Source organism: Dermochelys coriacea, chromosome 25 (assembly GCF_009764565.3).
Source record: "Dermochelys coriacea isolate rDerCor1 chromosome 25, rDerCor1.pri.v4, whole genome shotgun sequence".
In the NCBI taxonomy this organism is placed as follows: Eukaryota; Metazoa; Chordata; order Testudines; family Dermochelyidae; genus Dermochelys; species Dermochelys coriacea.
In genome coordinates, this window is record NC_050092.1 from 8254044 (window position 1) to 8374077 (window position 120034).

The 120034-nt window shown below is 56.0% G+C and overlaps 1 protein-coding gene across 2 annotated transcripts; it reads right to left on the reverse strand.

The window, feature by feature from the left end:
- Positions 1 to 704: 704 nt before the first annotated feature.
- On the reverse strand, positions 705 to 84146 carry SEMA6B (semaphorin 6B). Of its 2 annotated transcripts, XM_043502614.1 has the most exons (18): positions 49979 to 49985; positions 40587 to 40591; positions 31802 to 31935; positions 30908 to 31037; positions 25361 to 25421; positions 24801 to 24863; positions 21432 to 21533; positions 19702 to 19792; positions 18779 to 18898; positions 18403 to 18491; positions 17156 to 17373; positions 14406 to 14537; positions 13494 to 13643; positions 10138 to 10332; positions 8511 to 8651; positions 7177 to 7254; positions 5773 to 5831; positions 705 to 5460 (listed from the first exon to the last, which is right to left on the reverse strand). In XM_043502614.1, the coding sequence occupies exons 3-18, from the start codon at positions 31902 to 31904 to the stop codon at positions 4451 to 4453; spliced, it is 2742 nt and encodes a 913-aa protein (XP_043358549.1). In that variant the 5' UTR covers positions 31905 to 31935; positions 40587 to 40591; positions 49979 to 49985; the 3' UTR covers positions 705 to 4450. The 2 variants fall into 2 exon arrangements, with proteins under 2 accessions (XP_043358549.1, XP_038240292.1); XM_038384364.2 differs by lacking the exons at positions 40587 to 40591; positions 49979 to 49985 and adding an exon at positions 83582 to 84146.
- Between the last annotated feature and the right edge of the window lie 35888 nt (positions 84147 to 120034).

Sequence of the window (120034 nt, forward strand, 5' to 3'; positions counted from 1 at the left end):
GGCCAAGGACCCACAGCTGGTATGTGGCAGAGGCAGGACTGAAATCCACATCCTTCCCACGCCCGCAGCAACTGGGCACCTATCTGAAGCCAATGCTAAGTGCGCAGGACTGGGTGGGGTGTGTCACCTAAAGGTTGCTGGCTTGCACCCCCTCTGGCCTAATAGCGAGCAAACCACCAACCAATATTGATGCTGTTCAGGGGCTTCCATGGACCAAGCCAGCTGCCCCGAGTCCACCTGGTCAGGAGATTGTCCACCAGCATGGCTGGCTGCCCATGGAGAAGCTGAGGCCTGAAGAAGACACGCTGCCCCCAGTGAAGAGGGTAGGGGAAAGCTGGCACTTGCTCTGCCCTGTGGGCAGGATATTCCGTATGGATGGGGCATCACATCGGGGGGGGGGGGGAGAGATCTTCCCCTGGCCCTGCGTTCAGTACTTCAGTTGCTCCTCTCAGGTAACTCCGCTGCAAACTCCCTTTAAGTCATGGCAGATCTCAGCCCCACTGGCCATGGCAAAGTCAAGCTGGCACAGGTGGCAAGGACTGGGTACCGGGGGCATTTCCCACTGGATTAGTCCCAGAGCTGGATAAGCCACAACCTGGTTCTTTGTTGTGTTTGTGGATTCCCCTCCTCCCACCCTTGGGGAACCCCCGGGGCCAACGAAAGCGAGAAAAGAAAGTGATGCTGGGGGGGGGGGGTCAGAGGGGTCCAGTCTTGTAAACAGAACTTTATTGGCAGGGGGAACTCCAGAGTTATACAGAGAAGAGTTTACTGCTGTAGCATGCATGGGCTGCGCGGGTTCAAAGGAGAAAGGTCACAGGGGGGCACAGGTCACAAGAGAACTTGCATTGTACTGACCACTCGCTTGGCAGTGGGGTGTCTCCTTGAGGGCTGCATGCCTCGCACACCTTATTTACAGTGGTGGGTAGCGGGCGGCTCGGCTTCCCCTGGGGGCAGTAAGAGACGCCCGCCCCTCTCCGCGGAGCCCATCACAGCTGTCTTGCCACCCTGCACGTCGCCATGGCCCCCTCCCCTCTTCCCCCAGGCCTGCTTCTGCTCCCTTGTCAAAGTCCCCAGGGTGGGGATCCAGCCCCCCAGCCTCCCTTGGGAAAGCAGGGGCCTGGCTGGCGGGGCCCAGGATCTGCAGCGGGCAGGGGCAGAAGCCCTGCTGAGCAGTTTCCGTCTTCCCAGAGCTTTGGCTGCCTTTTTAAGCCGGCCTGGGCAGCGTGTGGGCAGGATCTGTCCAGGTGCAGGCTAACCGGGCTGGCAGCCCGGGCATGGTACATGCCACACCCACGGTGCTGCAGCCCGGGCATGGTACACGCCACACCCACGGGGCTGCAGCCCGGGCATGGTACACGCCACACCCACGGGGCTGCAACCCGAGCGTGGTACAAGCCGCACCCACGGGGCTGCAGGCCCCGTTGGCCTGATTGTCACAAGAGCTCAGCTCCCATTCAGGCACCTAAAGGAAGTGGCTGGATTTGCACAAAGTGCCCAGCAGCTCCCATACGCCTGGCGCTCCAGCCCCAAGACGGTGCCAGGCGAGAGCAGTGCTTTGCCATCCCTGGTGGAGAAGGCCAAGTGTGTGTGTGTAGGGGGGCGGGCTGCAGGCCAGCTCTAGGGAGGGGGGCAGCTGCTCCCACATTACCTCCTCCAGCCCCGCGAGCACATTTTGCTGCCTGCGTCCACTTCCCATCCAGACCAAGGCGGTCACCCCCTCCTTCAGGTGTCTTTCCTTGCCCTGGTCCCACGCCGCCAGTCCTTCCCCTTCACTGGGGTGGGCAGAGGGTCCAGCCCCCCAGGCAGAGCCTCTTCACTGGGGACCAGCAAGGCCGCCCCCAGCAGCAGGATCTGACCCTGGACCCAAAGCTCCAGCTAACAGGCCCAGAGAGGACAAGAACCCAGCCCACCCCTAGCCCAGACCCTGCGGCCCCAGTGGGGCTGGGGACCTCGTTTCAGTGGCTTTTGTGCTTGTGGCTGGACGTGCCGAAATGCAGCAGGGGAAGCCATCCCTGTCAGCTCTGTGGTCTGAGTGGGGTGCAGGGTACCTGGAGAGCAAGTGAATCCCCTCCACCCTCCCCATGGACTTTGCACCCCCAGAGAGGCTGGGAGAAGCAGCCGAGCATTGGGGCGACCGTCTGAACCAGCCCCATGCCCCGCAATCTTCACCGGTCCCCACCGCCCGGGGAGCCGCTCCACCGGCTTAGCCGCCACCAGAAGCGAGTGTAGACGAGAGCTGGTCCCACACCCCCAGCTCTGAGCCTCCTGCCAAAACCTTGGGGAAGATGAGCGCTGGAGGCGCCCCGGCAAGCCGCAGCTGAGGGCCCGAGAGGCTGGCTGCGTGACCACAGGGGGGGCAGCGCCAGGCACGCATACAGACACGCCGACGCATGCCCGTGTTATGGCCCGCTCCCCAGGCCCGCAAGTGCCGCACCGCCTCTGGGATCGGTGCCAGCAGCTAGGCTCCAATCTGTGCTTTGGGGCGGGGGGTGGGGCAGGAGCCAGACTTCCCGGAGAGCCCCTTCCCTGCCTGGCCGCGGGTGGGCAGAAGTGGGCCCTGGGAGGGGACCAGCAGGGGCAATACCCCACCCGCTGCCTGCCACAGCTGGAGACGCTCCCGACCCCTGGCCCAAGAGATGCCTCCCTGCCGGAGGGATTGTGCAATTTGCGACAGGAAAGGAAAGAAAAAGAAAGGCCACCTCCTCCCGCCCCCCCCAGTAAAATACAAATACAAACAGGCCAAGATCCCATCCTGGAAACCCTGGCAGAATCCGCGCCAAACCAGAGCAAGCCACATGCCCGGGGCCCCTTCCTGCTTCGCGGTTGGTAGAAAATCAGCCCCCGAACGGGTTTAAAACGACAGAAAAATTGTGCTTCCTATTGTTCCAGAGACATACGCCCCCGCTTCCCCCCCACGTCCCCACCCCGAGTCTGGGGGGCTCCACAATCCCTAAGGCGACGTTTGTGCCAATCCTCCGTCCCCCTTGCAGTCATCTCCACCAGCGCGAAGGGCTCCTGCCGGAATCGGGCGGCGTGTGGCCGACTGCATCAGGGCACAGGGGCGATGGAGGCAGCCGGGAACCGTTTCGTCAGCCGGTTCAGAGGGGCCTCGTTGGGGGTGCTTGGCCTTGCCCGGCAGTGTATGCCCCGTCTGCCCCAGCCGAGAGAGTGAGCTGGGCCCCCCGCCCCGCCAGGGACCAGTGCCTGCCCTGCACTCGGGAGTGCACGAAACGGGCCGTGGGGAGAACAGCCCAGCGGAGGGCCGGGAGGCGGGCGGGTGGAGTACCAGGAAATGCCGTAGGGAAGGAGGATGGGTGGTTTTGGGGAGCGCAGCCGTAACCCTGCTGCAGTGTCAGTCCAACGCCACTCGCTGGCATGAACCTGGCAGGTCTTCCCAGGGTGACGGGTAAAGTGCTGGTCTCTCTGCGGAGCGGTAGCCGGACAGGCCATCGGGGAGCCAGGACAGATCGGCCCCAGCCAGGTGGAAAGGGAGCATCCCCCCCTGCCCGCCCCGGCCCCCTCTCTCTGCTGGTCCACCAGTGGAGGGGCCACTGGCACCATGCCAGAGTCCAGTCCTAGCTGGGCTGGCGGGGAAGCCAACGGGCCTGATTCACTGGAGGTCGCAGACCTTCCGGACCACGCAACAGAAGCCCTGTCCTGGGACAGACAGAGGGGGTCTTGCCCCCGCCCGTGCAGGGCAGAGGGGGCGCTGCACCCAGTGCCATCCCTGCCAGCATGGGGCAGAAGGGGCACTGCCCACCGCTAGTGTAGGAACGGGCCCAGCCCTTGCCAGGTGAGGCCAGAAGGGAAACCCAGGCCCTGTGCCCTCCAAGCAAGAGGCAGAGGGGGACTTTGGGCACTGGCAGTGTCAGACGCGGGGGGGGGGGGAACAGAGGGGAACTCTGGCTTTGGCCCCTCCCAAAAGGAGAGAGGAGAACTCTGAGATCCTGGGGAGGCTGCTCTGCGCTGGGAGTGTCAAGGAGCACGTCACCCACTCATTAAAAGATCTCACACCCCCACCATTTACAGTACAAAAACGAGGAAGTGACGAGCCGGGTGGGGTGGGGGGAACCCCACGTTCACTGGGGCCTTTTCCAGACAGCTGCCTTCCATCCCCTCACTTTGTTATATCTAGGGTGATGATGAAATCCTGCTTGGAGGGGCCCCAATCCTGCCTAGGTCCCACCGAAAAGAAGGAGCGAGTGGGCAGGTTAGGGGAGAAGAGTCCAGTGAGGAAGCACCAGCTGCCAGAGCAAACGGGAAGACCCCGCCCCGGCCCCACAACCGGCTCCTCTCCGGCGCCCCCTACAGTCATTTGCTGGAGACACCTTGGTCTCGGGCGTGTCTCCCCGGATGGGAGTGAGGCTCCCTATGCTCCGCCCCCTCCACTGAAACCCCGCCCCCAAGAGGAGGCTATAAAACCAAACCACACCCTCTCCCCGGCCGGCTCCTATTTGACGGAGGGAGTCCGCTCGATGCTGTACTTGAGGAGGTGGCTGAGGTCCGTGAGGGTGTGCTGGCTGCCCAGTGTGGGGGCCCGCGGGGGCCCGGCCTGCCGGCTGTACACCCCGGGGTTCTCTGCGCTGTTGAACGTGTGGTTCCTCTTGAGGTGGGCGACCGCCTTGCTGGCCGCGTTGTTGCTGTTGAAGTTCAGCTTGTCGGGGTTCCAGTGGCAGCCGTCGGTGTAGTCCCCGACCTCCCCGCTCGGCGCCGACACCACCCGGCGCCGGTCCGGGCTGTCGTGCGGCGTGACGGGGAACTCGCCGCACGAGCTCCTGCCCAAGCCGGGCCGGTGGGAGGGGGGCGGCTGCTGCTGGGCCCTTGGCCCCTCGCCGTGCTCCCGGCCCCCGCTCACCGGCAGGTAGTGCATGTCCATGGAGGAGTTGCTCGCCTCGTCCTCCAGCTCTTGGTCCATGAGCATGGAGTGGCAGATGGGGATGACGCGCCCGGCCCGGAGGTGGTGGGGCACCTGGGCGTGGCTGGAGTGCAGGAGGATGACGGAGGAGCCGGTGCAGGGCGGCTCGCGGATGGAGGCGTTGATGAGATTGTGGCTCTGCTCCCAGCTGCAGTTCTTGAGGTTGCCGGGGCAGCGCTTCTGCTGCAGGGGGGTCTGCTCGGGGGTGGGCAGCACCCCCGAGTCCAGGTCGTGCTGGCTGACCTTGATGAGCCCCTTGGGCCAGCCGTTCTGCATCAGTGGGGCCAGGAGGTTCTCGGGCTGGCCCCCGCGGGCGCGGCGCTCGCCCAGCCGGCTGACGCTCACCACCGACTCGCTGTGCGACAGGATGTTCTCTTTGTCCTTGCGGCGCGCCAGCTCCTTGCGGTCCCGGTGCCCGATGAACCAGCACACGCTGAAGCCGGAGATCACCGCCCCGATGACAAAGGCAGCCACGGAGGAGATCACCAGCAGATTCACGGAGACCAACCCATCTGGCTCCTCCACGAAGCTCTCCGTCACCAGCCCTAGGGGGAGGGCGGAGCGGGTGAGCGCATGGGGCGCGGGGCACAGGCCAGAGCCAGGCTGCCTGGCATGTTGGCTCCATGCACTGGCCCTGTGCTTCCAGCAAAGTCCAAAGGGCCACACCAGGACCACAGTGCCAGCTGGGATCTGGCAGCGTGAGCTTTCCCACAGCAGTGCCCTGCCCAAGCTAGCTGCTTGTCCTACCCTGTGAGTTCCCCCCTGGCAGTCCCGCACCGATGCCAGCTGGCGAGGCCAGCCATGCAGGCTTCCCAACAGCTGCTCCCCCCCACTGCCCCGCGCCAGCGAGCGCTTACCTTCACACTCCCCGAGGTGCGAGGTGCTGCCTCCGGCGATGTCCTGTTCGAACGCAGCCCTGTGGGATGGCCACAAGGAAGGAAGGGATCAATCAGAGGGAGGAAATGGGCCAAGGCTACCGTGCTCCCTGGGACCTGAGCATGACTGCTGCCCGGGGGCGGGATGCCATGCTGAGGGGCAAGCTGCCAGCTCATTGTTGGCTGTGTGCTTCCTGCCCCGGAAACCAAACGGGGCCTGGCTGGGGCTACACTCGGGTGGGAGACAGCAAACCTGGAGCGCTAAGGGGCGGGCAGGCTCCCATCTCAGCCAATGCAGGGCACAGTGCTGGGGGTGGGGGCTGGGAATAGGAGGGAGGCTGGCTGAATAGGGGGCACTTCACCCCTGCAGTCGGTGCAGACCCCAGGGTAGTGCAAGGGGGTGCCATGCGGCAGGGCCCCCTGAGTTGGTGGTGCTGGGGGCCCTGGGCTGGGCTGCTGGATGCCCCATGGCAGCTGACACGTGGAACCGAGTCTGGTCATTGCAGACCCTGGGGCATTCCTGCGCCAAGGCCAGGAGCCAGCCCTGGACCGATTCCTGCAGGGGAGGAAATTCCATCCTCCACCCCCCCCAACCTACCCCAGTGATGCCAAATTGAAATGACACGCCCCTGGGGGTGGGGGTGGGGTGCTCAGCACGGGCTGGGCCGGGGCACACAGCAGCAGACGGTCAGATGGGAACAAAGGGCTCCCAGGGGAAGGAAGATGCTCGGTGGATGGTCCCCCATCAGTGTTCTGGGTCTCAATAGGCTTCACTGACAAATCCCTCCCCTCTCCGTAATCTGGGGCTTGGTCCATGCCTATGTCCGTGGAGCACCCCGGGAGGGAACTACTCCCCAGTGCACCCCGAGCAGGAGCATCTCTCCTTTATCCCCAGACGCCTAGCAAGGGGCAGGGACACGGGGTCTCTGGAAGGGCAAGGACTGAGATCCTGCATGAGGAAGAAGATCCCGGGACTCTTTCGGCAGCAGAACTCTGGGCAAAACCTCTCACCTGGGCACCGAATTCCCGCCCCGCCTGGTGGGGGCCACGTGCCGTTACCGTCTGACAGGTCTTGGGAGTGAGACGAGTTTGCTGGTTCTCAGCCCAGCTGTTAGGAGGGTTGCAGCATAAACCCCACCTGCACAATCAGTGGTGCCCCAGGCTGGCTGGCTCAGCAGAGAGGCCAAAGATGCAGGGAGGTGGCCCCACCAGGTCAGGGCGGTGGCAGAATAGCAGGGCAGAGAGGCGGAGGCTCATCCCACAGCCGGGGTTGCCCCAGGTCTCCGGTCTTTTGGGCCGTTAACCCAGCACCACCTGCAGCAGCAACTCCCATCCAGACGGCTCCCCACCCCCAGCCCTGGAGGGGTCCTCACTGGCCAGTATTACCTGGTGTTGGTTTCCAGGAAGATGCAGGAGCCCTCGGGGGTCCAGCCGCAGTAGGGATCCCGGCTCCCGAGGCAGTTCCTGAAACCCGGCAGGCAAGGGAGCTGGTTAGAGAAGTTCACGTCCCGGCACGGTGGATCGCGGGCGCCTAGTCCATAGTCAGGTTAACTGGGCGGGAGAGTTCACACCTGCTGGGCCAAATCTATCCCTGGTGTAGGCCGCTTGGAGCCAGCGAGGTCACATGGCAAAGAAATTGGCTCATGGGCTCTTTGTGAACCTGGATGCGACTCGTGAGAATGCTGCATCCGGGGCAGCAATGAAGCCGTGTTGACTATTAAATAATGAAGGAACACAGGCTGGCAGCGTGGGCTGGTGGGTGGGGAGCTGGGCAGGGCCTCAGGACGCCTGGGTTCTTGTCCCAGCTCTGCTACTGGGGAAGACGGGGCAAGTCACTTCCTCTGTCTCCCTTCCCATCTTTTGTGTTGTCTGTGAGCAGGGACTGTCTCTTGCTCTATGCACAGCGCCTGGCACAATGGGGCCACATATAAATAATGACCTCCGAAAAGCTCCATTACAAGAACATGGGGGTTACACAGTCCAGCACTCCCAAGGCAGGAAGCGGCTGCATTAATACAGCCATGTTCCCTCAATCCAGTGCCCTAGTTCATCTGCATTAGGGTCCCGGTTTTCATGGTCACATGCTATTTTTAACACAAGGTCCCCTGCTTCATTCAGCTCTCGGTCGACTCTCAGCTCCAGGGGACGGAGGGCACGTCTGCTCAGGTGGGCAGCTGGCCTGTGGCCGAGCTGGCGCTGACGGCAGCGAAGGGGCCCAGAATGCCCCTGGAGACCCCCTCGAGCCCAGGAGCTAATGGACAAAGCGGTGGTTGTCCTGGAAAAAATCACATGCTGCCCTTGGCTCAGTCCCTTCCCAGAAGCCAGAGCTTTAATTTGCCAGGAGCTTCCCGAAGGGGCCAGGTATTAAGCCGAGATGTTCTGAATAATTGCGTCTCGGGCTCTGATAATGAGGCTGGGGAATGTCGTGGGCGAGGACGTGGGCACCGGCCCACGGGCCCCACCACGTGTGACGGATGGCATTACTTGTGGGGCAGCTTGGCTCCTAGAAGGAGAACTCGCCCCTCACACCACAGAACCACAGTCATGGGGCAGCGGGGACGAGAGACAGGGGTTTGAATGCAAAACCAGGGAGAGGTTTGTGTGTTGCAGGGAAGGGGTGCTCTACGGACCCCAAACCCCGCCCACAACCCCAAACCCCGCCCAGTCACAATCCCATGCCACTGAGCCGTGGCGGCAAGAGCTGAGGACGAGAAACTCACTTCATGCAGCCCGAGTGCTGCTGGCATCGGGCAGTGGGCACCCTCACCACGCATGGGGGGAAGGCCAGTAGTAAGGACCCCGTGGCTTTGTCCAGCTCCATGCCCAAGAGCTTCCTTTCATCCTCGTTGTCTCGGCCGCACCTGCAGACAGACCCGGGGGAAATCTCAGTCTGCCCCACGTCCCAGAGGAGAGCCCGCCCTGACCCTGGGCTGCCAGGGTGTGGGGTGGGCAGCGTGCAACTGGGGCTGGTCCCCAGGAGGGCATGGGGCAGGGGGACCTTTGGCATCCTTCCCAACGGACAGAGAACAGAACCAAAGCCCCACGCTCCTCCCCATGCCTCTGAGAAGGTGCCAAGTCAGGCAAGGAACCCAAGGTCCTTTTGTGCTGCAGGAGATGGGGAGGTCCCTCGATGGACCATGGGGTGGAATTCACTCTGCGTCACTGTCAGGGAGGCCTGACACCCGGGGACTGATCGCACCCTGAGTTGGGTGAACGTGGAGGGGCAAGGGCAGGCCTGTGTGGACACGAAACGTGAACTCAGAGTGCGTGTGGGAGCCACTGTGAATCTGACCCCCCCCACGGAAGCCAACTTCTGCACCAGGGCAGGTCTAGTACCTGCGTTGCACCATCGTCTCACTCGTTCACCAAGGCAGGGTGGGTCGTGCGGGGTCTCTGCCGCAAGCTAAGAACTAGCTGATTATCATGGTCAGGGCGAGATGTTTGGAGAGGAAGTCGTTGGAGAGAGACGTAATATGGAGGAGATAAGCTTTGAAGTGAAGCTTGTCCCCAGTGGCGAGGTGGCGGACTGAATCAGCCGCCCTGAGTTTACCGTCTAAGCTGCAGGCCTGAGGATTTACAAAGACTCAAGTACCCCAAGAAAATAGGGGACCTCCTGGGGCAAGAGAGAAGAGTCTGTAATTGCAGGAGAAGAGAGGGGCCAAGATTTTATCCATTATGGAGGAGACACGCTAGCTCCGGGTGGATCCCAGCTTTCTGAACTGGACATGTGCTGCACGGACTCACCATTTGGGTGACAAATATCTTGTTAGACAGAAAGCAGCTTGTTAATAAGTATAGGCTGTAGATTGAGTTGTAGGTGTTTCTTTTACCTGTAACCTTACCTTTCCAAATCCTTGTACTTGCTACTATTTGAGTGTCTGTCTCAAGCTCTGTGAAATACTCTTCGCTTTGGGTTTGCTACAGACACATCTACATCCCTCATGCTAAGGAGAGGGCAGAACCACTATGAAACCAGTACCCTGGGGTGCGCTGCGGTGTCCAGACACAAGGGACTGGGCACTCCCGTGCCACAAGAATAGTAGCTGGGGAGTGTAACACTGGATAGTTGAGGAGAGTTTCCCCAGGTGGGCACAGACAATGCTCCCTGCTTCTGTGAGAAAGCCGTAGGGACTCACCTTAGTATCACAGAGACTCGGATCCATCTGTCCAGGTGCTTACACCATGCCCGCCCCCATGGGATTTCCTGTTCTCAGACTGGCATCTCTGTGTCCCCAAAGCCCACTGCATGTTCCCCAAACCCCCTCCATCCTATTTAACTTCATTCCCAGCCCCTGGGTGCCACTGTTCCGAGAGCGCTAGCCACGCCGAGGCTGGGTCCATGCCTACCTGCCGGGGTGATAGGTCTCGAACTCCTCCAGGAGCAGGCTCTGGCTCCCAGCGCTGACGGCTGAGCGGCTGGCACTGATGTTGGGCTTGATCAGGAACTTGAGGATGGTGCCAGTGTTGGAGCCCAGGAAGACCACGGTGCAATTGCCCCAGGGCCCTGCCGCAGTGTCCACCACAATTTTACGGAGCTGATACCTGCAGAGTGGGGGGTGGAAGTGGGGTCGCTCGTTAGTGTTCACAATAGCTGAGGTTCAGGAGAAGCCCCAGAGGAGAGGTGATGCCATCAGATGTGGGGGAGTGAGGCAGGAGGAGGGGAGATGGGATAGTGTCCCGGGGTTAACACACCTAGCGTGGATCAGACTCTCTGTAGCTAGAAAAGAACTGCAGAGTTACCACTTACTGTCCTCCTGCTAGTGTGTATGGGAGATCTACGTCCCCACCCAAACCCAACCCACATCGCAACCAGAATCCACCCAGATCCCCATGAGAACCCAACCCAGATCCCAAACTGAACTTGATCCAGATCCTAACCAGAACCCACCCCACATCCCAACCAGAACCCACCCAAACTGAACCTGAAGAAACAATGGTCCAAGAAGGTATACACACATCTACACACCTACACACACACACCCACACCCACACACACCCCCCAGGCACCCATACAGACTCCAGAAGCCCACGCACCATACATCCTGAGCAGAAATGCACAGATTCTACTTGCATTCCGGACACAATCCCTCTCCACAGAGGGACATCTCTGCTTCCACACGTTTACACACTTACACATCACGTGTGGGCACAAACACCCCTGGCACCACTTCAATGGTTTCCTTGCTATGCAACATACATCCACCCAGCTCCAGACAGACAGACGCATGAACCCATAGACACACAGACCCCCGAGAAAGGCCCCCAGAGGCCGAGCCAAGGCCAGGCAAAGGAGAGGAAGAGATTTTGGTGGGTATCACAATCTTTACAGAAAGCTGCAGCAAAACAAGAGCTCCTTGTCCCTTCTCCCCCCCCCCCAAAAGGGTCAATTAGAATAAGTTTTCTGTTATCTCATTACAGCTGTAATTATCAGCACCAATGAACTCCAGCTGCTTTGCATTTTCACAGCGCTGGTACCATGGGGTGAGGATGGGGAAGCACTGCGCTCCCCACCCCCTCCTGCTCCCTCCCGCCGGCACGCCATCAGGGCCCGGCTGGCAACCGCATGCCCCCTGGCATGTGCACTGGTCCCCGTCCCTGTCCTCCCCGCTGCCCACATATGCACCCCCACACATGCGGTGCAAGCTCCCCACCACACCCCGCAGCACTTCCCCTTTCAACGCCTCGAATCCCAGCGACTGATGCATCTGCCCATCAACATGAACCCCCAGAACCTTTGGTTGGGAGCTTCTGGCTTGAGAGCCAGGGAGTGATGCTTGATTAATTCCACATAAAACAGCAATTAAGGCAGATTTAATTAGAATGAGGCAATCTCGGCAGCAAAGTTTAGAAGATTTATCAACCCTGTTGGTGCCCTCAGTCCTCGCACAGGCACATGCGTGGGCACACCCACACCCACAAGTGCACATGTAACACCCACCCACTCACAAATGCACATTTACACACCGGTACACACATTTGCAAGAGCATGCATATACACACAAGTGCATGTGTACACCCATGTGCATACAAGTATACATGTCCACATGCCCACACACTCACAACTACACACATGCACACAAGTGCACATGTACACACACACACAAAGTGCGCATGTACACACACAACTGTAGACATACACTCAGAAGTGCACATGCACAAGTGTAGACACACTCACAAGTTCACATGTATGCACACATGTTCACACTCAAAAGTGCACACATATATATGCATACGCCCCCTCAGAAGGGCACATGTGCACATACACACTCAACTGCATGCATTCACACAGTGCACATGTTCACACACACCTGTGCACACACCCTCTGTATCGTTTATCTCCTTCTAAGGAAAATCATAGAAGATTAGGGTTGGAAGAGACCTCAGGAGGTCATCTAGTCCAACCCCTGCTCAAAGCAGGCCCAACCCCAACTAAATCATCCCAGCCAGGGCTTTGTCAAGCCGGGCCTTAAAAACCTCAAAGGATGGAGATTCCAAAACTCCCTAGGGAATCCATTCCAGTGCTTCACCACCCTCCTAGTGAAACAGTGTTTCCTAATATCCAACCTAGACCTCCCCCACTGCCACTTGAGACCATGGCTCCTTGTTCTGTCATCTGCCACCTCTGAGAACAGCCGAGCTCCATCCTCTTTGGAACCCCCTTCAGGTAGTTGAAGCCTGCTGTCAAATCCCCCCTCATTCTTCTCTTCTGCAGACTAAACAAGCCCAGTTCCCTCAGCCTCTCCTCATAAGTCACGTGCCCCAGCCCCCTAATCATTTTCATTGCCCTCCGCTGGACTCTCTCCAATTTGTCCACATCCCTTCTGTAGTGGGGGGCCCAAAACTGGGCACAATACTCCAGATGTGGCCTCACCAGTGCCAAATAGAGGGGAATAATCACATCCCTTAATCTGCTGGCAATGCTCCTACTAATGCAGCCCAATATGCCGTTGGCCTTCTTGGCAACACGGCACACTGCTGACTCATATCCAGCTTCTCATCCACTGTAATCCCCAGGTCCTTTTCTGCAGAACTGTCGCTTAGCCAGTCGGTCCCCAGCCTGTAGCAGTTCATGGGATTCTTCCATCCTAAGTGCAGCTCTGCACTTGTCCTTGTGGAACCTCATCAGATTTCTTTTGGCCCAATCCTCCAATTTGTCTAGGTCACTCTGGACCCTATCCTTACCCTCCAGCCTATCTACCTCTCCCCACAGCTTAGTGGCATCCATGAACTTGGTGAGGATGCAATCCATCCCATCCTCCAGATCATTAATGAAGATGTTGAACACAACCGGTCCCAGGATCGACCTAAATCTGCTCCAGGCAGCTGAGACGGGGAACGAAGGGGGATCCAGTCCTGCCTAACACTCACTCCACCCTTCCTAAACACCAGCCTGGCCACACCTGTTGGCTCTTTGCTCCTGGCTGGGAGCACCCAGGCCAGGCCTCCAGGGTGCCAGTGGCTCGAGGCATGTGTTGCTCCTTGGCTTTCCCCCTGTTCCTGCGGGGTGGGGTGTATGTGTCTCGTGGTTACATTTAGGAAGAGCTGACACATTGACGTGCTGGCTGCGCCCAGACTGATCTCTCCTTGTGCCCTAGCCTGGCAGCCGGGCACCACCCTGAGCTCTGTGGCAGGCAGTCCAGCCGTGGCCTGGGCCCCTGGGTGCCAGGGAGGGGTAAGCATGGCTGAGCAGGCGGGTTTCTCACCGAGTCATGCTGCGGATGATCCACGGGGTGTGGCCCAGGGAAGGCACCGACTCGTCCATCAGGGGATGTGTCTTCACGAAGTTGAGGAGCTCGTCTGGGAAGGAGCTGGAGGAGTTATAGCGCATGCCGGGGGCTGCGCAGCGCCCGGGCCTGGGGGCAGAGGGGGAGGCAAGGGCTGAGCGGCATGTATCCCCCACCTCCTCTCGCCCGCAAACCTCAGCCCCTCCCACCCCTGTGTGTCCCTCCCGGAGGGTGCAGCTGCTAGCAGTGGCCCGGGGGAGCAGGAAGCCGGAGCAGGGGGGCAACCAACGGATCATGAATGGATTGTTCCCACTGTCCTCCTAACCCCCATGCCGGGGCAGGTCCCAAACCTTCGATCTGACTGTATGGGCCACAGGTGACTGGAGGTGGGGGCAGTGAGGGGGACACTCTAAGACTCAGGGCCATGGGGGAGAGGGTGAAACGCTAAGACTCAGAACCCATGGTGGGGTATGGGGTGGCAACCCAGAACTTGGGTGGGGAGGGGCGACATCTCAGGACCCATGGCCTGGGGTCAGGGAGAGGATGGACACCCAAGGACATGGGGACCGGGGTGGGGGAAGGACACTCCAGGACAGAGGATGGGGAAGGGGAGGGACAACCCAGGACACAAGGACCAAGGTGGGAGAGTGGAAGGACCCCCAGGACCCAGGGAAGGGGAGGGACCCCCAGGACACAGGACACTGGGTGGGAGGGGGTTGATAATTGGCCATGCTCGCTGCGTGTGCATCACTCCACATTCCCACTCTCTGCTGAACCAGCACTCCTGGTCTGCTCACCCAAAGCCCGGGCACTCTGCCCTGGCAGCCAGCCCGCTGCGGGGTCCTGGCGATACACACGGGCCGTTGCCCAGGGTGCGTGCCATCCACTCACCGCGGCTTCGGCACCATCTCTTCTGGCACGGGAGTCCAGATGGACTCGGGGGATTTCTGCTCCCGGAAGCGCCCCTCAAAGACAGATGCCACCTGTGCCATGTCGAAGGCGCAGACCGCTGAGCCGGGGATACTGCAGAGACACAAGGACCATGAGAGCCATGTCACCGGCCCAGCCTCCCAGCACCCACTCCCACACTCCTCCCACACAGCACGGGACCTCACTGCGAAGGTCACAGAGGACTTTATGGGCCTGGGCTGGGCAGCTCACTAAGGACTTGGGTGAATTTTTTTGGGTGTCCCAACGGTTCTTGTCTGGGGCTGGGGCTGAATTCCGCTTTGACTCTGCGCTGATCCTTTGTCGGGTTCTCTTTGGGATCTAGTACTGCTTGGGATCTGGTTTGGTGTCTAGGCCTAGCTCTGTTTGGGATCCATTTGGGGTTGGGTTCTGTTTGGGATCTAGTTTGGTGTCTGAGCTTGATTCCGGTCAGATTTGGTTTGGTTTCTGAGTCTGGTTTTGCATGAGATCTGCTTATTGATCTGAGCAAGGTTCTGTTTGGCATCCAGTTTAGGTTGAGCTCTGGATGGGATTTGTCTTGATGTAGATTTGTTTGGAATCCTGTCTGAAACCTGGGCCAGGTTCTGTCTGGGATCCAGTTTGGGTCAGGTTCTGTCTGGGATCCAAACTGGAGCCCAGGCTGGGTTCTGTCTGGGATCCAGTCTGGAGCCCGGGCTGGGTCTGTCTGGGATCCATACTGGGCCAGGTTCTGTCTGGGATCCAATCTGGAGCCTGGGCCAGGTTCTGTCTGGGATCCAGATCCAGCCCGGGCCAGGTTCTCCGCACAGCAATCTGACAGCAGCTACTTGGCTCCCAGTCACACAAAACTGTGTCAGACCCACACCGCAGCATCCTCACACCTCGGGGGACCCCTGGCCTGTCCCCGTCCGTCCTGGCACCTTAACCAATGTGGCGGCAGGAGATGGGGAGGTCTCTGCAGCTGGCATGGCTCAGGGTGCTAACACACACAGCTGTGCTGCCATCTTGGAGGGGGCCAAGCTGCCTGCCCCTCTTGGTGGCTACTGCCAAGGCTCGGGGTGGGGTGGGGGCGGGGAAAGGGATAGACTGCATGGCTCAGACAGGGGAGGGAGGCCTTCAGAGCAGCCAAAAGGCAGAGAAAAAACCCCATTTTCTGCCCACTGCCCACCCTGGGCGGCTCTCGCCATGGCAGACTTGTTACCAAAGCTACTGCCAGACCCGAAGAGCCGGGATCCCCCACTGCACAATCAGCCCTCGACCCCTAGCCCTGGGCTCAATGGGCAGCGCATACCAGTCGCCCGCAACAGTCAGAGATGTCCCTGGGCCTATGATGAGAGATGCCCTGGCCTCCCCAGAGAAGGGCCACGTCTGGATTTTTCTCCCCGCCGCCCCCGCGGGTTTGCACATAATCCCAGCCACGGAATGGATCCCCTGTGGGTGAAACTGATGTCCCCATGGGATCCCATGGTGCCACGTGGCAGGAGGATCCCAGTGGGCTTGGCTAGGGAGCGGATAGGATTTCTATCCAGAGGAGGTAGCACCCACCGGCAGCCCCTCTATCAGCTCTCCCCCGTTCCCCCCAGTGCCTCCCACCCGCTGGCGGGCCCTGCCGATCAGTGCCGCCCCCTCCCGCCCGCCTGCCACAATCAGCGGTTTCGCGGCAAGCAGGAGGCTCTGGGGGGGATGGGGAGGAGCGAGGATGCAGTGTGCTGGAGGGAGAGGGTGGAATTGGGCAGGAAGAGGCAAGGTGGGGGTGGAGCGGGGGCAGGAAGAGGCAGGGTGGGGCCTCGGGGGAAGGGGTGGAGAGGGGGCGGGACCTAGGACACAGCCAGGAGTCGAGCCCCCCCCCCCCCCCCCGGCACTTTGGAAAGTCAGCACCTGTGGTGGTAGCTCCTGCTCTTTTGAACTGGGTCAGGAACTCCAGGGCACCAGATTGGACCTGAGAGGAGCTTCAACGTCCCACCTGGCCTGGTGTGAAATATGCACGATGACCCCCTAAATCACGCGAAGCCCGTTGCACGGCTGGTGGATGGGAGGGACAGTCTGAGCCAAGCCTGCCTGGACTAGCGCCAGGAGCAGCTCACGATGAGCCTGATCCAGTGCCAGGGCAAGGCAATGGGAGTCTTTGGGCTCCGGATCAGGCCCAAAGCCGGGCGTGCATGCGTTTTCCCTGAGGCAGAGCGGCCTCTCACTGAGGCTGCGTGGAAACTCTGCAGGACTGGGGGGGATGACAGTGCTGGTGTCTGTGGCAGCCCTGATCCAAAGCCGAATCGAACGAATGCAAAGACTCCCACTGACTTCAACTACCTGGATCTGGCCCTCAGGGCTCATGCAGGCTGTGTGCACAAGTACACCTGTGCAGGCACCCAGGCCCACGTGCGAGGGTGTGCACATGTGTGCGTGTGCAGAGACTGCAAGTGGAATTTCAGAAGGGGGGATGGACTGATCTGTGCCCGATTTGGTCAGGACGTCGGGGTTCTCTGAAGGTGTCCTGTGGGAGCCATTGGCCCAACGCTGAGATCCACTAGCCGGTGGAAGCTTTGCCTGGGCAGACTGCAGGATCAGGTCCCCAAGCTGGCCGGGGCACATGCCTGCTCCTTTGGGAAGGCGGCGCGAACATCAGCTGGTGGCAAAATAAGCAGCGGGGAGAGACCCGCTCCAGCTGGACACAGTGCCGGGGGCCCCTCACTGCCCCATGGCTGTGGAGGACTGACCTGTTGGAGGGCGTGGAGAAGACTGCCAGCACCACGGGCCGCCCGTCCAGGTACAGGATGTCCGTCACCGACTGGATGACGTTGAAGTAGAAGTGCGAGTCCCCTGGCACGGAGCAGTTCAGCCGGGCCTTGAGGAAGGACGTCCACTGCTTCTCCAGCACGCGCTGCGACCCGCCCATGTCGTTCTTACACACCCGGGCCACCCGGGACACCACCACCTGCCGCGGGGACGAGGGTGTCACGGGGAGGAGGCACCCGGCCCTGCCGCCCTCCCAGCCCAGCCAATGAGCCGCCTTCCAACCCCACCTGCCCACACCGGAGCTGCTGTGCCCCCCGCCCTGGCTAGTCGGCGGCCCTTTCACTGCAGGATCGTGGAGGGGGGAAGGGAGGGACTGAGCTTTGCGGGGGTGTAGTGTGGCGCACACTGTGGCTATCTCCCATGCAGCGGCCTCTGTGCCCCACCCCAGTTACAACCTGGCCTGAAGACGCTTCTGTGGGTGGATCTTCTGTCCAGCCCATCCCCAGGTCCCAGGCCTGTCAGTGCGAACGCCCTACGTTCCCAGTCTGCAGCCTCTCCTCCACCTCTGCCCAGAAACTGCCTCCACAGACACACGCTGGATCCCCGTTGGAGAGACAGCAGCGCAGAGCAGGGCACGGGACTGGGACTTAGGAGACGCGGGATCCATTCCCTGCGGCGCCACTGACCAGCAGGGTGACTGCGGGCAAGTCACTTCCCCAATCTGTGCCTCTCCCTCCCCTGCCATCCTTTGTCTGGCTCGCCCGCTTACACAGTATGTGCTTTGGGGCAGGAACTGTCTCTCCCTGTGTGTCTGTGCAGCGCCTTGCACAGCAGGGCCCTGATCTCAGCTGGGGCAGGAACTAGCTCCCCCTGTGTCTGTGCAGTGCCTTGCATGGTGGGGCCCTGATCTCAGCTGGGGCAGGAACTAGCTCCCCCTGTGTCTGTGCACAATAGAACCCTGAGCCCAGCTGCAGCCTTCGTACGCTGCTTTGAAACTAAGGCAATTCTCCCAGTACTTTGCCCTGTAAATCAGTATCGACGGGTCAGGAGCATCCACTGCCCACAGAACTATCGGTCCCCCATGCGTTCCCCAAGGCCTGTGATCTCCGTTCTCCACCCTAGCTTGTCCCCAAGGCTTCACCTAGGGAAGTGAAGGAGCAGAGCAGACGCCAGCTGGGCGGCCCTGCCCCTGGAGAGCGCTGGCTGCAGCCCGGGAAGGGCACCTCACCTTCTCCAGGTAGTTAAACTCCATGGCGATCTCCCGGAAGAAGAAATAGACGTGGCTCTTCCATTCCACCGCGTGGACAAAGTAGGGCTCTGTTGGGAGAAGGGCGAACACAAGAGGGTCAGGGCCTAGCTACAGGAAGCGGGTAGGGTGGGAACCTGATAAGAGTCAGCAGGGCGTGTTCCCTATGGAGAAGAGTCAGCAGGGCCTGGCGGGAGCGGCATAGGGGGAGCTGCCCCAGGAGCCTCCAAGCTGAGAAACTTTCTAAGGCAGCAGGTAATGGAACCCCCACATCAGATCCAGCTTGGTCGCTAGCAGAGAATGTTCTTTCTCTCCCCCGACCCCACTGGGAATGGCCTCTGTGGGAACGGGAAACCACCTTTGAACCATTTGGAGTCATGCTTGACGGTGCGCAGAGTGGGGCTGTCCCCCAGGCTCCGGTAGATCACTGTGTCGATTGCCAAGAAATCCGTCACCGTGGCCGTGAACAGCATCCCGTCTGCCAAGGAGAGAGAGGAAATGAATAGATAGATAGATATTGGGGTGATAGATATTGGGGTGTGTGTATGGGGATAGATAGATAGATATTGGAGTGATAGATAGATATTGGGGTGTGTATGTAGATAGATAGATATTGGCGTGATAGATATTGGGTGTGTATGGAGATAGACAGACAGATAGATATTGGGGTGATAGATATTGGGGTGTGTATGGGGATCGATAGATAGATGAGGTGGATGCGGATAGATGGATAGATAGATATTGAAGTGATAGATATTGGGGTGTGTATGGGGATAGAAAGATATATAGATAGATGTGCATGGGGATAGATAGATAGATAATCAGAGAGAAAAGGTGGGTGACGTAATATCTTTTATTGGACCAACTTCTGTTGGTGCAAGAGAAGCTTCCGAGCTACAGCAAGCTAAGACGAGCTCTGTGTAGCGCAAAAGCTCGTCTCTTTTGCGAACAGACGTTGGTCCAAGAAAAGATATGACCTCACCCACCTTGTCTCTCTCATATCCTGGGACCAACACGGCTACAACACCACTGCAAGACAGACAGACAGATAGATAAATGGGTATTTATTGGAGTAGACGGACAAAGTGACAAAAGGAAGACAGGTAAAGCAAAAGAAAAAATGAACAAAAGAAAGAAGGAAAAATATCAAAAAGCCAATGCACCCCCGGATTTGGCCCTCCAAGCCAGATGGGCTCCCTGTAGGGAGCTCATCACTGAGTCCAAGCAGAGACATCCTCCCCCACCCTCCCGAGAGCAGGGAGCAGGCCGGGTGGTACTGACCCGTGAAGAGGGCGACATTGGCATGTTTGGGGTCGTAGGGGCACCGGGCCATGCCGCTGATGCTGTCTCCAATGGGCTCCAGGGTGTCCATCTAAGGAGAGGGAGAGAGGTGGTAAGTTCACACCGGGGCCTGACAGCTCCCAGTCTCCCTGCACTCGCCCACGAACAGCAAACTCATGGACGGACTAAAGCAAGGCCCCTAAATCCACAACCAAGCACCTCATTAAATGCCTGGCCTGTCGGGATGCTGAGTGCTGCTGCTCCTACTGGCTGCCAGGGGAGCGCCACCATGCTGGGCGCTGGGGGCACACACATGATCCCGGCCTCAAAGACCTTACAGTCTAAATGGGCAAGGGAGGGGAAACTGAGGCACAGCGAGGCAAAACGACTTGCCCAAGGTCACACCCCAGAGACGGCAGTAGAACCCATCTCTCCTGAGCCCCGGGCTGGGCCAGGCTGCCTCTCACACAGCCTGTACCCCCATCCCCTCTTGGATTCAGGAGGTTCCCCAGGCTCCTGCCCCATCAGCCCGGTGCCGTCAGATCCATGCCTGAGCTGGGGCCACTCTCTAGTTTAGGTGCCACCAGTTTAGGATTCCCACCACGGACACTTCCTTGGCTTCTCCCTGGAACATGCTGCTCCCTGGCCCCTCTTGTCCTGCTCCGCTGTGCCAGGGGATGACAGCGGTGCGGGTCAATGTCATCTGTTCCCCTCAATAATGGATACACTGCGGCACTTTGCCTTGCTCCCTGCTTCACCGCTCCCTCCTGGGCTCTTGGTAGCCTGGCCTCCTTCACACTGGGCTGGGACCTTTGCAGAGCTGGCACTGATCAGCTCTGCGCTCTGTCTGTCCCCTGGGGTCTGTTTCGCAACGGCTTGGAGGTGACCGGCATTCAGCACAGGGAGCAGGGAGAGCCCCCGTGGGGGATGCAGAGATCCGGGCCTGAGGGGGGAATGTCCCCAGTGCACTGTGCCCCGGCTGCTCTTGCTGCCTTGTGCTGCCCCACTGATACCCTCCCGCCAGCTCTGCTCCATCCCAGAACCATGTCCCACGCAACACGAGCAGTTCCCCTGGGGCCGGGCCCTTGGGACTGCCCCTTGCTCCCCAGGGCGTGGGGGTGCACTGTGTGCTCACACCCTGCACTTTGCCCGGCCCCACTGCCAGCTGCCTTGCTCCCGGCACTGTGAGGAGCGTAAGGAAAGCAGCCCCCAGGGGAACAGGGCGCCGCGTGCTCAGAGGGGAGAGTCCCCAGGCAGGGCGGGGGGGGTCAGGGGAAGACACCCACACAGTCAGTGATCAAATGACACAGAGACCCACAAATGCTACACAGGGGTCCATGCTACACATGTGAGACCCCACACATGGAAACATACTATACATACACGTTACATGTCTGTATGATGACTACATGCTACACACAAGCACGTACTACATACACATCACACATGCAGGACACATGCCACCCACCGGAACACGTATACATACGGTACACAGAGGTTCCACTCCATGCTAAACACATGGGCACGTGCCACATACACACGCTCGCTACACACATGGGACTCACCCCACATACCTGTGCGAGTGCCAGACATGGGCAGATGCTTTGCACAGAGAGGTTCCCCCTGCCCCCTACCCACACACGCGCGCGCCCCAGCCCATTGGTAGACCCCGAAGACCACGTTCTCCGTCCCTGGCAGGGCGGGACGGGGCGGGGTGGGGCGGGACTCACGCTGTAGTTGGCGCAGACGGGGTTGAAGGCGTTGGTCCCGCAGACGAAGAGCGTGCTCTTGTTCCGCACCAGCAGCACCTTGACGAAGTTCCGGCACTCGGCCTGGAGAGGAGAGGGGAGGGGGGTCAGAGCCAGCGGCAGGGGCTGCTCGAGCAGCCCCGCTCGCTGTGCTGTGATTACATTGCCCCGGAGGGAGTTGGGAAACGTTGCTCTGGGCCAGCCTGGGACGACAGGCCCATCCCTGTTCTTAGAACTCATGGGTGTGGGGTGGGGGCCTGGTATCGGGGAGCAGCATTTGGCTTGATGCACCCAGATGGCCAAACTGTGGGCTGGTTCGGCCACCCTGGGCCCAGCACTGTGCCATGGGGTGAGGACCGCACCATGCGGCCATCTCAGTACATCAGGGAAAGCACAACCTTCAAAGGACATGGTCAGGGAGCCTCGCCCCACTTATGGCTCAGGTAAAGGAGTACATCGCTCTAAGTCACCATGCACCCCCCTGTATCCATCCATCCTATCTACCCAGCCACCAGTCTGATCCATCCCTCCATCCATCCATCCCCATCCATCCACCCCATGCCTCCCCCTACATCTACCCCCATGCATTCCTACCTAGCTAGCTATCCATGCTCCTCTGTCTATCCATCTCTTTATCTATCCCTCCCTTCACTTGCATCCCCATCTATCCATCTCCATGCACACCCTCTGTAAAATCCACTTATCTCCAAGCAAACCCCTCTATCTATCTAGTCATCTAGCTAGAAATGTTTCCCCGTTGCTTTTGTTTTTAAATCTAGGTTAGAACAGTTTTCTGTTTCTATTTAAAACGCCCTGGAGGGTTTGCACTGGGAACACTGCAGCGTGACTGGGCTAGTACCTGGGAACCCAGACATCCCACTAGTTAAAGGCTTCGTTTAGTTTCATTGTCCAGTCGGAGGGAAATGCCAAAAAGGGACAATATGCATGGACAGAGACAAGAAAGAGGTGTTAAAAATTCATCCAGCCTTAATCATCTTTGATGCCGTTGGCTACCCAGGTGAGGGAATGATTTTGAATGCAGGATTTGTAACCTGACAGTGGCCCTTTTAACCTTGCACAGAGGCGTCAATGGCTGGATACAGATGGGCTCCTCCAGCCGGCTCCAGGTGCCGCTCCAGACGGCAGGGTGGACACAAACAGAAGGGCTGCACGTTTGGGGCGGATGGCCACCTGCACACTCCACAGTTGGCCCTTGTGAACCAAAGCTCCAGGAACGAGGCCTTCAAAAGTGTGCGGGGGGAGGGGGGGAAGAATCCAACCAAGCACCTTAAAGCTCCATTTTTCCAGGCCTGCTAGGAAACCATGGAAACACACATTCATGTGCTTTGATTGGGAAACAAAGAGAGGCCGAAACCCTGCAAAGCTGCCTGGGCAGAAAGACAAGACGTGAGCAAGGGCAGGGGTGGATGGAAACGGCTGGAAATGCTTCTGCAAAGCTCAGAGGTGTGTGTGGGGGGGGGGGGGCGGGTGTGTGCCCGTGCGAGGCTCAGGAATCTGCCAGAGGTTTGAGGTTACTGTTGATGAGGGTTCCCACATTTGCAAGGAATAAAAACTGAGCCCGGTTTGGGGCTGGGGTGGGGGATGGGGAGGGCAACAGTCCTTTAAACCCTCACTCGTGCCCCAAGTCAGGCTCAAAAAATTAAAAAACCTCCGATCATAGAAATGGTTTATTAACCAAAAAAAGCAGCAACCCTTAAAAAAACAAAGTAGTAAAATTTCCCCAGCAGCCTGGGAGCCCCAATCCCAGCTGCCTTCTAACCAGGGCTGGGCAGCGGAAAATGAAACTGACTAGAAGAGCCCTGAAACTGACAAGCCTGTTTTCCTTCTTCCCAGGAACCCACTTGGTTGTTCAAACCCTCTCTGTGTTTGGAGCTGGGGAGTTATTTGTCACATGGATAAGACGAGGAGGGCGCTTATCAAAGGCAGAAAGGGAAGGTTAGGTGCCCATCCCCCACTGAAAGTCTGGGGGAGTTGGGTGCTTAGCTCCCATTTGTGCCTTTTGCAAACCCCTCCCCCAAGACGGGGCAAAATGTCCACGCCTGCCTACGGTTAGGCGCTTGAGGTTGGATTTTCAAATGGGACTGGGACCCTGAGATTACCATGTAAATAACAGCGCTGGATTCTCACAGGCACCCATTGGATTGAGTTGGGGAGGGACGCATGAGTGAAGGGTAATAGAGAGACTGGGAAGGGGGGGTTGAAAGAGGACACACTGTAGGGAGAGGAATGGGAAAGAAGAATGGGAACTGGGGGTTGGGGGGGTGGGGAGATAGCGCGCGCTGATTAACCACAACTTCCACTGCATGGGTGCTGCAGGTATTCTGTGCCACTGAAACCGGAGGCCCCTTGTACTGAGGTGTCTAGGTATGGATTTGCAGCTGCAGGCTAAGGGAACTGGGAACTCAAATGCCATGGGAATTCAGTGGGAACTGGGTGCCAAATTCCATTTGGTACTCTTGAAAATCCCACGCTCAGACCCCCACATCTGAAAACCTTGACCTGCCATGTTTTAGGAAGATTGGGGGTCAGATTCTCCCGTCCCTTACACTGATGTCGATCTGGAGTAATTCTTTGTGTGTGAAGAGATCCATTCCCAGTTCAGACTGGTGTAAGGAAGCTCAGAGTCTGGCCCCTCAGATGTTTAATGAGACAGCGCCCCATTCAGCTGATGCTGATTCATTCTGCTTCCTGGCTGTAATTGTGAGCCCGAGCTCCTGCTGTCCCGGGTTCTGATCCAGCAGGGCACCGGGTCTGTGCTCCTTGGGGAGCCTGGTGCTCTGCCTTTTTCAGCCTGAAGGAGGCATTAATGGAATCTGGAAATTGGATTTCTCACCGATTATGAGATGTGTCTGTTCTGATCAACAGACCAGAAATAATTAATTACAAAGCCAATTATACCAGCATCTAATAAATCACATTTGACACAAATGTTTGCAGGGCGTTAAAAGGCAGAGAGTATGACATACACACAGATCACGGTGGGGCCCATGCCAACCACCCCACAGCGAGCAGGAAGGCAATGGGAGGAGCTGGCCAGAGAGCTAAGGCACCAAACAAGGCCAGTGTGCTCAGTGGATAGTTGTGGGAATGGGTGTATTGGCACTAGTGTGCTGGGGCGTGGATCCTGGTGCACGCCCAAGCTGGGAGCATGAATCCTGGCACCAGTGTGCACAGCATGGTGCCACTATTTTAGAGTAATGGCAAGCAACTTGGGAGTCCTAGCCTGAGAGGAGTGGGGGGCAGAGAGCTGGGGCAATGTGCAGGGGAAACACAACTTCCCCCCAGCCCCCGCCCCTTCGGGCCAGGCAGCAGGGCAGGCTGCACCCTTACCTCGTGCTTCCCCTTCATCCGGCAGATGCTGATGTCGTGTGGGTTCGACCCCCAAGTCAATTTCTGGGTATAAAACAAACAATGAACTCAAGTCAAACTCAGGTGAGTGAAAGACCCAGATGTCCTGTAGCTGTAGCTGCAGCTGCTCCCCCTGCACCGAGTTAGCCCCATCCCACTTCAGCCATCAGTGAGATGAGTTGGCTGGGTCTCAGCTCCCTGCATTTGGTGCATTGCTGGGAGCTGCATGAGCATCTCTATGCACAGAGGGAAGAGACCGGCCCAGGCATGCTGCCCCCTGCATGCCAGTGGTGGCCTGAGGGGCTGGGCTGCCATTTGTACCTCGGACACCTGCCCAGGGCTTCTAATTGCCAGGAGTCCCCCAGGACCATATGACCTGCTCCTGGAGAGATCCTACACTCAGGCTCCCACTTGAAGGCAGCAGCTTCGTTCTGAGCCCATGAATAAGTGAGGCTGGTCTCTGGCGGAGGCATGGGGAGTCAGCCCTGGGGGTTCGCAGCGCCTGGGGGAGACCTGCAGCGCCGCCAAGGCCCGGCACTTACCCGCTGGTAGCGCATCTCGCTGGCTGTGGCAGGCTCCAGGCTCACCCGGTACAAGTTATCCCTAGGGGGAAGTAAAGGGGGGCAGGCGCCTGAGAGAGTGCTAGGCCATGTGGGTGAATGTTATATACAGCTCTACACAACCTACACAAAACACTCTCCAACCCACACTGCTGGCCCCCCATCACACATTCCCCAAAACATCTTCAACGCCTCCCTACGGACCTACCCACTCATAACACAAATCCCTGAATCACTCCCCTCCATGAAACCTCCCCCGAATGCACCCCAGTTCATTCCCAACCCCTCCCTATGAACCTACCCACTCACAACACACATCCCTGAATCACCCCCCCAAGAAACCTCCCCTGTATGTACCCCAATTCATTCCCAACCCCTCCCTAAGAACCTACCCACCCACAACACACAAGCAGCAAACAGGTCACCAGCAGTCACCCACTCATAACACACCTCTCAAACACAAATACCACCCCAACACATGACAATCTCTAAGATTGTCCTAACACACACACACACACACTCCTAAACAACTCCAACTCCCCAAACAAAAATGCTCCCCAAACACCACCCCTTCCTCCCCCACCCCCCGACACACACCCACACCCATGCATGAGTGCAAGAGCCAGGCCTGGTGGGTGGGGCAGGCTGGTTCCCTGGCGAGTTGAGGGCATTTTCCCCGTCTGACATGGGAAGCTTTTCCCAAGCACTCCACTAGCCACTCCGGCCCGGAGCGACTGTCGGGCACGTGGTCTCTGTGACGGGAAAGGGGCAGTGGGATCTGGGGGAGCGCAGGACCAGTTCCGCCAGCTCCAGCAGGTACTGTGTCCCAGACTCATGCCAGGGCAGCAGGAAGGGATGCCCACAGCTGCCAGAGCGGGCCAGCCATGTGCCCCACGCAGGCTCCAGGTGGTCGGCAGCAGAGCGGGGCACTAGCCCAGGGCTGAGGCAGGCTGGCAGGGCGCCGTGCACAGCGCCTGATCAATGCCACGTCCCCACAGCCGGCGCTGTCCGTGCAGAGGGCAAGGAGAGGCAGGGGGGACCCAAGGCTAGGGGCATGCAGGCACCAGCAGGTGAGAGGAAGGTTCGCAGAGCAGGGCGGAGGGACATGGGTGCTGCTACTTCTGCGCTGGCAGAGTGCCGGCCTCCGGAGGCTCCCCTGCCCCCACCCCGCCACTGTTCCCTGCCCCCTTTCCTGCCCTCTGGCCCCTCTCCCAGTCCTGCATGCCAGCCCCTTCCAGCACCCAGCCGGTCCCCGTACCCCTTCCACTCCTCCCGATCCCCCCCACAGCTGATTCACGGTGACCCCCCTCATCCCCCACCTGCCTGGCTCCTGCATCAATTACAAGTGATGGTGCATTAATGAACCTCCGGGGAAACTTCCCCCGTAATTGCTGCCTCCCGGGGCTCTGGCAAATGAGCAGAGCCGTGTCCTCATTAGAGGCAGAGGCCCTGCACGCGGCGGGGAGGAGATGACCCGAGGTCACTCTGCTCAGCCCCATCAGGGATGTGGAGCCGGTGGCCGAAAAGTCCTTCTCCGAGGAAGTTGCATCACCCCTTCCTCGTCCTGCCTCCTGCCCCCCCCTTGGTGCCAGACAAGGAGCCTACGGAGAGAACAGGGGCAAGTCACGCACACCCGCTCGGGGCCTCCTCGGAGACGGGGTCTGGGTGACAAATCAGGGCACGGCCACTTAATGCTGCCAAGCCGGCTGCTGCAGGGGTGCATGCGACGGGGGGAAGGGGCGGGCGCGGAGGATGGGGGTGCGGGGGCTGGGAGGACATGCTGCTCTGTGCTGGCTGAAAGCCCTGGGTGCTACTAACTCCAGCCCCCGGAGAGACAGGACGTCCCTGCTGTTACCACAGCCCTGGATGGAGGCTCCTGTCCCCCTGACGCTGCCAGCCATTGTGTCCCTAACTCCCTGCATGGCACAACTGCACTGTGACTTTATTGGCAGGATCTGTAACAGTATAGATCATTGTTGCAACCACTGTTATATATTTGCCACAAATACTGTACAAAGGTTGCCCTCGCTACACAATCCCTCCCTGCTCTGTGCAACGTGGGACTGGCCCTGTCTCATTAAGGCAGCTTAGCACACACTGTGGGCCACTTACATCTGTCGAGAGACTATAGTCACTGGCTGGCTACCTGTGACCTGCCACTGAGAGATGGTGGGGTGGGTGGGGGCTATTATAGCACCTGTGGAATCACTGGGGATGGGCAGAAGCCCGCCCACATCTAAAAGTCCTGCCTCCACGGCCTAAGTGGGGGAGCCACCAGACCTAGTAATCAAATCATTCCAGGGGACATGAAATGAAAAATCAGGGTCGGGAGTGAAAGTGACAGGGACAGACGCAGGGATCCAGAGGGGGACACCAGTCAGCGCCCACTGCTCCTCGAAGGTGGCCAGGGAGCCGGGGACATGGCCCAGAGGAACTCCGCCCGGAGACGTGACTTGAGGAAAGATCCCTCCCCTCCCTCCAATCCAACTTCCTCCTCCTGGTAGGGTGGACGGCCACCTGGACCAGCGCCAGGAGGACGCAGACGAGGAGGTCTTGCGACTTCGTGGGGCCACAGACGGGGTGTGCATAAATTAGAAGGTGCAGGGAAAAGTGCAGCTAGAACCGGAAGAGGAGGAGGTTGTGGAGGAGATGGAAGAGGGCCTGCATCTGGTACCCTCGATGTAAATGCCCACCAGGGTCTCCCTCTTGCAGCGGAAGGGGCAGGCATCAGGGGAAGTGAGGAACCGTGCCAGGTACACACCCGTGCTCACAGCTCTGCGAAGGAGCCACCAACTAATATCCCCAGTGGGCCGCGGGACCAGGGTGGAGCACAGGCTGGCCCACCGGCGTTCCCCACCCTACGTGGGGGGAAGTAGGTCCTGCCACTTGGTGTCAGGGTGGGACACAAGGGTGAGGAAGTGAAGGGTGTGGCGTGATGGGATAAAGTGAATGAATCTTGGGCCGTGCATCCACAGTGACCCAAGCACGTGGCAACTCCGTTGCTCCAGCCCTGCCTGACCCAGCTCTGGGGGAAATCACGCCGCTCTCACTGGCAACTTGTTTCTCAATCTGGCTTTTTATGCTGATTTATGGGGCTGGTTTCCACCATAATCGGTGCAGTTAAGTGGCAGCCTTGGATGTGAAAAGTTCGCTAAGTGCTGCTGCCGGCGTGTAAGTGCTGAGGCAAAATTATGATCCATGGAGCCAATTGGGGAGTGGGTAATTTATGCTCCGAGTGGCCAGCTCTGTTTTTATTCATCTCAATTAAACTGGGATAGCAAAAACCGATACATTTGGGCTAATGAATGAACAAGTTAAATACGCATTTATATTCATTTGTGTTCTAATGCTCCTGGGCTGGCGGGCCCGGCACAAAGCCCCAGACAACAAAGTGCCTGGAAAGCATTCCCTTCTCAGCACCGGCCGGCAGCGGGGGCCCAAACATTGCCCAGCCAAGGGATACGCTGGGCAGGGCCCAGGGCTGTCTACTTAGTGGAACATGATGTAGCCCTCCTTTTTAACACAGATACGGCCTACAGAAACTACAGTTCCCAGCATGCATTGCTCAATCTGAGCAGAAAAGTCTCTCAGATCTAATATGGAGCATTGCATGCTGGGACCTGTAATCTCTGGGGCTCACACCACCCATTCAGGTCTAGGTGGAGCATTGCATGCTGGGCCCTGTAGTCTTCTACAACCCATATCTCCTCCAGAAGGCAAGGGAGAGCATTGCATGCTGGGACTTGCAGATTCTGGGGCTCACACCGCCCACTCAGGTCTAGGTGGAGCATTGCATGCTGGGACCTGTAGTCTTCTACAGACCCCATCTCCTCCAGAAGGCAAGGGAGAGCATTGCATTCTGGGACCTGCAGATTCTGGGGCTCACACCTCTTGCTCAGGTCTAGGTAGAGCATTGCATGCTGGGACCTGTAGACTCTGGGGCTCACACTGCCTGCTCAGGTCTAGGTGGAGCATTGCATGCTGGGACCTGCAGGTTCTGGGGCTCACACCTCTTGCTCAGGCCTAGGTTGAGCATTGCATGCTGGGACCACGGGCTGCGTTCTAGATCTCCGTTGTGTTTGCTGCAATGACTGAGTGCCCCGGCGACTAGATCTCCGTTTATCCAGCTTGGGTGCTGTCTGGGCAGCAGCAGGGCAAGATTCCCCTCAACTAACTGCCTGGCCACCGTGCCACAACCCTGCCCTGGAGACATCATCCTCCAGGGCCCAGTCAGCCCCACACCCCACGGCCGGCCACGCTGACGGCCGCAGCGGCAGTTGTATGAGGCAGCCTCCTGATCAGGGCTCAGACTGGGCTGGGCTGGAAATTGCGGTGGCCGCCATGGCTCCGCAGGGCTGAAGGGTGAGCCTGGCTAGCAAAGGCCAGCCTTGAAACCAAGGCGGTGGGTCAATGGCAGTCCGTGGACATGGTCTCTCTTTACACCAGGGATCTCAAACTTGAATTACCACGAGGGCCACATGAGGACTAGTATATTGGTCTGAGGGCCGCATCACTGACCCCTGCCCGCCCCTGGCTCCACCCCCACTTCTCCCTTTCCATGAGACCCTGCCCCTGCCCCGCCTCTTCCCACCCCTGCCCTGCCCCCATTTCAACCCTTCCCCAAATCCCCACCCCGGCCCCACCTCTTCTCTGACTCCTCCCCTGAGCGCGCGGCTCCTCGCTCCTCCCCCCTCCCTCCTGGAAAGTGCAAAGCGCCGCCAAACAGCTGTTTGGTGGTGGGAAGTGCCTGCAGGTAGGCAGAGGAGCAGGGACGTGGCACGCTGAGGGGAGGGGAAGCAGGGGGAGGGGAGCCTGGTGGGCCACAGGAAATAACTCCGGGGGTGCGGGGAGCTTGGTGGGCTGCAGAAAATAACCCCTCGGGCCACGTGTTTGAGACCCCTGCTTTACACGGAGACCTGTGGCAGGGAGTCTGGGTGCTACGAACACTAATGCAGTAATCACGGTCCTCTGCTCTCTCCCATCAGGGTGGCTCAGGTGAAGCAGGGACGCTGTGTTTCTACCATAAGAACAGCCATACTGGGTCAGACCAATGGTCCATCTAGCCCAGTGTCCTATCTTCCGAAAGTGGCCAATGCCAGGTGCCCCCAGAGGGAATGAACAGAACAGGGAATCATCAAGTGATCCATCCCATCGCCCATTCCCAGCTCCTGGCAAACAGAGACTAGGGACATCATCCCTGCCCATCCTGGCTAATAGCCATTGATGGACCTATCCTCCAGGAACTTATCTAGTTCTTTTTTGAACCCTGTTATAGTCTTGGCCTTCACAACATCCTCTGGCAAGGAGTTCCACAGGCTGACTGCGCATTGGGTGACAAAATACTTCCTTTTGTTTGTTTTAAACCTGTTGCCTGTTCATTTCATTGGGGGACCCCTAGTTCTTGTGTTATGAGAAGGAGTAAATAACACTTCCTTATTTCCTTTCTCCACACCAGTCATGATTTTATAGACCTCTGAGGCGTGGGACCACGTTCGAGGGGGGTGCCCAGCCTGGAGTGGGGTGCGTTACCTGTCGCCAATGTACAGAGTCCTGTTGACCTTCAACATGCGCTGGATGTGGAGTCGCTCCGCCCCGCCGCCATCCAGGCTGGAGAAACGGCTCAGCCCGCTGCCCACAAACACCGAGTAGTGCTTCACATCTGCCAGGGGACAGCAGCACCCGCTAGCTCCCCTCTTCAACAGCACCCCCACTCTGCCCTCCCCGCCCCTGGACCCACTGCGCCAATCCTGCCCAGATCAGGGGTGAGCTGAGTTTTGCAGCCCCAGCTGAGCCAGGGGTTCTCTCCCATCAAATTGGTTTGATTGACTGGTCAGGAGCGAGGCTCTGTCCCCCCAGCTCTGCCGATGCTCCTCAATCCCGACCTGAAGGCACCCCTGTCTTTGGCTTGGAATAGCTTCCCACCCGCCCCTCGCTCTGCCAATGACCTGCAAAGCAACCCGCATTGGCATGCCAATGTATCTGCCATGCCACATGCCGAGTTAGATGCCCCTCTCCCGCTCAGCTGACGCAGTTCCTCCCTGCTCAGCAGGGCTGGCCCCCTTGCATGCCAGTGCCCCACCGTCCCGTACCAACACAGCCGCCTCACGCCAGGGCCACCTGTTGAATCTGACGCATCCTGCCTGAGCTCCAAGGCAGCTTCCCCCTGCATCCCAGAGCAGCTGCCACCTGCACCCCGATGTAGCCCCCTGTCCTGTCAGCGTCCTGCTGGGCAGCCCCCTGTGCTCCCCTGCATCTGCCCCGATATGGGACACACTGTTCAACGTGAAACCGGAGGGAGGAACCCACACTGTGAAGTTACACAGGGTTGGCTGAGGGCCCCTCTGGGCCAGCTTGGCACCAGACGGTGCCCCCCCCCAACTCTTCCTTGCTCGGCCCCCCTCACTTCCACAGTCCCTCACTTACAGTCTCCGGGGGCCAGGCTAATGGGTCCGGGCTCTTCCGGGAACATGGCCTCAGCCGCCCCCTCCAGCAGCAGCAGGATGAGCAGAGCACAGGGCGGCGTCATGGTCTCCGGGAGGGACGGGCGTCCTTCACACCTGCGGTGGCACAAGGAGAGAGACAGGGGTGTGAGAGGCAGGGGGCGCAGTGGTGGTCAGCAGCCAGCAGGGGGCAGGCAGAGAAAACCAACCCCCCCTTCTCCCTCTCCCGCCCCCACCCCATACACCCCCTCCCCACCCCCAAAAGGCGAGAAGGGGACCGGGAGGGAATGTCTGGCCGTTCCTGTTTCAAAGGCGCAAATGAAAGCAGCTGTTTGGCCCCATCACGGCCCGCCATAGGGGGTGGGGAGGGGGCACGGCTCGGGTTTCCCCCTGCCCAGTGGGCCAGTGAGGCGGGGGCTAGGGGGAGTCAGACAGACGCTCCCCACCCCCACTTGGCTCCATTACTGTTCGAGGGCCCCTTCCACACTGAGCTCTCGGCTCCTGCCTGTGTCCCCAGGATAGGGGAAGGCGGCATGGGGCTGGGGACCCTGGGGTTCTAGCCCCAACTCCGGCAGGGGAGTGATCTCGGGGTTAGAGCAAGGGGGCTCGGGAGCCAGGACTCCTGGGTTCTAGTCCCAGTTCTGCCACTGACTCATGGTGCAACCCCAGGCAAGTCGCATCCCCTCCATGCCTCAGTTTCCCCCTCTGTGCCAAAATGGTGGTGACTGGGAACTGCCCCATTATCCTGGACTCCTGTGCTCCCAAAACTCTGGCCCCACTGCCGGGCACCCCTCTTGGCAGCAGCTGAGCAGCGTCCCATCCCTGGGGGAGCCTGAGGCTGGCTGCCAACCCTCCTCACTGAGGGTGGGGCATGGGGAGGCCTGGCTGGGAAACTCACTGCTCTTCCCAGGGGCCCTTGATCCTAGAGCAGAGGCTCCCCGGCCCACCGCGAGGGCTGGGTGAGGGGGCTTGGGGCAGAGGCTACTGGGCAGGAGGCCAAGAGCTGCTGTCTTTTTCCTATGGAGGAGGCCCTGGGTGGGAGGGGATTATTTCTTTGAAGGGTGAAGGAAAAAGTGGGTCATTCCCAGACGAAAGAATCCCATATATGCTGGGAAACGCTGTCCTTTCCATGTCCCGCTCAGCCCCCTCCATCCATCCCCCATCCCTCGGCTCTCCTTCCCTCTCCTCCACTTTCCCCTTCCCTCTCTCCCCCGCCCCTCTGTCATCCAACCCCTTGCTCTGCCCCCAGCCCTCTCCTCCTGTCTCCCCATCCCTCTCTCTCAGGACTGATGGGCTCAGAGGAGGACCACAGAAAACAGGAGAATTTGATTTTGCAGAGACAGCATGGACCGGACGGCCCTGGGGGCCTCCTCCCTGGCATCCCTGATCATGCAGTGCAGGCTGCTAGCCCCTGCCCTCCCCTCCCCACCAGGCACCCTCATGTGCACAAGTGTGACCCTCACCCCCTGGGGCTGGATCAGAACTGAGCACAAGGAGTCCGGAGCCACTGGTCAGCCAGCACCAGGGAACGCAAACCCCGTGCAGGTGGCTCGAAAGAGCTGCCCCTGCCTCCTCCCTCCCTGTGCTCCCCAGTGTCATGGGAGGGTCTCTCTGGGTTTGGGGATTCAGGGGGAAGCTCTGGCTGGGTTGCCAAGGCCCCCGTGTTTTCCCATCCAGGTACTGAGCAGGGGTCATTTTAGATTTTGCTCAACACTTCAGTGGCATAAATCAACATGTAGGTGAGTGACAGAGATGGGGAGCGCACGGGACAGCCATGCAACCCCCCTCCCCACCAACACAACCTACTGCCGAGACCCCAACACAACACCCCCTGTGACACAACCCACTGCACAGACCCCAGCAAAACACCCCAACACAACCCACTGCCCAGATCCCAACACAACGCCCCATGACACAACCCACTGCCCAGACCCCAGCACAACACCCCTGTGACACAACCCACTGCCCAGACCTCAGCAAAACACCCCAACACAACCCACTGCAAAAAGCCCAGCACAACACCCCATGACACAACCCACTGCAGAGACACAACACCTTGTTCTGACGGCAGCACAAACCACACAAGACACCCCAAACGCACAAAACACACCCCGCTATGTAGACACACAAGCCCTCCTCCCACTCCTTTCTCAGTCACTGTGGCCTACACCGCCATCCTGCCGGTCACTCAGGCCCATAACCGGTGTGTCATCTTGGATCCAGACCTCCCTCTAGGGCCTCCCACCCGGGCTGGGGAAGACTCTTTCCGGGGGCCATCTCTGAGATCTGGCCTCTCTCATCCATCCCCACAGCCAAACCCCTCATCCAGCCTCTTATCATCTCGATCGCTGCGCCATCCTGCTCTCTGCCCTCGACACATGCGATCTTGCCCCGCTCCGCTCCTTTCACAATGCGGCTGCAATGATCGTTCTCCTCGCCCGTGGCTCTGACCAGGTCACCCCTCTCTATGCATCCCCTTCGCATCAGACACAAGCTGCGTGTCTTCCCCTTCAAGGCTCTTCACCACCTGGCCCCACTGACCCATCGGCCCTTATTCACTGTCGAGATGTCAACTCCTGCCTCTGATCGGCCCATGCGTTACATCTCCAGACAAGCCCCTTTGTCACTGGGCAGGTGTTCCCCGTAAACATCCACAAAATCCTTTCAGTCCCGCCACCAAACCTTCCTTTGCCCTGAAGCCTGCACGAAACTAGACAGCAGTTCGGCAGCTGGGACATCCAGCCATCTTGCTGACCCGTATCGTATCATTGTTTCCTTGTTTGCCCATCTGTCTGTCTGTACCTGTTGTCTCTTGTCTTAGACTGGGGCAGGAGCTGTCTTTTTGTTCCATGTTTGTACAGGGCTGAGCGCAGTGGGATAATAAATAATAACTCGCATCATTCAAACCGAATATAGCGAAACACCCTCTTCACCCTCAACCTAAAGCGACAGGCACTACACAGACAGAACAACACCCCCCCCAACCACCAAGATACACACTGATGCTGCCCACACACAGCCACAACACCAACCGAAGAGACATGCAGTGCACAAATACAACCCCTGCACACACCACTCCCGTAGACACACACCGCAGACCACAGGCCAGATAGGTATGTAAGGGCACACACACACACACACACACACACACCAGGCAGATGCACTACTCCACAGGGACACCTTCGTCTGGGGTCACATCCTGGCTGAGCGCAAGTCCCCAGAACTGCCCGGCGCGGGGGCTACGTTACAGATGAGGGCCCTGCCAGGGCACGGCCTCACGCGGGCCATCAGGCGCTCAGTTTTTGCTCCAGGGAGACAGAGGAAAGACGCGCAGCGCAGGTAGGCAGAAAGACAGAGGCAGCTGGGGAGGAAGAGGCTCTTGGGCATCCACTGGGCTGAGGATGGCACCGGGGCCGCGAGATCCTCTCCCCAACAGACAACGGGCTCCTATGCTGCCCTGGTGCTCTGATAACGACGGGGAGAGCAGCCATGCGAGAAAGTGGCGAGGTGTGACAAAGGACAGGCCGTGCTCTCCAGCGATGACCCTTTCGCCACCGGCTTCGCAGTCACCAGGCCTCCTGGGGCCCTGAGGGAGAGGTGATCGTGGGCCGTGGCAGTTCGGGTTGCTGTTTCCCCAGGCGATGGGGAAGAAGGACTGGGATGCAGGTGATGGGAGGCTGGAGAGATGAACTGGGTGAGGGAGGGAGAGGGAATGGAAGGGTCTAAGGGTCCCATCAGCACAGCATCCAGGCGGTGAAGCAGGGTGTGGGTTTGCCCCATGGCAAGCAGCTGGGGTGGGGTGACGGGAAAGTGAAATCTATACACCCCCTCCGCCCCTACACCTGCCCCCACTAACCCTCCCCCCCCCAGTCTCTCCATGTACACACACGGCCCACCGCATGGAAATATACATCCGTCCCACTGGCTACCCATACAGACACACACACCATTCTCTGGGCACACAGACACCCCCCCAACTCCCTACACATGATCCACTTTTTCTATACATACACACACACACACACACACACACACACACTCTCTACACAGAAACACACACGTGTGCCAGTGACATATACCGCCTCCTCTACACAACTACTCTCTGCACCCTTTACACATACATCACCTTCTCAACACACACACACACACACACACACACACACACACACACACGAACATGCCCTCAAATTTTGTACATTCTCAGCTTTCCCCACCAGCCTCCTGCAGGGCCTATAAAACCCCATCCCTTGCAATCATAGCGTGATGCAACGTTGAGGGACCCAAGCCGAAACCCTGCATCCCAACATGCTCGAAGCGCAGCCGAGGACCCACATGTTACAAAACCCCTCCGGCCCCTAGGAAACACCACCCCTGCCTGAACACCTGCTTCTGACACTGATCGCCCGACCCGCTAGAATTGCTCACCGCTTTCACCGCAGCACCCAGTTCCATTGCTTACTCTTACGGCATCATTTAGTAACTAATGCAGCTCAGAAATTAAGAGCTAATGTAGAGGGTTAATAAACATACTTATGGAGACTTAAAAAAAGAAGAAGAAAAAAATACAGGGAAGGATGAAAAGAGAGAGAGAGAGAGAGAGAGCGCAGGTAAAGAAGCAAGAATGAAGCCCCCACTTCCCATCACTCTGGCGGGGGCCCATCCCTGGAACTGCCCCTGCCCCTGAGGCTGGGTTGATTACAGGGCAAGCCATGCTGGCTTCCACTCCCCTCTTCCCAGTTCATTTCAGCATTCATTGGCGTTCCAGATTAATTGCCAGCTGGTTCTGAGCTGCAGCTTAATGCCCACTGCAGGCGAAACTCATGCTACCCAATTTAGACGGACAAGAGCCACTAGCCTTTATGGGGGGACCTCTGACAGCTTTCCACAGAGAGGGCTTGGATCATGTGGCCCCTGAACTAAGCATCTGATGAGATGAGCTCCCAATATAGCCCCAGGGGGCTTGAGTTCCTAATGAGCCCGGCCCCAAATCTGTCACAATTGAGCATCACAACAGAGCGCTATGGAGAATCCGGCCCTATGAAAAGGAGGCAGGAAAGGACACAGAGAAGCCAAGCCGTGTGTATTGAAGAAGCATCAGCTTGGATTTCCCGAACAAAATCTTTTATTAAACCTAGATGAGAAGTCCCGAGGTGGCAAAGATCAAAGCAGCTTCCAAAAGTCACTGCTCTCTTTTCTCACTTAAGGTGAGTAAATATAGGTGCAGGATACACTGCTGGTTGCAACATTGTGCCTATCATATTTTCCCTTTTCCCGGGCCTTTTTAGCCAATGGGAAGACAGCAACACACACAGGAACTCCACAACTGTGCATGCTAAAGAGGAAAGGTTAAAAACACGGGGCGTGTTTAGTCTTGAGAACAGAAGACCGAGGAGGGACCTGATAACAGTCTTCAAATACGTTAAGGGCTGTTCTAGAGAGGACAGTGATCAATTGTTCTCCATGTCCGCTGAAGGCAGGACAAGAAGCAATGGGTTTAATCTGCAGCAAGGGAGATGTTAGGAAAAACTTTCCAACTCTCAGGGGAGTGAAGCTCTGGACCAGGCTCCCAAGGGAGGTTATGGAATCCCCGGCACTGGAGGTTTTTAAGAGCAGGTTGGACAAACCCTGTCAGTTCTAAGAGTCTATGAATTAACTTTTCCCTTGCTGGTGCAAAGGAAAACCTCAAAAGTTCCTGATACATTTGGACAAACGTTGGCCGAGCTTCTCCACTGGGAATCTCCTGAAGATTCCCCACAGCCCTACCTGGTTTTGTTTATCAAAGGTATGTATCCGGCCCCATTACAGTAGTGTCTGAGCGCCTTGCAATCTTTAATGCTTTTATCCTTACAACACCCCTAGCCCTTTGTTACAGATGGGGAACAGAAGCACAGAGAGGCTAAGTGACTTGCCCAAAGTCACAAGGGAAGTTTGTGGCAGAGCAGGGATTTGAAGCCGCATCTGTAAATCCTCGGCTAGTGTGCCAACCACTGGATCATCCTTCCTGCCTCATCCAGTAATCCTGCTGCCTTTCGGATCAGTGGGAGCAAGCAAGCCAGGGAGTGATATTTTCTCATTGTAACCCAAAGCTGCTTTGTGCTTGTTTCTTGTCTGAAATGCAATCAGATCGGGATGTACAGAGTGTTGGAAAATCAATTGAAATACGCTGGAGCCTACAACAGACGGCTTAACTCCCCCCCCCCCCCGTCTTCATTCCCCTCTGGGGTGAAAGGCTCCCTCCATGTCCCATTGGAGCCATTCAGCCAACTGGCTGCAGCTCTCTGGAAGCAAGAGCAAATTCACCAGGCAAGTCTGGGGGTGCCCCAAACTCAGGGTACGGGGGAAGCAGAAGGAACTGAACTCAGGGCCCTTGGCTGCTGTCCAGTTGCTGTAATTAACAAGTAAGCAACAATTTAATTGATTAGTCAATTTCATGTAACCAGCGAGCTGAGACTCTGGTTAAATCAAAACGCATTCTCCCCCCTGTGTCCTAGGCAGAAGAAGCCATCAAGGGTGAAATTGCACAACAGCCCCCTGAAATACCATGCTGTGACCACCCTCCCCCAGCCCTTCCCTGGGGGGAGAAAGAGGATGCAGGAGTGGGGGGGGAGGGGATGCACCTAGAAAGTTCTTGCAGCTCAAACTGCAATGGGGCATTGGGCAGAGGGATTTTAGGGGTGGACAGATGCCCCCTTGCCCCCCCACCCTGTCTTTGGGGTTCCTCTAACACAGCAAGAGGCATTTACTAAGACACAAGCTGCATCCACACCATGCGCTTCCCGCAGCGAGTCCGCCCGGGCGGGGCCTCTGGGGAAGCCAGGGGGGCCCTGCACCCCAACTCTGCAGTCAGACGTGGCTCTCAGCCAGCTGGTAAAAACAGAAGGTTTATTGTTCGACAGGAGCACAGCGTAGAACAGAACTTGTTAGCAGAGAAATCAATGACTTTCAGCCAAGCCCATCTTGGGGAGTCCTGGGCCAGGGCTGAGGTCTGATGACTCCCGCAGGAGGAAAGGGGTAGATTTTGACTCTATATCCCAGCCCCTGGGAGTCTCCAGTCAGGAGACACAAGTGCGTCCCGGGACCTCTGCTAGATCCCAGCCCTGGCAACCTCCAGCACCCCAAGAACTAATTCTGGCACCTTTGTTACTGCCCAGCGCCAGCATCCTTCCTCACGTCGAGGTCGGCACATGGGCCACCTTGCACTGCACCCTGTCACCCGTGCACCTCCTCTGCCCTTCCCCTCACTCCCACCTCCCTGCCTTCCCCTCCCCCTTCATTGTCTTCCCGACTGTACAACACCCTGCCCTGAGCCCTCCTCCCCTGCCACGCGGGGACATTAATGATACGGGCGCCTATGACAGGCAGCGAGAAGGAACCGGCATAATTAGAAATTAAAACCTGCCTCTTCTCACAAAGGGGTCTCTAATATAGGACTCCGGGCAATCAGCCAACTGAACGCAGAGTCGATATTTCATCCCCCTCGCGACGCGGGTGGCTTCCCAGCTGGGATGTGCTAAGCAAAGCCAGCCCTGGCCACTCACCTCCCGAAAAGAGCCTGCCGGCTCCTAACAAGCAGCACGCGGGGCTACCAACCCTGCCCCCCCCCCAGGCACCAGGAATGACCCGAGAGGGGAGGGACAGAAGGGCTGATTATGAATATTATTTACGAGATCGTTGTGATTAACAGAACACTTGGATCCCCTGCCCCCGTCGATTAGTCGGGAATCATTTGGGATAGTCACTGTATGGAATGATATCACTGAGGCACACACAACCACACTAGCCAGGGCAGGACTGCTGCCCACAGTCTGGCTTATAGGAACTGCCAGACTGGGTCAGCCCCAGAGACCTTCTATTCCTGTATCCTGTGTCCAATATGACCAGGAGCACCTGTTTCAGGGAAGGTGTGAGAACCCTGTAGCAGGCAGTTATGGGATAATCTAGGGGAAATTCTCCTTCTCCCATTAGTTAGAGGTTGGCATATGTCTTGGAGCAGAAAGGTTTATATCCTTTCAAATACACTTATTTATTCATTTACTCTCATAACTCCGGATGTTCTCATCACCTATATAAATGTTCAGTCCCGTGTTGGAATTCTGCTAAGCTCCTGGCTGGAATGGGATCTTGTGGCCATGAGTTTCACAGGCCAACTGTGTGCTGTGTTAAAAAGACATTTTCGTCGATCACTCTAGGCCCAGCTTTTCCAGTGCTGCTCGTCTGACGTCAGATACTTCAAAGGAGGTTTTCAGAAAGCCCTGCACGTCTGCCCCTCTGAAAATCAGGCCCCTTTATGGGCTCTGAAGCTGGGCACCGAAAATCACTAGTCGCTTTTGAAAATCTTGAGCCCTTCTTTTTACACTCCTGTGCAATGGGGTTCCCAGCCCTTCCCTTGGGGACATGAGCCTATAGCCTCCTTCAGTTCAGCATCAGGATGTTTTTCGTGTAATACTCATGGGAAGGGAAGGTGGTCCACTGGTTAGGGCAGCTCTCCGGACTAGGGAGACCTGGGTTCAAATCTCTGCTCTGCCACAGACTGTCTTTGTGACCTTGGGCAAGTCACTCATGGTATGTCTACTCTGTACTCATGGTATGTCTACGCCACCCCTGCCCATCCTCCACACTTGAAGCCCTTACGGCTGCATTGATTCAGAGCTGGCATGCTCCTCTGGGAATGGGTATGTTGAACTGTGACTTGTCCCCCTACTCACCTACCCTGCAGGGTGCAAGTAGCAAAGGCACTGGGGCCTGGCCTCAAGTCAATAGTCCCACACTGTGCCTCAGTTTCCCTTGTGTAACATGGGGATAACAACACTGCCCTATGTCACACGATGAATATGTTATGAGGTGCTCAGATACTAGTCATCCCTAAGCACTCTAGAGCATCAGATTCATTTCCCCCAGCCATGCTCAGGCTGCTAGGCTTTCGTTTCAGATTGCAGATCCTCTTTAATGTTTTACAAAGGGGGAATTACGAGACGTCAGATGGAGGGTGACACAGTGCGGTATATTTTTACAGACCATTTTGATGTACCCAGGGCTGTAAAAGAAACTGAATTAATTCTCCAAAGCATCCAGGGTTGACTTTAAACATAAAAACATGTGAACGAACCCCGGTGGAATTTACAATGCAGCTCCCAGCGCCATAAACAACATGGTGCTTCATTTGCATGCCAATTATTTCCCTCTTTGTTATCACGACCGCACCTCAAAAGTTTAAGTAACAACTTAAAAAGAGATGGCCTGGCGCCAGGGCTGACCTGCCTTGTTTTCATCTTCTGTCTCTTCGCAAAGACTGTGCAATTTAGGATGTGAATTTCTCTCCCCCACCCAAAGACACAGCTTCAGCTGCTCTTTTTTAAAAAAAATTTCCATTAAAAAATAATAACTGACAGGTGCCTGGACATCATAACAATTCTGCAATAACAATGCAGAGCCCCTCTGCTCTGTGCAGCCAGACAGTGGTAAACTAGGACTCAGAACACAGATCTTCCAAGCAACAGGATGCAGAGTGCAGCTTTCCTTGAGCTATTCTATACCAATAAACCAGGACGCAGGGCCCAGAATTTAGGAGCAACCCTACCCTAACAAACCAGCAAAGTGGAAGAAGAAACAAACCGAGAATTGGGGAATACAAAGAGATTTCAGACTCATGTTTCCAAGGGGTTATTATTCCGAAGATGATAAAAAAAGGAGTAAAAACGTGGAGCTTTTTAACAGCGCGAGATGCTCCGATGGCATTTGTAGAAATACAAAAGCTGCCCCAGAAATAACTCTGTGCCAAACCGTTGAGCCCTTGCCAGCTCATGATTGTTTCCACGTGATGCTCAAATAGCAAACATCTGGATCTGGGAAAATTTCAGCCTTTTCCCACTGCTTCTGGGAGCTATGAAGCCTTTTGTCTCTGGGTCACCAGTTCAAACACACCTTGGGCATGAATGCCAGTGGTGTCTGGTGGCTGCTTGGAGCGTGTAGCTTTTCTCAGTCTGGTATCTAGCAGGCCCCATCAGCTTTTAACAGAATCATAGGACTGGAAGGGACCTCGAGAGATCATCTAGTCCAGTCCTCTGAACTCATAGCAGGACTAAGTATTATCTAGACCATCCCTGACAGGTTTCAGAGTAGCAGCCGTGTTAGTCTGTATTTGCAAAAAAGAAAAGGAGGACTTGTGGCACCTTAGAGACTAACAAATTTATTTGAGCATAAGCTTTCGTGAGCTGTAGCTCACAAGTCCTCCTTTTCTTTTTTATCCCTGACAGGTGTTTGTCTAACCTGCTCTTAAAAATCCCCAATGAGGGAGATTCCACAACCTCCCTAGGCAATTTATTCCAGTGCTTAACCACCCTGACAGTTAGGAAGTTTTTCCTAATGTCCAACCTCAACCTCCCTTGCTGCAATTTAAGCCCATTGCTTCTTGTCCTCTCCTCAGAGGTTAAGAAGAACAATTTTTCTCCCTCCTCCTTGTAACAACCTTTTATGTATTTGAAAACTGTTCTCATGTCCCCTCTCGGTCTTCTCTTCTCCAGAATAAACAAACCCAATTTTTTCAAGCTTCCCTCATAGGTCATGTTTTCTAGACCTTTCATCATTTTTGTTGCTCCTCTCTGGACTTTCTCCAATTTGTCCACATCTTTCCTGAAATGTGGCGCCCTGAACTGGACACAATGCTCCCGTTGAGCCCTAATCAGCATGGAGCAGAGCGGAAGAATTACTTCTCGCGTCTCGCTGACAACACTGCTGCTAATACATCGCAGAATGAGGTTCACTTTTTTTGCAACAGTGTTACACTGTTGACTCATATTTAGCTTGTGGTCCGCTATGTTCTCTGTTTCTGTACGGTACCCAGAAGCCTCTGTCATTGAGCTGTTGATGGGGCTTGTTAGCCAGGAGGCCAAGATCCGAATGAGCTGGAGAGGCTGAATTCCCCTCTCGTGCCCGGAACGGGGAGTTTCAGGGTTTAGAACTCAGGATCGCCTGGCGCCCGGCCCTCTGCTCAGATCACTGCCCCACCTGTGATTCTGGCTCTGCCCAGCCTAGGGGGCATGAGCACAGAGGCTCCCTGATGGGGGATGCTTTGGGAGGCGGGGCAGCACCAGCCGCAGACACAAGAACAGAGCAAGTGGGAGCAACGACCTGCTGAAGCACAAGTGGCAGGAGCTCGGGGGCAGTCTCCACAGGGGAAAGCACCTGGCGGCGGGTCAGAGCGAGGGGGAGCAGAGTTGCTGCCTGTTTGCAAGCCGTTCTTAATCATTAAAGCAGCTATTGAAGCTGCGCTGGTGTCAGACACACGCTCACACACTTACCTGCACACACACTCACACACATGCACTCACACTCATGCATGTAGGCACACACACACATTCACTTTTCACATGCATGCACATAAACTCTCACTCACAGACATTTGCACCCCCACATTCTCTCACACACTCACCCATGGATACCTGCACTGACATGCATGTTCATGCACAAGCACTTTCTCTCATACACACATTTGCACACATGCACACACTGTCACAGATGTGTACACACCCACACGCACCTACAACAATGCACATTTCACACTCATGTGCACACACCTACATGCACCCCCCACTCCCACGCCTACATTCACGCGCACAAACTCACACATTTGCATGCACACTTGCACACCTGCTCACAGGTGCACACAGCATGTGCACTCCTGCTCATATTTGCACATGGGCCCCCTCCCCCCACACAGTGTCTCACACACTCCTGGGAAACTGCAAAACTCTGCAAAACTGCCCAGCCCCCTTTGAGCAGCCAAAGGGGGCAGGGAGGTCCACGAAAGCTCTGGGTCTTGGCACTAATGGCTTGGGGCATCTCTTCCCCGTGTCTTTACCAGACTCCTTTCCCTGCATCACCCCTTTGAAATCGGCTTAGCAAACAGGCTGCACAGCTCATTAGTGGCTGCGGTTCGGGAGGGAGGGAAGCGGATAGATTTCGAAGCACCCGGAGAAGAAAGGAGCTGAGGAGATGAAGGAAGCGTTGGCCCCAGCGCCCTGATCCTGTGTTCTCCCTGTGCAGTGGGGGAGGGGGCTTGGATCAGGCACAGCCAGCCCCTCCTCTGGCCGAGCACCTGCACTGGGGAGATGGGGTCACGCACACCCAGGGGTGCATCAGCACCCAGTGAGGGGTCTCGCCGAGGCAAACAGGCTTTTAGGGAACACAACCCCCACCCCAGACCAACACAAACACCCACCCCCTACCCACCTCAACTCAACATGTACACCCCACTACACACAACCTCCCCACCCCCAGCCCAACATACACACAACCCCCACTCCACAACCCAATACACACAGCCTCCTAGAATCCCGCCCTGGCCCAATATACACAACCCCCTCTCCAGCCCAATATATATTCAACCCTCCCAACCCCATATACACAACCCTCCCATCTGCCATGCAAACACGCCCCACTCGATAAACCCACAAAAACATAACACAACGCCCATGCCGCACACACCACAAACACACTCCGTCCAAAACAACTCAAAACACCCCCACATGACTTAATGCCTCCCATAACACAACACGCATGCCTCATTTAGCCTCATGTAACACACACACACACACACACACACACACACACAATTCAAATGGATACTCCATTCATTCCTCACATAACACAGCACCCCACACCTTCCACATAGCCCCCGCTGCCCCCTTACATAACACAACCCACTAGCAATGAGTCACTCCTTCTCCAGTTCCCTCTTCCCTCTCACGTCTGATCCACCTCCTTTAGTACCTGACAGGCAGTGCTGTCCTTTACACACACACACACACACACACACACACACACACACACACAGTACAGCCTGCTCACATTCCAGACTAGAGGGTGTGTGTGTGTGTGTGTGTGAAATTGACATTGCAATGGAAGGTTCCTGCAATGGAGGGAGGCCCCTGAGGAGGTGTGCATAGAGAGGGGCCAGGTTCCTGTCCAAACCTGCCCTCCCCGGGGGTACACACATGGATCTCTCTCAGCTGGGGCAATTGCTCTTGGCTCACCACGGCTTGGCCATCCCTGGAGGCCCAAAGTCTGATCTGCCCAGGCAGGGCAATTCTATAGGTGCAGGGGGCAGGATGGCTCTGGGTCATGGTGAGGAAGCTTTTTGCCTCTAGGTCACTGGTCCCAGCCCAGCCCCAGGGGACTCTGCTCCTCTCTGATGGCTGTCGGGTGACCTGTGGAAATGGAACTGAGCAGCTCTCAGGTGCCCCCAGTAGACGCGTCACACAAAGCACCCAGGCAGAGGGGTTACAAGACACCCTGCTGCCAGCTTTCTCTGGGCGCGTGAGCGATGCAGGTTGTGTGTGCGAGATGCCCACCCTGCTTAGAGCCTCCTCTCGTCTCCTCCGCCATGGGATCCGGACCGGCACTCCCACGGCATCTCCCCTCGCTCCAGACGAGCCCCTAGCCAAGATCAGGGCCCACTGCCAGCTGCTGTGCACACACATAGGAGAGAGAAGAGCTCAGAGTCTGAGCAGACAAAGGAAGGATGGCTGAGCCCATGTTACAGATGGGAACTGACGTACAAGGAGGTTAAGTGACTTGCCCAGGATGACCCAGCAAATGGGTGGCTGAGCTAGGAATCAAACCCAGGTCTCCTTAACCCCAAACCCCTCCTTCCTCTCTAGAGAGGTGCTCGGAGACTGGAGCGGGGGAAGGTGTGACTATGTGTGCGAGTGCATATGTGTAATTGCACACGTGTGTGTGTGAGAGAGAGAGACTGAATGACATAAGGCACATCCTCACTAGGGACTGGAGTCTTACTGCACAATGACTCTGCCTGCCCCGTGTAGCACAGCGGCCCCTAGCACTGCTTTGGGGCCAGCCGACTCACAGGGCAGAGTGCCCCGTACTGAGCCATCCACCCCACTGCCTGCAGCACGGCACCCTCCCTAGCACGAAGATCAGCACGGATTCCCAGGGGGAGAGGTTTTGCTCAGACGCCTCCAGACCCAAGGCCAGACGCCATCGCCACCCTGCTTAGCACATGAGATCCAACCAGTAGAGAGGTTTCAGAGTAGCAGCCGTATTAGTCTGTATTCTACTCCTTTTCTTTTAACCAGAAGAGAGCCAGGCTTGGCACGGGTCCCGCTGAGTGAGGCTGGGCAGCGTGGAGCCAGGGAGGGTAAACACGGGGTAGGTGTGTGAATAAATAGAACCAGCGCGGAGCTGGGGGCTTGCAATTGCCAGGCGCCAGGGAACGTAGCCATGAGCATGAAGGGCTGGGGGACAGAGCCGCCTCGAAATAGACGCCTTGGCTTGAAAGTCACCCAAGCACCGGTCTCTTCACTCTCCACCCCCTCCGCTTTTGGAAATCCCGACAGGAACGCCACACTCGGCTGCCTGCGGAATCAGGGACTGGCAGCTTGGCTAATTTCTAAATCAGAGGAGGGATGGGGGATCTGAGAGGTGGAAGATGTGTGTATGGGGGGGTGTTGCGTGTGTGGGGCAGTGGGGGGTCTGTTGACAGGGAAATCAGCCTTTAATTAATGAGCTTGTTAGAAGGGTGCGAGATGGCAGACAGATACCTCGCTTAGCAGCGATCTGTCAGAGAGTCCCATCAGCCATGAGGCAGCCAGGTCCTCTTCCAGGCTGATTAGATCTGCAGAGTGGAGGAGAAACTCTCTAACTGTCCTTATCAGGGGCAGGAGGAGATGGATGAAAGAGACTGCCTGGGTCTGCAGCATCGATCCCACCCAAGCTTAGCTGACCAGCTGCTGAGAACAGGCCATGCGGGGAGCGGCTCTGCTTACGCTCAGGGATTCTGATCTCACACTAGTCGAAACGGGGATAACCTAGAAGTCATTAACTGAGGGCTTGTCTACACAGATCGTTATCGTGTGGCAAGGCAGGGTATGAATCTACAGAGCACTAGCTTGCCATGGACCAATGCCCCGTGTGGACCCTGCTCTAGCGCACCGAAAGTCCCAGAGAGCACTTTGGTTAATGCTACACGGCAAGTACTGCGAGTTATTCCGGATTTACACCAGTATAACTGAGATCAGCCAACCCACACGGCCTTGCGGTTTGTTTTTGCATGTGTAGGCCTGTGATTTGTGGTGCTCAGGGTGGGGTCATTTACACATACATATGCTCTGTGAGTGTGCAAGGGGTGGGTGCGTTAGTGCACACTCAGACATTGGGGGGCACATGTGTGCATTCTGTGGGTGCAGCTTGAAAGCACCATGTGCACACTCAGGGAACATGTGGGTGTGCTCAATGTACGCTTGTGAGCTCAGTTAGTATATCTGGCCGGTTTTCGATGCACACTCATCTACTGTGTCAGTTTAATATTCTGTGCACGCTTGTGCACTCTGTGCATGTGTTTTGTGTACCCACACGTGGTGTGTGCACTCTCTGTGTGGCTATGCATAGTGGACACATGGCTGTATTGTGGGTATTTCCCAGGCAAACCTGTGCATTTGGTGGGCGTCTTGTGTGCACAGGCATACAATTGACATAGATGGTTTGTGTACAGGTGCACTTCATCAACATCTTCCACATGCAAAAGTATTTCAGTGGTATATGGCAGGGGCACTGTGTGCACTCCGGTGTACTTTGGTGGGTGTATTCCGGGTACAGGTGCGTATTTTGGGGGTGGACGGTGAGTGTATTCCATGTGCACATGCATATTTGGAAGGGCAATGGCAGGTGTACTCTCCCCGCACGCATCCGTTTCTGTGGCTGACATGTAAGTCATGTCCCGCTCCATCACCTGGCCAAGTTGATCCCATCCCCAGTGATTTTCATGAGCACTGGAATCCGGTTTGTCAGCACCACATCTGTGTAATGACCCAGCAAAGGAGAGGAACAGACAGGGCTGGGTTAACCCATCATTGAGCCTGGGCCAACACACACTTTGGGCCCCAGCCTTCTAATACGGAGGAGGAGAGACGGAAGGAAAGAAAACGAAAGAAGGGGAAAAATACCCGTCAGTGACGTTCCCTCCCCAACACGTCCCAGCAGTAAATTCCCATCCCAGGCAGCAGGCCCTGCTCTCTCCAGGATAGCAAAGCGAGCCTCAGCCGAGCTGATCTGCCCTCGAGCCGAGAGAACGGCACTCGCTGGGCGAGTGGCCTCGTGAGCCAGGTCGCAAGGCCACTCAAATCTGGCTCGGCCGCTCCTCCTCCACAACAGGCACGAAATCTCCCCTGGGGTGGGCAGGGGGCCAAGCAGCCCCCCGCCCTGTTGGCCCGTCCATTCACTGCCCTCCCTCCCGTTTTCCCTGGCATTCTCTGACTGTCTGGCGCACGATTTGCAGGGCACCTGCAGGGGTCAGGGCAAGTGGGAGCCGCCCCCTCCACCAGTTCAGAGTGGGGCCCGGCAGTCTGGGAAAGATGCCAAACCTTTCGGAGCTGATAGAGATACAGCAACAGCAGGTGAGCTGAGCTTTGGTGCCTCTTCTGCACCCAGCTACTTGCAGCCCCTCACACACACACAAACACCAAACACACACACGCAGGTGCGTAATCAAAACAATCACACACCTCCATTCTCTCATACACACACCCAACACACCTTTCTATACACACACACACACACACACACACACACACACCAGGCACAGCCTCTCTCTCACACTCAGATCAACGCATTCACACAAACAACCTGGCCATTCTCAAATCAGTCACGCATCATCTTTGTCTTTCCACCCGCACAGTCAGTGGTGGTGTTACCTGTCTTACCATCCCACCAAGAGGCCCTGCCCAAACTCGGGCGCTGCACAGACACCCAGCAAGAATCACCAATGAGCCGAAGGATTCTTAGCCCAATTGTATTGGGGAACGGAGGCTAAGTGATGTGACCAAGGTCACCCAGGGAACTGAGCCCAGGTCTCCTGACTCCTAGCCCAGGGCTATAACCACAAGGCGACCCTTCACTGTTAGATGACCAAGGCAGGGTGGGGTTAGGGCCATGCACCACCCAAGCCCCACCTCCGTGACCATGTCGCTGGCTTGTTAAGCTCTGCGGGGTCCCTGTCTGTCCCTCTCTCCTGACTGCTTAGCTGCCGGGTGGCTTCTCTGGCTGCCCCCTGCTCAGCGGGTCCCTCCTGACTCCCAGCCGGACCCTGGGAGTGGCTACAGGTGGGAAAAAATTGGAGCTCCGGGCTGGTTTCCTGCAGCTCCGCCATGTCCAAGCTGGAGAGCCACCTTCTCCCCAAGGACCCCTACCCGGAAACTAGTTCTTTGCCTGGGCTGTTTTTAAAAAAAGCCATTATCAACTTAATTGCAATAATTAAGGGCTCAGTGTCTCCCCCCAGGGTGGCCATTCCCGGCTTTTGCCACCTGTGCTGAATTATTGGCCCCTCTCAATGGGCCCCCCAGGAGAAATTGCAGCCGTCTTTTCATTTACCTGCAGCTTTTTACTAGCTGCCTGAGATTCCTTGTTACCGAAACGAGAGCTCCTGCTTGGAATTAGTGTGCACTTAAATCTCCTCCTCTCTCATCTCCCCCCTCCACGCTCCTTCCTTCCCAGCACCACTTCTCCCCCCATCCTTCCTTCCATCTCTGGTCCCATTCTTCTGCTACTCTTCATTTCCTGTCTGGCTTAAGGCAGCCTGGCAAGGTGCCGGGGGGGGGAGGAGGTTTGCACACGGAAAGGGCCGTGCCGCGTGTGTGCAGGAACGTGTGCGTCACACCACGCTTGCAAAACACAGGAGTGTGTGCAGGACACACCCGCGAAGGGACGCAGAAGGCACCAGCTAGGCGGACATGTGTGCACAGGGGGCACCTCACAGAGCACTGCCCAAATGCACAAGAGCGCCTGGGTGCACCCAGGATCGGCACGAGTGTGCATGCGCAACGCACGGCGCCAGCCAAACACGCGAGAATGGGGGGACGGGACGGGCGACAGGCCGGAAGAGCTCACCAACGTGTATGGAGTGCGGGTCGTGCACTGGAACACACTGGCCAAGCGGGAGGCTGCACACTTGGTAGCTGGCGCTGAACCAGCTGCCCCCCTTCATCCTGGGAGGCTCCCTGGGAGTACACAGGGTCAAGAGGCACCTCGCTCGCTGTGCCCCCTGACTCCACCAGCCTCAGGCGACACCCGCACAGCCCCCCAGGCCTGCCTCTCTCTGTCCAGTCGCACCCCAAGCCCCGAGCCCTCCGAGCGTCCTGTCCCGCTCCACCGGCCGCTCCCCGAGACCTCACATCCACCGCTCCCAAAGAACAGGACATGCCAGCGGACCCAGGATCACCACTCCGCTTCACACCCAGCCCGCAGATCTATTTCGAGTGAAAACAAGAGTCCGTTTCTTCTCAACGACCAGAGATTCCAAGGAGGGAAAGTCACAACAGTGGGAACAAATGGTTACATAGAAAACACAACCACAACAGGCTGCTAAGAGCCTACATTTAACTCATAAGTCCTTCCCCGGTCTCCTTCAGGATAGCTCCCCAAGGCCTTCTCCCAGTGTTTTCAGCCGGGATGGCCGAGATCCCCCCGGCATAAGATCAAGCTCCCGGGCAGCCCATCTTCACAGATGGAAGGATACGGGGGCGATCATATGCCCCCTCGATATACCAGATCTCTACCGAAAACCCAGGGTTCCCCGTCATCACAGTTTACCTCTTCCTGTTCATTTCCTTCCTTTGCCTCTTCTCTTAAAGCACTAGGCAACGCTGCCTTTGGGAACATAGAAGCCTCCACACTGGCTCAGCCCATGGGTTCAGCATCCCACCTTCAGCACTTTCCCCTGCTGATGCTTCAGAGGGAGATAGGCTCTTCCCTCCTCCCCATATAGCCCGCTGGCAATGCTGCGGGGGGGCTGGGGGCAGACGGGAGAGCAGATTCCTTCCTGACCATTCCCCCACAGCGGCCTGCCTGAGCTCTGAAGCATGCGGTTTGATTCCCCTTCTCATTGCCTTGGCTCACACAGCAACAAAATGTTATTAACAGTCATAAAAATTACCCAGCCGGGTTTTAAAGCCCACCACCCGTCACCTCCCTCCTTCCTAACACAGCTTCCAATGGCTGGCCAACCCCCATCCCATCACCTTCTCCTCCTCCATGTTCAAGCCTGATCTTTATCCACTCACGTGCTTCCCACCCTCTTGCACCGCAGCGATCCGGTGACCTTGCAAATGAGCCTTTTGTGTCCGTCTGTGTCGGTAGCTGCCTCCAGTCTGGGTAAATCATGTCCCCCTCCAACAACCCTGCATGTGCACAATGCTCCACGGGCTCTGCTTAATTAGATCGCTCCTACTCCCGCCGTCGGAGCTGCCAGCCCAACAAACCCCTGGGATTTTCTCCCAGCCCTTTATTAAACAGGGAACAGCGATGTCGAGGAGATTCAGTACCAGCCCTAATACTATTTCTTTTGATCCGTCTGGGAAGTCTGTGCAGTTTTATTTTTGCTTCTCTCTTCCAGCAAGCACAACTCCAAACCATTGCTTGTCTCCACCAGCAAAATGCTGCAAATCAAAGGGCGACCCCACCATATTCACAGCAGCCTGCAGGGACTAGCCCTGAGGAACAACCCTACCCTAACAAACGAACATAAGCCTGTATCATCAATCAGGGTGCAGAGCAACCCTACCCATAACAGGCCAGCATGGGGTGCCCTGCCCTGCTGAGCAAACCTGTAACAATAGCTCAGGTAGCAAGGCAAAGATCTTACCAGTGGTACAGGCAGCTTTACCCTCCCGAGGAATCCTACAATGTCAGACCAGACCAGACCTGGCTGCAAAGGCCTCCATGCAAACTGCCCAGAACTCAACATACTTAGCTCAGAAGAACCCAGGGCTCAGCTGGGACAGGAACCTGCAACCCACCGGGGAGCACAAGCCCTGCTAATGTAACACTGCCTTAAACCGCCGTCTCATCTAGCGTCCCCTAGCAGTGCTCTGGGGAGGGAACCGTGGGGAGTTCAGTGAGGACGTGTGGTCTCATGTCCGTCTCTGGGAGCCACCGCAAATTTCAACCAGAACAACAGCCCAGAGCCTGGCGGGAGGGGCTATAACGCCGTCTGGGCCTGGAAAAGCCCCCACGGCCCCCCAGGGGGTGTCCTGTGAAGCTCCTGCAATGGCTGGGCTGGGAATAAGGGCCCCACTTTAATGCAGGAGAATGGGACGGAGAGGGGTAATGTGAGCCGTGTGCGAGACGTTAATGCCTCAGATTGTCTAGGCAAAGAAAGGAGAGAATGTGAAAAGGGGCCAGAGGGGAGGGGAAGGAAGAAGAGAAAGAGAGAGAGAAAAGGAGAAGAGCGGAGAAAAAAGAGCCTGTAAATGGCCAAACCCATTTGGAGAGGACCTATTCCTGGCTCGGCTGGGTCCCAAAGACAACTGGGGGCAGATGGGCCAGGGGTGGGGTTTGTTCATGGCAGCTGCGTGTCGGGGATGGCAAGCCAACGCAAGGAGCTCTCCCCGCTCCTCGGGGGTGCGTTCTGCAGGTCACCCCAAGCGCTAGGGAGGCAGGCAGGGAATGGATGTGCTCCGACCTCCTCTAGCCCCCTCCATCTGAGGATCTCAAAGCACCTGGCAGGCAGCCACTAGTGAAGGGCCTAGATCCCACAAGGATAACAGGAATGAGGGGTGCACAGCACCCTGCGGGACTGGCCCGAGAAGTGTCACGATCCCCCACGAAAGGCAGGCGAGTATCATTAAACCCATGGTGCAGATAGGTAAACTGAGGCACAGCATGGGGAAATGACTTATCCGAGGTCAGCCAGCGAGTCAGTGACAGAGCAGGGAGCAATGCTCTCACCGCTAGACCACGCAGTCTCCGCAGCCACCACAAGCCTCTCTAGGAAGGAACAACAGAGGGCTCTGCCAGGGTTGGTGTTCCCTGGAGGGGCAATGTATATGGGGGAAAGCCTGCATTGGAAAGAGCACCAGGTGTCAGATACAGCCCCACTGACTCCCATGGCGATCCCGTGGGGAGGATCTAGCCTGGAGTCTCAACTCCCATCACATTAGCTGTCCCTCCAGGGCAGGCCCAGCCTTTGTCCATCTAGGTCTTCTACCACACCCATCCCCATGAGTGCCCACTTGTTGATGCAGTGCAAAGACAGTATGTGCTGTAGGGCAGTGTGGTCTAGTGGACAGGGCACCAGGTGGAGACCTGGGTTCTAGCCTCAGCTCTGCCACCGACTGGGGGGGACCTTGGTCAAAACACTTCCTTGCTGCATGCCTCAGTTTCCCCCTCCTGCCCTCTGGCTGTTTAGGTAGAGCCGGTGCTGGACTGAGCCAGTGAATCGACACCACGAAGGAGCCGTTACCAAGGCGATTTGCAAAGCTGGCTAGAAATAATGGAACTTCCCGGGCTAATTCCCTAGGTGGCTTTGAAAATTGGGGTGTGTATGTGTGTCCATAGCTCTGTGTGTGTATAACTATGTGTCGTGTGTGCGCACACATATACAGCTCTGTGTGTGTGTGTGTGTCTTTAGCTGTGTGTGCGCATGGATGTCTCGATAACTGCATGCAAGGCTGTGTATGCGTGTCGGTAGCTTTGTGCGTTTGCAAGTGTGCGTGTCTCTCTCTAGCTGTGTGTGTGTGTGTCTCTCTCTCTCTAGCTGTGTGTGTGGCCGTGTGTGTGTGTGTGTGTGCGCGCGTCTCTCTCTCTCTCAAGCTGTGTGTGTGTCTCTCTCTGTGCATGTGTGTACAGCAGTGCGCTTGGGGTACTTTTGAGGGAGATGGGCCACATAAGCAGGCGCTCCAGAAACTGGCCCTGTTAAGCTTGACGGCTGCTCCCTTTGGCTCCTGCCATTTTCTGGCTGCCCAGCAAGAGATCTGGGGTGTGACGTTCCCAAGGAGTTGGCCCCCAAAGCTGGGGGTGACGTTGGCGGGGCCGCACCTGGCCCCTTTCAGGTGTCTCCGGTCTGGCGCCCAACAACCAAAGTCCCCCAGAGCAGTAGCCATTTGGGTCAAACGTTTCACACCTCCCATCTCAGTAAGATCTCCACCACTGGGGGGACATCGGCACCCACATTTCAGCAGCTCCGATTCCACCCTGCCAAGGTCGCTGTGGCACACACGCCAGCAGGGGGGCAATCTCGGGGGGGAGGGCACAGAGACACCCCCCCCCCATCAGCCCTGCTCAATGCCATGATTGCCCCAGTCCTGCAGCTGGGAAGCCAGCTTTGCTGAGGTTAGCTAGGCCGGCGCCAAGTATCAATTAGCTGACACGGTGTTTACCAGTGACACTAATTAACTGCAGGGTGTTTAACGGGGGCTGCTTGGCTCGCCCGCTCCTTATTGAGTTCCCATTGAATTCCGATCGGGAGCCGTGCCTCTTCTCCCCGTTAGCTGGCCACGGGCAGAGAGAGCTGACAGCCTCATTACTGCACGTGTTTCCCCCCCCCCGCGCACACCCCTCTACGGGCCCTAGCAGGGAGACCTGGGAAGAGGAGGAAGTGGGGAGGGACAGGGGTGGGCGACAGCGGGTGAGTGACTGAGCCCTGGGAGAAGGGTCATGGGGCTGGCCCCAGAGCAGAGGGACCCATCACACCGCCCCATAGGCCACATCTGCCCAGCACACCCGGTTTAAAAGGGTAAATGACAGGAGCCCCCGGTGCCGCCTGCATGCCTTTCTTAGCAAACCCCCTCGCAAGGCGGGATCCCAGCTTGGGGCTGGGTCCCCAGGAACTCCCGCCAGCCCTGGCCTCTGTTGTTTGGCTTTTGATCCCAACAGGATCCACATACTACCAGCCCTACAGCGATTCCAGGGCAAACATCTCCTTGGCAATGCACTTTTCACCCCCCAGGACCCCAAAATGCCTTACAAACAGTGTACGTGAAGGAATCACTTCACCTCCATCAGTGGAATGCAGCCACCTCTGGGATGGAGTACGGCAACTGTTCCTCAGACGTTCTTGTTAACTGCTAGAAATGGCCCACCTTGATTATCACCACAAAAGGTTTTCCTACCCCCCCCCCTTCCTGCTGGTAATAGCTCATGTTAAGTGATCACTCTCCTTACAGTGTGTATGATAAACCCATTGTTTCACGTTCTCTGTGTGTGTATATAAATCTCCCCACTGTATTTTCCACCGAATGCCTCCGATGAAGTGAGCTGTAGCTCACGAAAGCTTATGCTCAAATAAATTTGTTAGTCTCTAAGGTGCCACAAGTCCTGCTTTTCTTTTTGCGAATACAGACTAACACGGCTGCTACTCTGAAAACTGCTTAACAGTGGCACAGCAGCCGTGTGCAGGGCTAATTCTCCCAACTACATACCCAGGGCCTGGGCCAGGCTGGTTCTACCAGGCCAGCACGGCTCTGTCCTCACTGCTATTGTTACCCGCACTAGCTGGATTCAAGCTAGGTCAGGTGGGCTAGTCTGTGTATAGCTTTTGCTGCACAGAGATGGTCCGACCCAACACGCAACCTTGACCAAGTCATTACCCTACTTCGTGCCTCAGTTTCCCCATCTGTGAAATGGGGATGGCAACCGTTCCTTGACACAGGGTAGAGCCGGAAGCCTTCATCCATCCCTGTCTGTAAAGTGCTTTGAGACCAGATCCTCACACAGAAACTGCTACCAGAGAAGGAAGAATTCTTTCTTATTTATACAATGCCTAGCACAATGGATCTGGGTTTAGGATTAGGACCCCAGGCACTACTGCAAACTTTCTGGGCCAGATCCTCCGGTGGTGTAAATCAGTGCAAGCACTGTGCTAATTTGCATCATCTGAGGATCTGGCCCTGCTTCCAAACCTCCTGTAACACCCATTGCTAGGAAGAAGAAATAAAAACAGAGTAAATTGAACTTCCAAAATTGGGTCTATTTATTGCCATTTATCAGAGGATTCCCTCCCCCCCCACCCATCCCAGACTCATTTATTTTTAACTGTCGCCTTTCACACAGGGAGCTGCCCATGTCCCTCCTTCACCCTTAAGCCATTAGGCAGCCAGAGTCCCTCTCCCTGGCTGGGCGATGTTCCATCTCTGTCAAAACTTATTGAAAATCGATACCTAAGAAATTACCCCCCTTCCAGTTCAGCGCCATGTCATCAGCGCGGCTGGCTCTGTGCATGCGTCAGAGGGTGCTGCAGCAGCTGGGCCCGGCAGACAGGATACAGACTGGGGTTCCAGAAGCTGGGCCTGCTCCTAGCTCTGGCACTAACTTGGTGATTGCCCTTGGTCAAGTCATTTTTCCTCTCCCTGTGTCTCAATTTCTCCGTTTGTCGTATAGGGGATAATGATCTCTCCTGCCTTTGTAAAGCGCTTGGAGATCGCCGGGGGAAAGGAGCTATCAGCTGAGGGTTTAGGAGGTACCCAGGCCAGCATATGATGCAAGGGGGCCGCGCCCCCACCCGGGCACCGTGTCCAGGGGGCAGGTGCTTTCATTAAGAGGCTGATTCACACACAGAAATTTCTTTGTCGCCCGAGTCAAATGCGCCAGCTCCTTTAGCAGCTAGCCCCTCCTTTACCCCTGTCAACCGGCCGGTTGGGCTCAGTGTAGACTCTACCCACCCCAACGGGAGGGGGTCTCCCCTCGCTGTAGTTAATCCACCTCCCCAAGAGGCGGGAGCCAGGTGGATGGAAGAATTCTTCTGTCGACCCAGTGCTGCCTATCCGGGGACTCGAATTAGCTTAACTATGTCGCTCAGGGGGGTGGATTTTGCAGAGCGATGTCACTGGGCCGATCTGGCCTTCTCAGCCCCGAGTCATCATTTCTCAAGAGCGTGCTGAAATGTCACGTGCCAGCTAAGGCTACTGTCACCTCTGGGCAAGGCACAGGGGCAGTGCCCAGCCCAGATCATGGCTAGCTGGACACTGGGCAAGGGGCAGGGGCAGTGCCCAGCCCAGAACCTGACGATCACGCTGCTTTCTCTCTGCTCTTTGAACAAGAACCCTCCTTTCCTCTCTAGACACAGGGGCACTCAAACGCCACCCCAGACACAGGTTTCTTCTAGCTCTAGACAGGTGTCCTCAGCCCTTCTCAGAAGCTAGGTCATGGGGTTCCTGTGTCTCCCGGCTGGGCCAGGCGATCAGCCCAACCCTGGCACCTTCCAAAGGCCCTGCCACTTGCTGCTGATCCTGTCTAGACCAGGGAATGTGTTTAGATTTAATATCAGGGCTAAGTGAGCGCTAGCCAGGAGATTTGATTCACGACTCCTTAAATCAACAAGGCTGCGCACCGCTCTCCCCACCTGAGCTCCGCGGGCTGCTCACGAGCGCCTTGTGGGCTGGCTTTATCGGGAAAGTTATTACTCTTCCCTGCAACGCCAGCCTTGAGAGGGGAGTGAGAGCTGGAGTCAGGACTCCTGGGTTCTATTCTTTGGAGGTAGGAGGGGAGTGTGGTCTAGTGGGTTAGCGACAGAGGTGGCACTGTCCTGGATTTCACTGAATGGTTAGAGCAAGGGGGATGGGTATCAGAACTCCTGGCTCCCATTCCCATGTCAGGGGCAAGGGGTGGCATTGTCTATTGGTTAGAGCAGGAGGGGGCGAAGGAGTCAGGTGAGGTGCCCTCCTGCCTCCTAGTATGGCCCCCCCTTCTGATTCCCCTCCCAAGCGCCCAGAGAAGGCGGCTCTTATTCACAAAAGGCCAAGCCGTTTGCATGCCCAGAGAGGCAGGCGTGGGCTGCCTGGGGGGGGGGGGGAAGACCCCTGGGGGACGCCCCAGCTGATCAGCTGTCAGTCAGTTCCCGCTGGAAAGGGAGCCAGGAGATGCGCCCGGGCCCCTCGCACCACAGCAGGTGGCAAGGTAGCGCTGATGTCACCACGTAACCGGACCCGGCGCTAATGGCAGCTGTTGGCATTGCACAGAAACGGGTTTGATTTTTATTCCCGCGGTGATGTCGGAGGAATTTGCCTTCCATTGAGGAATAGGGTTACCGCGGACCCTATCCCCCAGAGGCCCCTGGCCTGGGAGGGTCTAACAATGGGGGATTGAGAAAGCCACCCCCCTCTAATGGGGCCTGCAGACAGGGACGGTCCCTGCGGGCAGGTGACAGTAGGGAGCAGGAAGAAAATTACATCCACCCCTTCACACACTTGACTTGAGCTCCCTGATTAAAAACAAATATAACGTTATGGGAGTGACCCCAGATCCCTGGGCTAGTGGACAGACCAGAGAGCTTTGAATCAGGACTCCTGGTGTCTATTCTCAGTTCTGGGTGGAGAGTAGGGCCTAGTGGTTACAGCAAGGGGGGCTTGGGAGTCAGGACTCCTGGGTTCTATTCCTGGCTCTGGATAGGGGATGATGCCTAGTGGTTAGAGTGGGGGAGGGGAGCTTGGGAGTCAGGACTCCTGGGTTCTATTCCTAGCTCTGGATAGGGAGTGGGGTCTAGTGGTAAGAGTCAGGACTCCGGAGTTCTGTTCTGATCGTTGGATGCTCCCTCTTCTAAAGCCCCCCCCCATCACCCTTGCATCAGTAAAATCTTCCCTTCTGCACCCACCCCAGGTTGAAGTGCCCTCGCAGAGAGCAGCCTGCCTGCCACCCATTTCAAACAGCTGCTATCCCCCCCGGCATTGCCAGCCGCTTGTAAAAACCCTGCGCGCCCACAACGGCTGCTGCCCGGTTTTCCGTCTCCACGTGGCGGCAGCTTGCACGGCAGCCGAGGGAACGCAGGCAGCAGTGAGAAAGCCCTCGACATTATTATAGACGCGTGCGCTGCCAACCTCCTTTTAGAAGCTAAGATGCCCCCAAGGGACTGGCTCAGGAGAAACGGGACCACAGCCCAGGAGGGTAAACGATCCGGAGGGAGATGGGAGCAGCTCCACTGCTGAGCCGGAGATTTAGACGGCGATATGACCTGCAGGCCAATTTGCAGCCGAGAGTGGCTTTTAAAAGCTTGGCTCATCACCCGTAACCTTTTTTAGCCATAGGCGTGATGCGACCAGCAGTAACTTACCGCTGCTACTCGGCGGCGAACCGGCCGATGTGTCTATTTCCCTCCTGATCTACAGCCGCGATTAGAAGCCGGGCATGACGATGACTAAGCCTTGGCTAATTTTCTATCCGTTCTAGGGAGATGACATTTTTATCCACTCCGCCTCAAAATAGAAAAACTATGGGGGGGGGGGGGGAAAGGAGAGAGAACACACGCAGGCGCATACACCCGAGCCTGAAGAGCATCTCGTTCCTTAAAACCCAACGTGCTCTGTAATCATGTGAAATCTTCCAGCCGCACCAAGAACAGACTTCAAAGCCATCCACCAAAGATACACTGGTTAGTAAGGAGCCATCCGACGGCAGACACACTATTCAAAACCATATCCGGGGGCTCTGACATAATATCTAAATGACTTCTCTTTTCATACGGATTGTATTTGAGGGTTAGTGTAACTTGCTTATTGGCATCCGATGAAGTGAGCTGTAGCTCACGAAAGCTTAGGCTCAAATAAATTTGTTAGTCTCCAAGGTGCCACAAGTCCTCCTCGTTCTTTTTATTGGCATGAGTTACCTGCTAAAGGAATCAGCACAAATCGCGACAGAGAGGCAGCAATTATGTATGCAAATGAGTCCCTTCTAAGCACCAAAAATAAATGTTCGCATAACGAGTAGCTGAAAGTACACACTTACAGGAACTGAAAGAGACACTGTACAGAAAAAGCGCGCACGAGAGAGTGGGAGTGGGTATGCACACAGCCAGCTAGGTGTCTGACAATAATGTCACTTCTGCAGCATTGCTGTGCTCTGTTAAACAGTGCTGCATTTCACCCCAGCAGTGGCTGCATTTCCACAGCGGTGAAGGGATTTCTACACACTACCATCCGTAAATCACACAGAGATCATCCAGAGTGACAGGCCCTATGCAGCGCAAGCCTCCGATACTATTTATTGCACATGTAAAGATGCAGGAACGTCACCACAACTGTGCCAGGCAAAGCTCAGGGAGTGCGTAGCCCGCTAAGTCGTTTCTGGGTTGCGAAAGTGGCCGGGTGGTCGAATGAGGGGGAGAGACAGGACACCTGGGTTCTAGTCCTGGCTGTGCCACTGTTTCATTCTGTGACCTTGGGCAAGTCCCGTTAGCCTCCTGGTCTCCCAATTTGCATAACAGGGCTAATGACGGACTGAGGCTTAATTTAATAACGGCCATGCGGTGCTTTGAGATCCTTGGGTGAAGGGGACTACACATGAGCAATGCGTGGTATGTTACTATAACCACCCTGCAATATATCAGGGTTTGTTTAGGGATGGTGCCGGGATTTGGGTCCAATAGCCCCCAATATCCCTCAAGGGGGTAAATCTCCCCAGGGAAGAACCTGGGGGATTCTCTATGAAGGAAGCCTCATGGAGTCTCTATCATGGGGGCTTTCCAGTGGGAAGGGGGCAACCAGCCCCCCCACTTAGACAAGGGAGCTGGCCATGGGGCCTCCCCCACTACAGCGATCCTGCCAGCCCCCCACAAGGTGCTAACAATCCTGAGGGGATCCTGGGGCCCAGCTGCTGCTGTCACGGGAACTAGGTGCCCGGTTCAAGGCCCCGGCAGCAAAGGGAGGGAGGGTCAGGCTCAGAGGTTTCCGTTTCGCCCGGACTCGGCCCTGCCGTCAAGGGACGGGTCAGATGGCAGGGCCAGGAAGCAGCTGCTCTCATGCTGGGAGGGTGGGAATGTCACCCCAACCAGCTGGCAGGGTGAGCCGTACGACCTCCCCTCCAACCAAGCCTTACTGCTTTCTCCCCCCCAACAGAGGGCTATGAACCCCAGGATGGCCGGGGCTCTAATAGACGCAGAGCACCCCAATGCCAGGCAGGCTGGGGATGCCCCTTCCCCAAACTGAAGGGGTCACGGTGGGCTCTGGGATCAGGCCTGAAGTGACGCTGCTCAGTGGTTCAGAGGAGCGTCCCCGCAAAAGCAGGGAGACAGTGGGGAGAAGGGGGGGAAGACTGGATTAGCTGCTCCGTGACTCAGAGAGCAGTGTCGCCCTACTCGGGCCGGGGGCTGGGAAGCATGGCTCCCCGGAGCCACCCTGCCGGGCTCCCGCCTCCCACCCGTGGCGGCCCATGGCCCAGGCACCTCATTAACACCATGGGCTGTGTCCAAAAGGGGGCTGGCTCGGGCAGAGGGCCTGCAAACATAGCATGTAGCCAGTTCTCCTCTGACACTTCCCGGCTGGATCGAATGACCTGGCTCCTGGGCCAGACAGCCCCAGGAGCCAGGGACCCACGCATCCGATTACAGGATCCACTTACCGCTGCTGTTTATAGGACACCCCTCTGCAGTCCCCCCGCCCTTACACTTGTCAGGCCTGGTATAAAACATTAATCACATCCCGCAGCCTGCCTTCCTCCACCAAGAACGAAGCTGGGATGGGGGGAAGGGGAGAACCCAGGTGTCCTGTCCAGCTCAGGTGATTCCCTTCTAGGCACCCTTTGCCATGGTGTCTATTGGATATAGCCATCTTCTTCACTTTCTGCCCTTGGCAGTTGTGAAGTGTCCCTGTGCCCTCCTCTGCCAGGCGCTGCCCCAGAGGTGGCTACATTACAGTGGTAGGTGGACACCCCCACCCTCTCCAAACTCAAGCAAAGCCAGGGTCCCAGTCCCAGCTCCCCAGTTGGCACCTCTCACTCATCGCCCTTGGGGACACTTGGGATTCAGGTCAGGGGTTGCTAGCATTACTCAATAGGAGCCCAGTGGGTTTGAAATGGCTCCCGGATGCTCTCTGCAATAGGGGGGCAAGGTGCCCCAACCCTTTCCAACAGAGCCCCCCTCCCCCACACCATTTTACCCCCACTACTGTAATACTAGAGCACTAGACTGTAACAGCTCCGCACGCTGCAGTAACTTTGCAACCAGGGTGCAGGGGACACGAACAGAGAAGGGCCCCCTGATGTGCCAATCTGCTACCCAGAGACCCCTGTGGCCCAGGGTTATTCCCCCAGGGCTGGATTAGCCCCGTTGGGTCCTCAGAGCAGCAGGAGCCAGGGCCTGCCCCAGGCTAGGGCCCCTGGTTACTAAGCCGCAGGCTGGTCCAGCAGTAGGTTCGCTCTCCATGCCAGGGGCTGCCCAGTCTGTGCGGCACAGAGGGAGGCCATGGCAGCCTGCCAGAGCCGCACGCCCAATTTGCATATTAAATACACATCAATCTGCATATTAAGGATCAATTTGCATGGAGGAGGCATCTTGAACTTGCACCGAAGATAAACCCAAAGTGGCCGTACGAGAAGCACGTTCCCAGGTGGGTCTTTATGGGGCCTTTACTGGGGGTGGGGTTTGGTTCCCCGACGCCAAGGCGCTGCCCGCATGGTGGCCCTCCCACAGAGCAAAGCACTGTGGGAAGTGGAGTCCCCTGCCCACCAGCCCATGCTGCCGGGGATCCTGGCCCACAGCCGGTCCTGAGGAGGAAGGGGGATGTCAAGGGGGACTCCCCACTGCACCCGGTCCTCGCTATCGGCCCAACAGAAGGATGCACATCCCAGGTGCTGCCCCTCGCCCAGAGGACGGGCTGCTCGTCACACCGATGACGCCCCGAGTGTCTCCTCTGCACGTTGCTGGGCTGCAAACCTCCTGCCCCGTGCACGCTGCTCCCCCCAGGATACCTCTCCTCCTTTCCCCACTGCAAGAACCCTCCCCTCCAGGGGACGCCACTCTCTCTCTGCCCCCAGTCCAGGACATACCGCTCCCCCTCCCCATGGGCACAACTGCTCCCCCATCGCCCCGGGCACCCCGCCCTCCCCCAGTCGCCCACCAGCCCCGGTGCTGCCACGCTCGGCGGTCTATAATTCATGAGACCGAGGCTGCAGTTCTAGCCTAGACAGCAACAGGTCCTCAATAGGCTCCGTGGCAGGGCCCGTAAATAATTCAGGAAGCCGCTCGATCTCCCCGCCTAGCAGCTCGCTGGATGCAGCCGGCTCCGTGGCTAATTAATTTTAATTACCGTCTTTCACTGTTGGGAAATTGGGCAGGTTTGCGGGGGGGGGGGAGGGAGGGGAAATCCAACCACGGTGAGTTGCAATTAGGGGGAACAAAAAATCCTTGCAGCGCTCAGCAAATGATTTCAAGGAAATTAAAGTGTCATTTAAACCGAGCGTACAATTAACAGGGCTGAGTGGGGGGAAGGGGGCCCATGCGGCTGGCTCGGGGAGGTGAGGGGTGGGCACATGGGGGGAGCGGATGGCTTATAAACGCAGCCTGGCTTCCTTTCACATGAACGACAGAGACACCTGTAATGATGGGCTCAGCAGTCTACTTCTCCCAGGGATTATACGCTAGGCCTACTGGTTAGAGCAGGGGACTGGGAGCCAGGACTCCTGGATTCTATTTCTAGCTCTCTCTCTACAGGCATGAGCAGGTTGCTTCACTTCTCCCTGCCTTAGATTTCCCCCTCTAGCAGCGGCCTAGATTCCCTGCCACCATGCACCCTGCAGAGTCATCGCCCCCAGACATGGGGGACAGGACACTCCCAAGATGCTGTGAGAGCATTGCACACCTGCGTTGCACAGTCACCTACATCTGCCCAGCTAGAACTCCCGGTGTCACTCACAGCTCAGCCGCCCACTCCCTGGTGACATCACTCCACCCCTCAGTGCCTCAGTTTCCCTTTCCCTGAAATGAGGAGGATGGTTCTGACTCACTTCCTGGGGAGTGTCTGTAACACAGCCAGCAGTCCTGGCACCTGGCCCTTCCCCTCCCCACTCCTTCCTGGGCGGGTCGATTCTGAGGATCAACCGAGGTTCGGTCCGGGTCTTATTCCCCCCGTCCCATACGGTGGGAGAAGAGATGGAAGGGGCTTGCAAAGGCCAGAGCTGGCACAGGGAGCAGAGTGCTGGGCTCTGAAGAGAGGAGCTGGCCACTGAACAATGAATTAACAGGTCCCCAAGGAAGGGAGGAGAACAAGGCAGCTGCTGTGGAGAAGGGGAGTGCATTTGGAAAGGGCCCGGGTCACGGGGTAGGGCTCCCCTCCCCAGTGGGGAGCTGCTCCAGGAGTCCTGCCATCCAGCATCTCCCCCGCTTCAAATCCCCAGGCCATACTCCCGCTTGGGAGCGGAACCCAGGAGTCCGGACTCCCTAGCCGTTCCGCTTTAACCACTACGCTACGCTCCTCTGCTGAGGCTGGGAAGAGGACCCAGGAGTCCTGATTCCCAGCCTCCCTGCTCTGACCACTAGACTATGCTCCTCCGCTAGGGACGGAACTAGAACCAGGAGTCCTGATTCCCAGCTCCCTTGCTCTGACCAGAGAAGGCGCCTCCTTCTCTGAGGCCGGGGAGAGAACCCAGGGCTGGGCTGCATCCCCAAAATTTCTCTCCTTTAAGTACTCTTCTGGCTCCGCTGTGGAAGCATTTCCGTGTCACGCCACCTTGGGCCAGTCTGGCCTATGTGTTAATAAATATCCCTGCATGGAAAGAAATTCCATTCAAATTCCTGCAGCACCCGCCTTTCCTTTGCTTAATTTCCACCCCGGTTCCTTCTGGATCCTGCATTTTCCATTAGACAAGTGGGAGCGAGCGGTTGGGAAAGCCACAGATGGGGGAAAGGTGGGTCCATATGAGAACTCGCCTCCAATTTATTGTCCTGTCATCCCCTGAGAAACCCTACAACAGAGACACAAGAGACCCCACAGTGGAGCGCAGCACTAAGATAACAAGCAACGCAGTGCTCCTAAACAATTCCACTCTATAACCCAGCTCCTAGGGAACCCTACAATAACAAACCAGCCGACCCAGCCCCAGCACTCAGGAATAACAAACCAGCCTGACAGCCCCAGTGCTGATGACCGACCCTACGATAACAAAACTGTGCCCACGTCCCCAAGCGCTCAGTGGCAACCCTACAATAACAAACCAGCCTACGCAAATACAGAGCTAACAGGAAACTCTACAAGAATGAACAAGCAACCAGAAACTTTAAGAAACCAATCCAAGGATGAGAAAGGTGGGGGGGAAAGCAGGCCGGGAGAGAGAACCAGAGACAATATGCTGCTCTTCATCCTTTTCACTATTTGAAGCCCTAAGAACATTTATTTATTTAATAACAGACTAACACGGCTGCTACTCTGAAACCTACCATTTATTTTGCTGATGTTTTTATTTCTTCTTTAGTCTCCTCTGCACCAGGTCCTGCCTGGCTGCTGGGCTCTGGGTAGGAAAATGTCCCCTTTCATTCGACACTTCCAAAAAAAACTTATTTGTAGTGAAGTCAGATGAAGGATCCACCAGAGCTCTTGAAGACAGCCCGGGGCTGGGTGAAAGGATGGAGACCCAAATGGGGGGGGAAAAAAATCGAGGAGGGGAGCGAGGACAAAGCTGCTGTCGGCTTTGCTGGAGGAGCTCTAGAGGACCTCCCGTCACCTGCGCCAGGCCCTGAGCGCCAAGTCGCCTGATCCATCACCTCGACCGAGCAGCTGCAAGAATATTAAACAGCAACAAAGCCCCTGGTGCAGCCCCTGCCTGGCGGGACGAGTGAGGCGGCTGGATCAGGGCACACGGGGTTAAGGAGGGAGACAAAATGGCTTTATGCTGGACCGGCAGGGCACTGTCCATCTATGGCCCCATCGCTGCACCTCTGGGTGCCTCACTGGATTCCCCTTTAGGAGCTGGACAGGGCTATTCTACCCATTATACAGGTGGGGAAGCAAGGCCCAGAGAGACAAAGGCAGGCCTGCACTGCCAGCAGGAGGCGGAAATACTAGCTCAAGGGGACATACCCGTGCTAGCTCGCTTCGAGTCAGCATGTCGAAAATAACAGGGTAGCACAGTGTGTGTGTACGCACGCGCGTGTGCAAACCTGTCCCTAGCGTGAAGCAGGCAGCATTCGGCACACAGCAGCAACCCCAGCCCCAAGGCCAACGCTCTAAACTCATTGGAAACCAGCCCTGCCTGAAACAACACAGATAACCAAGCAACTCACCAACCAAGCCAAGCAACTGGAATTGCCCTACCAGGGCTTCCCCCATCCCATCCCCCTCCCCAGTTTTGTCCCAAACTGGCATCAAGAGACTGGAACATACCTGGCACCATGGCACAATCAGCCGAGCGCTTGGCTACCAAGTGCTGCTGCAGTTTGGATCCAGGCTGCCCCAGCTCAGCCCCATCTCTAGTGGGTTAGGGTGACCAGGAAGCAAGTGGGACCAGGAAAAGCAACAGCTTAATGCCAGGTTGGCAGGCGACCATAGACTTCATCAGCCCAGCTCCTCTCTGAGCTACCGAGACAACAAAGACCCCATGGCAAGAGCAGCAAGCTTGCGCAAAGCACTGTCCCCTGTGGGCGGCCTGGCAGTTCCTGCCCCACACCCGAGATGGTTGCATTCCAGCAGCGTCATCCGTGCATGCATCGCTTGCAAAACACTGATATTATCTGATGAAAAGGTACGTGCCAATGTAAGACAGGCTTGTTAACTAGGTCGGGAGATGGTGGTTGTTATTCCGATTAGCTGGGGTGTATTATTAACGAGGAGTTCTCCGCGACGTCAGGCACCGCTAGTCCTTCCCACACTGCAGCCCCGCCAGGCCAGGCCAGCCTCCCCCAGGAGCCAACACTCCGAGCTCTCTGTTCCGGGGCACACCACAGATCTAGATCTATACTTCGCAGCCGCCACTTCAAAGGCTTTGAACTTGGCGTCTGCCCCGTGAGCTGTCAGATCCCGTTCCATTACTGACTGGGGGAGCTCACGACAGGGGCTGCAGGGAAATCAAAGCCCCAGACGGGGACATCAGCCAGTGAGGCACGCGACGCCCGGCTTTGTAATAGCTGTGAACGACACTGAGACGAAGGAATCTCGAGAGCCAAGGTGGGAATGGGGAACCTGCAAATGATCTCCTGAGGCAATGGACCCCAGAGTCTTGCTCCTTACCCATGGCAAGTCCCGTGCCGTGCCCGCTAGACAGGAGAGCAGCTGGTGTTAATAAATATTATCTTAAGGATCCTGAAGTGCTTGCAGAATTCTGTCCACAGTAATGTAATGCGCTGGCTACTGTACCACCCTCCAGTAGGATCTAGCACACTGCCCTCTGCTGGGTGCAATCTGAACTGTTCCACTGTGTGTCACACACCTTATATGGAGACTCTTCTTGAGCTCAAGTGGTCTAATCCCGGCTGCGTGACAGATGGTGAAGATCTCAAAGCAGCTGTGGATGTTCGAGGACACCCAGAAATCACGTCACCCATCACTGCAATGCAGCCACCTCTAGGGTGGAAGACAGCATATAACAGTGAGAGGAAGGGACAGAAGAACTGGGGACAATCCCCCTAACCGTGCCAGGGCCTCCTCAGGTCTGCACAGAGTACAAGCTTGGACAAGGAGATTTTCACAGGAACAAAATAAAATTGGAGCGAGGAACCAGACTGCGCTCTGTAAAATCTCCTGCTTGGCTTTTGAAGTCTTCTATGAAAATCACCTATGCAGGGAACTGCCTCTAATGCAATGCATTGACCCAGGGGATGACATTGACCCTGCTGGGCCTTGAACCTGCCGCCCCAGGCGACTAGGTATTTCCATCCGGATGCGAGAAGGCGGACGTGCTCAGATGGCCCTGACAGCTCCGGGACAGGCCAGGTTGCTGGCTGCTAACGCCACATGGGAACAAAGGGATATTGTTCTAGGAATCCAACTGCATGAAGCTGCCTCCCGCCTACGGCTTTGCTCCTGTGCTGGAAAATGAATTGTTTCCTTGCAGGCCTAGAAATAGTTCCTTGTTCTCTGCCAGGAGCTGGGAATCCAGTCTGGAAGGAGCCTTGAGCTGTCACCGACGGCAGTCATTCCCCAACTGCTCGTACAGACCCCAACTGTGGCTTTCATTAATGACCTCCCATTAGGAACGCCGTGCAACAGAGATGGCCACCATCACACAGAGATCAGGGACCAAACTTGGGACATTCCACACCAAAAGCCACCAGCCTTGACCCCTAAGATAAAGGCACAACTCAACCAGCGGGGAGTAAATAGGGGGCTATTGTAATGGCTGGACCAGCCACTAGAGGGAGACATGGTCACACTCACTAAGCCAGTGTGCAAAGCTTTGCCCTCGGAGAGCACATTTCCCAAGGTGCTTTGCAGAGAGGCGCACCAGTGCCAGGCAAGGGTCACGTTGCGCAGCAAATTCGCTGCAGCCCCTGTCTGTACGGCTTTGCACGAATATTCGTGCCACTGAGTCACATGCTGGAGTTTTCCCAGAAGCACTTGATTACTCCTCCAATCAGAGAACAAAACTAATACCGTGTGACTCATCCAACCAATCCCATCACTCAATCCCTTGTTTGACCAATCCCAATATCTCAAATCTGAATATCAAGCCACGGTGTGGAAGAGACATCTCAGTCCAATACATGCATAACTATAAGACTCAGGGAAATCACACTCTCTGAAAGGCTAAATTAAGATGGAAATGGTAGAATTATTAATAATAAGGCAAAAAAGGTGGAGGAGTTTGATAAATATTGCTGTTCTGTATTTGGAGAAAAAACACGATACAGTCTCATCATGTGGTGAGGATAACACACTTCCATTCCACTAGTATCTCTAGGGGATGTTAAACAGAAGCTACTAAACTCAGATATTTTTAAATCAGCAGGTCCAAACAACTTGCATCCGAGAGTTATAAAAGAGCTGGCCGAGGAGGTCAATGGACCATTCATGTTGATTTTCAATAAGTCTTGGAGCACTTGGGAAGTTCCAGAAGACTGGAAGAAAGCTAATGTTGGGCCAGTTTTTAAAAAGGGTAAAAGGGATGACCGGGGTAATTATAAACCTTTCAGCCTGGCATTGATACCAGGCAAGATAATGGAGTGGCTAATACGGGACTTGATTAATAACAAATTAAAGGAGGGTAATGTGATAATGCAAATCAACATGGGTTTACGGAAAATAGATCCTGTCAAACTAATTTGTTATCTTTTTTGGATGACATTACTAGTTTGGTTAATAAAGATAATAGTAAAAAGAAAAGGAGTACTTGTGGCACTTTAGAGACTAACAAATTTATTTGAGCATAAGCTTTCATGAGCTACAGCTCACAGCTCACGAAAGCTTATGCTCAAATTTGTTAGTCTCTAAGGTGCCACAAGTCCTCCTTTTCTTTTTGCGAATACAGACTAACACGGCTGCTACTCTGAAAGATAATAGTGTTGCAGTAACATATTTAGATTTCTCTCAGGCATTTGATCTGGTACCTCATAACATTTTGATAGAGTGATAGAAAATTAACAGGGCACACATTAAATGGATTAAAAACTGGCTAAATGATAAGAGGTCAGACAAGACGATCACCGTGCAATCTATGAAATCCTTTCCCAGAAATGATCCACTAGAATTTGCTCAGCCCTCTAACTGCTAATCCCTTCACATCCATACAGCATCCTGTGAACAGAAACCACAGCCCTGCTCAGGCATTGCTGCAGAAGGGGAAGCAGATGCACCCAGTGGAGAGGAGACTTGCCCAAGGCCACACACTGAGTCAGTGGCAGAGTTTGATAATCGAACCGAGGAGTCCTGGCTTCCACCCTCTGGTTCTAACCACTCCTCTCTGCTGCCCTCACCCCATCATAATTTTTGTGAGGGGCAATTCCTGTTTTAATTAGCCCTTTGAACTCTCTATCATTCTCGTCTTGCTGGCTTTGAAGCAGCACTAGGGTGGGGATGGGCATTGAGGCCCTGGGTGGAGAGGGCTGAGCATGAATTTGGGAGGGGGTGTAGGGGAGTTAGGGAGGGTGAAAGGTGGGGGGGGGAGTGTTCACCAGGGGCCCTGGGAATTAATCCTTTAGTGCCCCGGGAACCAAGTGCTATTGTGTGCCAAGTGAGAGAGGCCTGCTGGAATGTTCTCCCTCTGCCCCAGCTGCCTTTTCTGCTTTTACTTGGGGTCCAGTTGTAAGTGGGGTACAGTGCGGGGGCACTGGTGGGACATCTGTGAGCTCCCCACTCTTCTGAGTACACGGGTTAGGGACAGCAGGGCTGGCGAGACCTCAAAGGAACCCAGTTGGGGGCAGGCTGGGGGGTTGCAAATCAGTTATAGATTCACACCTCCCCCCCCACACACACAAACCCCATCCTTCGTTTTCACACTGATTTCCCACCGTTTTCAGCTGCATGGACCATTCCCCGAGAACACTTCAGAGGCAGAGAGAGATCACAGATGCTAAGCTACCAGGTTAAAAAAAAAAAAATTCAAAGCCTTGCCTCTCTCGCCACTTGCCCCACAATATGCTCTTCCTTATCTCCTCGGCGGGGGTCTCCCCGCGCCGCCCCACCTTGGCCTGGCTTTGCAGAGGGCGGGGTTGCAAAGCGGATGTGCAGGGCTGGCCAAGTGCGTTGATCCAGGCCCAAGAAACGAGGGCAAAAAAAATATTATTGATTCAGGCTTGCGGGAGGGGAGGAACAGTTCAAAGCGAGCGCGCCTTTGAGGAGGATTTCAAAGGGACTGGGAAAGCGCAGAGATGAGATCTGTGTGTGTGCACGCGCATGCTTCATTATCTGTGTGTACGCATGTCCCCAGAAGTCTTTGTGGGTCTGCAGTGTGAACGTGCGCAATCCGCAGGGGGTGTGTACATGATTTGTTTTATCTATGTGTGGATGCATATACCTGGGAGCCTTTATGGGGGTGTGGCCTGCTGGGAGGTTGTGCATGCAAATATGTGTGTGTTGCATGCACATCATTGCGTGTATAGTGTGTATTTGTGTGACTTGCAAGGATATGTATCTGTGTCCTGCATGTATCGGTGTCCATGGGCGTGCTTAGCCATGGGGCTTTGAGCCCGGGTAGCATGTACGTCTGTGATTTACAAGGGTGTGGAGTGTCTGTGTGTGCTATAGAGAGGAGCTGTGTGGATTGCACATGGATGCGTGTGGGAGAGGTGGGTCACTCAGAATCAAGGCTTTATTCAAGGAGTTTCACCTCCGGCTCTGCCTGCAGACCGATCACCGTGGGCCTGAATTTATTTGTCAGTCAAAATTCATCCCACACTCATTCCGGGGCTGTGACTTTGCCAATCTGACCCGACACGCAGGTTGCAAGGCATTGCCTTTCTGCCCCCGATGGGATGAGCAAAGCGCCTTGAATTGGGACACAGGTGCAAACCTCTCGTGACCCACTAATGATGACCTGCCTGCTAATAACAGGCGCTCGCTCCACACCGGCGCCTGCGCACTGCTAGAAAGCGAACGCAGGGCTTTGGGGGCAGGGGCTGGGAAGAGGGAGCTTGTTACAAAAGTCAGATGACTGGTCAGGGCCAATTTTGGCTGTATTCCCTCGGCCGCTGTGTGAGACACGTGTGTGGCGGTGTGCGCAGCGTGGGTGTGTGGTGTATGCGAGCGTGTCTCTGGGTGTGTTGGGGTTCTGTATTGTTTGCGGGAGTAAGGTAAGTGGTGCGTGCTGTGGCGTCACTGTGTGTAGTATCCATGTGTTTGTGGTGTTGTACCGGGTGTGCCAGCAGGAGCACGGCTGTGTCTGTGTGTGTGTGTGGGGGGGGATGCATACGTGTGCAGTTTGAGGGCGTCTCTTTCTCTGGGGGCGGATGGGTGGACAAACGGGGCAGAAAAATGAGCCCATTATAGCAAACGAGAAGTGAGGTGTAGGAGAGAACCGGGGGAGCAGAGCATTCTGGGATAGCTCCTCATCTCCAAGCACAGGGATTAATGTGCAGCTCCCAGCACCTGGAGATGAGAACACACCCCCCGGACTAGGCAGGCCTTTGAGGATCTGACACACTCGGGAATGGCAATGCTGAGGATTGTCTAGGGACAGCTGGTAGTGGTGCTGGGGGACTGAGAAGTGGATGGACAGATGGAGGGGGCTGGTTTGACTGGGTGGAGAGCAGTCAGTGATGCAGGGGTGAGAGGGCAGATGGGGGGCTGGTTTGACATGGGGGAGTGGACAGGGTTGGGGGCTTTGACATTTACGTACATGCAGGTGGGTGGTGGTTTGAGGGAGTGGATGGATGGGGTTGATTTAGGGGGTGTGCTCTGGGATGGGGGTGGGATCTGGGGAGCCTGAGGACGATGCTGACAGGGGAAGACGCCCAGGGTGACTGTTGCCTGGAGGGCTGGGTCGTTCAGTGCTGATGGGGCCTACGGAGGCTGCTCCCCTGGCAGGCTGGGACCGGCAGGGCCCTGGGCGGTTACGTGTCTATTCACAGCACTGACCTCATCCTTCCAAGTCCAACCATTTCTCTTAAAGATGACACGATGGATATTACACAGCCCTGCATCCCATGCGGCAGGATGGGGGCCAGCTGGCCTGCCCGGTTTGGAGCGCACCCCTGCTGAACCACACTGATTAACCTGCTGCCTCTTCGGCCCTAGCCCCGCCGGGTATAAATCTCCCTTGCCTCCGGGTGGAGCTGGGCTGATTTGCACCCCTGAGGATCTGGCCCCAGACCAAAAAACAATCAAAAGAGCTGGGCCCCTGGGGCAAAGGTGTTTGCAACAAACAGACTCCCTGGGCTGAGCGCAGAGCGGACTTAAGGCAGGGTGCCCATGGAAGGGGGTCTCAGGGAGTCAGTTACACCTGCCAAGACTCCGCTCTGAATTTGGCCCGTGGAGCAAAGCGTGTGGCACCCAGATCTGACAAAACCACTTGGACCAAATTCACGGGTCGGGGCGGCTCTTTCCAGGATTGGCTGCAGAGCCAGCTGGGGGCCTGGCGTCAGCAGCCCTAGGCTCGGCCTTGTGCTTTGAGCTCCCGTACCAGAGAGGCGCAGGCTCCATTGGAGCGCCGGAGAACGTCCTGGAGGAAGGAATCCTGCCCTGGTAGGGAGATGGAAAGGGAGAGCGAGCAGGGCTCCACCATCACTGACCCGAGCTCCCAGCCTCCCACTCCAATCTACCAGGAAGAGGGACAAACCCATTCACAACCAACCGGCATCTCCATCAGTGAGCCTCAACCGTGGCCCGCAGGGACCGCCCCGGCAGAGAGAGGCGAGTTTGCCCGCTCGCTCCTTGGCCCGATTGCAATGGGGCATGTGAGTGCCAAGGTGGCTTTGGTGTGTCGCTGACACACATCCCCCAAGAACCTCTAGCCTCCTGTCCCACGGGTCGCTCCAGCCAGCAAGCGCACTGGGTACCCAACAGTAGCCACTCCTGAGAACTACCGGCCGGGAACGGATTGAAACCGGCCTCTGCCAGGCCAGCGGCTCAAGGCCAGGGGTGTAGGTACATGCACGTGTGTGGGCTTTATGGTGTATCATGGGAAATGTAGTCTTTTTTTAGGTCATGCCTACTCCCTGAACTGGAGAGGATCCCATTCCCCATCCTGCCTCACGATGCCATCCTCCGCCCTAAGGCAACCAGCATGGGACATCAAGCACCTCTCAGGGATGGTCTAGAGAATACTTAGTCCTGCCTTGAGTGCAGGGGACTGGACTAGATGAGCTCTCGAGGTCCCTTCCATCCTATGATCAATGCTGGGCGGACGCCCTCCTGGCTACAAGAACAAAGGGTGCCAGGCCTGTGAGCAGCTACCAAAGGCATGGGCAGCGCCGTGGCATGGGAGCTGGGCACGGGGACCTAGTGGCTATTCCTTGGGGGGGACGGTGTTTTCGTGGCTTGGTGGCCATGGGCTGGCCTGCCACATCCTTGTTCCCGGGCCAGCGAGAAGAAGGATTTCTAATCACCCCAGGCTCACAGCCTCCCAAATCGCCTTCTTAACACTTTCTAATTTACTGGCACTTTATCTCAATGTCCCTCGGCAGAGAGATGATGAATGGAGCTGATAATAAAAAAAGAGTTATGTTCCCACCGCTTGACACCGGAGCGGGATTTGCTGCTTCCTCCACCGCAGCCAGGCCGCTGGGGCGACATCGCCAATCCCCCTCCCCTGAAGGGCACGTCCTGCCTCCCTCACCTCTGATAGGGTCCACCTCATCCTCACCCTACCCTGGGAGACCATCCTGGAGAGCTAGGCAATGCTGAAGAGGAGCCAGCAGGGGGCGCCGCCGAGTGCAGGGTGCTCCCTGCCCAAATGCAAAGGTCTCTCTCGCATTTGGATCCCTCACTCCAACCCCAGTGTGGGATTCCCCTGCTGCCCATAAGCCGAGGACATGTCACCCCATCCTCGGAGGGAGAGCACCAGGGGCTGCGGGGGATGGGAAATGCTCGTGGCAAGCGGAGACCCGACACAGAGATTTTAATGGAACTTTCCAAAACAATTTCCCTTCCCTACCCCCCCACCCCCCGTCCTCATTTTCAGCATTTTCTTCTGGTCAGGGCGGGAGAGCGGGTGTCAAGAGACCCAGGTTACATCCCCAGCTCTGCTCCTGGGCCATGCGGCTTCGCCACTCCGTGCCTCAGTTTTCCCATCTGTCACATGGAGTTAACGAGACCCGCCCGCCTTTGTAACACGCTCTGATGACACCTCATCGTGTCCCACTCAATCCCTGTTTCCAGACTAAAGAGGCCGAGCTCATTCAAATGCAGGCAGCTGAGCCAGGTCAAGTTTGGCCACTGCTTATCGTACTAAGGCGAGCGTTAGGTGCCCAATTCCCTTTGGAAAATCAGTGGGATTTGGGCACTTAACTCCTTTATGCCCTTGTAAAATTCCAGTCTAAGTCCCCTAGAGATGGGGGCCCCCGCTATCCAACCCCCAGATGCAAATGCTGCTGAATAGAGGCAGAGAGGGAGCAATGTTTCGAGGACCTATCTGAATTCTTTGGAAACCACCTCTAGTTTCCTGTCAGGCTAGCGCGTCTGGGCAGTGCTGGGTAAATCCCCTTCTTCCCAGACACCTGGGAACTGAGGGAGGCCTGGATACAGCCCCATCCTCAGTCCCATCAACCAAAATGAGTTTCCACATCCCGGCCCCAAAGGTGAAAACTATTTTCCAGAGGAGTTTTAAACCTAGTGAAGGACAAAGGAACAAGGGAGGTAGAAGGAGGGAAATAGACACCAAAGCCCGACAAGATCCGAGCTCCTCAGGAGCCGGGCCACGGAACAGCAGCTCACGGATTGCCATGCACCTGGCTTGCCAGGACAAGCAATCCCCCCAGCTGGCTAGGAACCCCGCATTGCCCCCCTGATCGCACAGCTGTGCCTGGTGTCACCCATCCTGGGCACCTGCCTGGGACACAACTCAAGGAAACATCCATGCTGCGGCCTGGCTGAGGTCATCGGTGGGGCCATCGGGTTTGAGATTATCCATGTCGGTGCGTGGATTAGCCACGGCGCATCAAAATGCCAGCTCGGCTGCCTCTGTCTATGCCCAGGGCTCAAGGCTGCAGAGCGAGCGTGACCCAGCCACAAAGGGTCCCATGCCCTCCTGACCCGGGCCACCCGGGCACAAGTCTGCCCTCTGAGAGCCAGGCCTGAGCCGTGCGGGGCTCGAGGAGCTGCTCGGGCTGCAGGCAGCCAGCGGGACAGAGCTGAAGCTGCTCTTGGGCTGTTCTGCCAAAGAAGCGGCTAAACTAGTCTGGCGGCAGCACCGTGGGGACGCTAGCTCCACCCCTGGGGAGAGAAACGCCAGACCCGGGTCTGTGGAGCCTGTGAGGGGGAAGGAGGCAGTCGGGAAACACTTTGCACTCACAGCCCAACAAAACATTCTGAAAGCTGAGAGTGGCTGAGACGTGCCGGGGAGATGGAGCAGCTGGAGGAGGGACAGTACGGTGGGCATCTCTACCGCTGGGGCTGCATCGCACCCCTACCCTGGCTGCAACCTGTACCTACTGCTTAAGAGACGCCTGATCCATCACGGCGACCAAGTTCCTGCCCCCCCCATAAGGAGCCTGCCCAGCCTCCTTGGGCTTCTGGGACATGCGGCCTGGGTGCCGCGCTCCACTGGGAACCCTTGCCAGCTCCCACCGCTGCCACCAGCTCTCCAAGAAATGGGGGGGGGTGTCCTCATTAGCATCCACCTCCCTTCAGTGGGCGAAGGCTCTGCCAGGCAGAGACATGCAGAAGGAGACAAAGGGGGGTTCATTTTGCTTTTTTAATTTTACAAAATTATAATTAAATAGGCAGTGAAATCCTGTTAGCTCAATCCAGCCCTGCTGGGAGTTCACTCTACTTCAGACACACTTCTTTCTCCCCCTCCCTTTACTAAGAGAATCAAAATTGTATTAATAATTTGCTGTACTGCCAGCACACGCAGCATCTGTAAAGTTAGGGCTTGATCCAAAGCCCACTGAAGTCATTACCAGAACCAGCATGGGCTAGTGGAATGAGCACAGAACTAACCCTCTAGAGGCCTGGATTCTATCCCTGGCTCTGCCATGGAGCTGCTGGGTGATCATGGCCAAGTCATTTCCCCTTGCCTCAGTTACCCCCACTCATACTGTGTGCACTTTGGGGCAGGGACTGGCTCTTGCTGTGTGTGTACAGAGCCTAGCACACTGGGGCCCGGATCTCAGCTGGGCCATCTTGACACTACATACTATAATTACGTCAATGGAAAGATTCCCAGGCAGGGCTGGGATCAGTCCCTGTGGCAGAACGCACACACGCAGTGGGGCAGGGCGAGCAGGGAGGTGGCCTTTCCAGGCAGGAAATGAATGAGTTAAATATCCTCGCTCAGCAATGCGGTGCGTCTGTAGTCTTTTTGATTCCTGCATTTCTTTACTAGTGTTTATGTTGATGAATGCATGCCGTATGCTATGGAAGAGGCAGGAGACGCAGTGTGACTAAACTGAGACTCCCGGGAGAAGAGTTACTTTTGCCTTGCCAGACTCCAGAGAGTTGCAATTATTAGCAGCACGTATAATTGAAGGGCCCCTCTGTGCTAGGTGCTGCATGTGCCCAGAGTGAGAGCCAGCCCCTGCCCTGAAGAGCTTACAATCTAAACAGAGATAACACAGAGGGCGGGAGAAAGCAAGGCGGGGGTAAGATTCCCATTGCCTTCCATGAGTACAGAATTCCACCTTCAGGGACTTGCCTGACGTCACTCAGGGCTGCGACTGAACTGGGAACCGGATCCCAATCTCCTGAGTACAGCCCAGATGAACAGCTGCTCCATCAGGTTGCACAGATACCCGCTTGGGAGCACAGTGTCGTGTTCGTGAAGATAAGTGAGTGCGTAAAGTGCCTGTGCAAACAGCAGAGGTGGCTTTCAAAATTTGCCTCTTAAACTAGACTCATAAAAAAGACTTGAAGATACACTGTGGGGGGAAAATCCTGCCCTGGCGTGGAGGAGGCACTATCTACTACCTAGATATAGGCATCCGTATCCAGTGATTGCTAAATCAAATTTTATATACACCAGTATAATTAATTACACAAACTGCAAAGCCAGCTGATAATATTAAGCCAAGGACATCAGAGAATTTAGCACTAAGACAGCAATTCTTTATTCTCTCTTTGACAGTCTAGGCAAAGCTGGCACCCCTGCAACTATAGCTCCCACAAGTCGCCGAGGGGCAGCACCTCGACTGGCGTAAATGGACATAGCTCCATTAACCTCAACGGGGCCCCATTGTTCAGGAGTTTCCTTTCAGGCCCCGATTCAGGGCAGCACTTAAGCAGGAGCATAACTTTAGGGATGCGGCAGATTCCCCGGCGCTTGCAGCCTTTCAATCCAGCCCTGCCTGGCTTTCCAAAAGACAAGCTCTCGCTCAGCCTGAAGTTCTGGACTTTGACTGGTGCAAGAATCGCCAAGGAACGTTCTCTGGCCGGTGTGAACGCAGGAGACTTGGGCTAGATCCACACGATGGTTCCTTTTGGCCTGAAAAATCTCTGCTCTCCCATTGATTTCAATCCCCTGGGAATTCCAGGAGTGCGTAAGCGCTGTCCTGAACAGGGGTCTTAGATTGTGCAGGGATTGTCTCTTCTGTGTCTGTACAGCACCTTGCACAATCGAATTTGGTCATGCCTATCAGATAAACATTCACAACTAGTAATAAAATTACCCCTCAGCACCTTAAACTGGATTGCAGTGGGAGCAGCCTTCCCCACCACCCCGGCCAGGAAAGAATTCGTCTGCCATCGCTAGGGGTTACACACAGATCCTACCACAAGAGAAAAGCACCACGCATCCCCTTCCCTGCATTACAGCAGAGCTCACAAGCATGGAGTCATTCAGCCCTGCTTCTGAATTGCCTGCCTGCGGGAGGTGTGAGGCTTCGGGCTGGTTTACTTGCTCAGGGTTTGAATTCGTTAATTTCCCATTGTTTATCTGAACGGCAGGCAGAACGAAAACGTATTTACAAGCGGCTCCCCGGCTGACATGGGATCCAGGCTCCAGGCAGCGTGGGTGTAGGAGAAAAGACCAGTCCTCTTTCCAGCATCTAGGATGCGGCTCCTTTGGGCTCCAGGCAAGGCAACCAGGCCCATGGCAGCTTCCCCCCGGATCCCAAGCCGGAGGAGCTGCAGCACCAGGGTAATAAACCGCTTCTTGGAGTTTAACAGCCAGGCCTTGAAAATACCTGGAGCAAATGAGAGCTTCCCGCTGTGAGGCCTGGCTCATGGGAGCAGCCCTTCCTCCCCCAAATTGACCCAGTTGCTTCAGTGAGGCCCTGGCTTGCAGGATCAGGCCCTGCGATCGAGCAGAGAGCTTGTGCAACAGTCCCCTGGGCACTCGGGAGGCGCACAATGAGCAGTCGATCCGGTTGTCCTTTTAAAAACAAGGTCCCCTGGGTTCTCCACCCACTTCCCTAAACGGGGTGAAACTATGACCTCTCCAGGCCAGTGAGTGCTGGGGGCAGCATCAGCAGGTCTCCCCACTTTGTGCTTCCCAGCCCGTGTGGCCAGATTTACAGCGACCTCCTGAGCAGGTGCCCTGGGGACAAAGGGGCTCCATGCACCCCCTTTGCCTCCCAAGGAGATGTGATCATCGCTGGAATAGCTGAATGCCTCCCCCCTCCAACTCATCCATGCAGGGCCAGCCACGAGCGGGCAATCGATAGACGAGACAGACACATGCTAGATTAGACCGAAGGGCAGGTATGGGGATGAAAGAGTGACAGAGTCAGAGGGGTACGTTGGGGAGGACAGAGACAGACCAGAGGGGACACGTGCTGGGAGGGTGGGTGTGTGCAGCAAAATTCAACAGCCTCCAAGCGGAACGCTGGGAAGTTTCTCGGGTTTCTCTGAGAAACCAGCCCCACCCCCCCTCTTTGGAAGGAAAGCCTCAGCATCAGATCCCCAAGCACCCTTTCCAAGTACATCGCGTTTGGCCAAGAAGCCTGCCAACTCTTGCAACACCGCATATTAAAGAGCCCCTCCCCACCCCTCCGGCCCCCATTCTGTGCACCCATTCTCACACAAAGGCCAGAGCCACAGAAGGAACAAAGTGGCCAACTAACAGGAAGGTGGGCAGAGATCTTCAATATTTCATTAATAAAAATACTCCCCATGCTAGCTGCAGGGGACGGCCCCTCCAAGCAAGATCTTGCTCCTTTTCAGTGACCTCAACTCCCACGGCCCCCAGGGCGATCCTGGATTGTCCGAACCACCTCTAGAGGGCGACAGAGTCTTACTTGATGTTTGCTTATGGCAGCCGGTTTCATAGTCAGTAATAAAGGGCCCTGGGCTGCCCAGGTGCAAGGTCACAAGCTCTCTCCTCGAGCTCTCCTTTCTCCACCTTCCCAAAGGACCAACAGCCTCAGGGTTGATCACTAGTGACCTCCGGGCGCTGCTGATGGCCAGCAGAGGAGTTCAATCCTCCTGCCCAAGAGTAGGAAACGGAGTTCGAGACCGACCCAGGTCAGCAGCCTGCTCAGACCGGTTAGTCCCCGGTTAGTCTGGCTCAGAAGCAGCGTCCATAAGCCAGCGGGGTTGGGTCTAGGTTGGAATGGCGCACTCGAGGCTGGGTTCCTGCAAAGCAGCCAGCTTCTTTATGGCCAGAGTGGGTGAAAAATGTGTCTGAAAGCACCATAAAACACATACACACACACACACAGTGACCTTTCCAAACGGCCAGGAAAGCTGCAGGGATAAAACAACCCGTGCAGCCAGTCTGCAAACATTGCCGTTAAGGATCGGCCCAAACCGCAGCAGGCTATAAACCCAGCAACAACTCGCTCCCCAAAAGCCACTGACCCCAAACCCGTGTGAGATCTTGGTCACAGAACGACACAGCCAAGTGGCATTATCCAAGGTGGGTTCTGCAGTGCCTGTGGTCGCAGCATACAAGCTTGAAACCATCTGCTCAGCTGGGAGCTGGTACCCACGGCGCACCGAGCCAGGGCAAAATTTCCTAGCTGCCTTCAGTAAAGTGCTGCCTTTCCAGGGGCGGGGCAGGGAAGGGGAGTCCATCCCTCCCCCCACCCCATCTTTTCCCAGCCCCAAACCTCTATAAACACCGCCAATTCTCCCCCTCTCCATAGCAACCCAATGAATATCGCCCCCTACCTCATGATGCCCCCCTGAAATATTCCCCTCTATTTCCTCCTTTTCCATAATCTCCCGCCCCCACACCCCATCTTCTCTCTTATGAAGCAGCCTTCCCCGTGGTGCTGCTACCCCACGGCACAGCCCTCCCACCCTCCAGCACATGACTCGCCAGCGCCCAGACACCACCTGCACGCTGCAAAAGAATCCGGATCGGCAGCTAAGACAACTTGGGAGCCCCCTGGCTCTGACCCCTTGATCGATCAACCACTGGCAGAGCCCTGGGTTTGGCTATTCCAGGGGGATGGCATCCCACCAATCAGAATGGGGTGAAATTTGGGGGCAGGCTGTGGGCCAGCGTCCCTCTACAAAGGAGGACAACTGCATCCATGTTACATCCGCACGGCCCTGCATCACTCAGCAAAGGGGCAGCCTGCCTCCCCCACGCGCCCCACACAGTACATGCTCCATAGGAAGGCCTGATCCGGCGGGCAGCTGCTGAGCACCCTCGCCGACTTCAACGGGGACAGAGAGTGCTCTGCACCTGGCAGGACTGGGCCCCTCATTCACAAACACAGCCCTGCCCGATTTCAAATTAAAAGCACAAAGAAAAAACAAACACACCAATGTTCTCAAGACCCACCCCCCATTGCACCAGCTGCAGGTGAAGGGCCCATGTTTATCTTTTAAAGGGATAGTGCCAGCATCATGGCAGCTGCTGGGTGCTAAGCAGTTGAAAATCTGCCCCCTAGCGTCATGTAGTCCATGCCCTACATTTAGGTTAAAAATACTAGATGATGGGGCTGAGGGGTGCGTGAAAGAGATTTAGATGGCACCGATTTTATTAGCATTAACACTATTTATTCTGATGATCGTACCAATGGAACCTGGGTCTTGGAGCCCTGCATTCCCCTTACCGCACGGGCAACTCCCAACGCCACAGGATAGGAACCAGAGGTGAAATGGATAATGGGTTAAGATTATTCATTATTATTCACGGGGCAGGCTACAGCCGTGAGCTCTCAACAGCCAGCAGAGCACCCGTTTCACTCCATCTCCAGCAGCCGAAGGGTCTGGCCCAGAAAGTGAAACTAAGTGAAGACCTTGGAAAGGGGGACAGGCCAGCACCAAAAGCCAGGCCTGCATTTGCTTGTTTGATATCCTCTCCCGAGCTCTCTGCGGAACTCTTACCAGTGACGCAGATCAGAAAAGTTTTGTTTGGATGGAATTTTCACCCGGACAGTGTCCTTGCCCAGCGCTGTTATTCATCATCCGTCAATAACACTTTACTGGATGAAAAGCGTCTCTGGAGAAGCAATCTCAAGGGGTTTGGTTTCATCAGCAGCTAGGTAAAGTGAGGCAGTGTGAGCTAGTGGATAGCCCATGGGGTGATGGCTCAGGAGACCTGGGCTCTCTGCTCTGTGACCTTGGGCAGTCGCCCCATGCCTCAGTTTCCCCTGCTGCCCTTGTCCATTTAGACTGTACACTCACAGGTTCAGGGACTGTGTCTGTACAGAACCTAGCACAAGAAGGGCCTGATCTCAGCAGAGACCCCTAGGCGCTCCCATTATACCAACAGCCCCATTCTACAGACAAGCAGACTGAGGTGCAGAGAAGGGACGTGACTTGGCCACAGTCATGCAGAGAGAATAATGACAGAGCTGGGAACAGAACCTAGGTCCCCCGCACTTCTCCATTCGGGGCGCTGCACTGACCCACTGGGCCATGCTGCCTCCCAGCACGCTCTGGGCTGTACAGCACTCTGGAGATCCTAAGTGCTAACGAACCTGCACAGAGATGAGCAATCACCTCCTTGCTCCAGGCCAGACTCCGCTTTCCGCTGCTATGATGGGCTCAGGGCACTGGCATGGAGCGCCAGACAACCCGCCCCACTTTCCCATCCCCAAGCCAACCGCTCCTGCTCCCTGGGCGACTGAAAGGGAGATGGGAGAGACTTGTCTGCGAGGCAGAGCCGACGTGCTCCGTGCAAGACCCAGACGGAAGGGTGGAAGCACTGACAGGCCCTGCCACTCCGATGCCCGGGGTGGCTCCAGATCCTACGGCTGCGTCTCTATCGATCCCCCATGACGTCGGAGGCTGGGTGTGCGTTTAGGGAAGGGGAAGGCAGGCGATCTCTGCACAGGGAGCTGGGGTACTGCTCCAGGTGCTTAGCAGGCAAAGCCCTGTCCTCAGCCACATGCCAGGCAGCACTCAGGTCCCTGCCCCTGTCCCCCACCCCTGGCGGTGACTGTCCCCAAAGCAGAAAGCAGGAGGGGCTCAACATTAGCACAGACATCAGGCCAACTAGAAACCAGCCAGGAGGACCTCTGGGGGCCAGATCCTTCGCTGAGCACCTTCGTCTCTCAGAGCCCTTATCCAGCAATCTGCAGGATGGGCCCCCCCGGCTAGGAGCAGAAACACAGGTGGGCTATCTTTAGCGTGACCAGCGTCAGGGGAACAGGGGTTTCACAGGACCGGGCGAGGGTGGTTGATGCCCAGCACGGAACCATGAAGTGCCTAGTGGACTGATGTCTAGCAGGGCTCTCCCTCGAGCTGGGCTCCCACTGCTGAACCCCCACTCCTGTAAATTGCAGGGCCCAGCCCCCGCATTTAAAAGCATTAAACTCCCCTGGTGCCCTGCTGTTTTCTCCTTTCATGCCAATAATCTTATTCCTCAAGCAGAAATGTCATAAACCAGGACCCACAGCCCGGCAGACACCTTCCCTGCAGATGCAGGGTACAGAGGCCACCCAGCACCAAGAGACAGAGGGAACCCACATAGCTGGGGAACGGAGCCTTCCCCCCTCATCCAAGGGCAGGGCCAACCTTTCCGGTGGTGGCAAACCTCAGATCCGGACAGAGCGGGTGCTCCCCTCGCATGGCTCCCCGGGGTGGGGGAAGTGTCACCCTTTCTGCCCCACCCTGTCTCTATGCCAGGGCCCCCGGCAGCCCTCCCCAGCCCACCCGTGTGCTGGATTCTGGGCGGTTCAGCACCCTGTGCCCGGTTCCCAGCCGGGGTCTGTGCCCTGCTCCACCCCAGAAAGGTTCTACCTGACAGTGGGGGCTGCACCCCAAGTGAAGGGCAGGTCCCGTCCTGCCCCCCCCCGCCGGTTACCAAGGGGCTTGTGGCAGCACAAAACAGACCCACGCAGCCACTCGGCTACCTCGTCCAACTTGCCCCCCATCCAGCCCCCCTGCAGAACAGCTCCAGCTGGGGGGGTCCTCGCCGCTCCTGCCCCTCCCCCTCTGTAACAGACCCCCCCCGGCGGTACCCACCAGCTGCTGGGAAATGCCAGCCCCCCAGAAGGGGGGGGTAGAGTCAGTGACCCTTCAAGGTTCCCTTCGGCATTGGAGCCCGTAACAAAAGCTCGCTGCAGGCTCTTCTGTGTGTCCCCCCCCGGCTCGGATGGGGAAGGCAGGGGCTGCTCACCGACTACACAAAGGCACGTTGCTGCCCTGGCAGGGGATAACCTCCCCCCCCCGACTGAAATCGAACCCCCCCCCCGGCACTACCACCACAGCCACGCGCCCCCAGCCCCCCCCTCCAGCGGGCGATCGCCGGCCGAGAGCCGCAAAGTTTGCAGGGCTCCCAGGGGAAAAGCCCCCCCTGGCCGAGGCAGTGACCCACCCCCCGCTCCCCGGCAGCGCCCGGCGCCCTCACCTACCGTGCCGGCAGCTCCCCGGGAGCCAGGCTGGGGCTGTCTGCAGCGGGCAACTCCGAGCGGCTCTTTCCTTTAAGGGGCGGCGCTCCTCCTTCTCCCCCTCACACCTGTCCCTGCCTCGCACCCGCCTGGCATCCTGGCCACGCATCCAGCTCGGGAGCCGGGGCGCAGAGACACACACCAGGCAGGCGGGGGGGGGGACACACAGATCCCCCCTCCCCCGTGCAATGCAGCTCCCCACCAGCTGTGTGCATGCAACCCCCGGCACCTTCTTCTCCAGCACCCCCCACCCCTTCCCCCGCCAGGGGAACAGCGCCGGGGGGGCTGGGAACAGCTGCAGCCAGGGGCTCCTGCGAGGGGGGGGGGCTGGCTCGCTGGACGGAGGAGGGCTCCTGCTACCCCCCCCACCCCACCCCTCCCTGCTGCCTTTGTCAGCCTGCCGGGGGGGAGGAGGGCTAGCGGGGGGCGGAGAGCGGGTCTCGTCCCCCCTCTCTCCAGGCGCTGGCTCTATCTGCTGGCTCCGTCTCCGGCGTTATCAGGAGCGCGCACATTGCAGGCGGCATCTCCCCTCCGCCGCAGCTCCAGCCTGCACCCAGCCCGGCGGGCTCCCGGCAAGAGCAGGGCTGGATTCCGGCGCTTCCGGCAGGAGCCGGATCGCGAGGGGGACCCGCTTGGCGTGGGGGGCAGAGAGGCTCCGAGCGGGCGGGGGAGGATTTGAAAGCCGGGGGCGGGGGGGGGGGGGAAGGCTCGTTCCTGGCCAGCCCAGGGGTGGGTTGGTTTGAGGCCACAGAGGCGAGGTCTCCACTTCCCAGCCCTGCCCACCTTGGCCAAGTCACTGCCCGGCTCCGTGCCTCAGTTTCCCCCATCTGCAGCATCAGGAGCACGCTTTCTTTGCCCATCCCCACCCCCTGGACTGTAAGCTCTTCGGGGCAGGGGCCGTCTCCGACTCTGTATGCACAATGGGGACACAATCGCAGCCCTCAGTACTTCTCCTAGGTCTTTGTAGTAGCCAGATGGGGCACTGTGTCTACATTGACAGGTTTCAGAGTAGCAGCCGTGTTAGTCTGTATTCGCAAAAAGAAAAGGAGGACTTGTGGCACCTTAGAGACTAACAAATTTGTTAGTCTCTAAGGTGCCACAAGTACTCCTTTTCTTTTTGTGTCTACATTGGAGCTAGTTATGAGATGGTAGTATTTGATTTACGATTGGTACTGGAGTGGCGCCAAGAGGTCCTGACCAAGGTCACGCTAGGCGCTATACAAACACACAGCACAAGCCATTTCCTGCCCCAAATCTCAGACAAGACAGACAAACCTGCTGTCCCCCTAAGTAGGGGCCAGGCCATGATCTTTAGGTAGGGTCTGGGGATGCCACGTGCCCAGGGCCCCAGACTGCCTTCCTACGGCCCTGCTCACCCGGTACAGCTGGGAACTGATCCCAGGCTGGCAATCTGAGTATTATTATTGTTTGTATTGCCGCAGCGCCGAGCAGCACCAGTCATGCACCAGGCCCCCAGGGGTTCTCAAACTTTTGTACTGGTGACCCCTTTCACATAGCAAGCCACTAAGTGTGACCCTCCCTTATAAATTAAAAACACGTTTTTTATATATTTAACATTATTATTAATGCTGGAGGCAAAGCAGGGTTTGGGGTGCAGGCTGACAACTTGCCACCCACCCATGTAATAACCTCATGACCCCCTCAGGGGTCCTGACCCCCAGTTTGAGAACCCCTGTGCTAGGCACTGCACAAACACAGAATAGACGGTCCCTTACTCTTTATTATTGAACACACATGGCTATTACATACAGCCAACCACATGCAAAGGATGTGAAGGTTGCAAAATCAAGCACTCAAATGTTAGGAAGTGCCAGGATCAAGGTAGCTTTTGCATCCTTAACTCAGCTGTCTTGGGCACATGCATTGTGATCCAGTCTTTAATTACACCTACTATTTATTTTCCCCCAGGCCCCTGCCTCATTCAGTGCTCAGGATGGACGGTGCTCACTGAATGGGTCTCTCTTCAATATTCCTTTTTATCCTCATGCTTCAGTGCATGGCCCCAGGCATTATTCACTGCCCAGAAGCCAAGCCCTGAACTGAATACAGAATTATTAATTTCCCCGTGGACTTTTCCATGCTGCTCTCATTGGAGGATCTTAGTCCGTTACAGACATGAATGAATTTATTGTTGTGACACCCTGGGGTGTTGAGGTCACAGTATTATCCCCATTTCACACATGGGAAACTGAGCCATTAAAGCCAAAAATGCCAATGAAGGTTGGAGGCCCAGTTTGACAAGTGTAGGATCTTTTGCAAAATATTGTGTAGCTCTTCATTATTCAGAGCATGGTGCCCGTTGACCTCAGTGGCAGCTATGAGTACTCAGCACTTCTGCAAGGCAGACCCAAGGTGTCTCAGGTTGGGTACCCAGAAAATGGCTGCTGTGAAAAGTTTGCTTTAAGTGATTTGCCCAGCACCATCCTGGAACTCTGTGGCAGAGGCAGGGATGGAACCCGGTTGTCCAGGACGGCATTCCACTGCCTCCTTAGCTAGGAATCCTTCTCCCTTCCTGCAGTCCCCCACCTCATTCATTGCACACCTTCCAACTTCTGCAAAAATGACTCAGGACTCCAAGAGACAGCTTCAGTAGACAGCCCTGAGTCATCCCCAGAGCAGGTCCAGCCCGTGCACTGGCTGAGGCAGGGGGCCTGTGGGAAAAATCGCTGGCGATCATGTAATTAAAGATTGTATCATAACGGCCTGGCAAATGCACAAGAGGGCTGAATTAAGGTTGCACGGACAACCCGAATTCTGGTATTTCCTAACTCTGGAGTGCTCGATTCTGTGCAGAAGAGAACGATGAGACACACTTTGCTAGTGGGCTTCCCCACTATTTGCTGACAGCAGAGGAATGGTGACACTCAGGATTCCTGGGTTCATTCCATGTTCTATAGAGGAGTGTGCTTTATTGCTTACAGACCTTTCTGTCCCATTTCCTCCAAATCCCCTTCTGCTCCAATCCACCCCTTCCCTCATTCCTGTCCCCTCCTGCTGTTATTCCTCCCCGACACCTGCCTGCCCCCCCTTTCTGTTCCCACCCATGTTCCCTCCTCAGTTCAGGCCCTTCTTCTATCATGACTATCCCTAGCCCCTTCTTGAGCCTATTCCCACTTTGGGTCTTCTGTCCCCCTCCGCTCCTGTTCCCTGCTTCTGTGCTGTCTCTCTGCCCTGCATCTCTCCCCCAGCCCCCGGTTCCTCACCCCTCTGCCTTTGAGTCAGGCAGATTCCTCCTCTCCTCCCTTCCACCACTGCCTGGGTTCCATGTGCCAGCATGGGGCTGGGCCACTGAGTGCACAGGAGAGACAGCGTCCCATGGTCCGTGCCTGAATGCCATACCGCGGCAGCCTCTGAAAGTCAGACCACGCCATTGCAGGAAGAGTCCGGCTCAGCTCCTGCCACCCTGAGGATGGAGCACTGTCAGCCACTCGGCAGGGATGGCGCACGCCTGGAGGAGCTGGGTGGGGACGGAGCATGCTCATTGTAGTCGGACTCCTCGGAGCATTTAGCTGCCTGACTCTAACTCTCTGAGCATGTGCAAACAGACACTTTTCTAACTGGGCCAGATCTGGGTGGATTTTCATGAGGATAGCAAAAGGTGAGCTCCCTGCCAAATTTCCCGTCCCTGCTCCAAAGCATAGAGGTGCTAGAGCATCTCATGAAATAATTGGAAGAATTTTTTTTTAATAATGGAAAAACAAGGTATTTCCCCCCTAACCTCCTTCTTAGCAATAGCTGGCCTGCTTTAGCTGAAGCGTTTCAAAAATCAATCAATCGGCCTAAGGCAGATACTGACCATGGAAAATTTCAGCCTGAACAGTTAAAGTTTAGCAAAGCTGTAAGCAACTAAAAATAGGATCTTATCATGGCAAATGATGGGTGACCTTAACTATAGGTGTCATTACCTGCATTGCCTGTAATACTACCTACTGGTCCTGGATCTATTCCATCTATTTATTCATCTGCTTGCAGACCCTGGGTATGGAGCTCATGCTCGCTGAAAGCGTATGACCAAATGTAAATATCGCTGTTGATTTGCAAACTCAAAAACACTTTGTACAGACGTCAGCCAGTGACTAGTAGGTGAGTCACGGCCAATTCCAGGGGGATCTCTGGGCTTCCCCACAGTCTGTAGGAGGCATGGAATAACCAGAGTGGAACAATATCTACTCAATGGGCCCAGTTCATGCAGCCAGTGGGATTTGACCCCATATATTTGAGGACAACTATACACCATGAAGTCTTGTCCAAAAGCTCATCAAATAGCTGATGAGAATGCTTCCCAGGCCCAAGGGTGTTGGGTAGATTAATTAGTTCATATCTGTACAGGGCTTTGAACATATAAAGCATTCGAAGAATGCTAAGTATCATTAGTATCTAGTAGTCTAATCTGTCTCCAACTGGCGGCCAACGGATTGAACTCCTTACCCCTGTAGAAGATAAGGGGGAAGCTTTATTCACGTGGCCATCCAATCTTTAGATGTGGGATTTCTCTGCAAGGACTGTCCATCAGGGCCAAACTGCTAGATGAATTCCAGCCCTCTCTCCTGTGATAAATGCATCCTGCTTTACCGGGGGTGCTGCTCAGGGTCAGGACAGGTGAACAGCCGAGAAATCTTAGAGGCAGAATGGTTGGGTCTGGCTCAGACCCCCAGGGCTTCCCACCCTGACTCTCATGGAAAGAGCCCTGAAATTCTCAGTGGCCATCGGTGGGCCAGATCTGGGTTTCACAGCTGGCTTTGAAAACGGCACTTCTGGCAGCACAGCGCCCCCTGGCACTGCTTTGGGGCATCAGATCAGCACTGACTTGGAGAGGGTATTTCTGGAAGGCCTCCCATGCCAACATGGCTTAATGCGAGGGGTCGTATATCACCCACATTCGGGCCAGGGGATCTAGCCCTGTCAGACTCCACCAGTGTCAAACCCCTAAAAACCACTGGGCAGAAAATTAATTTTTATATTATCTGTTTCAAGAATGACCTTTCCTTCTCCCCCCCTGCCCGAGCCACCTTGAGCCATTTTTATCAGCGCAGCTGCCCCTACCACGTAGGGAGATGTTAAAAGGGTCCTGTCAGTTTATAGCACATCTCATTTTCTTCTCCTGCCAGACAGGGCACTGTGCTGGGACTTGGGAAACCTAGGTTCTATTCCCAGCTCTGCCACCTACCTGCTGGATGATCTTGGGCAAGTCACTTCCCTGCTCTGCCTCAGTTTCCCTTCATCCCCTTTGTCTGGCCTGTCCATTTAGACTGCAAGCTCTTTGGGGCAAGGCCTGCCTCTCTCTATGTATATGTGCGCAATGGGGCCCTGATCTTAGTGGGTGGTATTGGGGTGCCTTTAAGGGCTGAGCTTCCCAGACACAGAGTCTGGGCGGAGCACTGTAAAGCTCATACAATGCACAGCCCATTGGAATGGAAGATGGAATAAATCAGGTTTCTAGCGAGGAGCTCAAGCGCTAAGTGATCACCGAATGCCACAACTGCAATATAAATAGATATCATTGCACTCTCTGCTGCTTTTAAATCCCTCTCTGCTGCCTGAAAATAAAACATATTCCCACCCTGCCTCCTGGCTAACACTGATTCTCCTCTGCCCCCCTCTCCTGTATCTGTAAGAGCCGAGACACCAACATGGGCATGGCGCCTGGCTGCTCACTTCTCTGTCTATGCCCTGAGCGCGACCAGGTGTCGGCAGGCCGGGAGAAGGCGTGGCAGGGGAATGCTGCACCCCAGGAGGGGGCGCTCACGCACACTCTCTTTGGTGTCTCTTTGCCTCATATGATGACCTCCTTGCTTCTTCCATGTCCTAGCAATAACAAGGGGCTTTCCTTGCCTGGCGATGCTGGGAGACCTCTCAAAACTGAGCAGCGGGGAACTGGGCAATGTCCTTCTGAGGGTGAAATCCACTCCTGTGCAGAGGGCCCAGCTCCAGGGGAAGATTTCACTCTCAGTCAGTAATAAGCTAATGCCCCAGCGTGGTGCTAGGGGGCGCTGGGCTGCTGGAAGCACCATAGCTGGGACCAGCCCCCAAAAGTCCTAGGGGATTCTCATTTGGCCTGCCAGCTGAGTTGAATTCCCACTCAGGTGATGCCATCCTGCCTCCCCCAGATCCCTGTCTCAATGACAGCTGGCTTGGAGCGTTCTGCACTTCCTGGTCCTTAAGCATCACCGTGTGGCTGGTGGACAGCTGTCGCACTCCGGCCCAGAGGTGGCTGCATTGCAGTGGTGTGCCAGACATGTGGTAGCAGGGCTGTTGTGAGGCCAGGCTAACAAATGCTGGCAAAACCCGTCACGCTTCTTGGCTGGAAGGGGTGATGGAAACGCAGAGCATTCACATTAAACAGGGAGCTCTGAAGGAAAGTGTGGGCTACACTGAAGCCATTTTTAGGGTCCGTTTCTTACCTACCTTCCAGGCAAACAGCTTGCCCGGGTCCCTCTCAGGCAGCCAGATAAGGCACAAAGCCAGCTCCAGTTAGGGAGGGCCTCACAGTCTATACAAAGCTGTATTTCCGCCCTGCAGCTTCCAGGCATGCTGTGCTCAAAATAGGGCCCTGCAGGAAGTGCTCACTCATCCCCTTCCTTCTGCCATTTCCTCTCCATCCTCGGTGGCTGGGTGAAACCAGCTGGAATGGCGCCATCCCTGCTGGGTTTGCTCAGCTCTTTGGTCATGGCTTGTATAGGCCCCAGCAGGGCAAGCGCTATCTCACACCAGGGGCCAGCCCCACTCCCCACCCCAATCCTCACATCGGAGACCCCACGGGCAATTGGGAAGGTGACACCATCCAGACCTTTCTGGTAGCAGGACAGAGCTGTGGAAGGGATTCAGGCAGGAGTTTCCCACTGCCTCCTCCTCTGGCTGGTTTCCTTTGCAGTCCTGGGTTTGGTTCCTATTCTCCCCAAGCCTGGCCCCCGCCTGGATCTCCCCTCAGACATAAGGGAGCAGAGTGAGGCCTCCAGCCGAGGAGGAAGAAAGCTATCAGCTCCCCGCCACACTCTGCCCGAGCAGGGAACCTGGATGAGTCTCCACCTTAATTCAGATTAAGGTGCTGGGGCATGCTGGTTGGAACACACACAGCTCCCCCTACAGGCCACAGGCCGGCACTGCCACCTGGGGCAAGTCTCAACAGCCCGCTAGAGACCAGCCTCACTGCCTCTCTCAGCCCTGAAGAAATTAACTCTTTGGAAACTGTGGGCGTATCTGTCAGCACAAGGGAAGGCCCAGCCAGTGGTTGAAGGGCTAGGCTTGGTCAGGTCTTGAATGGGAGATGGCCAAGGAAAACCCGGCTGCAGTAGGGAACTGTGTTGGTCCATGTGCTGAGCTCTTCTCTTTGTGTCATTGCTGAACTGGTACCACAGTGGGGTGCTAGAGGGCGCTACAGAGCCCACTGCCCTTTTTCGCATGGGGAGGGTTGTTAATAGCAGCGTCCTGGCCCAATTCCAATCAGGTTAATTACATTCTGCTGACCTAAATTCCCCCGTTATTTCAACAGAATGAACTGTTCTTTGCTCCCTATCCTAAAACTGCAGCACATTGCAGCTGGGCGGCTGTTAGACAGCTGCCACGTTGCACCCCAGAAGTGGCTGCATTAATGGTAGGTGAGTGGCCCCTCTGCAGAACTGCTTGGTGGCTCTTAAACAGCTGCCACGTTGCACCCCAGAGGTGGCAGCATTTCAATACTGAGGCCAGGTCTATACTACACACTTGCTTTGGTATAAGTACATCGCTCAAGGGTATGAAATCCATCCTCCTGGGCGATGCAGCTATACTGACCGTAACCCCCGGTGTATGTCGGCAGGAGGGAGGCACCACCTCTCACGAAATAACTAAGCTGACAGGAGAGCTCTCTCCCATTGGCTCAGAGCGTCTTCCCCGGAAGTGCAGCGGTGGCGTAGCTGCATGCAGCTGATCCAAATTTGTAGCGTAGACCTGCCCTGAGCGAGCCACCCTTCAGCTGCATTGCCGTGTGGCTTTCAGACAGTAGCTGCACCCTTCCCCAGGGGCGGCTGCATTTCCTGGCTGAACGACACCTCTAAGACGCAGCAGTGTGGCCATTTCACAGCGTCTGCGTTCTGCCCCAGAAGTGGCTGAATTCCCACGGTGGGTGAGATAGATAGATGGTTACAAGCTGCCTCCTGCCTGGAGAGCCTTGGCCAAAAGGCGTTATATAAATGCAAAGTGGAATTGTGATGGTTATATAAATCCGCCCAAGTCTGAGTTTGGCTGGCAGTCTGGAAACTGCAGCATCGAGAGGGCTATTATTGTACACAGCCTGCACAGAGAGATTTATTCATGGCCTGTGGATTTTATTTGACCTTTTGGAAATATATATTGTAGGAGAGGAACTAATTGGTTTGCTCAAAATTCTCCCTGGGTGGCAGGGTAAACGGGTCTGAAACTCCCAGCCTCTTCCAATGACTCGCCAACTCCCTCCGAACCTGAGCCACGGGAAGTGACAGCTCCTCTTCTGCAGGACTGGCCTGGTCCCTACGGTGCTTGAGCGCTCAGTGTTAGCTCTGCTTGGAGGCCTGATGCATGAATTCCACTGCTGGGACCTCACAGCTCCTACCCTGCCACTAAGTGCAGCCCTGAAAGGGAAACTTTCCAGTCAAGATCCATTGCTTCCAATCCAGGGGATGTTTGGCCGTGTCTGTCGGACGAGTGCTTTGCATAGGTTGGTTAGTCGCTGACTGGCTTGAGCAAGGCAAGGGCGGGATGCTTAGAGGAGGGAGTGTGGGCTAATGGGTGGAACGCTGGAGTGCAAGGGAGGAAGCTGCAAATTGGAATCGAGGGGCACCAGCAGAGCTGGGGTGGGGGGAGCCCCCAACTGAAATGGCACGGGAGCTATGAGTTGGGATGGATGGGCATTTGCAGTTGTGCAAGCCCTGGACTGAAATAGCAGATAGCGCTATGGGTCGGGATGGAGGGGCACTAGCGGGGGGACCCTGGATTGATATGCCAGGGGACCTGTGGGTCAGGATGGAGGAACACCAAGAAAAGCTGTATGTGTGGGGAGCCCAGGACTGGGATAGTGGGGCTGCAGGCTGAGATTGAGGAGCCCTGGCAAAACTCTAGGGACAGGGGTAGCCCCAGACTCAAATAGCAGGGGATTCAAAGACTGATGTTGATGGGCCGGGCTGGGGGGAGTTTGCACAGAAGGACGCTGGTCAGTATCTCCTGTTGCATGGGCGAAGGGCTTTGTCCAGGCAGCAACTCCATCGGCGCTGACCTGTGGATTGATGGCCCTGTTTACAATTAAAGCCGGCGCGGAAGTGGGGCACACTCCTCTCTGCCTTTATGAGGCAGTCGTTATTTATGAGGAAAACATAAACAGAGGTGTAAACGGAAATTATATTTCAAAGCTGTAATAAGCTGCATCCATCAGGCACCCTGGAATCCATCCCACCCCCTGCCTCAGCCCTGCTGCTATCTCAGCGGCCTGGCTTAAGTTTCCTTCAGCTGGTCTGGAAATTGATGGACAGATGATTTGAATCGGATGCCCATGAAACAGCAGTAGGGCCGGCATGGTGTCGACTGGGGGCCAGGGATCCCCTCTTGGTGAACTGGGAGTGCCCAGATCATTGCTCTTCTTATTATGGGGATGCCCGGGGCATGGAGAAGGCCTCGAAGTCCATGGGAGCATTGGCCTTCTGGGGTGAACTTTCCCACACTAAAGGGGCAGCTGTTGGTTTAGAAAGATGGAGGCAAGATAGCCTCATATCTTTGCTATGGGCTTGATTGGCTGCTCAGAACAGGGAAGGGGTGCACGAAGGCAGGAAGGGGCTTATTAGGAATTGGAGCCCATCGGAGCCTGGTAGTGGCTGGTACCACCGGTGCTAGGCTGTACCCCCCCATTGGGGTGGCATAGACAGGACCACAGCCCAGCCTGCAGGGTTAAGACACACTTTAACCCCTTTGCTCATGTCAATTTCCTCCAGCTGGTAACTCACCAGCGATTTTCAAATGGCTCTAGTGAAACCACACTTTTTTAGCAGAGAGGCGGCAAACGGCAACCGGGAGTCACAGGGTTCACCCAAGGGGGTGGGTGGCAGCCAGGAGGACCGCAGGTTGGGAGGAGGCTGTGACTGGTGCGTTTTACACTCACAAAGCCCTTCGGGAAAGAAGCGCTAGGATTCTCGATGGGTTGGGTGAACAGGGCAGCCTAGGGCTACCTGTTTAATGGTGTTATGGACACATGCGGATTATTACTCCCTTTGAACTGAGCAACTAGACAAAAATCTAGGGTCCTGTGAGTGGTTCCAGCTGGGAGAAATTGAGGATGGAGTCAGGGGCCTTTGATGCAATCCTGTTTATCTACAAAGCCTGTGCAAAGTTCTGTTTCCCTGAACACGGAGGGATCAAACAACGGGAGATGGTTTTCTGTGCTCACAGTCCGAAAAGCCTCTTCCAGCCAGCACACCAGGTGCGTCTGCACCTTCATTCTCTGGTTCTGTCTGCTTCTCTCCAGGGTCTGTCCCTGCCTCCAGAGCTTCTCCTGAGTCTCTTCCCGGGTGTTTAGCCCCTACACACACCCCTTTACCTAGACCAATACCCAGCCAAGCCCTCTACCCATGTAGTTCTAATTCTTGGGCTGACTCACACAGGCCTTTGTTTTAGGTGGGGGTTGCTATAAAGGAGCTTAATTGTTTTTACAGCTGTCTTAAATGAAGGGCAGTGATTACACGCCACAGCTCCAAGGAGCTGGAACCAAATCTGTAACAGGAGATATTCACTAAGCAAAGAACTTGGCAGAGCCTCAGGTAGTGTGCGCTAGAGGATGGTGCACTGGTTTGGGACTCAGGAGACTTAGAAGCTAGTCCTAGTTCTGACCTGGGGGGGTGACTTTAGGGCAGTCGCCTCCCCTCCCACCCTGGGCTTGTGTTGTCTATTTAACCTGTATTCTCTCTGAGGCAGGGACTGTCTCTCGCTGTGCAGCATCTGGCACAACAGGGCCTCTCCTTGGTACCATAATATTAACACCAACAGCCTGCGATGCTCAGATCTTGTGCATGGTCTTCATCTTTCCTCTTTTTTTTTTTTTTTAAAAGCTTGCATCTGAGAAAATAAACTACACACAATTGCCAGCTAGGATTATAGGCAGCAGATGAGCCCATTGACTCATAAATTACCTTGTAAATTACCTCATTTCTGTGCTTTCCCATTACAGGGGAGACAGACAGGGAGCAGAAAGAAAGAGAGAGAAAGAGAGAGAGAAAGGTGACAGAGCAAAACTGACCAGCCCCAGAGACCTGGACTCTGCAAAACGCAGGGAGGTGGAGTTGATGACGGGAGCATGTGTGGGGAGGGAACCTTTGGTCTCAGTGTTAGAAGAAAGGTGAGTTAACCCCTTTGCCAGTGATAGTTTGTTACAATGAATATCTTTCTGGCCAGGGGCACGGATGAAAGGCAGGTACAGAGTGATCTGGGGAGGGACCATGGAAAGCAAAAGGAAATCAATAGATCAAAGCAAGGCAGGAAAGGTGGGTTAAGGACAAATAAGTGCTGGCGAGTGAGAGAAAACACAGCAGCCGCGTGTGTCACCCCTTTGCCCCTCAGCTGCGGGTGCAACGGCAGGATGGGCATCCCCCAGCGCAGGGTGAAGATGTGCTGTGCGTTTCAAAGGTCGGGCCTTATCTGCAGTCTAATATCCGGCGACCTGCTGCCAATAAAGAGCCACTGAAGAGCATTCACTAGGATTGAAAAGAAAAGTGTCCCAAGCCCTAATCGGGAAAGGATCAGCCTGTGACTCACAGGGAGGGATTGGTCCCGTGAATAAAACAGGGTGGGGAGTTATCCCTGGGAGAGCAGTGCCAGGCTGGACTGTTCAGCCACTTGCTGGTATTTCCTGGGGCCTGTCCCCAGACAGTGCCCGGTCCCCATGTTCCTTCCACCCTGGCCTTCCCGGGGCTCCAGCAAAGAACCCCTGAACCAGCCCATGAGGGGTCCCTGACCCCCACTCTCTTCGTCTATTACCTGATCTGCAGACGCTCCACTCTCCTGGGCCATTTGGGGCCAATGAAATGAAATCCAAGCTGTGCAAACAGAAGACGTACGCCAATGCCAAATCCACCTCTGCCCAGCTCAGCCGATCTCTGGGCCTGGCTGAAAAGCGGGACTGGGCTATATAGGACCCCATTAGAGAAGGGTTCAACACCCAGCAAATCCCACTGAGAACAGTGGAGAATCCCCTGCCCGCAGCAGCCCCACAGAGAACAACAAAGATTGAGAATCCTCACCCCGCATTGCAAATGAGGGCCAACCACCCCAGCACCGAGATGGGTGGCAGCTGCTGGGTGCTGACAAGCTGGCCCCATGCTCCCACCCGGACCTCAGCAGCTACTCTCTGCCTGGCTCAGCCTTGGGACCCGCAGGTCCCCATGGGAGGGGAGGCAAAGACCCGGAGCCTGCAAGAGGCAACTGTGCGGGGATGCGGCATGAGACACCCCCCGCCAGGGACCCACCAAGGGGAACTCAGTCAGAGCCTGCCCATCCTCGCTTGGGTGGATTGCAGGGGGTTCCTGCTGCTCCCAGCTGGCCTCTAGGTTTTGGAGCAGAGCAAGAGGTTTGCAGGGTGACTGGTCTGCCAGCAGAAACCAGTGGAGGCCAGGGACGGGCTCTGTTGGCATCTCTCTATGGGTAACAGGTATTGCTCAGCCTGTGGGCTGGGATCTCCATAGGGACCGACTCGCACTGGATTTCCATGGGGACCTGGGAACCTAACGCCCATCTGCCCCTTAGGCAAGCCCAGCCTAGCGTCCCAGCTCTGCAGGGCGTCCCTTTGTTATCAGCTGTGCCTCCAACTTGCACAGGCCACTTGAAACTTGGGGGAAGGGGAGGTTCCCCCCATCACCCTTTGTAATACCCCTTGCCCCCAAGTGCACACCTATGCCCAGCAGAGGGTGGGGCAGCCCTTCTTGGCCTCACCGGGGCTGCTCCCACAAGTGACCATGGTGCATGGATGCTAGAAGCAGGGAGAACAGCTGCCACGGGTGCCCTTGCAGCCTCAGAGGGTCAAATTAGAGAATCCTGCCCCCCCACAATTCAGGAGGGGAGCTGAATCCTGAAGCCCCTGGGTCTGCAAAGCTGGTTTGGAAGTGCTGTGAGAGGGGACTCAGGGATGCTGGGAGCACCATGGCATTGATGCAGGACGGCAGTCTGTCCCAGCTGGTCCCTGGCAGCATGGTGGAACAAGTGGGTCAGGTTCTCCCCAGCTCCCAGTGTGGTGGGGTGGCTCAGGCCAGCACGTGGGCCCCGCACAGCTGCTCCCGGCTGGGACAGGAGGCAGCAGCGGGATACAGTTTTGAGGAAGGGAATCAATAGCATTGATTGGCAATCTGCATGCAGTAATTGGAGAGGGAGGGAGCAGGGCCTGGGGAAATCGCCTGGGGGCCCTGGATGGCTCTTGGGTCACCAAGTCATAGCAGCTTTCGATGCTCATAAGCTCCCAATCACATTGGCAGGCCTTGTCCTGCATGCCCATGCAACTGTATCCGTGTCCCTACACACACGCTACATGCATCAAGTCACATGTACTTTCACATGACCTGCTCCGCACACTTACATCCCCACCCATGTCACCTGGAGGAAGACCCTTCCTGTGTGCATGTCCACACATCATGTACAATAAAGTGTCACACGCTTTGCAAACCTACATCCCCATGTAACAAGCATAGATTCACCCCTGCATGTATGAACTCACACACTCACACACACACACACACACACTACCTGCAATGCCCATATGTACATCCCCACAGACGTGACACACAGATAATCCCAATCACATCACCTATGCTGAGTGTATTCTAACACAGGCCCCACTGCACAGGCCATGGCCATACACCCACATGTATGGAGAAGCATGTAAAACCCATGTTCTTTTTCATCTACTGCTCACTATCCCATGGGAACACACACCTCCCTGCTCACCCCTGCTATTCCTGCACCAGCCAGGACCTGGACCATGGCTTTGCCAGAATGTTTCAAAGCACCAGTTCTAATTTGGGGGTAGGGAGCAAAGCTGTAGAGACGCCCCCTAACCCCTTGGGCCTGACTCAGATGAGGCGGCGGTATGACTCAGTGGGTAGGGGATTGGACAAGGACACGGGGCACTTGGAGTGAAATTCTAGCCCCATTTAAATCACAGGGAGTTTTGCCACTGTCATCAATGGGGCCAGGATCTCAGCCTTGGGTTCTGTTCCCGGCTCTGCCGCTGACTGCCTAGATGTCCCTGAGCAAGTCACTTCCTCGCTTCGTGCCTCAGTTTCCCCTCCTGTGTCTGTCTTTTCCGTTTAGACTGCGGAGATCTTTGGAGATAGGGCCCGTCACTCACTCTGTGTCTGTGGAGTGCCTGGCACTGTGGCACCCAAGCCTCTTGGTGCTACCGTGGCATACATGATAACAACAATCCAGTGGTGGCTCCTCGGGGGCGGGGAAAGGACCCTATAGGTCTTTCCCAGCTCAGATTTCCAGCCTCCTGTGATTCTCATGCTGGAGGGTCCAGAGCCAGGAGCCCTCAGGGTGCTGGCTGCATGGAGCGAAGCCTCAAGGAACGAGCGCCTTGTGGGTGGGTATTTTTTTCACCCCCTTCATCAGTGTGAGTAGAGAACGAGATTCCTCCTGGCCCCCCGCCGACGAGGCGCTCCTTCAGAACACAGCCGGTGCCCCAGGAATCTCTTCCCTGGGAAGCGTCAGGGCCCGATTACCTTCCCCGCAAAACGGGGTTGCCGGGGGGCCTGGTGGTGTTGATCTAGGGACAGCAAGAGGCTTGGGGCTCTGGTGCTCCATCTCTGGGCAACAGAGGTTGATGGCCCAGCCCGCAGGAGGTTCAGTAGCAAACTCATCTCCATCATGGACTCCACACACCGCGCAGCCAGTCCTGACCCACAGCCCCCTCTGCCCTTCCTTTTCTGGGGTCCCCACAGCTCCGCCGCTGCCCCTCGGTCCTGACCTGTGGCTCTCTTCTTAGACTAGCTCTGCCCTGCCCACTCACCCAGCGCATCCCAAACCTGCACAGACCTGGCAACTGCCAGCCCATCCACCCGAGCAGAGAGGGACACCCCCCATCTCCTGCCGAATCCCACCTCGGGCAGCCGGTGCTGCCCGGCTCCATGGAGCCTCCTCGCCAAGGTACAGATCACGACAGGTTCCATTTCGGAGCCCTCCCTGACCCAGGCATGCAGCCTGGCTGCCTGGCAGACCCCCCTCCAGCTCTGCCCAGAGAGAGCCCCCCGTGAGTGCTGAGGGCAGCCCCAGCTGGGCCTGGCTGTCCCCCCAAACCACGCCAGGGTGGGAGCCCCTAGTTGCCCTTGTCACTCAATTAGCTGCCCTATGAGGCCCTGTGGGATCTTAGTACCAAGCCCAGGCCAGGGACACAAGTAGCTCAAGTAGCTTCTTGCATCTCTACGCCGGGGGTTCACCGAGCCACAGAGGGCAAAGCCTGCGGTACGGGCGGCCGGCCTGGGTTCCTGCTGCCTGATGGGACAGGCACCCTAGGCTGGGTGGATCACAGGCAGCCTTCACCCTGGGCCACGTTCCCCGTCCTGCTCTGTTCAGGCAGGAAGGCTCAGGCCCAGCCAGAGGCGGGGGCAGGGGGGGACAGGAGAAAGGACTGGGCCGGGCTGGGAATTAGGGCCCGATCCAATTGGGAAGATTTGGATCCTCAAAGTGCTTTGGCGTTTGCTTGCAGCCCCTGCAGGTCCATGGCAGAGCCATCAGTTTACCGCCTGATGAGTTTACCCCTGCTGAGCCTACACCTTCACCATCCTCCTGGGCATGCCCCCCCCCCCCGCTCCCTGTCTGCCTCTGCCCCAGCTGTGCACTTAATACCCTGCTGGAGAAGCCTCCCGCTCCCCGCTAATTGCTTCCTTCCTAAGTAGCTGCTGATGGCTCCCTCCCTGGGAGCAGATGTCTGCCAGTGGATCCTGCGCACCCAATTAAGCATCTGCTGGTGAGGGCTCGCGGGGTCGCTCCTCTAGGGAGGCATTTTTACCTCTTTTCTGCAGCAGTTGCTCCTGCCCCGCTCCCTACAGCGCCTCCTGCTGGGAGAGGCCAGGACTGGAGTAGCCAGGAGCTGCCCCCCACATCCAGCGCTCCTGCCCCGCTCCTTACAGCGCCCCCTGCTGCAACAGGCTAGGACCTGAGTAGCCAAGAGCTCCCCCCAGAGCCAGTGGGGCTGCAGCACACCCTGTTTGGGAAGGCTAGAACTGGAGTAGCCAGGGGACCTCCTGCCCCAGCAAGCACTCCTGCCCTGCCCCTGACAAGCGCCCCCCCCCCACTGGCATTGACTAGGACTCACGCAGTCAGGGGCTCCCACACAGCCAGCCCTCCCCCACCCCCACCCACCATTCCCGCAGCGTCCCCTGCTGGACGAGGCTGGAGCCTTTCAATACTTCCACCCACTCCACTGGTACGGGAGGTGGCTTTGCCCTGGGAAATGGAGACGGCACTTGCTGGCCAGGTGAGCAGGGGAGATGCATTTCCTTGGGAGCTGGCGCCTTCCCGCAAAGGGCTCTGAGGTGCTTGAGGGTCTGTGAGGGAAGGAGAAATAAATAAACCCCTGAGTGAAAACTGGAAAAAAAATCAAAATAATTCCAAACAAGTTGTTCCATTATCCGGCCCCCTCCCGAGGGGAGGCCGAGGCTGCACCTAATTAGGATCTGATCCCCTCCCGGATCTCCTCGTGCTGGCTGACCCTCTCTTTGCATTTGGAACTCGGAGCAGCATCTGGACAGTGAGCTCGGGAGCAGGGATTCCACGAGCCCAGGGAGCGGGGCCTTGGCCCAGCTGCAGCTCCGTTAACGCTCTGGCTGGAAAACGCAGCAGCATCCCTTCCCTCTTCCAGCCCGGCAGGAGGAAGAACAGAGCATGCACCCAGCCGTGACCCAGGCATGGGGGCCAGGGCACCCCCGTTAGATTAATTAATTGTACCATAGTTGTGCCTACAGGGCTCTGGCTGAGATCGGGGCTTCATTGTGCTAGGTGCTGTACGTACACAGAGCAAGACACTCCTTGCCTCAAACCTAAATAGCCAAGGAAGGCTAAGGGTGCGGGGAGGAAGGATTATTAGCACTCTTTTCATAGAATATCAGGGTTGGAAGGGACCTCAGGAGGTCATCTAGTCCAACCCCCTGCTCAAAGCAGGACCTATCCCCAACATTGTAGGTGTGGAAACTGAGGCATGGCGCAACCACATGGCTTTCCCAATGGCAAACAGGGAGTCCATGGATTGAGATCTCTTGGGTCCCTCACTCACAAGGCCAGCCTTTCTCTGGACTCCTTGTCCTGCTGGATAAAGCCATCCTGTCTCCCAGCATTGGACACTGGGTGTTCCTGTGTAACAAGCTGCTGTATTAACTGGCAGCATGGTCCCTCCAATATGGCAACATGGTCCCTCAGTAACCCAGCAGGTCCCCTCCAGTTCTATAGGTAGTGTCAGTGGGACACAGCCAGGGCACCATATCGTGCCCTGGGGGGATGCTGCCATATGCCATTGCATCCCTCTGCATTGTCACCACGTTGCATCATGACCATGACACAGCATCACTGCATGTCATCTCGCCATCACCGTGTCACGGCATCTCTGATTTCACCGTGTCACTTGTCCCAACACTGACGCCCCACCCTCTCAGCCTGGGTGGGCACTGGGGCAGCCCAATACTGTCGCTTGGTGGCACGTTGCCAGGCAACATGGAGACGCCATGCGGTCCTTGCAGGTGTTTCTCGTCTTGCGGGCTCCCACTGGAGAAAGGAGGATGGCCCCAGAGGACGGGGAGTGGGATAAGTACACGTACAGAGAAGATACAGATTTGCGGCAGGGACCATCCTTGTGTTCCGGGTTTGTACAGTGCCTAGCACATTGGGGTCCTGGCCTCATTAGCTCTTGGCTGGCTACTTGGGGCAGATGAGGGTTCCTCTGCTGGCCAGGAGGACTTTTCTGTTTAGGGATGCTGACAGAGGAAACATCCTTCAGCCAAAGCCAGGCCCTCTTTTGGAGTGATGCCTCGTGAACCGCTCTTGGGTTTCATCTTCCCCAGCTCCCTTTTGCTGGGGAGGTTGCTGGATCTGCAGAAGCAGCCAAACTGCCTCTCTTCCCTAATTACATGGGCTACTCCCCACTCACACACCTCCTCTGATCAAAGGCTCTAAGGGACTGGCCCGAGCCGCTTCTCCCTCCCCCCGACGTGGGGCACTGTACATCTAACCCCCTATGGGCCCAAACCTGCAGGGTTCCAGGTGTCCCCAGCCCGGTGCTGAGCACCCTTAATTCCTACTGGTCTTCTTCCATCCAGGCAGAGGCAGAAGGGAAACCCAGGTTTAGTCTGGCACAGTCGGGTCTGCAATTCTTGGCTTCACCTGTTGGGGGCAGCGCATGTCCCGAGGGGGCCCCGGCTTCCTGAGCTAGATGCACACCTAGGACTTCCCCGCACTACCTGGCCTGTATTTCACGGGGCCCAATGCTCTGAACTTGGCCCACGGAGAGCTGCTGGTAGCCAATCTCCACCCTGACCTCCTTGCTCAGGGAAAACCAACGTCCGAAATGGAGACGGTTTGGATTGATGCAAAACAAGAGTCCTGGTGGCCAGCAGCAGGGAGGTCAGGTGCCGTGGTGAGGGGCCCGCTGTAGGCGCCTGGTAGACGGTGTCCCCGAAGAAGATCTCTGCTTGCTCCTCTCCCCCTGTAGGAGCTGAGGACAACTGAGGTCTCTCCACCAGACAGACGCAGCGTCCTCCCTGCCCCTGCAGTTCAGTCCCCGGGGCCCCATCTCTCAGAGGTGGGTAATGTTCTCAGACTTGTATCCCTTTGCCTTTCCCACCGGCAGTGCACACTCCCTTCCCCCTGCCCTTCCCCCACTGGCTCCTGTGAACACTACAGGACTCCTTTACAGTACCCTTGCTTGTGTCAATCCCCTGAGCCTGCTTGTGTCAATCCCCCGAGCCTCCCACAGGGATCCTGCCCAGGACTCCCCTCTGTTGTAATGCAGCCAGCAAATGGGGCTGGTGGGCCATGCCTGTTTTTGTTGATTGGTAGGGCAATAAACTCTCCCACTCCAGAGCTTACGCCAGCCCCTAGCTAACATGGGCCAGGAGGTTGCTCTCTGGGGGCAGTTTGCCCCTCAGCTGCATCGAAGAGCGTATAATCTACATCCCCCTAGGGTAGAAAAGAGAGGTGAAGTGACTTGCCCAAGGTCACCCAGCAGGTCAGTGACAGAGCTGGAGATAGAACCCACATTTGCAGCACCCCAGGGCACGAGACTGGATGGACAATGGCACCAATTTAGGGAAATCTAGATTAGATGTTAGGATGAATTTTTAAACTCTCAGGGTAGTTAAGCTCTGGAACAGGGAGGTTTTGGGATCCCCATCACTGGAGATTTTTAAGGACAGGCTGAACAAACCCCTGTCAGGGATGGTCTACGTTTACTTGGTCCTGTCTCAGTGCACCCCAATCCTGGCTCACAGCCCCTGCTATCCCAGCCCTGGGCTCCCCACACAGCTCTGCTAATGCATCCCAGCCTGATCTGCAGCAGCCCCCGCTGGATCTGTCCTGCCCCAATTCCTCCCAGCTCACCACCTCGGCTCCCTGCTGCTATTCATTCGGCACTGAGCGATGCTCCGAGGACGCAGGCAGGTCCCCGCTCGTAGTGTCTGTACAGTGCCCGTCCTGCTAGTGAACGAAGCCAGGCCTTTGGGGATGCCAGCCTCGTGCACTAAGGACGGTTCCATCTACAGTTCCCAGCACTGGGAAACCACCAGATCTCCGGTTGGGGGATATGCAACCTACAGAGCTGAATCCCGAGGTGCTAGGCACCTGCTCAGCACCTACACTCCCAATGAGCTCCAAATGGCATGGAAGCTGTGGGAGGGTGGGCATGGGCCCACCCCCACCCACTTCCATAGGAATTGCAGCACCAGTGGGGATCTGGTCCTGGATTAGGCCCAAGAACTGGCTTGATCCCCTAGGAAAAGGTCCCTGCGGTCCTGCGACCCATCAGCCATCCTGGGCTGAAAAGAGAGATGCTCTCCATGAAAGAGAAGGCACAAAGGCAGGCGTGCTGATCCAGTGGGTCACTCAGGGCATCTTTCCCCATCCTTCCAGCCAGCCCCACGGCGGTGAGCCCCTAGCCAGGACACAGACCTGCAGGGAGCAGCAGACGCCAGAGCTGCGCTAGGTAGAAAGAATTCCAGCAGATAGGGGAAGGGGCCACCCCCCTGCCTCCATGCGGACTGCCCCGACACACCTCGCTGGGTCACTGCCCTGCCTTACTGTGGTGGTATCTCCTACATGGTGGCTCCCGTTAGCATCCCTCTGCTTGTGACCCCACTTCCAGGCTTCGATTAGCAGAGTCTCCTAGACTTTAAGGCCAGACGCAGCATTGTGATCTAGTCTGACCTGCACGTCGCAGGCCACAAACCCTTCTCTCTCACACACACACACACACTCTCCTGCAACACACCCCTAATCTCTGGCTGAGTTATTGCCATCCTCAAAACAGGATTTAAAGACCTCCAGTTACAGAGAATCCAGAGACATTACGTGCGTTCTCCAACGAGGCCTGAGGGTCATGGCCGGCCCGAGAGGAGCTCCCCAGCTAAGCAGCATTGGGCCTGGTCGAGCCTGGGAGAGAAAAGTGGGGCCCTCGGAGTCAGTACCAAACCCCCATGTGGTCCTAGGGGGTGCGGTGCCACCGCCTTTCCCACAAGGGACTCAGGGTCAGTAAAGATCCCATCACACTTCCTGCCAGACAGGTGGACCGAGATCCCGAGTTTCAGCTTAGGGGGGAGGAGGAGGGGCCTGTGGGTGTCCAAGCTGTTCCAGATGGGGGGCGATACGGGACAGGGAGGGGGACAGAATCCCATGCATCACCCCTCATGTCCTGGGCACATTCTAATTGGATTAACTCCACTCTGCCTCCCCTAAGGCGTCATCGGGACAAAGTTTTCCTGCAGGTAGTCTGGGGATGAATAGACCGAGGAGTACGTGTCGTGTCGGGATGGACCGAGAAAGTCCTCTGGATCTACTGCTCTCCCGCGGTGTATCAGCGGATTTATTCTACTCCCTGGCTGCTGGATGGTAGCCCACCCTCTTCTCCTGCCTGCTCGGCATTTTCCTGTGTCCCCTTCCAAAGAAACCCAGCGTAGCTTAACTGCTGAGGTCAGGATTTCTCTCCACCACCTCCCGGCTTGCGAGGGCTAATGGCCCGTGCTGCGCTATGGGGAGACAGCACTCAGGCCGGGAGGTGGGCGCGCAGGCTTGGCTTTCAGGCATGCTGCGAGGCAAAGCCGGTGCTGAGAGGAGCCAGAACCGAGTCCCAGACTCCAGGGCCGGACAGGCAGCGACTGCCTGCCTGCCTGCCATCCGCAGCCCCCTATTCACCAGCTTCTTAAAGAGCCTCCTGCCAAAAGTCCTCCCCTCTGGGGGTGCCATCCTCTCTGGTTTGGTCACTAGAGGCTCGCCAGCCTTATCCTCCCTTCGGCAGAGGAAGGCAGCGGGCAGTTTCATGGGCTCCCTCCTTGCAGCTGGGGAGGCATTAGAGCAGACCCGGCCTTAGATGCATCAGGCCGACATGCCAGGCTCTCTGCTCAGGCCAGACAAACCTTCCTTTGCCACATCCCCCCTTCTTCCTGCCTGGCGTGGGGGGAAGAAGGTGCTTGCACCCCATAGGGCTGGGTGCAGGCGTATGGATTACAGAGGAGCCTTGCGCGAAAGGCCCTGGATTCAAGGAGCCCTCAATTCGGGGAGGGGCGGGGGGAAGCTGGAAATCCACATCTAAATGCTGGGGTGTGAGCCTGCCCCGAGGTTGCTTGGGTGTTCCCCTCTGTGAGATTTGGGATCGTACATGTGAAACACCCACATGTCATTTGCATGCAGTTCGTTGTGCGTGCCCAGACGGCCAGGGCAGCAGCTTGCTCTGGCTCACCAAGCGCACGTCAGAGACTCGTGTCTGCAGGTGCGTTGTTATTAGAACTAGAATTTATTCTCCAGTAGCCCCTATAGGCTCCAAGATGCTACACAGACACATGGCGAGAGACAGCCCCAGCCCCCCCAAGAGCTTACAGTCTAAGCAGACAAAGGGGTGGGACAGAGGCACAGCAAAGGGGGAAGGGACTTGCCCAAAGTCACCCAGGAGACCAATGGCAGATTTGGGACAGTCTCAGGCCCGCAAAGGGATCTCAGCATCTAATTCCCCCGGAAGGCCACAGCAGCCTGCAGCAGCTAGGTGGCCCCAACAGACCTGTGGGAAGGACCCAGTACAGAGGAGTTTAGGAAAAAACAAACATTAATAACCTACTAACAAAACAACAACAAAGGATATTGTTCCATAAGGTAACATCAGTCCATTCACTCATCCCCCACCGTGCCCCAGCTGCCTCACACCAGATCCCAGCAACCTGCCTCATCAACCTCCCAACTCCAGCACCCCAGTGAGCCAGAAGCCAGGGATTTTATAGTGAGCTTCCCTACCCAGAACCCTTTGCAGAGAAGGAAAGTCCCGCCCTTGTCTTGCTGGATGATTGACAGTTTGTCTAGCCAATCAGCTCTTTTCCCATCACTCCTGGTTCTATAAGGGCTTTGCCCCATTGACACAGATCTGGGACAGATGCTAGGGTTCACTTGGGTGCCCAAATCCCATTGATTTCATTGGGATCTAGGAGCCCACGTACCTTTGAGGATCTCAGCCTCCTGAAGCCCAACCCAATGCCCTGACGTAGAAACCACACAGTGTGGAGCCAGACGCATGAAAGCAGAGGCCTGGTCTGTCAGCCGACTGAGAACCATGGGCTGCTCCCGTGGAGCGAGGGGCAGCTGGAGTGGGCTCTATATTTGGACAAGGGTTGGGTGACCCTGTGGGGGTTTTCTAACCCTCGCCAATTCTCATTTGTGTTCACAAAGCCGGTGTGAATTCATCAGCCTTTCCTCAAGACCGCAATACAAATAATACACGCCAATGATAACACAGGGCTGCGAGACAGCAGTGGGGCTGGCAGAAGGGGACACAGGGAAGGAGCCTTGTCTAGTGGTTAGAGCTGGGTGTGAGCCATTTCGGGTCCTGTGACTCGCTCGCCTCCCTGCTCCGTTGCCTCAGTCCCTCCCTCCCCGGGGAAAAGAAGGATAACGACGCTTCCCTATTACCAGGTCGCCGCATTCATGGCTGCTTGTGAAGTGCTTCGAGATCCTTGATGGCAGAGGCTAGAGGAGGGCGAAGGAACCCACCCGTAGTGCCGGGCTGGGACACCGGCCCATTAGCTGGGATTTCTTGTGGCTCAGCCCCGCTATGTCTCTGTGCTGATTAATTTTCACGCCGAGCATCCCTCGCCTCCCCAGAGGCTGCCAGAGCCGCTCTCCTTTCTAGCCCCCCATCTCCAAAGCCCAGCTGTCAGTGAAGCCTCCCTAATGAAATGGCAGAGCATGGCTCAGTTGAGGAGAGAAGCGGCTACCTTTAATCTCCATGGTGAAGCGCAGCAGGGTGACAGGGTCTGTAAAGGAGTGGGGAGGGGAGCAGGGCAGGGGGAAGCCGCTAATATCAGTGGTTGCTGCCGCAGCTGGGAACAGGGAAGAGAAGCTGGGAAAAAACGAGGTCCCCTGGCACCGTCGTGGGAAATGCAGCTTGGCCCTGGCACGCAGCCCCTTTGCCCATCGCTGGTGGCACTCCGCTGCCCGCATCCAAGGCAGATCAGCCAAAGGGGGCCGGGTTGGCATCTGCGAGTGTGAATTTCTGTGTGTGTGAGTCAGGCCTGCCTTTCGTCTCAGCCTCCCTGGGCTCGGTGCCTTTCATCCCGTGGGGACTGCCACGCCAGAGCCACCCACCTGGGGCTCGGCCCTGGGCAGGGAATCATCCCGCTCACTTCAAACGCCGAGACAGACTGGGTGTCACAAAGGGTCCCTGCTGGCACACATGGCACCCTGGGGCTGCTCTGGAGTGGGGCAGGGCAGTGCATAGCATGTATATGCAGAGGGTATGTGTATGTCGGGGAGTGCATATGTGTGAATGTGTGTGTGCGTGCGTGCACCTGGGAGTGTTTGGGAGTGCATATTTGTGCTTGGGAGTGTGTGTGTGTGTGTGTGCATGCACATCTGGGAGTGTGTGTATGCACTTGGGAGTGCATGTGTGCGCTTGGGAATGCATGTGTGGGGTGGAGTGTGTGCATGCATGTGCACCTGAAAGTGTGTGTGTGTGCATGTGGGAATCGTGTGGGATGGGGTGTTTGTGTGCATGTGCATGCCAGGGATTGTGTGTACGGACTTGGGAGTGCATGTGTGTGTGCATGCTTGGGAGTGTGTGCCTGTGAACATGGGAATGTGTGTGTGTAGGGTGGAGTGCGTGTGTGTGCATGTGCACTTGGGAGTTCCCGTGTGTGTGTGTGCAGAGTGGAATGTGCGTGGGCATGCATGCTTGGGAGTGCATGTGTGTGCATGCGTTCACACGGGGGTGCCTGTGTGCATCCATTTGGGGTTGTGCACTTGTGCATGTTTTCAGTATGTGCCGGTGTGTGTCTGGGGGGCAAAGCGTGAGTGTTGCGCTACACCAGGGGGATGTCAGTGTGTGATATGGAAGTGGGTGTACCTCTGTGTGCAGGCATGAGGCTGAAGGTGCCAGCGGGTTAGCACACCTGGGTGGATGGGTGTGTTCCCATGAAGTCATGGATTCAAAGGCCAGAAGGGATCATTAAATCATTGGGTCAGACCCCATGTGGACCGTGGTGTCTGAAAGGGGGCCTGCATGTGTTTGATTGGGTGGGGAAGCCTGGCACAGAGAGGAGGAAGGTGTCTCTCTAGCAGGCAGATAAAGGTACCATCAGCTCTGGCTCCACAATTCAAACTAGGGGAGGGAACAGAGCCCAGCCAGGGTAAGGTGAGGCTGGGACAAAGCGTCTACCCGGGGAGGTGTCGGGCAGGGGAGAGAGAGCCTGGGGCAGGCTGGGGATATCTAGGGGGAGCTCGCAAGGTGCCCCCTCCAGCTCCTTCCCCTCTCCAGCTCCACTCTTCCACCGCATGGCTGCCAAAATTGTTGTGCAATTCAGCCAAGCGGCTGGAGGGGAACCGGGCTTCATGCTGGATCTAGAGGCTGTGCCGGGGGCAGCAGGGGGTGTCAGCCAGGGGAAGGTTGGGTGCAGTCCTTGGTGCCCAGCCTCCCCCCAGTGCATCGGCCTGGTGACTCACTATCTAATGCCAAGCCCAGGGGTGGATGGATGTGAAGTGGGGCCGGGATCTGTCCAAGTGCAGGGAGCGGCGCCAGCAAGAGACTCCCACGCTCCGCCACCCCCCTCCCCATCTCCCAGCTTCACTCCTAATTAGTTCCTGTGGCTGAAGCCAGGCTGTGACGGGAGAGATCTCCATGGCGCAAGGCCCAGGGTGGGGGGCATGCAGCGGGCCCAGCTGCCACACAGCGCAGAGGGGAGATGTCCAGGAGATGCCAGGCTGGGTCTAGCAGGGAGCAGGGCTCTGGCTGGTTTGTGAATGAGGAGGGGAGGACAGTATTGCCAACCCCAAATGTTCAAAAATCAGGAGTCAGGCTCACCAAAAATCATGAGATTGGCTTTAAAATCATGAGATTTTCTAAAAAATACTAGATGTGGTGTTCTTTTTATTGGCCTTCTGCTTTTTGAGGCCTTTCGGGTTCACATTTTGATGCTTTCTGCACAGCCACAAAGGCTAGAAACTTACTTTTTCTTTAAGAATGAAGGCTGAAAGCATCACAGATCCACCTGACTCCTGGAGCTAGGGCTTTAAGAAAAACAGTAATTATCATGAGAGTTGGCAACACTGTGATGATCAAATTAGCAGAGTAAATGTGTTTGAACCCCTATTCGGTGTGGGGGGGAGGCACAGGGAAGGAGCCCGTCCCACTCCTTGTTGGGGTTCCTGATGTTATATAGGGCTCAGCTCTGCTGCCATTAAAAGATGGGGAGTGTGGGCTAGTGGCTAGAGCACTGGAGTAGCAATCAAGACTCCTGGGTTCCATCCTCAGCACTAGTAGGGAGTGTGGTCTAGTAATCAGAGCATGGAGCTAGGAGTCAGGACTCTTGGGTTCGGTCCCCAACTCTGCCACTGAGTCTCTGTAGACCCTTGGTCGTTGCCTTGCTCTGTGCCTCAGTTTCCCCATCTGTAAAATGGGGATAATAATAAGAGTGACCCACCATGCCAAGGACTGAGTCTTCATAAGGCCCCTTACCCTTAATACCAAGGCTCAGAAAGGCTGGACAAATCCAGCATTCAAATCTCTTCCCCTTTCTGCGTCTGAAATGTGGGGAACGGCTTTGGAAGGAGCTGGGCCATCTCCAGAGCATCAGGTATCATCATCTCCCTCTCCGCCCCCCTTCTCCTCCTGAGCTGGCCCCGGGCTCTGCGGCCCTCACCCCTGCTCCTCTTCTAACTGGAAACAACTGGTGCAGCTGGAAGGCTGGGCTGGCTGCTTCCTTTCCAGAGCACCTGGCCCTGCCAGGTACCTCCACCCACATGCTCCCTTTGGTGCCTTGACATAGCTGATTGCAAAGGCTCATGGGAGGCACCTGTGTCTGGGAGACGGGGAGGAGGAAGGGTGAGAGGGAGATTTTTAAATGCCGGGGGAATTTCTTCTCGTGGCCTGATCCTTGGTCACCTCGGCCCTGCACTTGCATGGGGGATGGGGATGCAGGGAGGTGGCTTGAAGGCAGCTCCCCATATCCTGGGGAGGCACAAGGAGCTACCCAGCTCCTGATGCACAAGCTGCCTCTCTCATGCCCATGGTCCCCCACAGACCCTGGGGATGTAGCAAATAGCCACAGTACAGTGCAATTGGGACACCCTCCTCATGCTCACAACACTGGGGCTGGGAGCAGGGGCAGAGGAGATCCTTGCATTAGCTAGGGAGGTTCAGGGATTCTCAGGGGAGAGTTCCCCCCACTGCCAGAGCTCAGCATAGCTGGATTACATCGCAGCTGCTCGCTACCCTACACCAGGGGGTTATTCCCTGCCCCATGCCACCTTTCTTCTCCCCCACCATCAGGTGCTGGTTCTCCCAGGAGCTGCAGTACAGATTCTCCCTCTCACGCACCAAACGTACAGACCCCAACCAGCTGAGGTGCAGGAGAATCACCACCCCAGCATCGCAGTGCAGGGGCTGAGACACATGCTCCTTCAGTTCCCGTTCCATGCAGTGGAGGGCACGCTAGCTGTTTGTGGCAATGGCTTAATAACATTAAAGGCAACACCTGCCCGCTAGAGATGCCATGGGGAGCCCCTTTCCATAGCTGCACTTTGGAGGGCTGGGAGAAATGGTGGTAATTAAGTTAATTTGCACATGCAAATCAGGCTCAGTTTGAATCTGTTAATTTTTTAATTGGCTGTTTAATGTACATTTCTGCTGTGTTTTCCTAGACATCAGGCCTACGGTTCCCGGGCAGTAATGAATGGGAAAGGCATTCACAGGCTTATGCAAAGGACCCGGCATTTGCATAGACACACTCATTTCATTCGCACTGAATGATTAACAGATTAATAGGCCACTAACAAACGGTGCTGTTCCTCTACAGTTGTTACCCCATGCTGCCGTCAGGCAAAGGGATCTGCCCAGGCAAACTGCCATCACAAAGCCAGTCCCTCCTGCAATTCCCGGGGTGGTCGGATTCAAAGCTGCCCTCTCTACAATTATGGGGTCTGGATTAGAACTGGTAGGGGCCTGCTTTCCTGAGCCAGGCAACAAGATATACAAGGATGGGACAATATATGGACGACCAGTAGATTGCTAGGTAGATAGAAAGAAAGATAGATACCCGGGTACGTATGGGGATACATAGGTAGATAACAGATAGCTCTCGAGCTTGTGAGAACAGAGGTTCTCCTGTGATTTTGCCCCAAGATGTTTTACGGTGCAAGATTTTCAGGATTATTATTCCTTGGTGGAAATCAGGTTGTGCCAGGTGCTGAGAAAATCCATGGGAACCCTCCCTGAAAAACGCTTATTTATATTGGTTGCTCTCACGATGGGCTAGGGAGGCACAACCGTCTTGCAAGAGCTTGCCCATATGAACTGTTAGGCCTGGTTGAGTCTCTGCCATTCGGTGTCTTATACTGTGCCCATCATTGTGATTTCTGAACCAAACCCGGGTCTGGCATAGCCCCAGGTTCCTGGCTCAGCAGTACCGAATGAGACAGAGCAGGCCCGACGGCCCCGATCTGTAGGGATGAAAGGCGCTGGGCTGTGCGGCAGTCTATGCAAATGAGCCTCATTTGTAAAACGAGATGTAAAAAGATGAATACTCCAAGGTAAAAGGAGACGCGGGTTTTGATGTCGGGCCTGGCTCCGTGGAGCCGCCTCCCTGAGCCAGGCTGCGATGGTATTTTTAACTTTCACAGATCTCCGCAGCAGGAATGGTCCCCTGCTAATTGTGCTCATCATTAGGCCTTGGTAAATATTGTAAATAGGTTCCGAGGAGGTTGGGTTTGGGGCTCCCCGAGGCGGAAAGTAGGTCAGGATTAGGGAGCCAAACCCGCTGGGGAATCTAGACATGCAGCCCCCACGCAGCCCTGGACTTCCCATGGGCATACAGGACCCGATTCAGGCAAAGCGCTTGCCACATGCTGAAGTCTCACTGACTTCAATGGAGTTTAAGCCGGTGCTTGGTGCTTCGCTGAAAAAGGCGCCTCCCGCTGCCTTTATTCTGGCCAGTGGGCAAGGATCCCAGACCCAGATCCTCAAAAGTATTTAGGTGCCTAACTCCCATGGGCCCTGGGAAGGATCTGGGCTCCGGTGACTTAAGCAGCTCCAGGAATCTCCTCCATTGCTTTGCCTGCCGCTGCTATTTTCCAAAAAGAAAAGGAGTACTTGTGGCACCTTAGAGACAAATTTATTTGAGCATAAGCTTTCGTGAGCTACAGCTCCGATGAAGTGAGCTGTAGCTCACGAAAGCTTATGCTCACATAAATTTGTTAGTCTCTAAGGTGCCACAAGTCCTCCTTTTCTTTTTGCGAATACAGACTAACACGGCTGCTACTCTGAAACCTGCTATTTTCCAGTGCTTAGAGCATGGGGACTGGAAGTAAGGGACATGTCCCAGCTACTGAAGGCTCTTTCAGTCACAACACTTGCAGGGACTACTTAATGCTGGGCTTTATTGACTGCATCTGCACGGGCACTCACAGGCAAAACTCCCAGGGCCAAATGGTGTAAACCAGCTACACAGAGAGGGAAGCTATATCTATTTATACCAGTGGAGGATCTGGCCCCTGAAATCCTACTCCACCATGCACTAGTCTCTGTGTAAAGTCTGGGAAGGCTTCTTCTTCTTCACATGATGTGTGCTTAGACTGCGGAACTCATTGCCACCGGATATCACTGAGGCCACGAATTTGGCAAGGTCCAAAGGGGGATGGATAACAAGAGTAGCCAGAGTGCTCAGAGTGCTGGAAAGGCAAGTAAACTTTGTACTTCAGGGTTTAAGTTGAACTTGACCTGTCAGAGATTTGGATAAGCCATGTGTGTGGGGGGCGTTGGGGGGGGTGTAGATTATTCCACATCTGCAGGGTTCCTTATGCTGCCTCTGAAGCAACTGGTGCTCGCCACTGCCTGGAGGGATGTGCTCAGTTCCTGTGCTCTTGGTTGGCCTGAAATCCTGGCCAGGCACCTGGAGAGGGTCACGCCTGGCAGGACTCCTGGGTTCCATCCTCAGCTCAGCCATCAGCTTGCCACCTGAAGTGAGTCATTTAGCTTGGCAGTTCCCCGCTACCCAAAATTGGGTGAGTTAACACTTAGCTGCCTCCTGGGGCGGCTGAGCTAATCTGTGTGGAAAGTGCTTGGGGATCCTTTGGTGGAGAGCAATTATCGTTATCTCTGCGTGAGAGGGCACAGCGGGGAGGTGACGGACTCGCCAAGGCCCAGGCCTGGAACTCCAGCCTGGAATAGCTGTGACATCAGCCTCCTGTAATGGACAAAGGGGGGGGAGGCCTGAAGGGGCAAGGTCCAGTTTGCAGCAGGGGGATGGGGTGTTGCCACTCAGCAGAATTAAAAGGACACGATGCACCCGGAACCGGCCCCCCTTCCCTCCCTGGGCTCCAGTCCGATCTGCTCTCCAAAGGGACCCTCCTAGCCCCACGATGACGCGGCAGGTAAACAAACTGGGCTGGCTGGCCAGGGGCTTACCCTGATAGGCTGTGTGCCAAAGGTTGCCGATTCCTGGTCTACACTGACAGGACAGACACGGGGAGGATTATCATTTCCAGTTTACTGATGGGAAACTGAGGCACAGGAGGTGACATGCCTCCCCCTGAGGCCTCCCAGGGAGCCTGGGGCAGAACCAGGATTTGAAGCCAGGTCTCCTGAGTCCCAGCCTACTGCCTTGACCCCAAGAGCCTCCACAGTGCTCTGGGTGAAGATGGGAGACGACAGATAGGTATGATGGGATCTCGCTGGGTAGCCCAAAAGCCACTGAATGGCCCGGAGTGATGATGAGAGGTGTGTGCAAAAGGGATAAGAGCTGAGCAGGCTTGGGATGCTTTGGGAGCCTTGGATTTCTGGGTCTGAAAGAAATTGTTCGATGGGATTGCCGGAGTGGGGCTAGGCCCCCATTCAGATCTGTCTGCTCTCTCCAGCAGCAGAAAGCAGCCCCTTTGTGGCGTGCATCACCGCAGCCAGGCAGTGCATTAAGGCAGTGCTGCAAACCTACACTTTGAGGATTTTTTAATATTTACAAATCACTACCTGTCTGCGGGCTGATTTCTGCGGGGACACGTGTGAGGAATGTGACAAGCTGTGGGGAACAGCTGCTTCTGGCACATCCTGCATGTGGCTCAGCGAGGCAGCTCCAGGAGCACCAGGCGGGCGTATGCATGCTGCCAATGTGACCCATCCCTCCACTCATGACCTACAGCCTGCCCAGCCTCGGCCCTTCTGCTGAGAGCTAGCCCCACCTGCAGTTTGGCACATGGATGCCTGTTTGCTAGAACTGAGCTGGAGACATGTCAACTCATCTCACATATGCCCCTTCCAAGCAGCGGTCAGAGAGGATCTGCTATCGGTCCCTGCCAGTCTGGGCCAGATTTGAACATTGACCTAGCGGTGAAAGGGCCTTTATCCCATTCCCTGTCTCTTCTGAAAGCTTTTGGGGTTGGATACCACCCTGCACCATGGGGCAGCCATTTTCACCAGGTAGAACAAGTGTATAAAATGCTACTGATCTGATATTGCACACTCCCTTTGCACTAGTGTAAATGACTGCACCAGGTTCAGGCAGCTTCTCGTGCCTGTGCAAAGGGAACTCGAGCCCATGTGGGAGCCCTTTGTGCCCTAGACTCATCGGAGAGCCAGGCCCTGTGCAACAGCAGTCATTAATACCATATGGTACTATAGCACCGGGAAGGAGAGATGGCCATTTTGCTGTATTTCCCTCCCTTACCATGTCAAGTACCTTGATGTTTCTAACGACCCCACATGGCAGTGGACCTTGACAGCTCTCAAAGGGTTTGTTAATTAGCAAAGCCTCAAAACCCAGTGGTTATGCCCAAGGTAGGCTGGGAAACGATTTATGCATAGTCACACAGCTGATCAGTGGCAGAGGGGGGACTAGAACCTAGTGAAGTCCCCTCCCCACTGAGCTACACTGTCTCTCAGCCAGGTTTCCCCAAGCTTCCTTTAAGATGATGGGGCTTGCCCTTAACATAAAAACAGTCATACTGGATCAGACCAAGGCTCCATCTAGCCCAGCGTCCTGTCTTCTGACAGTAGCCAATGGGTACCCCAGAAGGAATGAACAGAACAGGGAATCATCAAGTGATCCATCCCCTGTCGCCTATTCCCAGCTCCTGGCAAACAGAGGCTAGGGACACCATCCCTGCCCATCCTGGCTAATAGCCATTGATGGACCTATCCTCCAGGAACTTATCTAGTTCTTTTTTGAACCCTGTTATAGTCTTGGCCTTCACAACATTCTCTGGCAAGGAGTTCCACAGGTTGACTGTGCGCTGTGTGAAGAAATACTTCCTTTTGTTAGTTTTAAACCCGCTGCCTATTAATTTCATTGGGTGACCCCTACTTCTTGTGTTATGAGGAGTAAACAACACCTCCTTATTTACTTTCTCCACACCCGTCATGATTTTATAGATCTCCATCATATCCCCCCTTAGTCGACTCTTTTCCAAGCTGAAAAGTTCCAGCCTTATTAATCTCGCCTCATACAGCAGCTGTTCCATACTCCTAATCATTTCTGTTGCCCTTTACCAATTCCAATATATATTTTTTGAGACAGGGCAACCACATCTTCACGCAGTATTCAAGGTGTGGGCGTACCATGGATTTATATAGAGACAAGATGATATTTTCTGTCTTATTATCTATCCCTTTCTTAATGATCCCCAACACGCCCTCTCACCCACCCCATTCACACCCCAGCCCTCCCAGCTGGATGCCAGGCCCTCTCACTGAAGCCAGGCAGCACGAGAAGAAGGAAGATAGGCTTGCTGGCAATTAGGGTAATGTAGCATTTCCTCATGGCGAGAGGCTTTGAAGAGATAGGACAAACTGCATCAATACAGATCTATAGGCTTGGAAGGTGGGAAGCACTTAGGGGGAGCCAAACAAACAACATCTCCCCATTTATTATTAGTATTTGGGGCATATGCTGTGTTTATAGATTCCCTTTGAAGTTCTGGCTGCTGCTGGCCCCTGGGCTCCGGCTCCGCGGAGATAAGTTGTTTCTCTGCAGCCATTTTCTTGGGAAGGGAGATATATATACACATATATTTGTCTCCCTATATAAGATGCAGACGTATCCCCTTCAAGCTCGGTAGCGGGGAGTGGGGGAAGGCAGCCTTTCATTCCATCTCCGTGCAAATTAATTTGCAGTGCTTTGGCCAAGACCGGATCATATGCTTCGAGCCCCCCGCTCCCCGACTCATCCCCAATTTATCCCTGCCCCGATGCTTAATAGGAAGAGACAGATTCCAGGCGGGTGTTTCGCTGGGGTAAATTGCACATTTGCAGCTGAGAGGATTAGAGGGAGTGAGAGGCAGCTGCAGATGCAGTGGCTCTTCCCCGCACTCCCATGTCTCTTTAAATCATCTGCTGAGAGAGGGGGAAGGAATGGAAGAAAAGGCAGGTGGGTCCCGTGCCAGAGTAAACCAGGAGCTGCTCTGCCACGTGCCAGTGGAGGAAACGAGCAGAGAATCAGGCCCAGGTAGTAGGCTGCCTGCATTAGTTGGGGCGCGAGGTGCACAGGAGGAGTGGGGGATGCGGCGCAGCTGGTCAAAGCCCCAGCAAATATCCAGGAGGGACGAGACGGACGAGCCAACACCTGACACACAACGCTCCTTGGCGAGCCAGCCCCCCTGGCCCCTGGTTGGCGGCATATGGCAGCCTAGAAAGCCACGCTGCTGGTGTTGGAAGCTAGAGGGGAGGAGAAGTTCCATTAGATCGTTGGGTTCCCCCCAGCTCTGCTGGGGCAGGGGGTACAGCGAACAGGCTGGGCTCTAGGAGCGGGAACTAGGGGGGCTGCCGCACGCCCTGGCTTGAAGCGGTTCCCATCACATGCAGGGTGTACAGTTTGGTTCAATGGCTCTCAGCAACCCCCACCCCCCGTCACACATTGTCCCAGCCCCCCCGGGCTGGGCTGTGGGCGGCGTCGCTAGGTGGAACTGATCAGCAATTGATCGATACATGTTGCACAGATCCAGCCCGCAGGTGGATGCTGGGCTTTTAGGGCCTAGTGCAAAGGTGGTTGGAGACAGTGGACAGGCTCCCCTTGGGCTTCGGTGGCTCCCGTCTCTAGGGAGGGCTGTTTCTCCTCATCGAAGTGCACCATTCACACTCCCTGCTGAGGTGGCTCTTGTCACCTGATTCTACTTGTTGGGGAAGGGGCGGGAGGGGGGTGCTATCCGAGAGTGGCTGGGTCCTGGAGGAAGGGCAGAAACTTCACAGACAGGCCTGCAGCTCCCTGCTTTGGGAAGCAGCAGCGGGAGACCCGTTCTGCGCCTCACCTGCCGCAGGTGCTCATATCTCAGTGACCCAAGGCTGTTAGGTCTTCAGGGCGTATGATCTGCAACAGCCCCCAAGGGTACATCCACACGGCCGCTGGAGGGGCCCTGCCAGCAACAGACTCATGCTAGTGTGGCTGGGGCACTACAAATAGTGTGTGGGGGGCTTGTGCTTTGGGCTCTGAAGCCCCCCTGACCTCCTAGGCTTAAGACCCTGAGCACCAGCCCACGGCACAACGTCCACACTGCTATCTGTAGAGCACTTGCTCAAGCCTTGCTAGCATGAGTCTGTTTACACGGGCTGATTCCCTACTCTGGCACTTCAAGTGCAGAAGATGGGGGGTCGCAAGGATTGTAAAAATTAATACGGGCCGCTCCAGGCTTGTATTAAACTCCAAGGTTACAGCTTTTCTCTGACCATGGCTTGGTAAATGTTGCCACCACCCAAGTCAAAAACTGCCTCTTGCAAATCCTGGAAAACTCACTTGGGAAGTTTTCCCTGACGCCCCTCAGCTTTTCCATCCCTCCCTCGGGGAAGCGGAGAAAAAAAACCAAACAGGTGCTTTTGTTTTGCTTTAAAATTTACCTCTTTTGCCACCAGCTATCTGAAAAACAGACCTTTTAAGACACAAAACCAATCAGGTTCTTAAAAAAGGTAAATTTTATTAAAAACAAAAAGAAAGAAAATACATCTGGAACTTAGGCTTTTGCTAGATTTTAAAAAAGCAATTCCCAAAATTAAGCACCCAAAATAGCGTCCTTGGGGGTCCAGCTTAAAGGTTACAAGCAAAGAGCACCTGGGGTTAGCACAGAGGAGTCCACAAGCCTTACAAAAGATAAAAGAAATAACCCTGATCACGTCTTTCTAAACATTCCCTGTCCCAGTGAATCCTTCTAGGTATGGACGATGAATTTTCATACCTGCTCCAAACTTTACACAGCATTCCAGCTGCCCCTCTCTCTTCAGCGCCAAGAGAGAACAAAGAAGGGACAAAGGGAAAGTTTTGTTCCCATTTTAAAAAAGTTCTAGCCTTCCTGTTGGCTCTTTCGGTCAGGTGCCCACTCCCTTTTCTTTACCTGAGGGACTTTTTAACCCTTTACAGGTAAAGCAAGCAGACACCAAGCGGGACTTTATAGCTAGCTGGCTGGCTCAGTGTCCATAAAAGGGAGCTCCCCACCTTCATTTATCACACGGGCTGTGGGGCGCGCTCCCAGCCACACTGTAGACAGACCCTAAGTGACTTAGGAGCTTAAAGGAGATGCTTTTGGAAGACACAGCTGTCATATAGGCACCTACCTCCTATTGGAAATTAATATGAGTTAGGCGTCTACGTGCTATTTGTGACTTTGAAAATCTCCCCCTAAGCCGCATTGAAACTCAATGGGAATTAGGCTCCTAAGTCACTTAGACCCTTTTGAAAGTGATCCCCTGCCTGTATCTGGCAGCTTGTGCTCTGTTCCCTCCGCTGCTCAGCTGCCAGCTGTTAAAGGAACTTTGGCCATGGTAGTGGAACCAGCGTCGCTTTCCACTGACACTGCCAGGGCATGTTCCTGCTCCGGCCTAGTTCCTCCCCGCTCCCCTAGCCCCGTCTGCCACCCCTTGGTCACCCGGTCGCCTCCAAAACTCATCCCCCGTCAGCGGCGAAGGGGGAGCATTTGGCGAGAAGTAAACGAGCAGGGAGAGGTGCCGGCGCTGTTCTAATGAAAACTAATTGCGAATAATTCACTCTCATTGTTTACTCAGGAATGAGTTAAGCACATTTCAGGGTAGACTGAGCATTTGAACATTTTTAATGTATTTTTCTTTCTGCTTTAATGATCTCGTTTCCGTCGCTCAGGCCCTCACTCCCTGCTCCGCGCGAGGAAGCAGGGGAGAGGAATGTAAACTTAATAGAGTTCATCCATAAAGACGAAAATCTATGTGATTGCTTTGAAGATTGCGAAGGAGGAAATGAGCCTCTTAAAAGCTGCTATCGCTCTTTAGAGTCCTTCTCAGAGCATCTATATATCTAGTGGGCCCCACCAGGAGCCAAACATGGGGCTTGCAAGTCCGTGCGCTTTCCATCAGGCTGATGGGCAGCCGAGAATGGGACCCTAGGTCACGCTGCTCTGCTGTCAGCACCACTAGGGCATTCGCTGCTTGGTTTGTGCTGCTGGTCGGGAGCCAGCGGGGCAGGGAGTCCAGCCAGAACTCACATTCCTGCTGCAAGAAGCCAGGCAATGACTTATCGACATGCTCCAGAACAGCTGCTGAACGGGCTGGAGAGGGTGCTAAAAAGGGCTCTGACAGCACTTGCTCCTCAGAGATGACATCACATCGGAACGCTGATCTATTGGCTCCATAGAGATGACATCACATCGGAATGCTGATCTATTGGCTCCACAGAGTTGACATCACATCAGAATGCTGACAGCAATGGCTCCATAGAGATGACATCACATCAGAATGCTGATCTA

What these genes read in the sequence shown, in the direction of transcription:
- SEMA6B (XM_038384364.2), bottom strand. Translation starts at nt 31,904, where the DNA reads ATGACGCCGCCCTGTGCTCTGCTCATCCTGCTGCTGCTGGAGGGGGCG. An exon ending in GAGATGGTGCCGAAGCCGCG is followed by an intron (nt 13,644 to 14,405) that starts GTGAGTGGATGG and finishes CTCTGCCCCCAG; the next exon opens with GCCCGGGCGCTGCGCAGCCC. An exon ending in GAGACCTATCACCCCGGCAG is followed by an intron (nt 8,652 to 10,137) that starts GTAGGCATGGAC and finishes GTCTGTCTGCAG; the next exon opens with GTGCGGCCGAGACAACGAGG.